The sequence below is a fragment of the Rattus norvegicus genome, chromosome 3 (genome assembly GCF_021556685.1).
Source record: "Rattus norvegicus strain SHRSP/BbbUtx chromosome 3, alternate assembly SHRSP_T2T, whole genome shotgun sequence".
In the NCBI taxonomy this organism is placed as follows: domain Eukaryota; kingdom Metazoa; phylum Chordata; class Mammalia; order Rodentia; family Muridae; genus Rattus; species Rattus norvegicus.
The window spans coordinates 161,427,396-161,568,327 of NC_141536.1; the positions used below are offsets into that span (position 1 = coordinate 161,427,396).

Genomic DNA, 140,932 nt, shown 5'->3' on the forward strand with positions numbered 1-140,932 from the left:
CCCTACAGGGCGGAGGCACAAGGCTCCTACCATGCAACTCTGTGTTGAGGAGACATGTTGAAGCCTGCTCAGACAGACCTCTGGTTGTCTCTGGATTCTGTTAGGAAGGGTCAGGGCTCAAACGTGGAATTCTCTGCTTCCTTCGGTGACCGAAACCATTTTCATGCAGCGTGACTGTTGGCCAAGCTGAACACTCACCGTCAAAGGTCGGGTGGGGAAGGTGCAGGCCTCTGAGCTCATGGTGGCCAGGCTCCGTGTCCCCATAGCCTCCACCACACTCACGTAAATTGTCCTTGGAGATTATTTAGTCTGTTATCCGTGGCTTGCCTGTGGCATTAAACAATGACGTGAGTTTGGGCAAACAGAGGGGTAATGCGTCCTTCTTAGTCTCCCTAGTCATTTCCTATAAGAAAAAAAGCATAGGAAACAGTTCGTGTGGAACGAAGGTCACGGCTCCCTCAGAATCCATGGTTTGCACACCCCCCCCTACCCCCGTGAAACTCAGCCCAGGACCACCAGAGTTGCAGAACAAAATCCCACTGAGTTGTCAAACACTGACTTGGCAGTGGGAGGCCCGGAAGACCTCTCTCCAAGGTCACATGACTAGTTAATAATGACATCTAGTCATCAAAACACATCCAGTCAGCTGTGCCATGTGCTGAGTGAGAGCTTCCGTGTGGTGACATAATTTGGATAACATCACTGGTTAACAGTGGCCGCCTGGGCCAGAAAGTTCTGCTCCTTCCGGTACCTCGGGGCTGAAAGTTTCCAAGGTTTGTTCACGCACCATTAAGAATGCAAGCTTGACAGTGGTGGGCATGACCTTAATTCCAGAGGCTGGGAGGCAGAGGCAGGCAGATCTCTGTAAGTTCACATCCAGCCTGGTCTACAAAGTGAGTTCTAGGATAGTTGGGCCTACACAGAGAAACCCTGCCTCAAAACAAAACAAAACAAAACAAACAAACAAAACCCAAACCAACCAAACCAAACCAACAACAAAATATCCAAACACCCAAAACCCAAAAATCAAAGCAAAGCAAAAGAAAACTCAAAAATCACCATTAAACTCTGGATGGTTGACAGGGTTTTCTGTGAATGACGACAAGTGTTCTTGTCCCTACTAAGGAATTCCAAGGGTATCAGAAACTGTGCTAGGACAAACACAGAACTCTCCTTCTCCTTCTCCTCTTCCTCCTTCTCCTCTTCCTCCTTCTCCTCTTCTTCCTCCTCCTCTTCTTCCTCCTCCTTCTCCTCTTCTTCCTCCTCCTCTTCTTCCTCCTCCTTTTCCTCTTCTTCCTCCTCCTTTTCCTCTTCCTCCTCTTCTTCTTCCTCTTCCTCCTCCTTTTCCTCTTCCTCCTCTTCTTCTTCCTCTTCCTCCTCCTCTTCCTGTCAGTTCACTAATCATTAGTTTATGTGTTGGTATTTTGCATGTATGTCTGTTTACCAAATGCATGTTCTACCTAAGAAGACCAGATGAAACCATCAGATCCCATGGAACTTGAGTGACAGACAGTTGTGAACAGTCGTGTGGGTGCTGGGAACCAAACTGGGTCCTCTGCAAGAACAGCCAGTGCTCTTAACTGCTGATCCGTGTCCCCAGCCCTCCACCTACCTTTTTAGGAGACTGGGCATAGGAAGAACAGTTTAAGGGACTGTGTCCAGCTCAGGACAAGCCCGCCCTATACTCTGTCCTGCCTCCTGCTTCTCACGTGACACATGCCCACTTCCCTCCACTCACCTCTGAGAGCCATATCTTGAGACGATTTGTCTTCCTTCTGGGACCCCTGGGTACACTCCGGTGAGAGCTTGCTGGTGTCTGACCTTTTCCTTGACAGCTTATCATTCTTTGTATTGTCATCTGCAAAAGGACCTCATCTGCCCTTCACAGCACGCCATGCCCAGGATACCACCTAAGGCTCACAGACTCTAAGAATGTCCTTGGTGAGTAACATGTGATAGATACCCCACTCTAACCTTTGGGCACAGGATCTGTGGGGCCTCAGGCAAAGTTAAAAACATGGGGCTCTTGTCCAAAGGCAGTAATCAATTCAAGCCAGCCAGGGCCCTTTGGAGGGTGGCGTCTGTGCCCTGGGACCAGACTTCAGGGGGTCCAGGAGAGCTGATAATTTATGGGTTCCAGTCAGCCCCCACGTTTTGTCTGAACTGATCAGAGTCGGGGCCTTGCCCTACAGAGCAGAGCAGTACAGGAAACCGAGATCAGTCAAGCCCGTGCGGTGGGGGCGGCGTGGCCCTCCTGGCCAGGTGCACTGTGCCTCCGTCCAGGCAGCTGCGGAACAGCCTTGGAGAGCTGAGTGTTTTCCTCTTCTATTTTTAATTCCTCAAATCTGGAACCAAGAGAGGCCAGCGCCAGAGTGCTAAAAGGTCTGAGCCAGGAGAATGGGGCCCACAGGCCAATAGGAAATGTCTAAAGAGGTCATCATGCATGTCTTTGGCAGGAACAGACGCTCACCACCCCAAGTGTGGGTTGGGAGCAGCCAGTGTGATAATTCGGCTGAGCCCTAGAGACTATGACTGGTTGGGGCTGGCAGCACACACTCCTTGGATGTGCTGTCCATCGACATCGAGATAGAGGCATCATTTTATTCATGCTGTGTGCAAACGGTTGTGTCTGCGCAGCTGAGCCCCATCCAGAAAGACCGCTCACACCTATATGGCTTCCGCTACTGAAGCCTGGGGCTGAGGAAGCTCTTGGGCTTGTCCCGAGCCTGTTCAAGTGCCAAGTACTGTGTCCTGAACAGGTCTCCTCTGTGGAGAGCAGACCACCCCGAGCCCTTCCCAAGCATACCTAGGAACTGTGAGATGAGTGACCTTCTAAAGAATTTGGGGGGACAGGTAACCATACTATACACCTAACCGGGGTCTTGGTGGGAACCCTGGGCTCAGCATAAGCCTGCAATTTTGCTTGTTGTCAGTTGACAATGTGGTCCGTGTGGTCTCTGTGTGGTTCCTGGGATACACAACAAAACAGCGTTCCATGAGGCTTTTGAGAATTCTGCCGTCTCTCCAACATGTACTTACTTGGATATGGGGGACATTGTTTCTGAAGAGAGGGCTTTCTGCAGGTAGGGTCAAGGTTTCTAAGTGTATGTAGCAAAGTGCTATGTTGGGGGCTAGAGAGATGGCTCAGTGGTTAGGAGCACTGGCTGCTCTTCCAGAGGTCCTGAGTTCAATTCCCAGCAACCACAATGGTGGCTGACAACCATCTGTAATGGGATGTGACACCTTCTTCTGGTGTGTCTGAAGACAGCGACAGTGTGCTCATATTCATACAATAAATAAATCTTTAAAAAAACAATAGAAAGAAAAGAGCTATGTTGGCCCCAGGAGACTCTTCCACAAAACCTTTTGCAGAGGAAAGATTGATGTTCCTGTGAGAGGCTCCTACAGAAGAAGCCCATGGGGCTGACACCCTCCCTGCTTCCTCACTGGTTACCAGCTTAGGGAGGGGAGGAGGGACCACGATGCTTGCCCAGGGCAATGTCATGGGCAATCTAGTTCAAGTTCCTGTCTAGAGATGCAGACCCTCAAACACTCGAAGCAGGAGAGAGACTCAGCCTGGTTTCAGACACTAATGCATAGGGTTGGCAAAGGGTGTCAGGGTCCCAAAGTTGGGAGACAATAATCCCTGCTTCTTGTTATTTTTTCAAAGAATTATTTATTTATTTTATGTATAGGAGTACACTGTTGCTCTCTTCAGACACACCAGAAGAGGGCATCGGATCCCATTACAGATGGTTGTGAGCCACCATGTGGCTGCTGGGATTTGAACTCAGGTCCTCTGGAAAAGCAGTCAGTGCTCTCAACTGCTGAGCCACCTCTCCAGCCCCAATCCCTGCTTCTTAAGCAACCCCAGGAAAATTCCAAATCTGGGAGCATGGGTTTCCAGAAGTTGTTAGCCAGAAGGGCTTTTTAGCAAACTCTGTCATCCGCTGGTGCTCAATGTTAAACAGCGCTTAGCAGAGAGGCGGAAGCCAGGAGAACAGAAAGGTGATGGGCTGTGAGTTCATCTGGTCTACCACACATGACCTGCTGTGGGAACAGGCCAGCTAGAAACAAAACACAAAAGCCAGAATCTCCCAGCGTAGCTACATTTCCCTGTTCCTTCTGGGGCTTGGGCACAAAGAGACATTCATCTGCCATTTTGAAGATGTCAGCTGACCTCGCCCCTTTGTGGAGGAGGACATAGGGTGTGGGGTGACAACGGCCCTGGCACCTCTGTTTAGTTAGTTGTGGCACACAGGGAGGAACCAGGTGGCCCACTCTGCCGACTGTTGAAGAGAAGCCCAAGCTTCTTACTTGCAAAAAAAAAAAAAAAAGTATTGGCAACAGATTAGTGTTTTTTAAAACGTGTAAACACCACTGGGGGTGGGGTTGAGAGGCTAAGGCACATCTGAGAGGCCACATCTGGACCTCCGGCTTGCGGCTCTGGTCTTCGGCCTGGAAAACGGAACAAAAGCTAAATTGTCGGGACAGCGACAGGAAGGTTTAGAAATCGCAGGGGCTGGAACGTGTTAGGAGCGGCTGGGCTGCTGGGTCTGAGTCAACAGGGGAAGACAGAGCAGCATGTCCAAGTATCGGCAGGGATTCTAGAAACATCCATCAGGTGACCTTCATGCACACTGCAAAGACAGATGGAGCCAGATGGGTGCTGCCCCAAGCCTGACGGGCTCACTCCTTCCCCCAGGCCTGCAGTGGGCCGCCTACCTCCACAGCTGGCCTCTGAGGGCAGCCCTCAACTGCCCGGGTGACAGGCACTGAATGACGCTAGCTGTGAGGCCAGTGCTGCTTTCAAGTTTGGGGTATACACCCCCCTTTCTCTCTTGTGCCTCTATTTTATTGGGATGACTAAATCTTTCGACTATGTTAGCAGTAAACACAGCTAATTTACCCCCTGCCTCTTTGAAGCAGCTGCTGACAGCTGGGCTGTAATTCAATCAAGGATTTTTGCCATCCAGCCTACCAAACTCACATTTGTTGTTTGGTTCCGTCTCTCCCGCCCCGGAGCCCCACACAGCTGCACCAAATATTGACGACTGCCCCCCCGCCCCTCCCTCGGGCCTGATGATAAACATCCCGTTAACAGTGGAGATCAAGGTCAGGGTTCTCAGCAGATGAAACTCCAACGGGAGTGCAGGGGGGAAGGGGGGGGGGGACAAAGACACAAATACACACATGGGTCTGACAGCCAGAACCAAACGTCTCCTTTTATTGCAAAGTCAAACCCCCTTTTTGACTCTATTTATACAGAATTTTCACTAAGGACCACTTTATTCGACAGCTATGGGTACATCGGTCCGACTGTTAATAAATAGTCTTAAATAAGAAAACAAACAGACTGAAGGGAACCGGCTTCATTGTTCTCTGCAAGGAGCCTTTGACAAGAGCCTCGGATGGAAATAAATAACTTCTTTGTCTTGTCACAACTATTTACACATTTAAATGTACAAAAGACGCCGACTGCAGGCGGACGAGGGCCGTTGAGTAGCAGGGCGCGCGTACCAAGAGGGAGTCTCACAAAAGCCCCAGATCTGCGAAGACGCAGATCAAATCACAGGAAGAAACGTAATTCATCAGGCAGAGTAGAAGCTGCGGCCCAAGCTACTGGAGAAGAAAAACTAAAACAAAACAGAAGAGAGCCCAGTGTTTCCCGGAACACAGACACGGAGAATTGGTTTCCCGCTTGACCAGACGTGACACAGCCACCGGTCCTGCCCGGCTAACCTCATTCTTTGTGTGGATGGAGGAACAGTGGCAGACAGTCCGGCCCTCTGCATCTGAAGGTAGGAGCCAGTGTGTGATAGCTGGGGTGCTGCAGACCCAGGCAGAGTGGCCTTGTTTGAGCCATGACCAACATCTCACCTCTGAGGCAGGAAGTTTGGTTGAGGAGATTACGTTCTAGAACCTTCTAAGCCAGTACAACCCTGTTATGCAGTCTCCCTCAGACGGAGGAACCAATCTGCTGCAGGGCCTTCTGTTAGGGGTTGAGAGTGATGAGAGGCAGAGAGGTGGCTGTGAAGGGCAGGACCCGGCTCCAGAGAGCAGACACAGAGGGGCCAGAGGGGCCTTGTTTGGAAGACAGTATCCTGAATGCCCAGCATCCCCTGTGCTTTCTCAGGGGATGGGTCTGAGGAGCTGACAGAGCCATTCCAAAGTCTACACATGCTTCATGTGTGTGTGTGTGTGTGTGTGTGTGTGTGTGTGTGTGTGCGCGCGCGCGCGCACACACACACACACACACACACGCCTCCCTCCACCTTCACCCCAACACCCCTTAAGGCCACATCCCTCACCGACCTCTTCTGAGCAGACATCCTCCTTCCCTCCCCACAGGGCAGATTTGGGCAGGTCTGGGTAAACACACACACACAGCCCTGCAGCCTCAGGAAGAAATAGAACGGAAAGGAAGGGCCTCTCCATCCTCCACAGCCCGGGCTTCTGTTTACGAAGTCAGAATAAACCAAGAAATGGGGATAAACTGTTTGGGAAAATATATCTGTAACATCCTAACCATTTTCAGTCATGGTTTGGTTTTATTGTGACATTTTATTACAGGGACTTCTGCTTGGTTTTCCTTCAGCACAGACGTAAGCGCCCACCCTGGTTATGCCCTTCCTCCTGCTGCAGCCGAAGGAGGTGCTTGTAATTACCCCTCAAAGGTTCCGAGCGCCAGGGACCAACATGGCCAACGGATTCTTTCTTGGAAGACATTTTTCCTGCTAGTCGTTTCCAGAGGCAGTGTGTAGGATCTCAAGCGGAATGTGCCGGAATGAAAGTGTGCTGCTTATCAACCACGGTGTGCTCAGGTTTCTAATGCCTTGCACGCTTCCAGCTGGGGAGGTGAGGGGAAGGCTCAGGAGAGGTGCTTGGTCTGTTGGCTCCTCGCCAAGGTGGGCAGTGAGAGACCTAGGTGGTGAGACATTGGGGATCTGGAAAAAATGCGGTCCCAAAAGGTCAGGGTCTCAGGAAGACCTAGTGGCAGCCACAGGCCCGGACCACCATGTTTCTGTACTTCTTCAGGATGACGTTGGAGCTGTCGTCGAAGTAGAGGACAGATATCGCGTTGAGCTGGGTGGGGGCACAGCAGGGCTTGGGTACGGTGTCTGGGTTGATGAAGTGAACCTGCAAGCCACCAACATGAATCACGGTGAGGGGCGGGCGGTGTGGCCTTCTGCCTGCTTCTAGATTTCTCTAAAGAGCATCTATTCTCTGGCTAAGAGGACCAGAAAGGGCAGGTGAGCAGGTCTAATGACCCAACATGGCTCAGGACTTGCCTCCACCTTGCAGAGGAGGGGGAAAGGGTGCTCAGTCTTCTTCAGGCACAACATCTGATACGGAAGAGACAGCTGGAGCTCCTGAGAGGCTGTGGAGCTCCCCCGTGACCCCTGCCTATTCATAAACACACTCTGTTCTAAGGGTCGGGGTTGCAGCTCAGAGAGGCAGCGCTTGCCTGGCACTCACGAGATCCTAGGTTCAATTCCCAGCATCACAACAACTAGACGTCTGTTTTGCTCATGGGGTTCAGACAGGGGGAAACTGAAATGCCTTGCTGGTATCGTGTGAGCACCATTGACAAGCAGGGTGAAAGTAGGCAGGAGGGGGGGGGGTTGGAGGGGACTGAAAAGAGAGAGAGGAGAGAGAGAGAGAGAGAGAGAGAGAGAACTATTCATCAATGCTGACCTCAGCCCAGCCGACCAGTCCATATCATCAGGAGAGCCTAGTGCCCAAGACAAGCCAGGGGTTGAGTTTTTCTCCTGTTACTGGCTTGAGACAGGGGCTTTGATGTCCCAGGGCTGGCCTTGAACATGCTATGTAGCCAAAGCTGACCCCTGAGAGTCACATTATCTAGCCTCTGCTTCCTGAGTGCTGGGCTGAAATGACAGACCTAAGCCATCACATCCACCCAGTTAATGCAGCACAAGGGACTGAGTCCCAGGGTAAGGAGTCTGTCAGCTGAGCCACGACCCCAGCTCCTGATTTGTCATTAATGAGCAACTCAAACAGTGTATGGCAAACACACGAATTCCATCTCTTCTGGTGGACAGTACCAAATTCTCATCCTCCCAGACTTCCTCCTCTTTGAGTAAATTTAATGCAGCCCCAGGTGTGTTGGTCCACTAGGACCTCAGAAAACCAGAACTTAAAGATATTCCTCGCTGCTGGCTTTGGGGGGTGGGTGCAGGCCTGTAATTCCAGCTACTCAGAGTCTGAGGCAGGAGGATCACAAGGTCACAGTGAGATCAAGACCAGACTGGACAGTTTAGTGAAACCCAAGGGCTAAGGGTACAGCTCTTAGGTAGAGAGAGCTTGAAGGACATGTGTGAGGCCGTGGGTCCATCGTTTTAACCTCGAAAGGAGGGAAAGAGTGAGAAAGGAAGAGGGAGGAGGAGGGAGCAATGGGTTGGGGACCCTCCCTCTGCCAAAGGGCAAAGCTTGGACTGACCCTGACCAAAGGCTGAAGGGCTCTGGTGACCTTGGCATCCCTGACTCACAAGTAGGAGTGGCATCAACATAGATTTGAATAACAAAACGAACCGCCCAGAGGGGCATCAGGCTTGAGCTCTTTGGCACCAGAATTCAACCCAGCATGGGTGATCCGTTGTCCAACAGGCACTGCTGAGAGCAAGCAAGGTCGCCTGGAGCCTGGTGGAGCAGCAAACACAGCATCAACCAGAGGCTGTGTGCACCAGCGTGGGCTCAGAGCACCGCTCCGCTCTCACCACATGGCTACTTCCCCCGTGGGCCATGGAGGCTGATGTGAGTCAGTTGCTGCCGTCCACCCTTCCACACACTCTCTCCCTCTGAAATTCTCTCATCTGCTTGGTCCATTTCCTCCCCTGGACATTAAAGCCCTAAGGTCAAGAGTAGTGGGCCGTTCCCTGCAGTGTCCCTAGCTCCTCCGGGCGCACAGCAGACAAGAGAATAAAGCTTCTCGAATTACTGACCTGAAGGTTCAAGTTCAAAGCTTAGAAAAGAAAAGCCATGTGCTGGGCCTAAGAGACTAAAGTCTTCCTCTCGCACGCACGAGAGGGCGGGAGTCGGCGGTCAAGTCTAATCCAACACAGGATAGCAGGCTGACACTGGAGAGGATTGTCCCCACCGGGAGGGACCCAGTGTGAGACACAGTGACCTTCCTCACCGGGAGAGGACCCAGTCTTCAGTGAGGCACAGTGACTCATGGTCACAATACCACGGGAGCCCATGAAACTGTTCAACTTTTAAAACTAGGACAAATAGGGGTTGGGGATTTAGCTCAGCGGTAGAGCGCTTGCATAGCAAGCCCGAGGCCCTCGGTTCGGTCCCCAGCTCCGAAAAAAAGAAAAAAGAAAAAAAAAAGAAGAAAGAAAAAGAAGAAGAAGAAAAAAAACTAGGACAAATAAAGAAGTAAAAGAGTTTTAGGGCCCAAGATATATATATCTATATATCTATATATATATATAGATAGATAGATAGATAGATATATCTTTATACCATTACATGCCTAAAACTTGTTTCAGCCTTATAGAGAGCAGGTACCCACAAGATTCATTACACACTTGCGCAGACAGCTACTCATGTTCTGGGTCAAAGACAGTAGAAGCCAATCATACCCCCACTGGCCACACCCCCAGGAGGCACTCACAGCCCCACTGGCCACACCTCCAGGAGGGACTCATACCCCCACTGGCCACACCCCCAGGAGGTACTCACAGCCCCACTGGCCACACCCCCAGGAGGCACTCACAGCCCCACTGGCCACACCTCCAGGAGGGACTCATACCCCCACTGGCCACACCCCCAGGAGGCACTCACAGCCCCACTGGCCACACCCCCAGGAGGCACTCACAGCTCCACTGGCCACACCCCCAGGAGGTACACCCCCAGGAGGGACTCATACCCCCACTGGCCACACCCCCAGGAGGTACTCACAGTCCCACTGGCCACACCCCCAGAAGGGACTCATACCCCCACTGGCCACACCCCCAGGAGGCACTCACAGCCCCACTGGCCACACCCCCAGGAGGCACTCACAGCCTCACTGGCCACACCCCCAGGAAGCACTCACAGCCCCACTGGCCACACCCCCAGGAGGCACTCACAGCCCCACTGGCCACACCCCCAGGAGGCACCCACCAGTGTCTGGACGATAGCATGGTTGGTGGCGTTCATGTAGGAGTTCAGAGGGAAGGCACACTCTCCCTCACAGTAGTAGGCAGCATAGCCTTCAGGTGCGATGATCCAGTCCTGCGAAGAGAGGAGAGTGAAGCCAGGCGTCCGTCAGTCCACGCAGAGGGCCCAAGCAGGGTCCCACCCTTGCGTGTCCTACCTCTGCATGTCCTAGCCCTGGGTGGACTCCTTCCTCATGTCCTGTGGACACAGGGCTAGGCTATGCTTTCCTGACCTGCGGGGATTCCCTGTAGGGCCAAGGAAGTGAGCATGCATGGTATTTTGTGGCCCCAGCAGAAGGAAAAGAAAAAGGACTCGGGGTCTGGAGGGGACACTTGTGTTTCATCTCCTGGACCAGGGGTGCTATCAGTAGGGAGTGAGACGTGGGTCAAAGACCACACCTAGAGCCACCCCGTCCCAGCTCGGGGTGGTATGCTTCAGCTTCTTCCCAGGCGTGTTCATGCTACAACCGAGACCCAACACGCCACCGGAAACTTCATTAAAACACTCTAAGTCTTTCCGTTGGTTTCGCTTTGCTTCTTCTTTGTAAGTACGGTTTCAGTGAACTCTGTAGGTGGCAAGATTTTGTCCCTCTGCCAAGACCGGACATGTCTGCAAATCTAAACCAAACTCCTCTGCCTGGTGCGCCTTCTTGAGAAAAGAGGCTAATGACCCACTGTGGCTCCGGTAATCCAGACAAGGCATCCCCAGCTCTGGAAATGTTGTGTCAAGCCGCTTCATAAAGTGGTACACTCTAGGGATTCTAAGCAGAGTTCCTGCTGACGGGTGTTGGACGCAGCACACAGTAAACACTTGTTATGTGCACAGCTTACTCCCAACACGCAACATGCTTGGCTCGGGAACAAACACCTGACCTTTGTCACAGACCAGGACAGACAAAGGACAGATGGAGAAAGCTGACACTCCAAGGCTGGATTTGAACACACGGCCTTATGTGAGAGAGGCGGCCAGCCATGGGGTGGGGAGTAGGGTGCTCATGAAGTTCAGACTTCAGAAGGGTGGTCTAGGGGGTGGTTCCGATGCTTTGATTAGGGAATCTGTTTACTGGCGCTGAAGGCCCTCGCCCAATCGGGTTTTGAACTATCAATAAAGATAGCAGTGGCCAATGGCTGGGTGGAAAGAGAGAGGCGGGACTTCCGGGTTCCCGCAGGGTAGGAGAGAGGAAGAGAATGGAGATACCTGGGAGAGAAAGATGGACAGACTCGGAGCTACAGGAGAGAAGGAGAGGGAAAGCGGCCCGAAAGTGTCTTGGGCAGCAAGACTAATGGGCTTCACAGAAGGCAATGAGCAACTAAGCTGAGGGTAGACCTAGGGGTGTTGAGCTGACACTGAGCCAGCCATAAGGCAGCCTATAAATGAGCAAATGTGTGTGTGTGTGTGTGTGTGTGTGTGTGTGTGTGTGTGCGCGTGCGTGCGTGCGTGCGCACACGCATTTCCACAGATCTGAGGGAACCAGGGAGGTGGCTGACAGCGTGGCCCGCCCGGAGTTTAAAGCGGGGTAGTAGAAACTACACGCTATTAAGGTGGTGCGCTTCACGTTCTGGCCCAAGAGTCAATCACTCCGTGGGTGACACGGGACATCACGATGTCCTCGTATGTTCAGCCCAGGTTCTCCTCTTTGGTTGGAGCTCCTGGGTTCTGACATCTCACATGTAAAACAAGGACTGTGGGTGGGGGCTGGGACTCGGTAGGGTGCTTGCTTAGCATGCAGGAAACTCTGGGTTCCATTCCCAGCACAGCGCAAACTAGGCATGGTGGCACACTTCTGTATCCCAGAACTCGGGAGAAAGGCAGGAGGTGTCAAACTACAGGGTAATCTTAGGCTACACAGTGAGTTTGATGCCAGCCTGGGACACAGGACCATGTCTCTAGGGGAACAGAAGACATGAACTGTGACACACAACACCAACAGAGACAGCCTTGTGGTCACCGGAACAGAGCAAGCCCCAGTGCTGGAAGATTCGGGCTGTCCTTACCTGCCAGCCAAGGTCTCGGAAGCTAACATACAGCTCGTGTTTCTTGCAGGCCTGCCTCTGGTCACTGCTGCTGTTTTCTGCATGGACAAGGAGGCGGAGGAAAAAGCCCAGGAGGAGAGAGAAACACATGTTCAAATCCCTTTGGTTCTGCAGTGGGGAAGCATTGGATTCAGGGGCTGAAGGGCAGCGGTGGCTAACCAGTCACTTTGGGACCCGTGAACCTCCAAGGTCACCCCTGCCCTTCTAGAGGACCCCAGTCCCACTCAGACTTATTCTGCTTCCAGACCACTCTGCCTGAGGGGGCACCAAGATGCCGTGCACCTGTCCACAGTCGAGGTCCAGAGCCAAGGCTGGGGAGGGAAACCAGAGCGGTCCCACAGCTCCCAGCAGTAACTGCTGAGTTTCTTCAAGGAGCAAGAACAGTGTGCTTATGTTAGCCAGGATCTAACTGTGGCATTTGCGCCAAAGATGGCACTCCGTGAACACTGTGGGAGTCTGTCTGTCCGTCCGTCCGTCCCTCATGCACAGTTACGGAATCTTCCTCTATCCTGCAGCTGCACAAGTGGCCTTTCCCTAACCTGCGACTCCTGGGCCTTCCTTCACCTGTCTTGCCCATAAAGCTTGGGCCCCTGGTCTACACCCTTATAAAAGCCCTGCAGGCCAGGTGCCCGAGTGCTCAGGCACTGCTCAGCCCTCCCCCACAACACCCTGCAACTATTCTAAAACATGGTGACTGCTCCCTCTGAAGCCACTGACAGGCCACCGGGCGTCTGGTGACAAATGACACATCCCACAGAGCCCACTTCCCAGGATGCACAGGAATTCCACCTGCATAGCTCTGAGGTCAGAAGAAAGCACAGGCTAGTCTTTAGCACGCAAAGGTCAAGGCACTATCACAGCACAGGCCGCAGAGCCTGGACATCTGGTCTACCTTCTGGGACAGCTAAGGACCATGCCATAGCTGGAGGCGACAGCTAGCACTATCCACCCACAAGCCTCATTCCCCTCTTCCCTGCAGGAGCAGAGAGGGCTGTGAACCTCCTCCTCCTCAGGTCAGGGTGAAGCAACCTAGCTAGATATGGTTCTGAGTAGGATCACTGGGGCTAGACTGCCCACAGCTCCCAGTCCCGAGTAAGGGCAGATCTTGAAGCAAGATACGGGGGAAAGTGCCGTGATTATCAATGATGTGAAGGGGTAAGACCTCAGTGAAGATCTTTGGTTTAGCATGGGCAGCTAGATGTGGGTGTGCTGTGGGGGATGGGCCCTTGCTTATTCTATCTGGGGTTGTAGCTGCCCTGGGAGAAGGTGGTTGGAACCCCACCCCCAGCAGGTCCTTCTTAGCAGAAAAGGAGAGACCTAGCTCCTTTACCTTTACCCCTAATCCTGTTCCATTCACCCCACCCAGCGCAGCAGAGGGCCTGAGAGCAACAGCCAGTGCAAGCCACCAGCCACTGGGCAGCTCCCTCCAAAAGGCCCTGCCCTGGACAGGTGCTCAAACTTGCTTCCACACCCAAGGGTCAGCTAGCCAATTACTAGGGTGTTGGGCTGAAGGGGACGAGGAACCCAGGTTTTCCACTTGCAACCCAGGAGCAGCTGGAACCCTGAGGCAGGGGTGGCTGACAGGAAAGAGGCTTTCATTGCAGAGGCATGCTGGGACATGTGTCTCCAGCCGGACACATAAAGGACGATGTGTGTGCAAGAAAGAATTCAACTTGTGTGGCCCGTCATGTGAGGTGTGAGCACTTCAAAGGCACTGGGCACACGCCTACACACACACACACACACACACACACACACACACACACACACACACGCAGGCTGCCTCACTAAACCAGGGTGGGGCTCCAATCCTGTTTTTTTTTAATTTTTTTTATTTTTTTTAATGTTAAAACTTCCAGGCAGGGTTTGGAAGAACTTAAAAAGAGAGCAGGGAGTTGAAATCTATGGGAGTAGGCAGATTCCGAGCCAGATGGACTAGCTGTCATACGAGGGAGCGTCCCATAGCTATGGAAGTGGGTACTCTGTGGGATACCGTGGGGCGGTCAGCTCCCAGCCCTCAGTATTCCTCAGTGTTCCTCTCTTTCTGGAGGCCAATGTCTGTCCTAGATCGTCAAGATCCACGTTGCAGATCTACAAGACAAGGCCAGCTTTGCTGGGATGGGGCACGCCCACACTTTTTGCCCAGCTGAGTTGTTTCAGATTCTGAATGAAGCCCTCCTTCACCCCTGGGCTATACCCATTCTTCTCAGAGCAGCCAGCATGGCCTCACACCTACACTGCGGGCAGCCTGAAGCTGTAAAACTCCCACTCCTGCTTGGGATGGGTTTCAGACTCGAGATGAGATTCTCAAGAGAATGCCCCACCCATCCGTGGCTTCGGCCACTTCTTCGGTCCCAGCCACCAGTCTTTAAGGCTGGTGAGAGACGTCAGAGAAGCTATGTACCCTCGGGGTGCATGGGCCTCGGGGATGAGAACCAACCTGGCCTTAAGCTCTCAGCTCAAGTCCTAGGGGAAGTGTTTTTGCACCCCTGGAATGAGCGGAGTTACCCAGCCACCACCCTGACTCCTGGGCCTGTCACTGCATTCCGATGAGGGTGACAATCTGTCCCAAATAGTCTACAGCTAGGCTTTCACCACGAATTCCAATCCCAGCATGAACGAGGCCCCAGAATATGAAAGAACCCGGCATTTTATTTGGGGGCTCACAAGACCCCTTTGAGGTGCCTATCAATGGCCCCGCCTGGCAGAAGAGAACGCTTATGAAGACTTTAACCGTGACCCACACGGGCCACTGGCAGAGCAGGCAGTGACTCTGTTCAGAATAGCAGCTTGCAGGCTAGGCCTCACCCACGGTTAACATGTCTTATTGTGCTGTCCAGAGCTTCCCCATGTTGGGTCTGAGTGCTGAGGAAAGCAGATTCTTACAGCTTATTTACACGAGCAAAGCAGGACCGTCAGCCTCCTCAGAAGCTGCGACCAACAGGTTTGTGTCTATAAACAATGCTATCCAGGGATATATTTATGTCACAAACGTCATGAGCCATCCGTCATACCAGATGGGACTCTCTCGCCTGGGCAAGGAACAAAGGTGTGCACCCAGCACAGACAGGCAGGCACAGTGACCCAGGACCTGGTCGCCGGTCATGAACCTTGCACAGGGAAATTGCCACAGGGAAGGACTCCACCTGTCCCCTGGCTCTAGGTTCAGCTCCTGCCTCAGCTCTCTGCAGATCAATACCAAACCTCACCTAGGCCTACATTTGACAACTCTGCCGGTCCCGAGACTCCTTTATTTAGTTCCCACAGAGATGTTCCCTATGGCCTGGCCAGATCTGCAGCCCCAGCGTTAGGGTAGCCTCACTGAGCTGCACTGCCTCTTTCCGAGCCACTCCTTAGCCACTCTGTGATGAGTGCGTTATATAGGCAATACCATGCTGTGTGTGTGCACTGTGTGTTAAGTAAGAGTTTACTAGTTCAGTAGTAGCAAGTAGCCTTGCTGGTTAAGATCAAAATAAAACCTGAGATTGGAGGTAGCCGTCTCTACCAAGGCAAAGGGGTTCTTGGTAAATTAAAGCCGACGAATCAATATATATGTCTCTCTCTACTCACTGACGTCTACACAGGGAATAGGGGATAGCCTAGAACCAGTAAGTCCAACTCCCCCTCCCCCGTGGGCTATTTTCTCTCTTCAGAAATAAGAGTATCAATTTCAAGGCAAGAGGAAGAAGCCGTGGACAAAGCAAGTTGACCTGGAGTGGAGGGGTGGGAGGATGGGGGAGGGGAGGGGAATGGCCTGGTGGTCTCACACTTAATTCTAAACAGTCCGAACCCCCCTTGTGTGTTTCCTCAGAATTCTGAGGGCAGAAGCTAGAAGAATGAGTTAGCTGAGAGCCTTCAGAAGCAGGCCTAGTTGGTTTGTGTCTAGCCCTTGCCTTGCTTCGGGTCACCAGAGTCCTGGAGAAGCTGCACACTGGATATACATGTCCCGGGTCACAGGGAGATCTGTCTGGAAGCATCTGCAATGAGCTGGTCCCTCTGGCTGCACGGACCTACCTGCCACACTGGCCATCCTCAGTGCCTCTTGGTTCTTTGGAGTCTTGGAGCGGTTCTGGCTGCGTTGTTTGCCCCCCGTGGACCGGATGCTACGGAGATGAACCTCCGTGGCCTTGAAGAAGGCCACCATGAAGGGTTGCTTGTTCTGGGGTCCATGCCGTCCAATCAGGCCTGCCAACTTGGGGTTGATGCTCTGCCCTGCAGAGGAGGTATTCAGTGTTGGGGACAGGGACGGGCTGGGGGACACAATTCTATCCCCACCTCATACCCCGTTCACACACTTGCTGTCCACTCATCCAACAGGGGCTGACTGGGGCATTCGAGGAGCTGTCTGAGAAGTGCCCTGGTCTCTGGTGATGCCTGTGGGGTGGGGATTGAGGGCTGGGGAAGGGCAGCACACAACCAACCAGGTGGTGACCCAAACACTAAGCAAGGACCGGGAGCATGGGGATCCAGGCCAAGACCAGAGAGGAGGGGGTGTGTGTCTCAGGCTAGTGAGTTGGTCACTTGGTCAGCCAGGCTTCTGGGGATGGGACAGTAACTGTGGTGCTCTAGGAGGTGAGCATGGCTGCCAACAGTCTGATGACAGTGGAGAGGCGGCAGTGAGGGATGAGCCCTGAGTGGGAAAGGACGGTATGGGTGTCGAGCGTTGTGTAAATAAAGGCCTGATGGGAATACTCCAGGCTGGAGTCTAGGAGTGTGAGAGCCTGCTGGAGGGAGAAGCAGGCACGCAGGATAACAGTAGACAGGCTACAGGCACAGATACCCTCCAGGTCAGGAGAAGCACTCGGCCTGAACAATGTCTTTGCAGGTGTAAGTCCTTAAGAAACAGCCAGGCCACGCAGAGCAGGCTTTATGCCAGGCAGCAGTGGCTCCGTGAAAAGGGAGAGGCCACACGTCACCACGGATGCCAGGAGACGGAGCTGCCTGAAGTCGGTGTGGGGAGGCACACAGCCAGTGACACCTGGGTGCAGGATTTCTGCGTTTATGTGGGGACAATAAAGGTCTGGTACTTGGGAGAGGGCAGCTTGTAAAAATACTCAAAGTGGGGCAAGACGAGACTGTAGAAAGCAGAGGAAGGGGCTGGGCTGGGGACTTCAAGTATTTTCTACGATGACCTTGGGCTGGCTCTGAAACCAGGTTGTAAGCTGAAGGACAGAGGCCAGACCAGGCAGAGTAGTTGAACAGCCTAGGAGGGTGGCCAGGGACCAGCCTGGGGCAGCAGAAGTGAACCTAGTAAGACACCATCAGATTCTTAGATGCCCTTCCCCTGACACCCACCCTCCAGCTGGTCCCTCGCTGCTGCCTGCTTAACGCTGGAAAGCCATTGATCTCAGTGTTCTGTTTGGAAATAGATTCACATGAAATCTCAAGAGAGTGAGAGAAGGAGAGGGGGAGGGAGGGAGAGAGAGGCCAAGCTCAGTGGTACATTCCTGTCATTTCAGCTGCTCTGGAGGCTGAGGCAGGAGACTGGAAGTCCAGTTCATGTGGGAGACAGATACATTTTGCTCAAAAATATAAAGATGACTTGGGGTGGAACTTAGCTCAGTGTAAATGGCTGTGAGCTCCATCCCATCATCTCACACACACACACACACATGCACACAGAGGGAGAAAGATAGAGACAGAAACAGAGAGAGATGGAGACACAGAGAGACACAGAGACAGAAACAGAGAGACAGACAAGCATGTCCCTGGAGGTCCCATTCACCCATCACCCAGTTTTCTCCAATGGGAGCACCACCGTGGCAATAATGAGTTTCAGACCTGGAAAATGGTAGGTTCTGGTGTGTTTTGAAGAAAACTGAAGGTAGTCCCTGAGAGACAGCAAAAGGACTGAGAGAAAGACAGCCTTGTGAGACTGGAATCTCCTTGGCCTGAAGCCAGGATAGCTTTTCAAAGATGGGAAACCGAGTCAAGTGGGTGCAGAGTGGAACACAGGAGACAAAGTTCAGCTTGGCTGTGCATTTGGAAATCCCTTCTTGGCACCAAGAGTTAGGGTTAGGGTCATGTGGGTGGTAGGAGGTCCTCACCAGAGTTAGGCAGGAGCTAGCAAAAGAATGGACAAGCTTTACAGGACACCTAGGCTCGGGCCAGGCTTCTTAGGTGGCTGCTCTCCTCGATTTAATAGGTCCCTCTTCCCACCATGGTACAGAGCTGTGCTCAGTTCCAGTTGAGGGGACTTGAGGCTAGACGAACATGACTAAGGTGCCCAGGTGACCCCTCTCTTCCTTAGAGAGTCCAGGGCTAGCAGCTCCGTGTGCAGGCTCCCCTAATCGGGAGGAATCTTAAAAACATGAACAAGGCGGGGTGGGAAAAGGAACTCCAAGAAAGCCTGGTAACCCTGAAACCAGAGTTAGAAGGTACAGAGAGGAGCACCCAGGCTGTGATGGCCAATCGTGACTGTCAACGTCAGCAAGCCTCTGGTTCTGTCTGTGAGGGAGTTTCTAGACTGGGTTAGCTGAGCTTCGAGGATGAGCCTCGAGCTTGGTCTTGTCCCATGGACTGGGATCCTGGGATTAATGAAAAGGTGCTGATCATTGGTGTGTCTGCTTCCTGGCCATGGAGGCAGTGTGCTGGGCTGCCTCACACTCCCAATGCCATGACGGACGGTACCCTCAAGCCATGGGACAAAGCAGACCTGAGCTTAGTGCTTTCGTGGGTTATTTTGTCATAGAACTGAGAAAACCAGCTCACACCCAGGCCAGGCTGTGCCAAGGCCCTGGCGACAGGCATGCTCTGTCTCTCCCCGTGGAACAACAACGGTGAGATTATTAGAAGCAATAACCATCCCATCTGGTGATGAATACTTCAGAGCGTGGAGACATCATGTGGCGACAATGCCAATTGCCCATAGCAGGACAAGAGTGGAGAGGCTGAGCCACCTGTCTAAAAAAACCATGCAGCCCAGAGAGCAACGGCACTCAATCTGACCTCAGACGAGGCTCGGGGGCCGGGCGGGCTTCACCAGTGCAGCTACTGCACCCCAAGTTGAGCGACAAAGCCAAGGCCAGCCAGAGGGATGTTTGGAAGTCACACCAACTAGTAGTGTTCCCTAGGCAGGTTGGAGACGACGGTGAAGGAAGCCTGACAGTTAGAATGGGTTTTAAGAGTTTGCGTTTAAGAAAACACATTTCCCAACCCCCACGATTCACCTTCCCCGCCTTTCGGCGTCTATCTCTCCTGCATTCTTGAGCAGGGGTCCCCCCCAGTTCATCCATCTATAACAAGAGCGAGTCTATAAAAGAAACCATTAAAGTCGGGCCCTGAGGAATTGCACTTCCCCCCTGGAAGGCTTTTAGGGCAGAATAAAAATGCCTCAACTCAAGCCCCCATGCCTCTCTGGACCCCTTAAATCCAGGCGCCAAGCGTGGCCCCAGTCCCCGAAGCCCTTCTGACCTGCTGGCCAGGGCCAGAAGCTACCAGCAAACCCACCTCCACCCACCTCGACCTCTGCGAAGAAGGAGCCAAAACCCACACTTGTCGCCAGCGGCCTGCCTAGCCTTGATTTCCTCCGGTATGAACTGGACGAGGCCACTGGTCTTGAATCCTCGCTTCCCTAGTTGATGGCCCACCTTTCACCCAGGCAGCTTTGCTCAAGCTCACTCTGCCCTGGCCTCAGGGCTGGGTGGAAGGCGGTTTGACAAGAGGCACCTAATCCTTTTGGCACAGTGGCTGTCGCTGCTCAGGGGTGAGACGTGACCCAGTTCAGCCAAGACATGGAAGGGAGAAGTTTCTAGAACTTTCTAGAAAAACCTGCTAGAAATTTCTAGAAAACACACGTGCCGCTCTAATGTTCAGAGGAAACCCATTCTCAGCAGTGAAGAAACTCCACCTTCTGACTCCAGGGAAACCATGTTTCCAGACGAGGGCTACCCACGGGGGGACACCACAGAGAGGGGCTCCTGTGACACAGTTGTCACAGGGTCAGGCCAGCCTGCAGCCTACATGCTCACCCCAACCATCACCATGAATGTCCCACCTCAATGACTAAGTCTAGAGTCTGGAATTACTTCCACGCCCTCCCACACACACCAGAGGCTGGCGACAGAGAACATGGGCACAGGCTGTCTTTGGGCCTGTCACGGAGCTGGTCCTCAGGAGCACATGCATCTGTCTTCATCACCTAACATGGGGAAAAGAGCTGGGTGAGGACAGCCCAACTGCATTTGGCATCTTTAGAAGGATTGAAACACTCCCTACTAAGAGTCGACAGCTAAATTTAGAGTCAGAGACACACCTCCGGGGGTGGCTTCGAGGCACTTTCCCGAGAGGTTTAACTGGAGAGGAAGACCACCGTGAATGTGGTCCCAGGTCCCATACTGATCGAGCACCAGCGTTCATCTCTCCCTGCTTCCCTGCTGCTGCCAGAACTTCTCTGCAGAGACGGACCGGACCCCCCTCACCACGAGCCACAGGAAGCCCCTCCTCCTCTAAGTTGTTTTCGTGGGTGTCTCCTCACCGCTGTGTAGGTAATGCAGCCCAGTCCACACACAAGAGCCCACAGCTGTCTTATTCCTGATAGTCTAGAAGCAGAAAGCATAGCCAGGCACACGGGAAACGAGGGAAGGACGGTGCACCCCATTCATGGGTCCCTGGAGGGGCCTCTGTGCACTGAAGGGTGTTCAGATAGCCTCCACCCAGGACCCCAGACAACGTCACATGTCCCTTCAGAAGCAAACGTCTTGGATGGAAGCTAAGGCTGGCGGCTTACTCTGCCTCCTCTTAGATAGATACAAAGTAACCCAAACAAAGCACTGAACAATGCAGCTCTCCGGTTTGCCCATGCCCAGCGTGGAGGAGGCCCTAGGTTTGTGGCCCGCGCTGGTAGGTAATTGTTACATCATGATGGCATGAGCTGTTATATCCAGAGGTGTGCATATATACACTCCTACACATAAGCACACCCATACATGATATAGAGAGTCTCACTAGGTAGCCCAGGCCAGTCTTAAACCCACCACCATCCTCCTGATTCTCCTCCTGAGGGCTGGGCTGCATGAGCCACCTGGCTGAATCCTTCTTTTTGATATTGAACAAGGGGGGAGGGGTAGTCACAACAGGGTAGTTAAGGGAATTTCTTTCCCCTCCGATCAGGCAAGGCAGTCTTCGGTGGATACTTGTGACTGTATGTTTTGATTATCTGTATATAGCAAGGTTACTGAAATGAGGCATGGGGTAGAAATGGGTGAATTCATTAATCTTGGCAGAAAAAAAAAAAAACAAATACTTTGAGCCATAAAATCTGTGTCTTTGGCAAAACCAGAAAATATTTCTAATTTAGTGGAGGGCTGGCTGAACGAGCGTTGTTCTCTAAGCCCACAGATTTGCACATGAAAAGGCAAGTTTTGGAAATAAGGAAGCAGGCGGCACAAACTGAATAAGGGCTTCAAAAAAAAACAAAAACAAAAACAAAAACTGTTGCTACACGTTGTTACACTCTGGGCTGCGCTGAAGCCATTACACTCCATCAAGTGTCACTCAAATTTAAGTGGCATCTTCTGTCTTCTTAAGGCTGGGACGGGACATTTTCCTCTCTGTGTCCTAAGGATCTCCTTAGAACAACAAAAAGCTGCAGGGGTGTGCACCCCTGCTGGCCTGCCAGGAAGTTAGGATGAGACCAAAGGGACTCTGCTGGCCCTCTGTGGCTGCTCCCATTTTCTGAGACAAGGTTTCACGTAGCCCAGGCTAGCGTTGAAATCATTATATAGCTGGGGCTGGCCTTGAACTTCCTGTCCTCCCGCCTCTACCTCCAGAGTGCTGGAATTCCAGGCGTGCACCGCACAACCCCTTTACGAGGTGCTAGAGATCAAACCCAGGACTTCAAACAGGGTAGGAAGTCTCCACCAAGTCACAGCCCAGCCTGTTTATTTTATTCCTTTTAAAAGTAAGGAATAATAAAAATGACTTTTTAGGGGTCTTTTTTTTTTAAATGGTGTTCTGTCTGCAAATACATATGCTGCCACGGGTGTCAATGCCTGCAACAGCTAGCTGAGTCAGCACGTGTACACACACATGCGCACACACACACACACCACACACACATGCACATACACACACACATGTGCACACACATACACACACACAGCACACACACACATACACACCACACACACACACACACACACACATACACACACACACAGCCTCTTCCAGTTCTCAGCGGCAGGCTGCTGCTCTCAGAGGCCACTAGGCCACGCACCGTGGTCTGGGGATGTATATGACAAAGGAAGCCCATCACCACTGCCATTGCACAGAAGCTAGCCATGCCCAGTTAGTTAGGTATCCAGTTTCTCAGGTCACTATCCTGATCCATGAAGTGCAATTTGAGGTCTCATTGGGGCTCTACATTTTCTTGACCCGTCCCCTGGACTCGCCAGTCTTCTGCGCTAACTTACTTCTATTTACACGTCATCCAGATTCTTCCACAAAGCACCATGTTGACTTTATTCTCTTTTCATTGCTGAGTAGTATTTCACCACACACACACACACACACACACACACACACACACACACACACACACATGTCACAGTCTGTTTATCTTTATGGACGCAGCGGGAACCACACAGAGGTTGCCATGGGAAACTGCCTTCTCATTGCCTGACGGATAGTAGAAGCTAGATCCTTCACACCTCCAGTTCCTACATTGTGGGTGCTATCCATCGGGAAGGCCAGGGAACTCAGCTAGGCCTTCCAAGAGGTCCAGGCAGAGAAGCAAAGGTGTGATCTGAGGCACCTTTAGAGGACAGAGGGACCTGCTGACCTCACCACCCAACCCTGGTCTCTGGTCTCCCTCCACCCTGGAGGCTGCAGACCAGAATTTCTCCTGCCTCACTTGTGCTGCGGCTGAGTGTTCTGGCTTCTGGCTTCTTGGATTTGTCTTCCTCCCTAACAAGGCAGGCACGAGAAGTGTGAAACCACTTATCCTACCCACCGACTCCCATCTCCCTCCCGACTGGAGACCCTGAGACAGCCATTTTGCCAAGTGTGCTGTGATGAGGCCCAGGACAAAATGCCAATGTGCTTAAGTGATGAACCAAAAGGGGAAAAGCCTCGATACCACAGATATTCCAGCCCAGGACTCAACAAACTGCATCTGGCCAACTGCCTGCTTTAACAAATAAAGTTTTATTAGAACACAGCCAGTGCACAGTCACAAATGCAGCCTTTGGCTGCCCTCACGCTAACTAGCGTTGGTGAGAGCGAACAAATTCCCCTCCGTACCCGAAAGCATCCAGCCCCTGGAATGTTCTATGGGCATTGCGGACATTCACTCTAACCCACATTGACCATGCCTCTTTATTTACACATAGTAAGGAAAACTACAGGTGAGTTGGGAGCACGAAACCAGTAGAGTGCTGGTCTAGCCTGCTGCACAGAGCCCCAGCTTTGATCTCCGGTACTGCCTAAAACCAGGCCTGGTGGTGCAAGCCTGGAACACCAACCCTTGGAAGATAGAGGAGGAAGGATCACAAGTTCAAGGTCACCCTTAACTACATAATGAGTTTGAGACCAGACCACTGGTGCGTCCCACAGATGAGACAGCGCCATGATTGTGCTAAGAGCCAATGCGATAACCACCATCCTCATACAGATGTGTGTTGCTGCAACAGAGGTGGGGACGAGAGTCCATACCTGGCTGGCTGACCCAAAGAGTCCAGGCAGATGTCAGGAGAAAGGACCCACAAGCCTCAAAAGGACCAGACCAAGGGGACTTCCAGGAAGCCATCAGGTAGGCATGGCGCTTTGGGAAATGAATTGAGGGCAGGGACCAACAGCGCATTGGGGCACCCAGCTGGACACGAGCACGAGTTAGCTCTTAGAAATATCCCAGAGCAGGCAGGAAGCACAAATGGGGCCTCTGGAAAAGGAGGGGTGTGTCCTCCCACATAGAGGGTGGTGCCCCGCTTTCCTGTGGCTTCTTTGCTCTCTAAGCCCAGGACCCCAGCCACCCCACTGAGAACCCAAGAATGTTCTTCATTAATTGTAGAAAAAAAAGGATTCCAGCCACTGCATTGGAAGGACCAAGGCCCCGGTGACAAATGCTTGTGACCTCCTTCTGGCCCCAATGACCCAATTCTACCCAGACCTAAACAGCCTGCTGGACCCTGGGAGGACAGGAAGGGCCACTGGGCCTCTTCTGTCCTCTGTCTTTTGGGATTCTGGGCAAAAAGGAAGTGATGTAATTCTAGAGCGCAGAGGTGCCTCTAGCCAGCTGTGCTGTGAGAGAGGCTACCCACCAGATTGGCTTCACGCCAGAGTGTCCCGGCCTCAGGCCGGAGGCTTGGTCCCTGCTTTCTCCCACATATGCCTCAGCACCACATCTGGACAGCACATGCCCTCTGGTCCTGTAAATGCCCTGTGACCACTCGGGAAGAGGAGTACATGTTCCCCTGTGCCAGAGCAGAGACTCCCTGGGCAACACACACACACACACACACACACACACACACACACACACACACACTACCACCACCACCACCACCACCACCACCACCACCACCACCACCACCACACCACACACGGAGAGAGAGATGGAGGGAGGGAGGGAGGGACATGTTTTGGAAGGTAGAGGTAGGGTGCAAAGAAGGAGGAGCCCTGTGGCCTTGAAGCTCAGGAGATGGGGTGTAAGTCCTGGACGGTGCTGAAGAAGCAGTTGTGAGAAGACTGAGGAGCTGGATGGAGCTGGATGGAGCTGGATGGAGCTGGATGGAGTTGGATGGAGCTGGATGGTCTTCTGGAATTGACACGGTGTTTCCTTCTGGAGCAGGCAAAAGAGCAAAGAGTGGGGCCTGGAGTGGACCACAGGAGCTAGGACAGGATGGCTGGGACCGTCATGGTGGAAACAAGGTGGCTCTGTACGGGCAGGAGTCAGTGTGTGTCTGGGACTAGATGGCACCTCGGGAAAGTAGGCACGTCCATTTCTGGACCACAGAACGCCCTTCAGAGCACTACCCACTAGGCACCAACTTGTCCACTCAGTCTCTGTTTCTCTCTCCTTCACCACATACCGCCCCCCTCCTTGGGAGAGGCTGTGGGTCACATGACAGCAAACGCACCTTTCAGACTGTTTGCTGAACGACTGCGTAAGCTTCCAACCAGTGTGGATCAGCAGGCTATTAGCTGCAGAAAGTGCTTCGAACACATGGGCATAGGGTTGGGGAAGGGGTCAGCGTGTCTCTACGGTGCCGTAGACAACCACATCAACCAGGACACTGAGGGGTCCAGGAGTGGGTTCTGCTGACTCCTCAAACATAAGCCCAGGCGTGAGGTTTGAGTAAGGGGCGGGGGGAGCTTGTTTTGGTTTGGTTTTGGTTTTCTGTTTGAGTCTCAATCTATAGCTCTAGGTGGCCTAGAACTGTACGAAAGAATTTCGTGGCAATCCACCTGCCTCTACCTTCCACTTGCTGCCATTACAGATGTAACTCACCACCCCATGCGCTGAGAAAATGCCTTATTTTCACGGCAGCCAGGATAATTCAGGTGACACGGTCATTAAAAACTAGAACGAAGGCCATGGTACGTGGAGACACGCTCATTCTGTAGGCCCTGCAGGGGATCCATTCTTCTCTCTCCGAGGTCTCTCCACACCAGGGGAGAGAAGGGAGGTTGATAGTCAGGTGTGCAGAGGCCTGAGCCTCTGTCTGATCTGCTCAGCTGACCCTAGCACAGTCCCTTACATACCCACTGTCCCCTCAAGGCTCTCTCCTACCAGGTCATTGGTACCCACATTCCCAAAAGGTGTTTCCATCAAAGAACCCAAGCCTGAGTCCCAAGTGTAGCACTGAGAACCATGTGACCTAACCCACTAGCTTCTGTCTCAGTTTCCTCATTTATAAAAGGCTGTCCATGACCGCTGGCCTCCCCCCCTCCCCCGGCAGAATTAGGTAAATCAGCAGTAATGCAGACATCTACCATTCAGGAGCACAGAGGCAGGGCTGCCCCGAGGCTTGGCACTTTCATGGCCTCACCCTCTTCTTCCTCCCAGCCTTACAGGAGAGGTAAGGTTATCGTGTCCATGGAGAACACAAAGGAATGGAGAGGTTGGTTGGGATGAAACCACATAGCAATAACCTGAGGGGCAGCCATGGTGTCCCCAGGGGCCACAGGACTGTCCTGCTTCTAGTAACTATAGGTGAGCCAGAACCCGGAGTGACACCAAGTCAAAGCCCAGGGGCCTGGCTCGGGCCAGCCTGGTGTGCAGGACATGGCTGGCCAGGAGCTTGGGCAGAAGGAGCCATCACCTCTCCTGTGGTCTTTTCTGTATGAAAACCAGGGTCACCAGGCCTTACCCTCACAGCATTCACCCGCTCATCCTTCCCAATGCTATATGCCTGTCTCTGGGAGCCGAGGTGTCCAGAAGGTATTAACTTCCGCCCCACACCGCACACTCGCCCCCGGAGCCCAGCTGTGGTGCTTTGGTGACTAACGGGGGGTGTGGGGGTGGGGGCTGCAGCTGGAAGGAGGGATAACAGGCAGGCTTTGCACACTGCCTGGGTGGTCTGGGAAGGGCACCTCTGACCCGAGACCTCCCTCAGGGCCAGATGGAGGAAGTGAGCGTCAAGCATGCCGGAGACTCTGCAATTTGCCATCCAGTAGGGTCTGACGTCAGGCCGGAAAAACATCGGGCTTCCAGAAGGAACTCTGCGGTGTTGACACCACACTCGGACAGAAACAGATGTTCTTGAGCAGGGAGGGAAACTGAGGCCTGCCAGGGAATCAGGTCCAAATTCTGGCCACCACCGGACGGGTCTCCTCCATCCAGGTGGTGTGGCTTCAAGGATTTGACTTACTGTTAGACTCAGGATGAGGACTGGTAATTTGCCTCCTGGGAGTCCGGTGCCACCTTGAGCTTGACCTCTGCAGGAACTTCCAAAATGCCAAGTTCCCAGGGTGGGCACAGGGGACTTGGCTGTCAGCTCTGTGTCCAACACAGAGTCATAGGGACTTCCCAGTGGGCCCTGTGAGCCTTTAGGCCATGTGGTTGCAGGAGGGGAGTCTGTCAGTCATCCAGCTTTCTACATAAGCAGGTATCCTCAGCGTGCGGTAGGAGAGGGACACAGTACTGTTGCTACCTAGCCAGACGCCAAGGTGCTCAAGAATACAATTATGGGACACCCTCAGGGCTTTGCTGTGGGTGCATGCCTATAGGACGGGTACACCCAGGTGACTCTAATGGGCCTGTCGCCAAGACCACGGGATGGAAAAGATCATGAACCTGAGGCCAGGAAGTGCCAGTCACTCTACCCTGTAGCTCATCCCATAAGTCCTAACCCACACAGCCTCAATGCAGTTGGATGGTCTGAGGGCAGTCCTTCCGCCAGGCCCGCGGTAGGGGGCCAGGCGACCAATGAAAGGCCTTGCTGAGAAAACGCTATACCTAGACGCCTTCCCTTCTGTGCCTTATCCAGGAAGCAGGTACATACAGCGCCTCTCCCCGACAATACAAAGTTTCTTTAGCTACCAGCCCGGAGCGCTGTGGAGGGCCTCCGATGAGCTGTTGATATTTGGAGCCCCGTGGGCCTCTGGGTATCGGGTTCCTCTCCTTTGTTTATTTTATTCGGCTGGCATTCCTCAGCCTTAACAGACCGTGGACACTTCCCTTCGAGGGGCACCTGTGGCTCTTCGGGAAGCACCGGCTGAGGAAGGCTGGTGCAGACCCAGCACCACAAGTTCATCTTTTTCTAAAGAGCTTGGCGGGTTATCGAGTGTCTGCCATAGCGATTCAGCTCTGTGATTGGAGCTCAAGAGCTGCTGTGGCCCACGGGGTCAGACGGACGTGACTTGTGTCACCAGACACATCTGTGGACGATGCCGAGAATATCACTGCTTACGCCAAGCAGAACTTTCTTCTGGTTTGTTGGAACTCATTTAAAAATACGAAAACTCCGGCTGGGGAGATGGCTCGGTGGGCCAAGCGAGCACCAGCCAAGAGCAAGGATGTGATTGGATCCCCAGCAACCACATGAGGAGCCGAGCATGACTGACCGCCTGGGAAACCCCAGCGGGTTTAGAGACAGGTAGATATCTAAAGTTCACTGGGCAGCCTGTCCAACCAATCAGTGAGCTCCGGATTGAGGGAGGGAGGGACCCTTTCCAAAAGAGAAAATTAGGCGCGGGGTGGGGGTGGGGGGAGACACACACATACTGGAAGGCAACTGATCTTGACCTCTGACCTCTACATGCCCGTGTGGTCTTGTATCTGTGCACACCCACCCAGGCATACCCACACCTAAACACATGTACACATTCACTCCACAGAGAAAAACAGGTAGACTCAAAAGTGACCATAGCAGCCTTCAGGCTGAGAGGAGTCACCACGGTGACATTTATGTGACATTCATTTGCCAACTACTGAGGCAGAAGACAGAACTCCGGAGCTCCAGTACTTTCTAGAGACCCGGGTAAGTCTTGGGAGAGGGGGAGACAGGAAACAGTCCAGAAAGCACAGAACGATCCTAAACACTTCAGTCTACACTGAGCCTTGACCTCAGGTGAGCTTTCACAAAAGGAATGTTCTAGAAGGTGGGGGATGGCGGGGAGGTGGGGGGAGATCAGGATTGTTCCAGTTCTCTACATCTTGCTCCCACGGCCCTGGGCTGCAGCAAAAAAATTTAAAAAAAAAAAAAAGGATGCCTAAGCCAGACTGTCTTTCAGTTACCCTCAAGATTCTAACTAGGGTCCAGACTGAAGCCATGGCCTCTGGCAGCAGGGAAAAAAGAGGCAAAGGCTAGAAACCACAAAGGAGAAAGTGATCGTGCCCACTCCTGTCTGGGGCCACAAGTACAAAGAAAGCCAAGCTAAACTGGAGAGAGCTGGAACGGAACAGAACATGGCTACCAGAGTCCCAGACAGACAGGAAAATAGGGCGCAAGGTGGCCCAGTCAGTGAGGGGCTCGCCTCCAATGCATGAGGACGACCTGACTTTGATCTCCCAGAACCCATGTAGAGAAAAACACCAGGGAGTGGGAGGCAACATGGCTCAGTGAGTAAAGGTGCTTGGCACCAAGCCTGACAGACTGAGTTTGGAATCCACACGGTAGGAGAGAGCAGACGTCTTCAAGCTGTTCTTTGACCTATGCTGTGCGCGGGTGAACACACACACATACACTCACTCACTCGCCCACTCACATACACTCACACTCACACACACATACACACATACACACACACACTCACATACACACATACACATCCTCACACACACACACTCGTGAGTACACAGATACACACACTACACAAGGGGGGAAAAATCAAAGATCGAAAGTCTTTGCAATGGGAAACGCCACGCCTCTCTCAGGAGGAGAGAAGTGCTACCAGATGCAAGGTGCCTCCACCCTGTTGGGTCTTGGGTCAGGAAGAGCAGGCATGGGCACTCAAACCCACTGTGCCCCTAGAGGCCTCCGGGAGGCCTGGAAACTGGGCGGGCTGAAGAAAGACTGCAAGCAGCACAGACGGGGTCAAGTTCAGACATGAGCTTTACTCACTCAGTGGAGTCCCCACTCCTCACTACAGTCCCATTTGCAAGAGTCACAGAGGGGAAACATCAGGCCTCCAGCCCTCACCCACAGTCATAGTTTTCTCAGGCCACATCTACGTTCCGACCACTCACAGCGTGGTCTAGGGACCAGCATCCAGCATCCTGGGGAGCAGAAGAGGCTGTCTTGAAAGACAGGCTTTCCTGTACTCTAAACCTATTCAATTTGAATCTTCATTTTTGAAAGGTGCCCTGGGAAGTCCTCTGGGAGGCACACATATTCCAGGGCACACATGTGGAAGACACCTTGCGTGTATTTCTCTCCTACCCTACGGGGCTCACGGATTAAATTCAGTCAGCTTAGTGGTAAGTGTCCCCACCCCTCTCTGTGTTCCCACTGAGACACAATTTTAAATCTCTCCCCATACCAACTCATGAAATCCTCTAACCACCCCATGGCCACACCCCTTACCACCTGCACGTTGGAGACAAGCGCGCCAAGATCCCGACGGGTCCAAAGTCACAGACTTGAGAGCGGGCATGGCTGTAGACACTAACAATGTGTGGTCATAAAACACACCTTAAAGCAAATTAGAAAGCTCTTTAATGGCAGATGGGACCGATCTCCAAGATAAGGTGCCACCTGAACACTGTGGTAGTTTGACTAAGGAATGTCCCTCTTAGTCTTTGGCATTTAAACAATTGGTTCCCTGTTGGTGGCACTGTTTGGGGCTGGGGGCAGATCAGTTAGTGCAGCTGGAGGAAGTAGGTCGTGGGGTGGGGGTGGGGGGCTCTGCGAGTAAAAAGCCTCTCCTTCTACCTTACTGTTCCACGGTTTCAGTGTGAAGATGTGAGCTCTGTCCCTGCCTCTATGCCTGCTGCCTGCTGGCACCTGTCACCATCGAGGACGCTGAGCCAAGATAAACTCCTTTTTCTATAAGTCACCTTGGCCATGGTGTTTTACAACAGCAACAGGAAAAGAAGCTAAGACACACACCATCCTCGGTGTGAGAGGCAGAAGATGGTCAGAACCTATAATAAATTCTTCAGCATCCAGACAGCATCCCTGTAAAGGTACCCGGGAGCGCTCCGTGGGAGTCGCCTCTGGGAAGTGGAACTCAGAACCTAGGGGAAGGACACTAGGGGAAACTCCTTACTGTGACACACTTCCGTCAAGTTGGCTATGGGGGAGTGAGTAGTTTCTATTCAGAAACAAATGAAAACAAGGTGCCCCCCCCCGACACACCAAAAGAAATGTTGGAAGGGGAGCGGGAAAGATGGCTTGAGATTGAGAACACTTCCTGCTCAGGGTGGTTTGTACATGCTTGGCCCAGGGAATGGCACTATTAGAAGGTATGCCCTGCTGGAGTAGGTGTGGCCTTGGAGTGGGCGTGGCCTTGTTAGAATGGATGTGACCTGTTGGGGTGGGTATGGCCTGTTGGAGTGGGTGTGGCCTGTTGGAGTGGGTCTGTCACTGTGGGCGTGGGTTTAAGACCCTCGTCCTAGCTGCCTGGAAGCCAGTCTTCTGCTAGCAGCCTTCACGTGAAGATGTAGAACTCGGCTCCTCCTGCCCCATGCCCGCCTGGGTGCAGCCATGCTCCCACCTTGATGATAGTGGACTGAACCTCTAAACCTGTAAGCCAGCCCCAATTAAATGTTGTCCTTTATAAGACTTGCCTTGGTCACGGTGTCTGTGCACAGCAGTAACACCCTAAGACACTGTTCCGGTTGGAAGACCCAAGTCCAGTTCTCAGGACCCACATCACTCATCTCGCCACCCCAGGTAACTCTGATCTCAAAAGGATCTGATGCCTGCTCCTTGCTCTGAGGTCACCTTTGATCATGTGCAATACCCCCCCTACACACACACACACACACACACACACACACACACACACACACACGAGAGGAAACCAGGGAGACACTTCAGGAAGGTCCAGCTACAAACAATGGCAACTCAGACCACTAAGATGCCTTCAGGGCTCCAATCTCACCCCATAGAGAGCATCTGGCAATGTCTGAAGACTTTGAAGACCCGGGATGCCAGCAGCCATGCTTCATTTCCCAGACAGCCAGGAGTGCCAGGGCAGGGAGCCGAAAGCCTGGCTGGCACACCCCGCTGTTCTGCGTGTATTATGTCACCTCAGGGCTCTAGTTTTGGGAAGTTCTCATGTAGCAGGTCTCGGCTGACCCAAGATTCTGCACATCCAACATGACTGCACCCCTGCTGATGCTGTGAGCGGCAAGGCCATCTCTGGCCAAGCTTGCCCAACTCATGCTCTTCTTTTGTGAACAGCAAGAGGAAGCGTTGGGTTTAGGCGAGAAACCAGAGTACCGAGGCTGGTTTTGGTGGGTGCAGGCAGAGGACAAAACAACATGAACAAGCTTGTGGACTGCTACTGAGCCCCTTCTGAAGCTCAAGGGTAGGAGGTTTCCCTGGGACTAGAGGCGTTGGTGTCTGGGACTCACCATCCAGGGTCTCCACGGAGAGCTGTAAGCCCAGGTTGTGCCGAGGGTTGACCACCCAGTGGTTGCTGGTGGCTGTGATGTCAAATACCAACCAGCCCTCCTCAGAAGCCCAGATGGTACGGCTGTCCAGCAAGAAGAGGTCGGACTCCCTGGAGAGGAGACAGAGAGACACAGGCTTGGGGTTAGTTAGGTCACAGCCCGGCCACACTGACAGCCCATCAGCTTACAGACAGGAGAGGCTCTGTGTAAGACACCAGGCGGGGGCAGGGCACTGGTCCTCTTCACACAGACTCGTCAGAAAAGGACCTGGGTATGATGACCTCTCAGCAGTTGTGATGGGAAAGAAAGGATCGAATTTCCCTAAATAGGGAACTGACACAGGTCATCTCACTCTACCATACGTCAGGGGACCCCAGCAAGACACAGGAGAGGCAGGAATTATACAGCCTGCAAGTGTCTGGGGCAGAAGGTAACACCAACAAGGTCATCCACTATGAGTCTGCCACCACGACAAGAGCTCCATGCACCCTGTCGGAGATGGAAGGTGGCTGGGAGTCGGAGCAGTGGATGGATTTACAGATAGAAGACGGATGGGTAGCTATGGAGCTGGACAGGTTGAGTGAGTAAATGAACAGAGGAAAGATGGACAGGTGGGTGGGTGGGTAGGTAGGTAAGCAGGTGGGTAGGAGAGATGGACAGGGCATGGGTGTGTGGATGAGCAGAGGGATGGGTGGGTGGACGGTGGATACATGGACAGATGGATGGATATGTAGGTGGGTAAATGGAGAGGTGAACTGATAAAGACAGAGACAGATGATGGAGAGATGGCATATGGATGGGTGGGGGATGGATGGATGGATGGATGGATGATGGATGGATGGGTGGGGTGATGGATGATGATGGATGGGATGATGAGTGGATGGGTTGATGGATGGATAAATGGATAGATAGATGGTTATGTGGATGGGTGGATGAATGAATGATGGGTGGATGGATAATGAATAGATGGATGGATGGATGAATGGATGGATGATAGATGGATAGATGGGGTGTTGGATGAATGGATGAGGTGATGGATAGATGGGTGGATGGATGGATAGATAAATGGGGTGATAGATGGATCAGGTGAAGAATGGATGGATGAGGGTGATGCATGTGTAGGTATGTGGAAGAGGGATGGGTCGATGAACACCACCCAGCCCTTGCATACAATCTATAAGGTATTCAAAACACCTCCTGTGGATTTTTAGTTATCGAGACTCAGTTTCAACATTCTGAGCCCTTTGGTGGTCAACTGAAATGCTAGAGACCCCATGCTGTGCTGGGCACTGACGTAGTGATACCCCTCTCCAACCTGGACCCACCTCAGGGCCCTCACAACTGCCATCAGCCCTGGGGTGGCTGCCTCCCCTGGAACAGAGAAACGTTTTTGCTGTTCATACGCAAAACCCTCAGATATGGCAACTGTTGGTTGAGCACAGTTCACTGGTCGGCCTCTGGGGAAGAAAATTCAGGCAGATTCCTGTCTCCAGGTCCTCATGATAACCCTGCAAGTTGGGGATCCTGGCCCACACAACCGGGGAGATCTCACTGGGCAGGACTGAGATTCGAAAGCCTGATGGGACTTCCTCTAAACTCTCAGAGACTTTGACAAATCCCACCCATTGCTTTGTGTTCCACTAAACAGCACCCACAGCCAACACCAGATGCCAGTCTGAAAAGAGCCTCCAGTTGGTCCCAATCCCCTCCTCCTACTAAACTCCTGGCCTTTCCCAGTCATCAGTCCATGTATCTCAGAGGTCTCCATGTTCTCTCCTTGCTGGGAGCCATAATACATTGAACTGCCACCAGGCCCATCAACGCACCCAAGCGGGGAAGCTAAGCTGTACCCAGACTCGGAGCCAGTGTTTTTAACTTCTCTTGACTCAGAACCCATCAACATTGCTCTCAGAAGTTCAACAGTCGGGGGTTGGGGATTTAGCTCAGTGGTAGAGCGCTTGCCTGGCAAGTGCAAGGCCCTGGGTTTGATCCCCAGTTCCAAAAAAAAAAAGAAAAGAAAAAAGAAAAAAGAAAAAAAAAGTTCAACAGTCACTCAGAAACCAAACATGGACACCACCAGACTCAGAGAGCTAGCGCCTAGCGCTCAGGCAGGTGTGAGGGGACCGGTAGTTTCATGGATCAAAGTCACCAAAGGCACAGAGAACCTAGGTGGCCTCGGCAAGTCACATGCCCAGGCTTGGGGGGGGGGGCGGCAGGAGACTCCAGACAAGGATGACATTACCAGGACCGTTGGTGGAGGTGTGGGTGGTCCCGAGGCACATGCTCCACACCTGATTTAGAAAATGTTGAATCACACCATTGCTCCAGCTAGAGAGTCATGCCAGACTCACATTGAAAGCTAATCTGTAATGGGACAATATTAAGAGGGGAGCTTTTCAAGATGGCACCCGTGGGACGAGACCAGTCCTTGTGTGAGGTTTCCAGGGAGAGCACTTGAGGCTTTCCCCTCTTCCACTGTGTGAGGACATAGCAACAAGATGTCATCTCGAAACAGTAACATTTGCCTAACCCGGCTCCTGCCAGCACCTTGACCTCTGGCCTCCACATCTGTGATCGTGAGTTTCCGTTCTTGTAAGTTTCCCAGTCTTGGAAAATGTATCACAGCATCTTAAATGAACTAAGATGCTACAAATTCTCATGTTAAACCAGTAAACCAGCCACAGGGTAAGAGCCTATGTTGCCCCTTAGGGGGCCTCCAGATCTGCTGTAGTTGTCCTCTCTGTGACTTATTACTGGATCGAGGAAGCTTTTTAGGGCCACATAGGGTTTGAAAGGCCCTAAGTTTGGTTCTGATGTCCAAACTGAGTAGTAGTAGTAGTAGTAGTAGTAGTAGTAGTAGTAGTAGTAGTAGTAATGATGATAATAATAATAACAACAACGATAACAACCAATCTTCAGATTCTCCTACCTGGATGCCCCTTTAGAAGTGACCGCAGAACTTGTTTGGGGAATATCTTACCATAGCTTTCAAAGCCACACACACACACACACACACACACACACACACACACACACACACACACACTCACTCGCATGCACGCACATAGAAATCTACCTGGCTTCGTCTCCAGTTTGCCTGATGGCTTCCCTGACTCTGGAGAGCTCCCTGGACCGAAGCACTTCACTACCCTGACAGACAGCGGCTGGAAGATGTCACTCCAAGCCAACTGGAGACATTTGCTCCAAGCACGAGATGAGAAACCACAGTGGTGACGCTGTTGAGATATGAGATGTGCAGGGAGAGGGGAACAGATGCTGGCACAGGAAACGATGCCTGTGACCAGGGGACAGGGCAACTCTTCACACAGGCTTCCTGCCCACGAATGCTAAGCCTTCTTTCATGAAAGGCCAGGACACTGAGGCCAGACGTGACTTGCCGCCGGATCGCCAAGAAGGCGGCCAATCCTTATAGCCATCTCTGTTTGCAGCTTATCCCAGGCATTCGTGGAAGAGCCGCACCTTATCTGAAGGGACAGAAGGGGATGGAGGTGTAGAGACCCTTCATTAGAACGGACTCGGGACCATAGGTACTCAACAGTGTTTTCCCAACTGCGTGGGAAAGTGGACTCCTGGTCTGGTTCATAGCATCCACTGCAAGGGGACTCAGAGAGCAGTGAATGGGCCCCGGGACATCCTTCATTACCTGAAGCATAACGGCTGCCTGCCCAGCCCTGGTGGAGTGCGGAGGTGGGGAACTGGCAAGTGCTAGGGCCCCTGGGAACAGATGCACATTCATTTACCCCTGAAGCCTGGGGGCTTTCCAAGCTTGGCACTCTGAACTTCCCTCAGTCCTCAGTCATGTTAGATGCCACTCCCACGATGGGTGTGGTGGCACATGCCTGTAATCCCAGCAACCGGGACTGCTACAGGTCCAATCTACGTGATGAGTTCAGGCAGCAGATGTGGTTTCTGTCTCACGTGTGGGCCTGGGGACATGGTGCTGCTGCTTTATACATGGCAGAACTTGGTGCCATAGCAAATCTAATTTAAGAACCTCTATCCCCTGAGCCTTGTCCCCATCCCCTGACCCCCAGGTCACATCTCAGCAGGGAGGGAGGGGGGATGCAGGATCTGTTAGGTCCTGCCCGGTGTCTGCCATTCTCTGCACTGTGGGGGACAGAGACATCACCAGAGGAGCGTGGGATCCAGGTGGGTAAATACAGAAACCAAGACAGCTCATCCTTAGCTCTGGTGTCTGCCTGAGTAAAAGGAGAACAGGGTCACCTTACATGGCCATTGGGAAGAGCCAAGGAAGACAGGTACACTCCCTGGTGTTCCCGAGACGCACGCTGTACTGGTTATGGCAGGGTTAGTGGATTCCCCCTGCTATACTCTAGGAAACCCCAGGACTTGCTTGAGTATTCTCAAAAGACTGTCAGCGGTGGACGTCACACACGTGAAAAGGCGCTCACAGCCGTGCAAGACTCTCTCAAAACGACCACCACCAATTCCTCCTGTCTGTCTGACCAGGATGCATTCCCTCATCCAGCAGAGGAAGCTGGTCTCCATCTTTGATGTCCAGACTGATTGTGTGACCTGTTGCGTCAACAGGTCCCTGTGGGAATAAGGTCCAGGCAGGGCCAGGCCTTGAGAATCTGAGTTGCTTCTAGATTTGTCCCCTGCAAACTGAGTCACCAGGTCAGCAAGCCTTGCTGCAGTGGGGGTTGGGGAAGGGAGACGAGGGGACCCTCCTGTGCTGGATAGTTTCATGTCAACTTGACATGGGCTAAAGTCATCTGAGAGGAGGAAACCTCAATTAAGAAAATGCCTCCAAAAAAAAAAAAAAAAAAAAGAAAATGCCTCCAAAGGATTAGGCTGTTCACAAGACTGTAGGGCATTTTTAAATCAATGACTGATGTGGAAGGGCCCAGTCCATTGTGGGTGGGGCCCTTCCAGGGCTGGTGGCCCTGGGTTCTATAAGAAAGCAAGCCGTGATGAGCAAGCCAGTAAGCAGAACCCCTCCGTGGCTTCTGCATCAGCTCCTACCTCTCTAGCTTCCCGCCCTGTGTGAGTTCCTGTCCTGACATTCTTTGATGTCGAACAGTGCTGTGGAAGTGTAAGCCAAATAAACCCCTTTCTCCCCAACTTGATTTTGGTCATGGTGTTTTGTCACAGCAATAGAAGAACCCCTGGCTCTGACGTCTCCTGAAGAGGGGGAAAGAGATCGTTCAGCTGGAGGTCTGCAAAAAGAGTATATCAACTACTTTTCCATTGCTGTGATAAACACCATGACCAGCAGCAACTTAAACAAAAAGGTGTTTATGTTAGCTATGTCTCCAGGGAGTAGATTCAATCCATCATCACTATCAGGGAAGTCGGGGTGTCGATCAAAGAAAGCTCAGCAGCAGGACCAAGAAGCCGGCAGATCATAGACACGCTGTCCATCAACAAAGCACAGCAGCAGGAGCAAAAGGCTTCAGTGTTCTTTGGAAAGTCGGTTGGATGGTGTTTTGCTGGGGCAAACATGTGAAGGAACATTTAGCTGAAGCAGACACAGGACGGAGGATGTTCTGCTAAAGCAAGCACATGAAAGGGCACATCGTGAAGAATTCTTAGCTAACAACACGCATGCACTGGTCCTCCTTACATGCATAGTTGGGCTGCATTTGTCAGGACTCCATTCCTAAGTGAGGTGTCAGCTTGGGCATCTCAGCTCCCAGCTTCATCGGTGACCTCCCATGGCCCCAGAAACAGAAGAGCCACCTGGCTAAGCGCTTTCCTTAGCAGAGTAGCTGTGACTCGAAACTACTCACTGTGGACAGTCAGCTCCAGAGAAAGGTTACCCGGACAATATGCAGGACGCACAGTACTGAAACCAGTCCCCCAAGAGGACTGCCCAAAACACTACAGGATGTCCGAGGCAGGAGAGTGCTCCACGGCCACCTCAAAGAACTGCATAAACCTACTTGGTGGCAAAGGGACGTGGGCACTGAGCAGAAGGGGTGCACAGCATGTCAACACCTGGGAATACAATCTAACTCAGGGAGGAAAGGAGGGAGGGAGGAGAGGAAGGAAGGGAGGGAGGGAGGGAGGGAGGGAGGGGAGGAGGAAGGGAGGGAGTGGAGGAAGGGAAGAAGAGGGAGGGAGGGAGGAAGGAAGGAAGGAAAGAAGAGGGAGGGAGGGAGGGAGGGAGGAAGGAAGGAAAGAAGGGAGGGAGGGAGGAAGGAAGGGAGTGGAGGGGGAAGGAAGGGGAGGAAGGAAGAGGAGGAAGGAAGGAAGGAAGGGAGAGAGAGAGAGAGAGAGAGAGAGAGAGAGAGAGAGAGGAAGAAAAAGATTAAACCTCAAGTATGCACTAGAGAAATTAAAGCATAAGGCGCCTTCCCCATCCTCACAAGATTTCCTGGTTTTCGGGAAATCAATGATGGAGCTGGAGAGATGGCTCAGTCCCTAAAGGGTAGGCTCACAAGCAAAGCCAACAGCAATGCTGTCTTAGTCAAGCTGATCAAGAAAGTACAAGACGGGAAGACAGGCTCCAAGCCTACACAGCCAAGTCGGCATGTGGCTGCCTCAGAGGCCAAGTGTAGCCGATTCTGATAGGACACAAGGAAGAAGTCGGCTGCAGCCGCTGTCAGGGAAAAGCAAATGGAAACGAAAGTGGGTACAGGCGCTTGCTGCTGCCAGCCTGACAGGCCTAGTTCAAGTCCCAGATCCACAGGGTAGAGAGAGGAGCCCCAGGTCGTCCTCTGCAAACTGACAAACAAATGTGAAAGATAAAAAGGACAGGGCAGGCGGTTCAGTCAGCAAGGTGCTTGTATTGCAAGCATGAGGACCCAAGTTCAAATCCCCAGCATCTATTTAAAAAACTGGGCATGGCAGTGCTTGGGAGGCAGAGACAGGGGGATCCCTGGGTTTTAGTTAGCAGCCAACCTAGCTGAATTGGTGAGCACCAGGGTCAGGGAGAAATGGTGTCTCCAATAATAAGGCATTCCTGAAGATGACACCTGATTTCAAATTCTGGCCTCCAAATATGAGCACATGAACCACCCCCATATATGAACCACATGCTGTACATTTCTTTTTCTGGCTTGAGTCTGAACAGATCTTATGCACGCTGTCACACCTACTGTGCATCAAATGTGCAGCCGCCCTGCATGCTGTCACACCTACTGTGTGCATCCTATGAGCAGCCCTGCATGCTGTCACACCTACTGTGTGCATCCTATGAGCAGTCCTGCATGCTGTCATACCTACTGTGTGCATCCTATGAGCAGCCCTGCATGCTGTCACACCTACTGTGTGCATCATATGTGCAGCTGCCCTGCTGTGTCCAGAAAACAGCGTTTCTTTGTAGTCATCCACCATCTCTGGCTCTTACACTCCTTCTGCAATGATCCCTGAGTCTAGGGAAGCGTGTGTGTGTGTGTGTGTGTGTGTGTGTGTGTGTGTGTGTGTGTGAGAGAGAGAGAGAGAGAGAGAGACAGAGAGACAGAGAGACAGAGAGAGAGAGAGAGAGAGAGAGAGAGAGAGAGAGAGAGAGAGATAGAACTGTCCCATTTAAGGCTGAGCACTCCATCGTCTCTTATTCTCTGCACCCTGACTAGTTAGTTGTGGGTCTCTCTGTTGATCTCCATCTACTGCAACAAGAAGCTTCTCCGATGAGGGCCGAGAGACGCTCTATTTTTTAAATGGATAAAACTCACGGGTGGGGATCCCGATACTCGGCACAGCGCCCCCTGCAGGAATAAGGTCCTAAAGCTTGCAGCCCTCGATCAGGAAACCTGTTTGTGTACTCTTTGGACTCTAGAAGGTGGAAACTTCAACTGGTCTGAGGTTATCCTCTGGGCTGCGTGGTAGCAAGTGCACGTACACACACGCACACACACACATGCATACATACATACGCATACACACAGATGTGTGCACACATGTACGCACGAGCGCGCGCGCGCGCGTGCGCACACACACACACACACACACACACACACACACACACAGCATCAAGACACAGAAGGTCACCTTCTCCCCTCCAGAAACCCAGGCTTCCCTAGAGCCCCACTCTGTATGGCGTGAACTTGTGCTGACCCCATGCAGGCACTGTGCTGTTAATAATTAACCACCTGGCCGTGGAACGCAAGCTGCCAGGCCCAGGGCACCTCCTCCCAAGGAAACCGGTGGATGTCAGAAACCTACCAAACCGAGCCCTGGAGGGGAAGTGGGTGGAGCTGCCCTCCACACACACATCAGGTCTCCCAACACATGCTCCCTGGAAAGTTCTGCCGCCATGGAAAGTGGGTATTTTAAATCTCCAGTGTGGGAGGGCAGAGAGTCCTGTCTGGGACTTCTGACTACTCTGAGGCTATTTCTAGTCTTCAAACCCCAGGAGCCTTCAACCATTCCCTTGGGGATACCCACCTGTCCTGCTATCAAGACTACCAAGAATGGTCTTTTTCTTGGGAAGAAAAAGACAGGGCCCCCCTGGAAAATCTGAGGGCTCTCGACCACAGGCGAAGGCCTGTTTCAGAGCCCAGTCCCACCTTGGGGAACATACCTTATTTGATTCCTGCCAGAGGGCCCAGTACCCAGGGTCTTGAGGGCCCAGGAGGACCTTGAAGTCCCTGCAAGACATCTTAGTTGCAGCTGAAAATGGGGAGTGTCTGTATCGCTGCCGGTGGTGGCTGGAAGGGAATCTGGGTGGTTGCCTTAAAGAGATAGGACTAAAAGTGTTCTCAAAGTCACACACGGTGGTGTAGGCCTACAACCCCAACTACTAGGACAATTTCAAGTTCAAGGCCAGCCTGTGCAATCTGGGTAAACTCTGCCTCAAAGTGAAAATGAGAGAGAGAGAGAGAGAGAGAGAGAGAGAGAGAGAGAGAGAGACAGACAGAGACAGAGAGAGACAGAGAAAGAGAGAGACAGAGAAAGAGAGAGACAGAGAAAGAGAGACAGAGAAAGAGAGACAGAGAGAGTTAGAGGTGTGTGCGTGCGCGCAGAGGGGCGCATAGCTCAGTAGTAGAGTGAATAATTAATGAACTCCAGGCCCTGAATTCAAGTTTCAGAATTAAGACAGGTTCCCCAATATCACAGCCTGAGACTCAGCTGGAGCTCCTCCAGGGACCCTCAAGTGCAGTGTGCCACCTGCAGGGACCCTTAGGCAGGGGTCACCACCTGCAGGGACCCTCAGGCATAGCCCACCACCTGCAGGAATCCTCAGGCATAGCTTGCCACCTGCAGAGACCCTCAGGAATACCTCACCACCTGCAGGGACCCTCAGCAGAGCTCACCACCAGAAGGGTCTCTCAGTCATAGCTCACCACCTGTGAGGTCCAAAATCACCAGAGTCATCCTTAGTAAAAGGAAACAGTGGACAGTCAGTCATCAACATGACATGACGGTTGGCGGAGCACCCTCAACCATGAAAAGAGGCCACTTCTAAAAGTCAGAAAAGGCTAGGAACTGAGTCACCACCCCCACCACCCCAGTCCATTTCAGACATCTGCTGTCTTCCTCTGTAATATGTATGCCATTTTAATCTTTGCAATAGGGTCCCTCTGTGAACTTGGAGCCTCATGTTTGCGGTTGCCCAAACCAGCTAGCCAGCAAGAGCACCAGGATCCATCTGTCTCTCTGCCCTCCACAGAGGGATTGTGGATTCACATCACTGTGCCCCGCCTTAAAAACAGAACACAACAAAGAAACAAAACAAAGAAGAAGGGTCTCCCAGGCTGGCCTCAAATTCACAGAGATCCACCTGCCCCTACCCACTGAATGCTGGCATTAAAGGGTGCCTGACTGCCCCGCGCTCCCAGCTTTCCTTTGTGTGTTAAGCCTCCAGATCCAGGTCTTTATGCTTATGCACCGAGGACTTTATTCCACCGAGCCATCTCCCCAGCCTGAGAGCTTGTACTTTTAACCCATTAAATGTGTGGTCCCTTGTTACAGCCCCCGGGCCAGCATCAGCATCAGGGGTCTATGCCAGAGCCGGGGACAAAGGCAGCCAGAATGGGGTCTGAGGACCAGAGCCCAGGACAGCGATGCACAAATTGGGGGGCCAAAGTGCTAACGAAGCACCTAGAAGAAAAGACTATGGGAGAGGAAAAGAAAAGCACAAGACGTGGGGGAGGAGGCTCAAGGGGACACCCCAGCAGGGCAAGAGGAAAATGAGCAGAAGCGGTATAGACCAGTATAGACAAGAGGGCTGGCACAAGTGTATGTGACAGAGGGGACAGAGAGGACCACGTATGAGACCAGTGGGGAGAGGGTACAGGTGGCTATGAGTCCACAGGTGACTGGGGTCACAGCCCGCAGGCTTCTGGCCACTGTAAGTCAGGTGCTAAGCGCTGGAGAATAGAAAGAATGTTGGGGGGCAGAACCTTTGCCAGTTATCCCCCCACCCTCCTCATCTTCCACACCTTCATCCCACTAGGCACGATTCGGGGACGGGGAACAGAGAGTACAAGCAATCCCATTCCCGTCTAGCATGATGTCATGTGGGCAGAGCCCTCATGACTCAGGAGAGAAGGCACTTGGATGCTGTACCTGGAGCCAGCCCAGGATGCACACGCATACTCCAGGCCTCGAGGAGGCCCGGGAGGCAGATCAAAGTCCTGAGGCGAAGTTGGCCCCTGCAGGGTCAGGTCACCCGGCGCCTGGAGCTGCCCACCTCAGTGTTAGGAAATGCCCTGCTTTTCCAACAGGGACCTAAATGGTCCTGGCGTCCTTGAGGCTGGCTGATGAAGTCAGAGAGGCCGATGCTTTTTATAAACCGTTTTCTGGAGGACTTACATATCCAGGAAGACCAAAATTAAGTCGTTTGGGAGAAAGGTGGAAAAACAGAGGAAAGCCACAACATCTCTTACCACAGACTGAGCTGGGGCCACCCACAGCCTTCCCAGCCAGCCCAGGACTGGCAGGCTGCCCACCGAGGAAGCCCACCAGGCAGAGGGCCCAGGACGTCCTGCACGGCAACCAGAAGGGCCATGCTGCTACATGCAGGGAACAAGCGGCCATTCATGCTCGGGACTTCAAGAGCCTGTCTGGAAGAAGATGGGTTTGGAAGGTATCAGGGTCTCCAAAGTGTGCCCCATTAGCAGAGGGCCAAAGGCTAACAGGGTTTATGGTGAAACAAACACGCTGGCCTCCAGAGATGTCCTGCCACACATATGTACATTAAAGGCTCTGACCTCAAGATGGCTTAAAGGGCTCACACAAAGCATGATCCCCAGAACCCACACAGTAGGAAGGAACCGAGTTCTTCAGATGGTCCTCTGGTCTCACACACACACACACACACACACACACACACACACACACACAAAAGCACACCCAACAAATACGTAAGTAACACAAAATGAATATGTATGTAAAAAAAATTTAAAGAAGAGTGAACGTTTCTCTCTGAATGTCATAAGTGTCCCAAGACATGGACTGGATTCCCAGCTCCCTGGGATTTTTGCCCACTGGTCCTATCTGATCCCCATGGAAACCGACTCCCAAATCCCAGGGCGATCGCCCACACTGACTAGGGAGAGACTCCGGGTACCTCCTCCCACCGCCTGCAGGGACCCTGACTGGTACTCTAGACTTGGAAACTGGGGGCAGGGAAGCTGCCCATTCACTCCCCTTGGTGAGGTCCACTTGGACACAGTGCACACAGTCAAGGACTGAGCCACACTGTTCATCCGGTGACACATCGAACATCATCACAGAGAGACCTCGGGAGGCCACCCTACACACACACAAGAAACTGTGGGGAGCCCTGTGGAGCTCTGAGTCAGCTCCGTGTCCTCCTGACGGACCCCTGACTGCTGGTGGTGGTGCAAAGGCGGATCTTTCCAGACTTGCACCAGTCGCCCCCGTTTCCTGCAGCCTCCAGCTCTACCCTGAAATAGGGCAAGGAAACCTCACTCCTCCTCACGGACACTCGGGAAGGCATCAACGAGCCAACATGAACAGCTTTCTCACCGTGTCACCTTTCCAACCTTTAGGGAAAGAAAAGAACCACAGACAGACTGTTTTAAGCTTCCAAAACCCAGATACCAAAAGAGGAAGGGAGCATGGTGTAGCAAGAAAATGAACTTGGCGTTGGCGGTGCGTTGAGCCGCAGACAGAAGAAGCAAGAGACGCCATGGCTGTGCCCTGCCCCGGGGCCCTCTGTAGTGTGCAGAGGACAGTCCAGTCACCTTCAGGCTTATCTCACTCTCACAAACAGAAGTCCCCACTATTCAGAGTGTGAACTTTTCAGAGCCTAGTGCAAACCTTATTCTTTTTTTTTTTTTTTGTGGTTCTTTTTTTTTTCGGAGCTGGGGACCGAACCCAGGGCCTTGCGCTTCCTAGGCAAGCGCTCTACCACTGAGCTAAATCCCCAGCCCCGCAAACCTTATTCTTGCAAGTCGACACTCTCCTCGTGCTCCCGTGCTCCCCGAACCATGGGGCACAGACCAGTAAACACCTGATTTATGCAAATGAGATATCACCAGCTATCGAGTAATCAGATTAAGTCAGGAACATGTGGACATGTAGGTGCATCGAAAACACCTCAGACAAAACCACCTCAGGGAGCTAAGGAGATGAACCAGTCTGTAAAGTTGCCTTGCGGAAGCACCCGGATCTGAGCTCAATCCCTCAGCAAACTGTGGACAAGCTGAGGTGTGTTCGTGTGATATCACACTGAGGAGATGAAGGTCCCTGGGGCTCGCTGGCTGCCCAGTGAAAAACTTCACGTCAAAATACAAAAAACGAGGGGCTGGAGAGATGGCTCAGTGGTTAAGAGCACTGGCTTCTCTTCCAAAGGCCCGGAGTTCAATTCTCAGCAACCACATGGTGGCTCACAACCATCTGTAATGGGATCCAATGCCCTCTTCTGGTGTGTCTGAAGACAGCTACAGTGTACTCACATACATAAAATAAATAAATCTTCAAAAACAAAAAAACCAAAGTGGATAGTATCTGTGGTCATGGCATACAAGTACACACATGCACACTTACACGCTCACATGGGCATACACAAAACCATTTCATGGTTAACAGGCCCATTAGTTTATCAGACATATTAAGGCCAACGAATGATACACCATGCAGAGAGGGCACCTGGGCCAGCGAGACGGCTCTGCAGGTAACTGCACTTGCCTTCAAGCCTAAGGAGCAGGTATAAAGACCACAGCACCCTCAGTGGCTTCAGGTCCGAGTCTAACCTGTGTTTGGTCCCAGGACCCACACAGTAGGAGAGAACTATGCCAGGAGGCTGCAGGAACACTGTTTACTAGCCTGTGGCATTTCAGAAATGTGACCAGGGCAAGCCTGGAAAGATCCGACTCTGGGCCACCAGCCGCAGACAGAGGTCCATCCAGAGGACACTGGGCTGACTCACAAGTTCCACAGGGCTCCCCACAGTTTCTTGGGGGTGTGGGGGAGGGCTCCAAGGTGTCACTGCCTCACTGTGATGATGTCCGATGTGTCACCGGATGAACAGTGCGGTTTAGGCCTTGCTCTGTGTCCAATCTCAGCACCGGGGAAGCAGACGCACACACACCCCACCCCGGTCCCCACGTCTGCAGCACCAGGCAGTGGCCTGAGAACCCTCACACCAAGGGAGCTGATGCGGCTTTCGAACGTCACCAGTCAACCCTGACAAACACAAACCTGCAGAGCTGTGTGAAGGACAGTGAATGCTCGTGACCACTTCCGAGCTTAAGAGTCTCCACAGCTGGCTTGGAGAGGTGGCTCGGCGGTTAAGAGCGCCGGCTGCTGCTCTTCCAGAGGTTCTGAGTTCAAATCCCAGCAACCACGTGGTGGCTCACAACCATCTGTAATGGGATCCGATGGCCTCCTCTGGTGTGTCTGAGGACAGTCACAGTGTACTCACATACATACATACATACAGACATACATACATACATATATACATACATACATAAATAATGGGGGCCTCAGGAAGCAGGGAAGGGGGTCAGAGGGAGCAAAGAGAAGGAGTAGCTAAGAAAAATGGTTCCTACTTTTGTGCTTGCTAGGTGTTGAGAGCCAGGCCAGACCTTGATTATCCTATGAACGAGGCTCTTGGGTTAGAAAGGAGAGGCTGGACTCTTCTCAGATCTGGATGGGAGGGGTTGGGGATTTAGCTCAGTGGTCGAGCGCTTGCCTAGGAAGCGCAAGGCCCTGGGTTCGGTCCCCAGCTCCGAAAAAAAGAACCAAAAAAAAAAAAATCTGGATGGGATTCTGCGAGCAGGTGGATTCAGGTAGATTCAGGCACTGTAATCAGCGGGAGCCTAGGGGCGAGGCAATGAACAAGCTGAAGGGAGGTCGGAATGCAGCTCTGGCCCCTTCACAGCGGCTGGCCCCAAAGGCTGACACCTCCTTCCAACCTGGGCACCAAGGCCTCAGGGCTCTCACTGTTGGCTCTCGGTGACCTGAAGTCCCTGCCCCACCAGGGCCACTCTGCCGCCTACAGAGTCCACCGGCTACTCTGTTTCCACACCTAGGTGCTACAAAAGTTGTGTCAGAGGCTGGAGAGGCCACTGACCATCAGCCACCCCAGAAGAAGGCCAAACACCCACGGCACCAGAGCTAGGAGCCCTGTCTGAATGATGCCCTATGGAAGTGTAAGTTCTACAACAAGGGGATGCAACCTTGTCTATGAACTGCCACCCCCAGCAGGGGAGTGGACCACAGCTACCCCCCCCCCACCCCCCTGCCAGAACGTTGGCCAACAGCACCCTCCCTCCCGGCCCCACCCCTCTATTCCTATGGGCCTCTCTGAAACCTTTCACAAACCTTCATTTCAGGGCTGGGAAGAAGGCTTTTAGGGGACTTGGCTCAGGTCTGTAACCTTTCAGGGCAAGTCGGGCAAGGAAGTGCATGTATAATTTCAGTGCTAAGGATATGCAGAGCAGACTGGCTGGGAAGGAAGATTAGCCAAACTGCAGACTCTGTGAAAGACAGTATGTCAGACATGAACGTGGAGTATAATTGAGGGAGACACCGGTTTATCATCTCTGGTTTATGCTTACACACACACACACACACACACACACACACACACACACACACACGGCGGGGGGGGACGGAGAAGGGAGAGGGGGAGAGAGAGAATGAGAGAGAGAGAGAGAGAGAGAGAGAGAGATACACTCACATGCACACGTATATACGGGCACACATGCACTCTCATGAGCGTGCACACACACACACTTCACAGTTGGCCCTGGAGAAACCTTGACCTGAGACCAGGGCCCCACAGGCTTTCCCGGCTGGCTGCCTCTCTCTTGTCAGGCAGCTGCATTGCCGACTGCAGGAAGCAGTGCTGGGTTCCATTAGTCGAGCCCAAGAGAAAGAAGATGGCACCCATGGGGGTGACAGTGGGAGGAGGAAGGAAGAAACCAGAGCTTGCAGAAGCCTCGGTCGTCCACTGCTCCTGACCCATGTTTCACACAGCGGAGGGCTTTGTGGAAATAGCCGACCCCTCGGAAACAGCACCTGTTTCCCCCTAGTCCTCACGGTGTTAGCGTCTGAGAAGGCATTTGTTATCCCGGCTACAGATGACCACTCATAAGCAAATTGAAAAATATCGATTCCTGTTGCCTCCCCTCCAAGGAGGCTGAAGCAGTTACAGGCCCTGATATGAAACACATATGTTGATACATTTGGAAAAACAGGTTCCTAGAGGCAAGCAGGGGTCCCAATCCAAGAGCGGAGTGCTTTCGGAATTAAGGCGTCTGATCAAGTTATCCAGACAGACCGGATCCTACAGCCCACTGTCCCCAGATGCAGCCCAGCATCAAGAACCCAGGGCCCCAGCACCTGCAGCCATTCCCCTGTCAATGAGAGCCCATCGACCCCCAGACTCTGGAGCAGCCCCCGGCTGGCTCTGCCTAATATGATTCTCTCAGAGAATTGAGCGCTGTTATAATTGTAGGCAATTTTCACGTTTTTAGCAATTGAACTCAGATAGTGAGGTAAGACTGAAATCACAGCAGTTGGCAAGCGTGGGGGGGGAACCAACCAGTCCATGAGCAGATGCCCCGGGACCTCTGCACACAGAGGCTACCTGTGGGCACATCCCCGTGGCGCACAACACCTCCACACAAGAGGCACTGGCCCTACAGCAAGAGGCCAGACTATTCCCACAGTAGGCATTCTCTGAGTGCCTACCGTGTGCCTTAGACTTCACTCCTGCAGAAAGCCTCTGCAGTTGCCATTCAGAATCTATTCAGAGCTCCATGAGGCCCTGCCAGGCCAGCAGCCTGTGAACTTCACGCACTCGTGCATCTGGAGGTGGCTGACTGGGCCGCCTCACGACATTGTTAGGACAAGCCAGAAAGGTCATTTGCCTTCTCTACCTCAGTTTCCCTGGTGGATATCCGGCTGACCTATGACCCAGCTCGCAGAACTGTGTAAGGAGGAATGCATGCCCTGGTCAGCCTTCATCTTGGGTCACATGCCTCGGTTCTCTGCAAAGTGGGGGGAGAGGAAGCCTCGACAGGGTTTTGTAGCCACACAGGCAGATTCTGTGACCGCCGCCGCTCAGGGGGACAGCTACCACTTCTGGCACAGAGGTAGATCACTGGGAGAGGAGGCAGAGGATTATATCTCAAACGCTGCCCTCCCCGTGCACAGGTCTACAACAATGCTGGGGCTGACTGGGGACCCCTGCCCAGATTGACTTCATGGGATTCAGTGCCGACCGGGGTCTGAGAAAATGAGAACCCCCTGCCAAGTACCCTGCTGAACCCCAACAGGACTTTATCACAAGTGCCCCACAGATATGCCCTGTTAGCACTGACACCCAAGAAGCCGGGTGTGGGTGAAGGATGGGAGGAAAGGAAAAACACACAGATCAAACCAGCCGCCGTAGCCCACCAGCTGACCTCAGACCACAGGAAAGGAAGCCAGTGGGCACTTGGCTCCAGGACACAGAGCAGGACCGGCCGGCTGACTGCCGTTCCAGAACTAACTTGATTGGACACAGTGGCTTGCCATCCTCCCCGCTGGGTGGCATTGAATGCAAGCTTTTTCCAGAGTGACCCTTGCAAATTAGTGAGGGGACCCTGAGAGGAACCAAGCAGCACCAAGAGCCATTATCTGCCTTGTCCAAGGCTCAGAGCTGGGGTCTGGAGTGTTACCCAGGGAAAGGGGCCTTTAGAAGAGATGGTGGTCCTAAACCGGGCTTTCCACAGCTGCCCTCTCTTATGATCTTCCAGGATAGCGCTGGTCTGCTGCTACATAGTGCTTGCTGCTAAGGCAACTCACATCCCAAGCTTACGCCCTTGTGCCGAGGTGTAGTGGCAAGAGCTAGAAGCCAGGAGATGCAAAAAGCAGACACATAGGCCTTTAGAAGCAGGGGGAAGACTGGAAGCTTCTGGAAGGATCCCCACTCTCAACTGGTCTCCTCCCACCCCAGTGAGATGGACAGACAGAGTCTGGAACACTCACAAGAGTAGGTATCTGTTCTGTGAGGAAAAAAACAGTCTACCAGGGGACAAGCCATTGGTCACCAGGGCTAAAGCAGGAGTGCCCCACGTTCTGCTTATCTGACACTAGAGTTGGCCAAGATGGCAGCCACCTGCCCGGACAGAGCCTGGCACCTGGAACACATGGGCTATCTCAAGAAACGTCGACACCCAGCTCAGACCTGGCTGCACCCAGCCCACACTGGCAGCTTTATCGGATCTTTGATCAGTCTAACTGATCCCAATGCATAACCATGGTTGAGAATCTCATGGTTGCGGCTCAGAATGCAAGTGGTGCAGGGTGGGCCAGCCTCAGAGACCTGGGTTCAAGTCCCCACTCTGCCACTTCCTGACCATGTGACCTCAGCTGAGTCACTCAGTTTGTGGAAGGAGGATAACACTAAAGAGGCCCTTTGTGGGGGTGGAATACCCACCGTGTTACTGCAAACGGAAAACCCCCAAAATGGGAGATGTCCCAGTCCTCGTGCTAGAGATAGATGTCTCTTTGCTGTGTCTGAATGTGGTTATATAAAAGGCCATCAAATCCTGAGCCTGCAACCAAAGCCATGTCCACCTGAAAGTCCCCACAGAGGACAGGGTGAGGTGAGGTGCCACCCCTGGGGCCACCTTGAGACCACTGTGGGATATGGAGACCAGAGACCCTTTCTCTGGCCCTCGGCCCCAGCAGAGCTCTACAGCAGAGCCCTGTGGTTCTCCATGTATGTCCTGAGGTACAGAGCCATGGCCTACCCTGGTGTGGATAAGAGGTCATGCTCTACCTGCTCACCCTGGGATAGAGGGAGGGAAGGCAGATGCCTCGAAGGTTGGATGCAGCGGGCTGCAGAAAGAAGCTGTGGGCAGGTTTGTAGCTGTTCTTGCAGTGGGAGCACCCTGGATGGGATGCCTCCTCTAAGTGAGGTGCGAAAGCCAGATGTCCTGCAGGAGGCCGCCGTCCCCACCTACAGGCACTCAGAACAAGAAAGGCTGGACTGGGTTGGGGGGGGGGGACAGTAAGCCACCCCTTTGGCCTCCTCTGCTGCGAATATCTCTCTGGAAGGACAGACAGAAATAGCCCCCTCTCCCTCACAGTGACTTGGGCTGAGGTTGATCCAAACCCTGGCATTAGAGAGGCTGAGGTCACCTTCCTGGCAGCCAGAGGCCCTGGGATGAAGCAGGGGACATTTTTTCAGCCAGCTGCAGACAACATCTCTACCTTGGGGGAATGACAGGGCCTGGCCTCCTGAGGCTCCTGGTGCAAACACATCCCTGCAGTGCAGGAGGAGCAAGCTGGGAAGCTCCCAGTTTGCAGATGGAAACAGGAGCAGAAACAAGCCTGGGGCACGGAAGCTGACTGGTCCAGCTCCAGGCTCAGGGTCCAGGAAGAAAGTCTAAGCTCCTGATCCTTTCGTGTCAACCCCGGGGCCAAAGCCTCCAGAATGAAGCCTCCATCTTCTAGGCCCACCTCTGAGCTCCGGCTCCCCAGCAGCCAGCCAAGGGCGGCTCTGGCTACCTCTCCAGCCTTTCCAGAGATCTGGGGCTTGGCTTGAGGCAGGGACAGACCATGGAAGGCTTCCAACTCCAAGAGATCAAGAGGACTTGGTGGAAAGTGACTCCCACAGGGGAGAGACGCTGAAGCCAGCCCACAGCTGGCTAATCCCAGCACCCCTGGAGTGTCTCTGGAGCCTGCCAGGAAGCCAGATGTCCAGGCCCTGAGCAGCTGGGTGGCTCGGGGGCAGCAGAGCGCAGATCCCAGGGAGGTGGCAGAACTGGGAGGTGGGGGAGGGGCGGGCACTGGGCTGGGCGAGTGGGAGGCTTGGGACAGAAGATGCACAGTTGGGGACATGCAAAAGAGCCAACGTCTATACCTAGCTCAGGCCTGAATCCTCAGGCACATGCCTATGCCTAAAGTATACAAGTCCTCAGAAGCCCAGAGAAGAGGGCAGCGCTGTGGAAGTCTGCAGCTAAGAACTCTCCCCCTCCTACAATGAGGGAGACCATTACTGAGGAGCCGTTTACTGTGGAGAATATTCTCAAAAAAAAAAAAAAAAAACTTCTCCATAACCCTGGGAGGGAGACACCACCATGATCACTCCCTCTCAGAGGAGAAACTGAGTCTCCAAGGCCACCACCATTCTAGCAGGATTTGAATCCAGGTTCTTAAAGCTGGGTTGCCACCCCCATGCCTCCAGAGAAGCACCTAGGTTCAAAAGCAACTGAGTAAACAGCATTAACAGAAAACAAAGCCAAAGGTTAACCTTAACTCCTGGAGAAGGGAGGCATTCTGTGAGGCAGGTTTGGAGGCCAACCAACCTCTGGGTACATGCCTGCAGGGCTCTGGAAGAACACCTACTACACCTCACTGGTCCCGCCCTCCTGCTGTCAATCAACTCTTCTCCCTCAAGGCTGCACACCAGCTGCTCTGTGTCCCCTCCTCTGCTCAGCAAGGAGCCCCGCCCCCAGAGGCAAGCCCTCAGTACTAGCCACCCATGTCACCAGTACCCCAGGGAGCTTCTATACCACATGTCCCTCTGTCAACTAGAATCCATACCTCCTCATGGCCCAGAAATGACAGGACCCACCTATCACCTGATCTCAGGGGCAGAGAGGAGAAGATGCACCAAGCTTTGTGTTTTCTGCAAGGCCCAGGTGGCCCATCCCATTCCAGCAGCGGCTGGTCTCTTCATGCTGCCTCACGTGACCCTAGGACCCTTGTGGTTGCTCCAATAACACTCTTCCTCTGTCCTCTGCTGACAGAGCTCCTGTCACTCAAACACCCTGAGGACATTGGTAGCCACAACACAGATACCAGTCTTGCCACCACTTTCTGTCACAGCTCAAGCCGTTTGCTTCTCTCTCCACTTGCTCCTGAATTCACGTCACCCTGTTATAAGTAGAACTGTACCCCCAAAAGGAGATTCTAGTCCAAACCCGAGACCTGCCCGTGGAACCATCCTTGTTTAAGAACTAATGTCTCAGAAGACAGATGAGGCACTCACAGCAGAGTGGGGTGGAGCCCTCATGCCACAGGAGACATGGGGAATGCCCAGGTGGAAACAGTTGGGGTCATGCTCAGAGACTGAGCCTAAAAGCAACCAAAGCTGAAAGCCACGTCAGGTCAAGAACCTTCAGACACAGGTGCACAAGTGCAAGCATGCACATGCAAGCCTGCACACACACACGCATGCACATACACACATGCACATGCACACACAGAAGCACACATGCATGCACTCACACGTGCACACACCTGCACATACACACAGGCATACACACAGCATGCACACAAGCACACACAAGTGCACACACACAAGTGTACACGCACACACACACACAGACACAGACAGACAGAGGTTTCAGAGGGGACAGGCACCATTGACTAATTCTGAAGTTACAGACTCCAGGGAATCCAGTCCTATTGCTCTGGGCTGCCATTTGTGAGACTTAATCATGGCCGCATCCTGGCAAACTCAGGCAACCAGTTTGCCTGGGAAACTTGGGCAAACCAAAACTTTACACGGCGGCGTTCATGCTCTCAAAGTCCTTCCCCCATTTATTCCTTCTGCCTGACCTCTGAGAACAGCAACTGGCGTGTGCACACACAGAAAGCCGTGCCTCCAGCACCTTCCACCACAGGGTAGGGCGGGTGTGCACGACACGGGACAGACATCTGCTGCACAGGAAGAACAGCGTGCAAGGCTGTGGTATTGGGAAGCGAGCTCTGCACAGGTAAGAGAAACCTCGGTGTCAGAGGCGACCCCCAGACCCAATGATCCTCAACCACTTGTCCCTACAGGGAGATGGGGAGAAGAGTGTGTCCGTGACAGTCAACCATCTGAGGTAGGCCGGCCGGGACTGGCTTGGATGAGGCTATGTGCTAGTGAGGCATTCTGAGAGGCAGGTTTGGAGGCCAACCAAGAGCCCCAGGCATAAGTGGATGCCCCACTTGTTGGTAAACGACCTCTGGGTATGCTCCTTCCCTTAAGCCATCAGCCATGGAGAAAGGTAAAACCCTCATCTGGCTAAGAGTCTTGATGGTCTTGGGGTGGAGCACTTATTGCTCAGCTTACAGGAGGGCCAGATTCAACTCCAGGCTAGCGGACAAACAAGAGTCCCCAGGGCAAAAATGGTCCCCAGTGCACAGCAGGTACCGGACCTCCAGAAAAAAGCCCATGTCCTCTTCGTGAGGCTGGGCCTGAGGAACAAGCTAAGATACACCGGGCATCTGAGTGAGTTCCTGGGAAGATTCAGAGTTGACCCACATGGCTGCCTTCCTGCCCCCAGCCACCCAGCTCCTTCTTGTGCCCTGCCTGCCCTCTAGTTCACTGTAGGTCTCTCTAGCAAGAAAGCCATGCAGGGTTGAGCTTGGTGCAGGGCACTGAGGGGCTGTAAGCATAAATTATAGCCACACCAGGATGCCTTCTGTCAGCCATCAGAGTGATCAAAAAGGTTCAGTAGGAGGCCTTGCGGAGTGTGTGGGGACAAGTCCTCCCTGGTTGGTGGAGAAAGCCCGGTGACCTCTGTGAAGGCCATGTGTGGGTACGTACGTGGGTGTGCACGTGCACACAGGTGTGTGACCTAGTCACAGTTCTAGAACGTCAGGCAGACACGCTCAGGAGTGAGGCCACCCTCCCCCACAGCCCCGACCACAGCAGCAGAATGGAGGTCACCACACACTTGTGGGCAACAAATAGGTGATATACACAACGACACTACACCACACAACACAGCCCATCCCATGGGACTGTGTGAACATGAAATAATCAGGCTGGGTTATTGCCTGGGAAATTGCCACCACTTAGAAGCAGGAGAGAGTGGGTGGTGGTCTCTCCTCCAGAGAAAGAGAAACCCGGAGGACTGAGGACAGGAAGTCACTAAAAGATCATAATCCTCCTGTCTCAGCCCCTAGGTGGCTGGGTACCACCAGACTCAGCTCAAAATTAAATCATCGGGGGTTGGGGATTTAGCTCAGTGGTAGAGCGCTTGCCTAGGAAGCGCAAGGCCCTGGGTTCGGTCCCCAGCTCCGAAAAAAAGAACAAAAAAAAAAAATTAAATCATCATCAGAAAGTCTTTCCATAAGCTTGGTTTCCAGTTTGGGTCAAGTCCTCTTGTGTTCTCTCTCCTCTCCTCTCCTCTCCTCTCCTCTCCTCTCCTCTCCTCTCCTCTCCTCTCCTCTCCTCTTCCCTCCCTCCCTCCTTCCCTTCCTCTCCCTTCCTCTCCCTCTCCCTCCCCACCCCCTCATTGGCCTTCTGTGGTGACTTTAGGACACTTAGATCCTGTCCATTTCCCAGATTTGTTACCTCAAAGTGCTTGCTGGTGTGTATATGAGGTGTCGCCTGGGTGCAAGACACCAGAAACACCACAGAAATTCCATTTCCTTCACCACCCAGATGAGCTGCCAAACAGCCATGCCAGAACCAGGCTTCCCTTGTCCCCGTTCCCGTCCTAGCTGAAGATTCCCCCTCTAACTTCCATGCCACAGCATCTGTGGGGACAAGTCCTACCGCCTCAGAGTACAAAAACCCAGCCACAAAGAAAGGAGACCTTGGCTGCTCCAGCTCAGAACTTTGGAATGTATCTGAGGGGATGGCCACCATCATCTTCAGTTCCTTGCCTTTCTCGAGGCTGTGAAGTGAGAGGATCTCCAGAAACAACAAACTTTGGTTCCTGACCTAGCACCTAGCGATTCTTAGATAGCCAAGAGTTCTCCAGCTGTTTGCTTTTGGTTTGATCCTCCTCTTCCTCCTCCTCCTCCTCTTCCTCCTGTTCCTCCTCCTCCTGTTCTTCCTCCTCTTCCTCCTCCTCTTCTTCTTCCTCCTCCTGCTCCTTCTCCTCCTCTTCTGTTCTTTTTCTGCCCTTAGCATTTGATTATAAATGGCTATTTTCATTGGCTGTCTGATATCCTCCAGGGCTACAGATCAGTGAATGGTAGGATCATCAACACCAGCTCTCCCTCCCCCCACCTCTCTCTCTCTGAACACAGCACCATACATAGAGCGTTCCTGTAGTCCTGTCCAGGGAGGCACAGCCCCAAGGTTCCCAGGGTTCCCCGACTCCCAATATCCGTGCTCGATTTTGCATGGGGTCATGGTTTGAAGGGACACTGACTCACCACACACCTCTGAGACAGTCATCTGGTAGCCTCAGCCCAGCCGCAGCCCGTCACCCACTCCTTCCTCGAAGCTGCAGGAAGCTGAGCATCCCACTGCCACGCAGACGCAGAACTTACCTGCCTGAGTGCTCCTGGAGCACCTGATAGACTGTGATCTGGAAGGTCTCGTTGTCAAACCGCTCCCGGATGTAGTCCTTATAGATCCTGAACTCGGCTGCGGTCACCGCCTCTCCCTCGGGGATCTTGGAAAGATCAAACCGGAACTCTCGATGGTGGTATCGAGGGTGGAAGAATTCCTTGTCGTGCTCCACTGGAGGGGAAGGAAACACACCAGCACCAAAACGGTTTAGCGTCTTGTTCCTTTCTGTCCATGCGACTGGCTTGAGCTGGGTGGACGCTGCCTTTGTGACCACCTCCCATCCCATGTAGGCACACCGTTGATTTTACAGTCGCAGGCTCAGACCCCAAAGCCACCTTGAACATAAAAGGGTGTGGCTCTGGATCCAGCCTGCTGGGGGAGACGAAACACAGCACACGAGACTGGAGTCCTAGCAGCTCAGGACTGGGTTCAAACCCAGCCTGGGCCACTAGAGTAGCTGTGACAGTAGAAAGATTCAAGACATCCCATTTGAAACTCAGCTCCACCACATGGAAAATGGGACTGTGACGGGCAAGAGACCAAATTCACATAAGCGACTACGATTAGGTAACTGTTGCTGGTGAACACAGACCTTGCTAGACCTGTCCTGGGACAGTGTGGAACAGTGGTGGTCTTCAGCCCTGGCTGCACAGAAGAATGACTGAAGATGCTTTTAAAAAGTAAAGGTGTTGGGGGCTGGAGAGATGGCTCAGCAGTTAAGAGCACTGATTGATCTTCCCAGAGGTCCTGAATCCAATTCCCAGCAACCACATGGTGGCTCGCAACCATCTGTAGTGGGATCTGATGCCCTCTTCTGGCATGTGTCTAAAGACAGCTACAGTGTGCTTGTGTAAGTAAAAATAAATCTTTAAAAAAAAATAATTAAAGGTGTATGTCATGGTGGGCTGGTGATACTCCCGGGTCTCATAATACCATCGAGAGAGAGTTCAGTGCTGACCCAGAGGCATTGACACAGGCTGGGAAGGAGTTCCCACAGCAGGCACCTCATACCTCACAGGGAACCAAAGGGGATCAAGAGCTGGTCAGAGAGAACTCTCCAGAAACCCCTCTTGTGTCTCCTGGTGTCCGCCCTCCTCCTGCCCACTCTTTGCCCAACAAGGAGCACATCCCTTCTACACCAGCACATGGGAAAGCCCAGCACACAAGAGAGAGAGGGGTCAGAGATGCCACCAGACCCTCTGGTTTACTGACAGGACAGGGAAGGAGAAATTCTGCAGCAGCTGCTGAGCAAGGCAGTCTCCTGCATGTTGAGAGCCTAGGGAGGTGACCCCAGGATAAGGAGGCAAGCTTAGGATAGTCCTTGTCATCTGCTGCTTCCTCCCACCCTGCCTAGCTTCATTTCCGTTGCTGAGAAAACACCCTAACACCCAGGAGAGGGGAGGGGCCATTTGGCTTACAGTTCCCGGTTCCAGTCTCTCATAGCAGGAAAGTCAGAGGCCAGAGCTTGGTCACAGGCAAGCAGAGAAAATGAATGTACCCACGTTGCCTGCTAGCTTCGTAGCTTTCTTCACTCTTGTGTGGGCAGGGCCTCCCTGCCTAAGGAATGCCACCGCCCATAGAGGGCTCGTTCTACAACGATTAGCGATCAAGACAGTACTCCACAGACAAGCTCACAGGCCCACCCGATCTAGACCAGTCTTGTACTCCCCAGCTGACTCTAGGCAGTGTCGGTTGGCAGTTAAAACTAACCAGTCCGCATGCCCAAGTCACCTTAGGAGGGGGGCCTGACACAGCAATGGGCAAGCATACACCTGAGACCCTAAGGTCTCTAACAAACTGCCTGGAGTGATGAAGCTGGATTCAATCCAGGACCTGCCAAACCGGAGACCTTCACCACCACGTACGTCTTCAACAGTACATGGGACAGAGATCTCTGCTTGTTTAACAGACTCCACCTATGTGTACATGTGTGTGTTGTGTTCATGAACCATGCATGTAACTCAGCAGACCGTCATGCAAATACTCCTGATGGAAGCCCCTCTGATCATTAGCAGAGCACACCAGCCTGCCCAGCCCAGACTCTCCAGCTGGGAGCTGGTTGTTGCTGTTTCCATCACTCTGACAGGAGTGACCATACAGTGTGTAGGTTCCTCAGTGTCTGACCTCCTTAACATGTTTACAATGCTGCCCTCTTACATGAATATTCATGGCTGCATAAAAGGCACAGTTCGATGACATGTCAACTCCCCATGATCCTCCAGGAAACCAGGATTCTTTTTTTTTTTCTTTTTCTTTTTTTGGTCTTTCCAGACAGGGTTTTTCTGTGTAGCCCTGGCTGGCCTTGAACTCAGAGACCCACCTGCTTCTGCCTCTGCTCTGACACCGAACATACATTTTGGTGGTAGCAGTGTGTGCAGACCTGTGCTGCATAGTTTTATGTCAACTTGACCGAAGCTGAAGTCATTTGAGAGGAGGGGGGTCTCCAGAAAATGCTTCCAGAAACAAACGAATGAATGAATAGGAGATGCTCCGATAAGATCGCGCCGTAGGCAAGTCTACAGGCCAATAAACTAGTGACTAATGTGGGAGGGCCCAGCCCGTTGTGGGCGGGGTCAGCCCATTGTGGGCGGGGTCAGCCCATTGTGGGCGGGGTCAGCCCATTGTGGGTGGGGCCATCCCTGGGCTGGTGGTCCTGGGTTCTATAAGGAGGCAGGTTGAGCAAGCCATGGGGAGAAAGCCAGTAAGCAGCATCCTCCATGGCCTCTACATCAGCTCCTGCCTCCAGGTTCCCGCCCTGTTTGAGTTCCTGCCCTGACTTCCTTTGATGATGAACAGCGATGTGGAAGTGTAAACCGAATAAGCCCTGTCCTTCCCCAGTTATTTTGGTCATGGTGTTTTATCACAGCAATAGAAACCCTAAGATAATAATTCTCTTTCTCCCAAAGTGCCAGGGAGGTTTATGAAGGCAGCGCAGGGAACATGAGCTACAGGAGGTCAGAACTACGCAGGGAACAGGGAAACATGAAGCCACACAGAACCCGAGGATCAGGACAGAGACACACATCCCGAGAGCACCTCTGTGCCCTCACCACCCCAGGAAGGGACTTCCAGTGCACACTCCCATGTCTTTACCCAAGCAAGGTCGCAAAAGACCATACTGTAACCAGCCAGGACACAGATGGCCAGCCACAGTCTGCTGGCCTCCAGGAGGTAGCATCGAATGCGTGACTCCTGCCCTTGGACGCCATCTTCCCTTCCTCCCTCATAGGAACTGTGAGAGGCCCTGCAGACTCCCAGCCATCTCTTCTTGGCCCTAACTGCTGAGCTGTCCTACACTCTTCGGTCCACCTTACAAGCATTCCCCTAAACTCAAGCTTGGCTTCCTCTCTCGCTCTGCAGCCTCCCAGGGAGACAGGATGACAGCCCGCAGGCAGGCTTCCTGGATGCAAATGACCCCACCTACAGAAGACTGCCTACATGCTAATGGCTCCAACACAGAGAAAGTTCTGCATATAAACAACCCCCACACACACTAACACTCATGAGGCTTTCTCTCTGAGCCTCCTGCTCCTGCATCCAGTCCTCTCTTGATGGTTATAGGCCTCACAGACCAATGACAAGTCAGTGCCCAAATCATTCATAACCCACTCCAGTCATGGATGGCTGTCTCCTAACACATTCTCAGCTTGACCAACCTGCCCTGTTCCCTTGCTCTGGCAGAGCCCCCACAACCAGATCCACCATCCCCTCCCTCAGCCTCCAGGGCACTCATGGGCACTCCTCTCTATGTCCTCCCCATCCCCTCCTTGCTTTCCAGATGCACAGTTGAGTGTGGGTGACTTTGTCTATGGATGGGACCAGGCTATTGTGGGCACATCTGCTTTGGGTCCCATGGTGTTATGGAGTCAGGAGAGTACTCATGTCCCCATTCCCCCCACCCCACTGACACAGTTGACCCTCACTATGTCTTCCAATGTCTTCCCTGCTCCTCCTACAGAGCAGGCCAGGAAGAGTCCTCCACTTCCCTTTCCCTCTCTCCTTCTCTTCTCCTTCCTCTCCCCTTCCCCTCTCCTCTTCCCTTCTTCTCTTCCCCCTCATCCCTTCCCTTCCTCTTCCCCTCCCTCCTCCCCTCCTCCTGCCCCCTTTCCCATCCCCTTCCCCTCCTCTCTCCCTGCCCTTTCCCTCCCCATCCCCCTCCCATTCTTCCCCTCCCCTCTAGAACAGCCAGGTTTCCCAGAGCAGGTGACGCTTTCACCCTCAACAAGGAGAACTGCCCTGAGTCTGCCTAGGAGCACAGTTTTAGTCCTGGGCCTCCGGGGTTCAGAACAGTCCCACTGGTAAATGAAAAGATTGGCCAGAAAAAAAGGACAGTGGAGTGGGCCTCTCTCACAGCCAAGGATGGCTGAAGCACACGTCTTGCTAGTGCCAAGATGCTCCAAGATGAATGGCTTGACCATTGTCGGGGGGGGGGTACCTGTAAGGCTGGAGGGACCCCTGTTTTGCAGTCAGCTCACCCACAGTGCAGGTGACTACGGAGCTTGCAGCCCCGCAAAAAGACCCCTACTTTCTGAGGTCTGGCGTCCAAGTCTGGTCTCCACTGTGTCACTGACCAGCTGTATGGTCTAGATCATGTGACCTGTGCTCCATGTGCCTCGGTGTCCTCAGAGGATGGCTCTTAAGCAGCAATGGCAAAAGGTGTCTGACACTGTCACCAGGCCTCTCAATGATGAGGCAGGAGAATACCAGTGCAGAGGACACCAGGATAGGGTCACTCACAGAAGGAATCCAAGGAATCAAGGCAGAGAAATAAACAAAAGGCGACCATATTAGTTGCTTTTCTGTAATGATAAAATGCTCAGGACCGAGGCAATGCTAGCAGGACGGGGTAACTGAGCTTATGGCCCCAAAGCTGTTGAGTCCATCACCACGCTGGTGAGGAAGCACGGCAGCAGGCAGCTGGAGCCAGGAGCTGAGAGCTCACATCTTAAATGCAAACAGAAAGCAGAGTGAGCGAATCTCGAATCTCGGAAGATTAAAGCAGGTGAGAGAGCTGGAAAAGGCCTCTGGAGATACAGGAAAGTGCATGGGCCAACCCTGGGCCTCTAAAGGAAAGCGTGTGCCCGCTAACCCGCTAACCCGGCAGGGCCATACGGGAGAGCCCAGGATGCCCACAGTGCTCCTGGGGGAGGGAGGAGACAGGTTTGCTAGGAAACAGTTTCCATAGCCACCACATTGGTCAGCCCAAGGCTTGGGCCTGAATTCAAGGGCCTGCCTGGCTGGTCAGCGTCTTTTCCGAGGTGGCCTCTAATCCAAGCAACACAAAACCCATATAATTGATGATTTTTTAAAGATTTATTTTTATTATTTTATAGGTGTGTGTGTGTGTGTGTGTGTGTGTGTGTGTGTGCTCGAGCGTGTGCATGCTCATGTGTGTGATGCCTAAGCTTCCTGTGGAGGCAAGAAGAGGGTGTTGGATCACCTGGAGCTGGAGTTACAGGTGGTCTGTGAGTCAACCGATGTGGTTGCTGGGAACTGAACTCGGATCCTTTGGAAGAGCAATGAGTGTTCTTTAACTACTCGGCCATCTCTCCAGCCCTCAGCAGCTGCTCAACTTTAATGTTCACACGGGTAACAAGACACAGCCTTGCCACCTGTGCACAAGCCGTTCAGTCGTGCGGGACACGTTCACACGCGGCTGTAAGTGAAACTCTGCCCCCACTAAATGCTCAGGTCACTCCCCACTTCCCCAGCCCCAGAGACCCCTGAGTAACTTCCTGCGTGGTGACCTGCCCTCCTTCGAGGACCTCCTGTCAGCAGTTTGTCCTGGCTTGTTTCACTCAGCAATGCCCTCAGGACTCCTCGAGGATATAACGCGCACGCGAATGTCCCTTTTCAAAGCTGAATAATATTCCATCGTAGGTTAGACCACATCCTGTTATCTATTCGTCCTCCTGTGGAATGTGAGTAGCCTCTGTTTCAGCTGTCGTGACAAATGCCACCATCGGCATGGCTCTACAGACAGTTCCCAGAGACCCTGCTTTGGATTCTTCTGGGTAGAGACCCAAAAAGGGAATGGCTGGATCCTAATACTAATTCTGTTCCATTATCACGGGGAACCGCAATCGCGCGCACCACTGTCAGCCAGAGCAGCTGCCCGTTTCCCCAACAGTGCACTGTGCCCCGATTCCCCACGGGTCCATGGAAGCAGTGTATGGTCTGCGGAGAACACTGGAAGGCCCCAGAAACTGCTTCCATGAGTTAGCAAGTGTCCACTGCGACTGGCAGCTGTGAAGTGGGCAGCCGCCACCTTCAGAACCTTCCTTCTCGGCTAGGAAAGGCCCCGAAGTTCTGCTGCAAAGGCATGAAGATATGACTTCGATCCCCAGGACCAGTGTGGAAACGCCAGATGCAGTGACATATACCTGTAACCAACCACAGCTCAGCCAGAGGCAGGCAGCCTGTGGGACTCACTGGCCAGCCAGCTTCGCTCAACTGAATGCTGAGTTTCAGGTCACAGTGAGAGACTTTGTCTTCAAAAGTAAGATGGACAGGTTCTGAGAAATGATACCTTAGGTTAACCTCCAGTACACACACACACACACACACACACACACACACACACACACACACAGACCATACACAAGCACCCTACACTCATATACCAACGCCATCACACACTCTCCACATGCACACACATACACACACCACACATACACAAAGACAAACACCACACACACAGAGCATACACACAAACACACCACACTCCACATGCACGCACATACACCATATACACACAGACCATGAGACCATACAAACACACCACACACACACAAAGACCATACACACACATACACCATATACACACAGACCATGAGACCATACAAACACACCACACACACAACACACACAACACACACAAGCCAGGGCCAAGCCCCCACCACCCTGAACCACAGCCATGCTTGTCCTGGGGAGGCACCTGAGCAGGGAGCCTAAGTGTGCAGAGCCCTCCGGGTTTCATGATGGTTCCCATCCACCTCACTGCCACCTCAGCTCTGGAAGGCCACCGAGTATTTGTAGTGACCGCTGGGCCTCCAGAGTCCCCACAGCAGCTCTCTGACAGGGTCTTAGGGGACACAGCCTCCTTCTGAGTGCAGGGCTGCTTTGGCACTGGGGGTGTCTCTGTCCTAAGACTGCAGCCCAGAGAGATGTCGGGAGAGAGGCAGGGCTGAGAAATGAGCTCTTTGCTGCAAGATTAAACACTTCAGTGTCCACATGTGTGCGGCACAGCTCTCAGACAATGTCATCATTGTAAACTGGATGAAGCTGAGGGTTTGGGCTGGGGTGGAGAAGGGGGAAAGATGGGTCTAATTATCTCTCCAGGGCTGGGCCGGTTGTTTGCCTAAAAAGACCCAGATTGAAAAGAGCCGAGAGCAAAGATGGTCTCTAGTCTAGGGCCTTCCTCCCTCACAAGCCGGTGGTCAGCCTTGGCCTGTCATTCATGTTCCCACATGGGGACCCAGATACCCAGGGCTATCTGGTGCCAGTTCCATCCTCAACTAACAGAAGAACACAGAAAACAACATCGGTCATGATGACGGTCCGCTAAACCAGCTTCCCCCAGGCAGAGTTTTGTCCCCAACCCTTCTGCTCCTGGCCACTCTGAGCAGCACTTGGGATATGTCTGTAGGTATCATACAGGTGGACAGGGTTACTAGAATTAAGTAGGCTGAGGTCATAATATTGCCACACCCCACAATGCACTGCATAGCAGAACAGCGTGAGGGGATTAACGGTGGCTCATGCCCGGGATCTGAGTACTGGGAAAGTTCACCTTTAATCCCAGTGCTCTGGAAGCAGAGGCAGGCAGAGCCCTGTGAGTTAGAGGTCAACATAGTCTGCAGAGTTCAAGAACACCCGGGGCTACACAGAAAAACCCTGTCTTGAAAGGAAGAAAAAAAAGTCACTTGAGCCTACAGGTTCAAGGACAGCCCAGCAAAATGGTAAGACCCACTCTTATGTTTTTCCTTTCTTCTTTATTAATCCATTACAAAGGTGGGATTAAACCCAGGGCCTTAGTCATACCCCAGACAAGCTCCAATTTCTTGCAGCTTAGGCCAGTTTCAACCTTGCTGTGCAGCTCAGGATAACCTTGAACTCCTGATCCTCTGGTCTCCATCTCTCAAGCGCTAGGAGTGCAGGCGTGTTTCACAATGTCTCCCAGATGTTACTGTGTGGTGTTGAGAGGCTCTGAGCTAGCAGGACCTCAAGAGGTCAAGGATGCTGGACTTGGTCCCTCTCTGGGCTGTCAGCCAGCTGGGTGGGACCCCAGAGCCTTTCACCACTCCCGAGTCCTTTTGCTCTTCCAGTGGGTCATGTCACACAGATGTGCCAGCATCCCACCAACCTGACCTCCATGTGGCTCACGATGAGCCTCTCTCCTTGTGCACCGCCCATGGCAGCAGCCACGGACCACATGTGGCCGCTGTGGCTGGGTGTTTTGCTTTTGTTGTTGTAGTTAATTTAAACTTAAATAGCCACTTGTGGCCTGTGGACTCTTCCCGGACGGACACAAGTCTGCAGCGTTGATGAATCTGCTCTGTTCTGAAGCAGCAGGTGCTGACTGCTCCAAACCAGCCAACTCGTGTAACTGACACAGGAGAGGAGGAGGCACGTGTGTGGGACACATGAGATGGCTCTCTTCAGAGACAGGAGGCTTTGAGGTGAGAAGGCCTATGGAGGTCAGAATTCCACGGAAGGGCTGTGGGAATGGCTTGGTGGGTAAAGTGCCTGCTACAGAAGCACAATGTGAGAAAGAGATCCACACCCAATATTAGCCTTGGGCCTCCACATGCACTGCATACATGTGTACGTACACACACACACACACACACACACACACACACACACACACACCTCCACATGCCTTGCATACACGTGTACAAGCACATTCATGCACACATACACACACACAAAGACCATACACAAACACCTGCATGTGCACACACACGTGCACACACACACACACACTCCTCCACTCCAGAGATTGGGGTTTGAGGCCACGTGTGGTTTTCAAGGACCCTGGAGACTGATGCTTCTGGTTCTGCCTGCACAGCAAACAGAAAGACCCCTGCTCAGGTCTCAGGTTCCCTGGAAGCAGGCGTTCACACTACACACACGGCTGATGCCATTGTACGGACAGTTGTCAGACATGCCCAGGTGACACGTGCTGGGCTCTGCCCCAGACTCACCCGGCCCTTGGTCCCTGGTCCCTTCCCAACTGGGCAGAAGTCAGCCTGGCATACACGGGACATCGCTAACCTCATGTAGTCTCCATCCTGTCTCATCTAGAACATGGCTACGTATCTGTTGCCTACCGCAGGAACTGAACATCAGTTTCTACTGTGGGTCCGAGCTGGGACCAGCCCTGGCTCCACATCCTGGATATGTGACTTTTGCTCCAGATCCAAGGACCCGGGCCATGGGAGGGCCATGGCTGCTCCCGCTAGATGCAGACTGTCACTGAGCAGAAGGTTGAACTTCACTTACAACCTGCTCCGAGGTTGGACATAGCCTACTCCCAAGGTATGTGCTGCTTGGGGACCCCACTTTGACAACTGCTGGGACACATGGCATCTGTGGAGCCTTTAGTACAATCAAAGGTCTTCAAAGATGGCTGCCATGCCTCTTCTGTTCACCTCAGCTCTGCCTACCACTCACCAGCCAGGTGTTCAGCAGCGTCTCTCAGAAGGAGACAGAGGGCATGAGCAACCAACGCCCTACAGCGTCCAGAACTCCACTCTGTGCCCCATTCCACTCAGGAAAAAAGCTGAGTGTGATCTCAGGGGCCTGGACATCCAGTGGGACACAGCCTCTGCCTACCACTGACAGGGACTTGGGACAAGTTAGCCCATTTCTAGAAGGCTCAGCTTCCCCCTGTGACACAAAGCCACACAAAGACCCCTACTTACATGGGACTGTAGAGGCCAGCATGCAATGTGACAAAACCCCCACTTAGTCAGCCAGGCCAGGTGGGAGTGGGGCATTGTCTCCTCCTTCCCCACTGGCAAGGGGAGACACAGACCGCCCCAGGCAGCTGGGGCTGCAGGTCAGCTGGGCCCAGCACAGCCTCGCAGCTGCTTTCATGCACTAGGCAGCGAGTCAGATCACTTGAGAATTCATAATCCTTCCTGGGGTCTGGGTTCCATCAGCCTAAACTCATTAGCCCCAGAGATGCAGGTGCCTCCAGAGAAGCAGGCTCCATCTCCTCCTTCAAAATAAGAGTCTCCTAGAGCGCTGACCTCAGGCCCCAGACCAGCCACGGACAACCATGGACAACCGAGAGCTCCATTTCACTGGGCGGCTGGAGGCGGTTTGGAGGAAACTGGAAATCTTCAAGGCCGTCCCTTCCTCAAGTTCACGTGTCTAGAAATGACACGCAAGCTCCTCGTCTGGACGACAAAAAACACGCTTAAAACCACCCGTGAAGTCAGGCATGATGGCACGACCATGCCTTTAATACCAGCATTTGAGGCAGAGAAAGGGACAAGGGCACAGGGATCTCTGTTGAGTCCAGGCTAACCGGGGCTTCGTGGTGAGACCCCGTGGACCCACTCTGGACTGAGGAAGAGGCTCTTCCTACCCCCAACAGGGCAAGCTACAGACAGGCTCATGCCGCTCCGAGCTCCGTTCAGGGCTCCAGCAATCCGCCATTAAAAACGGACTGGCAAACAAATTTTCATGATGCTTAGAGGCAGGTAGTGAAGACTACTGGGTGTGAGAACATGGGGCTTCAGAGTTGGGGGGCACCCCTATATCTCATTCTTTGCTCCAAGTGTTCAATGTGTGTGTGTGTGTGTGTGTGTGTGTGTCTGTGTGTCTGTATGTTATGAAAATAAGACACACAAGAGGGGTACAACGAAACTTATTATTATTATTATTATTAATTATTATTATTATTACCACTACTAACCTGGCTGCAATCAGAGAGCAGGTACAAACCCCTCTATCTTCAGCACAGCCACAGGCGACCAGAGGCTGACACCCAGACATCCATCTGTGTGGTAAGATCTACCTTCTAAAGCAACTGCATCATGAGACAGCATGTGATCAAGCCTCAAGTCCCTCTCCAGACATTTTAGTTACATTTGGGAGTTCGGCCACCTCATCCATGACTTGTCTCTGCAGCCTTTTCTGCCACTTTGCCACCGTTTACACGATGACTTTGTCTACACAGAACTGCACTCAAGGCAAGGAAAGGGAGAAGACAAAGGTTCCTTTGCTTTGCAGTCACTCGGCGGGAAGCCAAATATTTTTTTCTGAGCCACCTCCTAGCCCACGGAACAACCAGAGGGTTTCCTGTCCTGTCTGCTAATTCGAATAACATCCCAAGGTCATTTCGAGCTGCAAGGGAAGCTGAGCACTCAGATGGGGTGGGGGTGGGGCCTATGCTGTAATTGGGAGTTGTGCACTGTTTGTTCCAATGGGCCAGGTAGCAGAGGAGGTATGGAGGGCTTATGATCTGTCTACTGACAGTGCTGGAAACCTCTATTAAACCCATCCTGCATCTTCTCCAGGACTCAGCAGATGTTGGCCTAGTATGTCCATTCTTAACACTCTGGGAGGTGCGGGTCTCTGCCCACCCCCACCACATAAGCTACTCATTGTTGAACTGTGATGCCCATGACCAGTGAATTCTGATGAATGAGATTTGGCTCCCAGCAGACGCACACTAGCCAGAAAGCACCCTACAAACATCTCCTACATCCCTTTCCTTCTTCCTCCACTGTCCATCAGAAGAAACACCCAGGCCCTGTCCCAGCATCCCCCCAGGGAACAAGCAGCAGCAGGGTGAAGGCTAGACCCCACCCATGACAAGGTCTGCCCGGGTTCAAGTCTCACCAACAGCTCTCAGGCAGAAGGCCTTTTCCACTGGGCTCAAATGTGGACCAGACTCTGACAACACTCAAGACATCTTGTCCCTGTGTATGCTCTGACCAGGGAGATGGCTTCCATGGGTCGGTCCCTGAGCAGAACTGAGTCCCATCCAGCCTGGCTTGCACCAGGGGACAGGTCCTCTGACCTTCTTTGATCACAGTCAAGAGCTTTTGCCCCTGCAGAAGGACTCCGGAAGGGGTCGGCTGGACATGTTACCGGCAAATGCTGAACTTCTGCTGGGTCTTCAAGGCCAGATCTTTGGGGTTGGGGTTAAGGTGAATCTAGCAGCAGCCTGTGGACTGCAGGGAGTCTGGTTTGATGAAGAGAAAGCGATGTGCTGGGGCACAGCTTGGAGGTGAGCACTGGCCAGCAGGTTTAAGGCCCTGGGTTCTGTCCCCAGTACCAATAAACACAAGACAACCATCAGATGCAGCCGGCCTTCTGTGCACATTTACCGAGGCACACTGCCCTGTCTGCAGGCTTTGAAAGCTGGCTTGGGTTCTACTTCCCCATGCATGCCCACCTCAATACAAGCACCAGTGTAGGAAACCACAAGAGGGAGAGAACATTTTGATCCACTGAGCGCGGCTCTCGACAGCCACATCTGACCATCCCTCTGTCTTCCATGAGCACATCTTCCTGCCCTCGCTTGCAACCAGCCTTCCAGGGAACTTCAGAGAAGTTATGCATACTCTGTTCGGGGCACTCCTCCAGCTGGTCTCCAGCGCTGTTTCTTTAAAATCCCTGACCAAAGATCTTAATCATCCAAGAGATAACTTTCTAGTGAAACAGGATCAGCCCAGTGTGATAACACTGACTTCCTGTTTTGCCTGGCGCCCTGTCAACACAGGCAAGCTTCTGTCTGAGCCAGCTTCTTTCTGCTCGGGCACACCACCTCCATTCAGTCAGTGCACTATGCTCAGGGCCCTGGCTACATTCATAGCTTGCACTCAGACCGGGCGCAGCTGAGATCCCTGGGCGTAGAGTGTATACACACTGATCTCCTCTCTGCTCCTGTCAATCAGGAAGCAGAGTCAACTCTAGAGATGGGCCCAAGTCTCTGAGCTCAAAAAACGAGGTCTTGGATCTACCAAGAGGTAGGAGTGGGCCTTGGAGCTGGGCTGCTTATGAAATGTTCCTCAATAGGGATGGGACGGAGACCTGACCACTTGGGGGAAAAGCCAGGTGAGGTGGAGCACTGCCTTGGGGTGGGGAGGAGGGGGACTCACATCATAGAAGACATAGGTCCAACTAAACCAGGAAGGAGGTGCTCTGGGTAGGCTAAGGAGGTCCCAGAAGAAGGATGATGCACCAAGACAATGTCTATTCACAGGCAGGGGTTCTGGGGGGTCCACGAATGTACATGGTAGGCCAGGCAGGAGACACTCAGGATTTGGCCACCACAACATCTGACACCACACTGACAGGCCATTATATACTGAAAATGGCAGAGAACACACCCAGCCTGTGTGCTAGCAAGGCATGTATTTAGCATCCCCGACAGCTGGATTGTGGGTAATTGCCACATCTCCTGATGATTTGACTCTCGCGCTTTATGTATACAAACAGGGTGTGGAGAAACAGGTGAGTGGCTAGGCTGAGCCTCGGGTGATGTATGATCGGAAGTCAGCTAAGGTCCAAGGCAGTCTCTGTGCTTTGCTGAGCTTTGAGGCGCACAGGAAGCCGCCTTGCCCATCTTGTCCATTACCCCAGGCTAGGACACCCAGCCTCCTCCTGGGGAAGCTGGAAGAGAGCACGTGAATGGATCCAGAATGGGTCCAGGCAACCAACAGGTCGGGGTGTACACAGCATCTTTAGCCTACAGAGAGTGGGAATGGGGTAATCTATTTGGGGTACAGAGAGAGAACAGCTGGTTAGGGGTTCTCAAGTTATCCCTCGCCACCTTGTTCTCTGGGGCATCTCTCAGGAAGGCAGCGGGATCCAGGAGTGGTCCCGTTCTGATTGCAGTCTTTCTAGTAGTCAGGGAAAGACCCATCCCCAAGAATGTGGTATCCCCTGTCATAGCATGGCTGCTGCAAGTCTGCAACTGGTTCTCTAAGCTTTCAAAAGACATCACCCCACCCCACTGGGAGGAGGGGCTTCCGCTCACCCAGAAGATTCTCAGCCAGGTCTGGGGATAACCTTTGAGCGTCACGACTTGCGACACAGGCAGTCCTATCATCCAGTGTGTAGAGGCCTAGGAGGTGGTGGAATATCCCATGGTGCACAGAGCAGGGAGACCCCACAGGCCAAATGCACACAAATGTACTCCTAACAAAAGAACCTCCATGTTCCCAAGGTGCTGAACCACACCGGCCCCCGATATTCCTGGATCCCCTTCCCCGCCCTCCTCTCCACCCACCCAACCCCCACCGATACATTAAGACAACTCAGAGGGGGCTGAGTGGGTGAGAGGCAAGTCCCTTCGTTTATTGTTTCCTCCTGAGGGGAAGGACCAACCAGTACCTCCGTCCCATAAACATTTACTGGCCCTGGAAGGTTCCAGGCCCCACTGCCATTTTTAAGGGCTCGTCTCTCAACAAATGTTAAGGTCAAGTCAGTCAGAAAATGGAACTTGAGAAGGGGAAGGAGAGGGGGTGGTGGGGCGGGGGGTGGGGGTGTTTTACAAAGTTCTAGACCGAGAAGTAAATGGAAAGACCCCCAGACAGCCCCTGCCCTGTGAGCAAATGTCTGTTTTACTCTAAGCCTTTCAGGATAGGCAAGGGAGCTTTAAATGTCTCCGGGCGCTACCCCACTGAGTCTCCAGTTGCCCGCAGGCCCCCTTTGTGCTAATGGGTCTGAAGACTGATTGGTTACTGACCACCGGAGGTAATGCTACCACAGCACCCTGGTCAGCTGGGAGGGGCCGCCTGGCCACAAAGTCTTGAGACCTGATGCAGATTATACCTGGCGGGCATCTCCAGCAGGATTTGCTTGGGAAAAGCTTATCACACAGCAAGCTGTAAAGACAAGCAAGCATGCCAGGCATCCACACGCCCACAAGCGCTGGCATTCTGGTTGCTCCCTTTAAAATATATGAATATATGAGCTGGAGAGATGGCTCAGCGGTTGAGAGCACTGGCTGCTCTTTCAGAGGTCCTGAGTTCAAATCCCGGCCACCACATGGTGGCTCACAACCATCTGTGATGGGATCTGATGACCTCTTCTGGTGCGTCTGAAAACAACAACAGTGTACTTATACATGAAATAAATAAAAAAGCCTAAAAAAAAAAACAAAAACAAAAACAAAAAAACAAAGCAGGTAAATTACTTTGGAGTAATGAGCTTCACAAGGAAACCTCACGGCTGGTGCACAGAGCTGCTACCTGTGACCTTTACCCAGGACTCCCAAGTGAGCGTGGACCAGAAACACAGGCTTGGGTCAGAACCGAGAATCATGCCGGCGCTGCTGAACCTGAATCAGCGGGTTCACCCTGAAGGTCACGAGTCCTCCCCGTGCTCAGGGCCTCACTACAGTACACAGAAGCCTACAGGCTGAAGCCATCCCGAGTGCCTAGTGAGCCTGCGTGCTGAGCCTCGAGATGGTCAGACTCTAACCACCCTCTGCTCCTCACTGTCACTCTAGACATGTTGTAAGTCATGCAGGATACGGACAGAGGTCTTTGCATTTGAACTGCACGGCTGCATTTGTTCCCAGAGCTGTCCCATAGTGTTCCCCACAACTAACTCTCTCTCTCTCTCTCTCTCTCTCTCTCTCTCTCTCTCTCTCACACACACACACACACACACACACCTATACCCATGTGCATGAGTGCACAGACACATAATGCATACATGCACACACATACCTACACCCATGCATATTCACACACACACACACATCTGCAGACACACCTACACCCATGCGCACGATTGCACACACATAAATGCATACATGCACACACATACCTACACCCATGCACATTCACACACACACCCCTACACCCATGCACACGATTACACACATACACATAAATGCATACATGCACACACACAAGAACGGAACTCAACTCAACCCCATGTTAGAGGACATCCAGAGGATGATCACCACAAATTGCAACTCGAAGCTCTGGGCACAAGGTAAGGCAGCTCCCACAGACTTGTCCACATAGCATCATGAGTTCTGACATCTGCAGGTGCCCCGGGGTTTCCTCAGAGAGAGTAGATGAATGAAGGGCCCCGAATATGAGACATGGGCCCTTTGCCCTGCCTTAATGACAGAGGGAGGTCTTATAAGAATCAGGATGAAGAGCCAGAGCCTGCTTCTCTTTCTCTTACCCATCAGAAGGGACCACATCGTCAAGATCAAGGCCTAGCATCGGGTATAGTGTATTATCCTCCTCCATTCCTCCTCCCAGGCCAGAGAGGCTTGTGTTCAGCCACACGCACAGTCCACACTTAATAGATAGGAAAGGTGTGGCTGCCCCATGGCACTTACCCTGCAGAAAACTCAGAGAGTTAAAGGGGTAGGGGAAGGACCGAGGCAAGGGGAAGCCTAATTAAATGGCCACGTAGAGAGCTAGTTGTAAGTCCACGGGATCATCCTGACCTGTTTCAGAGAGAGTTAAATAAATAAGACTGAATTCTGCGTCTAGCTTCAGCCACACGAGTCCTGTGGGGAGTGTGCGAGAAACTGCCTCTGTGGCCCGAGAAGTTGGGACTCTCCACTCGGGGCAAGACTTGGGGACAAGAGACAGCCAGTGTCTTCTGAGAAAACAGCGGCAGTGTCCTCATCACCAGGGGCTCACCCATAAATCACAGGACATCACCAAGCAGATCCACCACCTCCCACGACCGCCACCAGCTGGGCACCAGGTGTTCAAACTGGTGGGGACCTTTCACATGTAATTCCTCACCATAAACAAACGGAGTCTGTGCTGTTTTCCTCTCTGGGACCCTGCTTACCCTGTTAGTCCCATCTATGCCTTTATAAAACAAAACAAAACAAAAAAATCTCCCAGCGTGCTATTTACTGTGCACTTTGCTTCTACAAAGGCAGTGCATTCAAAATGTACCGGGTGGGGGGAGGGGACTATGAGATCAGACACATTTGCAGGACTCTGTCTGGAATGTCATCACCCCACCCACGCACACGGACGCAGACAACTGACCAGAGAACACCTGGTGCACTCTGGGAATTGTGCAAGGCAGCAAGGAGGGCTGGAGTCCTTCATCTAAAGCCAAAGCAACCAGATGCTGTAGGCTGTATGTATTTACATGTGCACACGTGCGGATGGGTAGGCACATGTATGCGAACATGCTTTTTGCATGTGCTCGCATTGCACGTGGTCATGCCCGAGTCCCATGTGCACGAGTGGATGTGTATTTGCATGTGCACGATCGTGTGGGATCACTGGGCAGGTGAGCCACTGGTCCGTCAGAACACGCAAGAGCACAAGGCCTCACTCACTGACAGATTTAATTAAGCATGACTGTACAGATGGAAGCCTAAAGGCTTTGGGGGAGATAAAGATGGGGTAGAGCATGTGGTCTCGGAGATGCCGAGGCGTCCACACACCACGTCAGACTCTCCAAATGGCACGGAGAGCTGAAGGAAGTTTGTGGGGCCCTGGAAGGAGGGCACCCACATTTGCCTCAGGCCTCGGACACGGTCTCTCCGGCCTCTCAGGAATCCACACCAGGCTTTATTGATGCTGTCTGCACATGGCCAGCTGCAGGAGTCAGGGGCCCCTCTGCACCTGCCCCAATCACAAGTGGAAGCTGCAGGCTCAGTTAATGAATGCTCTGGGCTTGTCACTCCCCCGAGGGGAAAGACTAGTTGTACTTTGACTGGCTTCCAGAAAGGGGTGGGAAGAAATAGCTTCGGTAATGAGATTTCTTTTTTAATTAAACTTCTTCATGTTGGAATAAGTTTTTGTTTGAAGTTTCTATACAGACCCTTCATTCCGTTTTGGTCTCCCAGGTAGTGGTTTTTGTTTTAAAATAACCACAGATGTTGAAACCCAGGGAAAGAGTCAGCACTTGCTCTGTTCACTACTGGTGAGGTGGGTGTTCTGTTCTCATTTCTGTCAGATAGCATCATGGGGAGTGGTCCAAAGCCTTTGCTGATCGGGGTGGAGTGGACAGAGAAAGTCAGTTTTCTCTGAAAACAGGAGGAAACTTAACTCGGGGAATTTTCTTACATTTCCAATGCTTGTTCTCAGCATCTGTGTACACTTTTTTTTTTTTAATGTGTAGCCAGTCTGGCCTTGAAAGTGCTCCATAGGGGTTGGGGATTTAGCTCAGTGGTAGAGTGCTTGCCTAGGAAGCGCAAGGCCCTGGGTTCGGTCCCCAGCTCCGGAAAAAAGAACCAAAAAAAAAAAAAAAGAAAGAAAGAAAGTGCTTCCTGATCTTCCTCCCTCTACCTCCCAAGTGCTGGCATTACACACCTGATATCATGTGGCCTCCTGTGTGCCAAACAAGAGCCCTGCTAACCAAGCTACACACCTGCAGGCCGCCCCTCGACCTCCAGATTCACAGTCAACGGCTTGGCTGAGAGATGATTCGATGCTGAATGATGCTCAGTGCTCAATCGTGAAGCTCAGGGTTGAGACCCCGGCACCCACACAGGGAGGCTCACGAATGCTAGTAACCCTGACTCAAGGGATCGGACATCCGCTTCTGGCCTTGGTGGGCATTTGTGAGTACTTGTGCACGTGCACGCACACGCACGCACAGAAAAAAAATAATCTTTCTAAAACCCGAAATGTGGAGGCTGGCAGGATAGCTCAGCAGATAAAGGCACTTGCTGCAGGGGCTGATGGGATGACTCAGTTGTTAAGAGCACTGACTGCTCTTCCTAGAGGTCCTGAGTTCAATTCCCAGCAACCACATGGTGGCTCACAACCATCTGTAATGACATCTGATGCCCTCTTCTGGTGTGTCTGAAGACAGCTACAGTGTGCTTATATATAATAAATAAATCTTTTTTTTTTTTTTGGTTCTTTTTTTTGGAGCTGGGGACCGAACCCAGGGCCTTGCGCTTCCTAGGTAAGCGCTCTACCACTGAGCTAAATCCCCAGCCCCCACTGAGCTAAATCCCCAGCCCATAAATCTTTAAAAAAAAAAAAAAGACACAGGCTGGAGAGATGGCTCAGTGATTAAGAGCACCCACTGCTCTTCCAGAGGTCCTGAGTTCAAATCCCAGCAACCACATGGTGGCTCACAACCATCTGTAATGACATCTGATGCCCTCTTCTGGTGTCTGAAAACAGCTACAGTGTGCTTATATATAATAAATAAATCTTTAAAATATAAAAAAAAAAAGACTCAAGCCTGACCAACTGAGTTTGATCTCCAAAACCATCATGGTGGAAAGGGGGAACCGGCTTCCACAGGTTGTCTTCTAACCTCCTCCTGCCACAGGTGCACCCCCTGCCCAATAAATAAATGTAATAAACTTTTTAACTGAAATTCAAACTAATATACCAAAATGAATACAGTTTTACCCACTCCAACAAGTACATTTATCATACACCTATTTCTGGGATTTCTGTTTTCTTGAGGATCCGGGAAGGAGAGGACTGTTACCCAGCCTCTACGGCGGGAGGGGATGACTCTGAGACGTTAAAATGGCTCAATGGCTCGCCCAAGGTCACACAGGCTACTCTACCAGGGTGGAAACAGACGCATGGGTTTAAGCCGCGTCTAAAAAGAATTACTGTGGATGTTCCTCAGGGCTCCCTTGCCAAGCCACGCCCACCGCTGTCACCAAGGACTTCCGTTCCTCGCAGGGAAGCCCCCAACCCCCCACCCCATAGATCATCCAGAATTAACTGCAAAGTGTCAGGAAACTTGGCCAGGCGGCCGAGCATGAGCGAGGGCTGGAAGTCTTCACTGTGAAGCCCTTTATAGAAAGCCGGTTGGCAGCCCCGGCTCCTGCATGGGAACAAATTAACAATGGCATCCCAAACACAGGAAAGGAAGGAAATTGGAAACACAGTCAATGCTTGGCCGGCCCTTTGAAATACTGTACCATGCTACTGACATCAATTAACGAGAAGCAGGGTTGTGCTGAGAGGCTCCGGTTTGGAAATGCATTAACACACGTTAAACATGTTGGTACAGGAACCAGATTATAAGCGCTCTGGTTCTCAAACGATAAAGTGGTTGCTCAAACCCTGGTGTTCCGCAGAGGCCTCATTAATTCGATCCACCCCTTGAGGATCAGCGGAGGCTTTGCGCCGCTCCCCGCGATGCCTTCCGACACAAACGTTGAAAGGACAGCCTGGCACATGCTTCACAACGGGGCGTGTCGGGCTCCGTGCACTCCTGACATCCCCCAAATCATAAACAGCCCATTCTGGAGGAGGCGGGGGGGGGCGGTTCCCAGCCCAGCCCTGGCGTTCATCTGTACCGCCATTGCACTTGGGGGTCGAGCGATTTTTCACCCGGGGGAGGTTAACCGTGAAATATCTGTTCCACATTAAGAAATACCAAGTCACATTTTTTGTCAAATAGTATTTGTCAAATGCCGTTTGCTGCAAAACCCGGGGAATTCAATCCCAGCTGAGCACACAGCTAATACCGACCGGCTCACATAATCGCCCGGGCGGTGCATGCGAGCTTACAGTGCAAGCCATCCTGCCTCTGTAAACACTTGCAGGGACTAGGAAGGAGAGTTCTGGAATAAATAAAGCACGTGCCCCGAGTTGCCCCCGGCACAAAGAACCCCGCATGCTGGCGGAGCCCCTAGATGGTTTTGCAAGAATGTTCTAGGGGGCGAGTTGGTGAATCTCAGCTTTTCCGACTGCCTATGCGGAAAAAGCGGGCTTCTTTGTTAAAAGTCCAAGGTCACCAACGCGGTCTCTAAACACACACCCTCCGCGGCGTCCCAGCATCGGGGTCCAAGTCCTAGGCGTCACCGATGTCCCTCTTCCCCACTGACATCATCCCTCCCAATCCCATGTTGATCTGGGATCCATCAAGCCTGGGTCATTGGAGTGTGTGAAGCTAAAAGTGTTATCAGTTTCTATGTAAATATTGGTGTTTCCTCACCCCACGGAGGCGAGGGGAGGCAAAACAGCATGGGCGCGTTTGACTTAAACTAATTAAAAACAGAGCGCTGTGCAATTCAATATATTGATTTTACCAGTGGGACTTAAATCTTTTATAATAAGTGTACACAGCTGCGGTTCCCTCCCACCACCTTGCTCTCCCGCTAATCCCTGAGTGCATTCCTTCTGACAATAACAAGACAGATCCTATACATCCCTGCCTGCGCCCTGACCCCAGAGACGCGGCGGAGCGCGCGAAGGCAAGCCGTGCAGTCTCCAGCCACATCCCCTGTGTGTCCACGGGCCGCAGCCGTGGCCGCGGAGCGCCAGACCGCTGCTGGGAGGAAAGTGTTCTCCAATCCACAGCTACACGGAGGGGCAGGGCGGGAAGGGTGGGGAAGGCAGCCGGAGGACACTGTGAGACTCGATGAGGGCCAAATATGACCTTAGCAAGTGGGGTGGGCGAGATATGAAAGCGGCGGGGTCATCAATCAACCTCCACGGGACTCTGCCTGGGATGAAGTCATCACTTGTCCCCCGGTTCAGCAGGCCTATGACATGTGCTCACGGGCGTCCGCCCCGCTGTGCTCATCCAGGCAAAAGCTTGCAGGCTGCCACCAGTCGCGGCTTAGGTAGGGCCCCAACCCAGTTCTCTGGAGCTGGGTCTCTGAGGGTCTCACTTTCTTCTCTCCACGCAGGAAAACAATCCACCGGTCTCCTCCGAGCCACCTCCCACCTTTCAAGGGAACCCGAATCCGCCCTGGGATAAAACCCCAAAGCAGCCATCTGAGCTGCCATTCCGGGCCCCAGCCTTAGCCTGCCTTGACTGCAGAAGGGAAATACACACAAAAGATCCAAAACAGTTCAAATCTGGGTCACATAATATCCTTGGGAAAAGGGGAGGGGGGAATCTTTGATTTATAGATCCAGGAAAATGAGGTTTAAAAGTGACTTTGAAAGGGTTCCTGAAAACACAGCTGTGGGTACACCCCTATGGTGAAGTTGATCTGGAGAGAGAGGGAGGGAGGGAGGAGGGAGGAGGGAGGGGGAGAGGGAGGGAGAGGGGAGAGAAGGTGAAGGGGAAATACATGTGACATCTCTATTAACCTTCTGCTGCTAACCAAAAGGGTTGGAATGTGAGGGAGCCCCTTCCAAATTCTAAGGCGGGCCAGTTTACAGCTGCAGGCTCCGCAGCCACTCTCTGTGGCGCACTCCCCAAAGGATGCCTTTAAATTGTAACAGGACCTTTCCTTCCCCTTCCCCAGTGGCCTGATCTGTTCGGAGGGTTAAAGGAGAGATCTTAGCGCCAAACACTTGTCTCCAAAAGGGACAGCCAGATGGGGGGTAAAGTGAAAAAACAAACTGCTAGGCCTCACCTCTGCTTACCAGAACAAGTTAACAAAAGCCACTTCTCTGTGCTGGCTACAGTAATGACGGGGTCCGAGCAGGCTCCCTTTTCTAACTTAGCTTCGAAGATTAAACAAATTTCATTCCTTCCCAACCTGGCCCAGGAGATAAACAGCAGTCACATACACCCTCTCCAAGCCGGTTGGCTTTCTAGAAAGATTCTGAACAGGGCTTTTGGCTTCCCGAAGAAAGAATAGCTGGGGTTAATAATAGCTAGGCCAGGTCTCTGCAGGATCAACTTTGCCTGGGGACTGTTTGAGAGAGTGTGGCCTGTTTTGAATTCCAAAATGAAGTCTACCCAGAGGAGTAGGGGGCTTGTTAATCCAAACCAGTTTACAGATCTTGTCATTGAACTTCGGGGCCAGAGCCAGGAGGATGGGTGTCCCACGCTAGCCGGCTTTCCCAGGGACTTTATGGTTCAGGCTGGTCTTTGTCATCTGGGGCAGTCAAGTCCTCACACGCAGCACCTGGTTTTGCTGTAAATTTTCCTCTGGTGTGGATCCCACTAGGCCTGGCAGACTGCTCGAATTCCAGGGAGAACAACTTACAAGAACAAAAACCAGTTTGGCTGCAGACAGGAGGAGAGAGGCAGTGGATCTGCAAAAGCCTTCAGGGTTGAGGCAGGGGGTCCCCCAAGCAGGCAGGCCTGAGGGAGAATGGCGGAGGTGTGTGGGCAGAGGTGTGTGTGGAAGGCAGCCAGGGGGTCCGGTCTCTGGCACCAACACCAAATGCTCTAAGGGTGACAAGGGGTGGTTTGACAGGAACCAGGACCTTTTCTCATTCGGGGAGCAAAGGGTAAGCGTGAACCTGGCATTCTAAAACTTGTCTATTTCTGACCAGACTACGCTTTCTCAGCAGCCTCAGTGTGGGGATGAGTCTCTGGGGGTCGCTACACCCTTCTTCAACCCAGCTGCCATCCCCAGGTCATAGCAGCAGGAGCAGGAGGCCTATGCCTGTGCTGTGGCCCAGCAGAGATTAAAGATGCACCTACAGGAAGCTCTTAGCAGCTACAGTCTGGGGCTTCCCCTAATTACCTCTAGCTTAGCGAGAGAAGGAGAGAGAGAAAACAAGACCCTATCCCTGGGTCCTGTTAAAAGCCACCCTGCTATCTAATTAGGAGTGATGGTCCAGAAAGCCATGCCTGAGAAAGGACAGTCCCACAAAAGCCCACGGCCAGCCCCACTGATTAAGAGGCTCAGACAAGCCAGGCTTTGTCCTGTCAACATGAAAGAAAGAACGGACTGAAAGGTGTGTGTGCAGCCAGAGGAAGCCACCCAGCTGTGGCCTCCCCAGCAAGCCCCAGCTTGTACCCGAGGGAGGCCGGGGCTTGGGGGTGGGGAGCAACCGCCCCTGCCAGGTTCCCAGCAGGGCCCTGGGAGCTGCCCTGGAAGCCACCTGGCCCTTTGGGATGAGGGAAGCCAGCTGGGGCCACACGGCCAGACCTGAAACACAGAGACTGGCACCAAAGTCTGGGATTATCTGTTGCAGCTCGATGGACCAGCTCTGAACTGTCAGCTAGGACCCACTCACTGGCTTCCTGGAGATCACACCGGAGAACAGAAGAGGCCATAAGCCCTGACCCTCACCCAGGGCCTTGTTATGCCTGCCTTCAGGATAGGTTCGCAGATCCACGTTGACCACATACTGCTAAGTCTCTATTGAGGAGTCGACTTTAGTTTTTGGTAATAAATCCACATTTTTTTTAAAAAAATGGACGCAGTGAAAGGCGGCCTCCCTCTCCCAGCACACCAAGCCCTACCCCCAGGAAAAATCTCTTTGCAATTGGCCTTTCCTACCTTCAGGGTTTGGAGGCTATCCCAAAGCAGGACCTCTTCTTAACAAGTGTCTGAGGAGAATTTGAATTTGCTCTGTAATATTTTGTCAGCTCTATCACGGGCCTTTACACCCTGACCCTTGCTTGATTCATTATTTGACACTTTTTGATCTTAAATGGAAACAGACAATGGTCTCCCAGAAGCTCCAAGGCCTTTATCTGGAGCTGAGAGGATTAACGTGGACCCTTTCTTCCCGGAGATCCCTTCAGAGCCCCAGGTGCCCAGTGAGAGAGAAAAGGGGGGGGGGTGGCCTTAAGCTTCATTATTTCCAGGTTGACGGGCGCCCATGGTGTGTTTGGTGTCTTGACTTGGGGTTTTCTCAGCAACTTCCACAAGCAGAAGAAAAGTGACTCAGGAAACAGCACTATCAGGGTGTGTTATCACCAAAGCCAAATATTTGATGGCCAGCCCCACAGCGCACGGTTGGGGGTTAGTTTGAGCAAGTTAGATACTTGTGCGCGCACAGATGCAGGGGGAGCTGTCTCAGACCAGCCGTAACCCAGCCTCGCATCCCTTGGTTGGCTGGAACTACAGTATGGAAACGGTTTCCCCAGCCATTCCATGGCGGCCTCTGTTCCGAGGTCCCCAGCCACCCACCCAATCGCCAAAACCCGTGGTTTGCGCGCCACACGTGATAAACGCTGAAAATGGATTCTGCCCGCCCGGGACCTATCATTAAATATTTAAAATAGAAAACTCGCAATGGCAACGTTCTTTCCCCGGCTCCAGCCGAGAGTCCAAAGGTGGGCGACTGGCGGCTAGGAGAGAAGCCCCGCGACACTCCGAGCGCGCGCCGAGAAGGCGCACCGCAAAGGGACAGGTAGGGCTGGCCAGAGAGGGCAAGGAAAGGGGATGTGCGAGATGCCAGAGCCAAGCTGGGCTCAAAGGGGCGGAGGAAAGGCGGGAAGGCAGCTTTACTCTCAAGGGCCCTTTAAATCCAGGTAGCGCGGGCCGCTGAAGCCGGTTCAGCTCACATGACCCAGCCGGGCGCTTTGAACTAAGCCGCTGCCGGGCCGGGACCTCCCGCCCCTGAGTGAGATGAACCCGCGGCGGAGCAGGCAAAGAGACTCAGGGCAGGTCCTTCCCTCTCGGTACCCCCCACAAACCCTCCGAGCCGGCAAGACTCAAAGACTCACAGAGCTTAAAGTTTACCAAGACCCGGGTGCAAGAGTCTCTGGCCGGCACTGATGCTTTGCAAATGGGAAGGTGGACCACAGTGGTTGAAAGCAGGCACCCTCTCCCTGTCCCAAAGTAGCCCTGGTCTGAGATATATCACCTCCTACCGCCACTCACCTAGGTTGACGAAGCTCATGACCATGTCGGCGTCGGTGAGGAAGTGGCTGTCCTGCAGGCTGGCCAAAGGGGGACCCTGGGTACTGAAGACGGCCTTGTAGGGGTAGGAGAAGCCCTGTCCGTCCGGCCCACTCTCCTCCACCGCCATGGCGTTGTACAGGTCCAACATGAACATGGGCGCCGAATTATGTTTTCCCTGGAGGTGCGGGCGCGGACGATGGGGCAAGCCCAAGATGGACAGGATTTCCCGCTGCATCTCCCGCCGCTCCTGACTGCGGAGGCGCCGGTGGATGAAACTGGAGTGCACCTCGTTGTCCAGGCTGAAGTCGGCCAAGGCAGAGCGCAGCAAGAACAGAGGCGCCCAGAGCGCCACGAAGCTGTGTGGCGCCGCAGCGCGCAGCGAGCGCACGTGCATCGCGCCGGCTCTACGCGCGATCCGGGGCACCGGGCCCGCGCCGCCCCAGGTGGCAGCGGAGGGGGCAGGGCAGCGGTCCACGACCCGAGGTCACTTGCTGCAGACGAGCTTCACCGTGGCCTCGCCACTCATGGCCACTCCCTGGCCCGCTGCGCTCTGCCCGAGACGCCCCAGTCCTCTACTCAGTTCTGGCCCGGGGCCCCTCGGCCCGCACTCGCCAGGACGCACCGCAAGGCTAGCACAGCAACTCCAGAGAGAGAGCAAGAGAGCGAGGAGGCGGGCCGGGGTGGGAGGAGCAGCAGTTTGCAGACCTTCAAGTCCGGAGAGCGAGTGCCGGGGAGGCAGCAGGGCGCTGGGCGAACCCTCGCTCCCTCCTCCCACTCTGCTCGCGCTCGGGCCCGCGGGCACCAGCGGGAAAAAAAAACCCTTCCGATCTCCCGCGCCCCAAACAAGGACCCCAGGTCGCTTCTCCAGTCCTGCGCGCCCCAGATCGCCCGCCAGCCGCCTCGGGAGCCCCGGAATGGGGCGCGCTGGGGCCGAGGAGTGGGGGGAGGAGCAGGAGGACCGACTTCCCCGCCCCTCCCGCTCCCGCGGCCTCCCACCTGCGCCTGTCCCCGCCCTCCCCAAGCCTGGCCCAATGGCTTCATTCATTCCTCCCAGGGCGCTCTACAAATATTTACCGAGTGCCCACCGGGTGTCCGGCACTGGGACGGACGCCTCAGGGGCGCAGAGAGAGGAATCCGAGGCTGCAGCCCTCTAGAGACTCGCACTTGGAAGTGGCCAAAGTGTAGCAACTATAGGCTGTGCTAGGAAAGCATCCCGGAGGGAGCGCAGGAATCCGAGAAGGCTCCTCGGAGGTGGCCACTCTTGGACAAGGCTCATCTTTCGAACCTCCCGAACACTTCATTTGCTCCAGTCAAGCAGAAACACCCGCCCACCCCCGCCCGTACTCCCACCGCCTGCCAGCTTCGGCTGCCCTGGCTTTTGCTCCTCAGGGAAAGTTCTCTCCCTGCCCCTCCCCCTCGGGTGCCACTTCCTCTGGTAACCTTCCAGGACCGAAGATAAAGTGGAGATAAAGTTGTTTCCTCCTACAGACGTTACTTTTATTTTCTGCACTTCACTCCCCAACACACACAAACACACACACACACACACACACACACACACACACACACACTGTCATCGTCGTCCTCCTCCTCCTCCACCTACCCCTACTCCTCTTCCCTCATCCTCCTCCCTCCTCCTCCTCAGGTTCAGCACCCAAGGGATCCGGTACAGGTACTTCGAGGCTTTTTTTTCCCTAGTATTTTTGAACTGCGGATCCCCAGATGTTGCAGCTCTGCAGAGTTCATAAGTGAAATCTGGGACTAGAGAGTGCTCCCACCCCCTCCTCTTGGGGGGGTCCACCCACCCCTTATCCTGGCACAAGGGGCCAAAGCCTTACTGTCTAACAACCCTACCCCCAGCCCCAGGTAGGGCCTGAGGAGTAGGGAGTTGGGCATTGTACCCAAGTTCAGGACAACCCCCCCCACACACCCACACTGAATTTTCCTGTCGCAAAGGACTAGCCTCCCTCTCTTCACAGAAAGAAAGGACCCAGACAGATGCTGGAGCTCTCAGTGGATAGCTGCTCTTTAGAGCCTCGGTTTCCATTTCTGAAAAATGGGAGCAAAACAGCATTCACTCAGAATGGCAGTGAGCTGTGGGGTGGTAAGCCAGGCCTCCCTGCTCTGCTGAAGGCGGGCTCCAAGAATATCCATGGGAGTCTGAATTAAAGAGTGGCAAGAGGGGCTTGGGGAGGACCTTGAGTAGAGGGCTCCATCTTGAAGTCCTAGGGTGAAATGGGACAGCCTGGTCTTCCGGGCTTCTGGAAACAGAGATAGCTACCCTAGGGCTCTCTGGGCTCCTTGGGAGGATTTTAGACCATGTGGCTGCCTGAGGGGCCGCAGGGATGGCCCCAAAAGAGACCTGCAGGTTATAGTCCAGGCTGTGGACACCAACAGTACTGTGTCCCCTGCCAGCACAGCTCTGAGAGGCCCCTCCCTGGACCTGCTGTGGCTTGTGAGCTGAGGCCACTCAGGCTGTGAGCTGGAGACATGACCTCCAGTGACCAAGTTACAGTTCTTAATATTGAATAAACAAAGGGGCCCTGCCCTTACTTCGGAAGGCTGTGTGTGGCCTTCTGTGGCCAGCAGGAGTGCCACACATAGGCCAGGCAGGAGGACATCAGAGTGATCAAGCCAGTGTGGCGACCTCCATGACTAGCTGGTTCTCAGGCCCCCGGAAACATCAAGGAGGTCTGGGACAGAAGCATGGCAGTCTTTCCCGTTTCTTCTCTCTGAGAAGCATCAGAGCTCAGGTGGAGGAGGCAGCCAAGAAGGCAGAGATCGGACGCCTTGCTGGGCTTGGGTAGGGGAGGGACATGTGACCCATGGGCGGCCATGACAGGAGAACCACTGTAGTCTCTGTCCGTAAAACAGCACCCTGGGTCACTGCAGTCCCCAGAGAGACTGGGCTTCACAGATGAAATGACAAGCGGGACAGACAGCTTCAGAAGGAAGGACTTTCCTGAAAAGGTTATCAAGAAGAGCCCAGCCAGCAGGTTCCCCCAAAGCAGAATCAAGAGCTACACCAGCCCCAGCCCTGCCCAAGGTCTCTGCCAAAGAAGTCTCTACAGGTTATCTCTTCTAAAGTCTAGACTGACATCAGGTTAAGGTGTGCGGCTCACAGAAGCCTCCTAGTTCAAATCCACCCTCCATCTTTTGGAGCATCTCCCTAGCAAGCAAGGTGGGGGTATCCTGAAGGGAGGTGCAGGTCTGTGTGCTGCTACTTTGCACATGGAAAATACTCATTTGTCACGGGTTCTTCTTGGGTCCTCTACCAAAGACCCATCTCCTAGTGTGTTTCCTACTGGGCTCTCCCCTCCCCTTCTTCCCAACACACACACACACACACACACAGAGAGAGAGAGAGAGAGAGAGAGAGAGAGAGAGAGAGAGAGAGAGAGAGAGCAGATATCCCCTCACCAAGTACCTATTGGGCGAATGGCAATCAGGCAAACCAAACCTAAAAGGCCAATGTCTGAGGGGCGGACCATGAAAGGCCAACCTCTTCCTTCCCAGGCCCCTCTCCCAGGTCCCCACCTCCCAGAGGCCACCTCTTCTCATTCCTGAGGCTCCAGAGATAAGATTCCCTCTGAACTCCTACCACCCCAATTATCTCTCAGCCAAACCCTGGGGGAGGGAGGTCTCTTCTGCGCTTCCTCCCAGAGGAGTCCCCAAGACCTCACCCAGCTGTTTCCTGAGTGATAGAGCAGACAAGCAGGACAGATTCACCCCTGGAGCACCCAGAGAAGGCTTTGAGGATGCTTGGAGACAACCTGATGGGAAGGAAATGATAGCCTGGATCCTGGGAACCTGGGGCTCCACACTCAGAGCTTCCAGCTGTACATAGTGAAAGTAGAATTGGCGGGCTCCTGCCTTAGTTTTCCTGCCTGTAAAATGGGAGACTGGGATCATCCCATGGTTGCTTGAGGATCCAGGTTCCCCGGGTACAGAGGCTATCCTTGGTAAATGTTAGTCTGATTAAGACAGAAAACCCACCAAGAAGAAGCTCCTGGGAGTTAAAATGAATTAAATTTCCCACAGCAGCCTGAACAGAGACAGGAGCAAGATAGCCCAGAACAAACAGCCATGGCCTGAGAGGAAAGGAGGACCCCCCCCCCCCCCCACCCTTTGGTCCAGGGACTTCCTGAGTAGCCAGGCCCTGACCCACATCAGCCCCAGCCCCAACAGGTTCCCCACCCCTTCTCGGCCAGGGCACCCAGCACAAGCTCCAGAGTGTAATGTGATCCCCCCAGGCCGCTCCACACCTGGGGTGTCATTGTGTCTGGAAGCTGCTCTCCTGCGGGCCTCCCTGCGCTGGGCAAGGCATTTTCGTCTGGAACACCACCTCTTCATATCCTGCAGAGGCGATTTTGACCCCAGCCGCTCATGTCTCCAAGGCAATAAAAAAGAAAAGAATTCTGCTGACTTACACATTTCGGAGCAAGGTGGGACCTCATCTTCGACTGCAAAGTCTCATTCCATCAGTGTGGGGAGTGCGAGCCCAGCCATGGTGCCCTGCACCCAGGGGTACAGGCAGTTTCCTCTGGCCCCACCCAACCTAGTCAAGGCCTGATGACCTAGATCTCAGACTCTTGGTCAAAAGCAAGGTCTCCCCACCCTCCTACCCTCCATCAAACCTGGGGTCCAAGACACAACTCCCCCCCCCACACACACACACACAGAGACACACACTCCTGTGTGCCTAGGACACCATCCCATATGGTAACTTACTTCAGCACACTGGCCGTGCCTTTCTTCCAAGCAAACGTTTCCCTACAGCAGCCTCTAAAACATTCTTTGCAGACTTTTTAAAAAAAATTAATTTATCTATCATATACACACCAGAAGAAGGCATCAGATCCCATTACAGATGGTCCTGAGCCACCATGTGGTTGGGATTCGAACTCAGGACCTCTGGAAGAGCAGCCAGTGCTTTTTTTTTTTTTTTTGGGTTTTTTTTTTTTTTCGGAGCTGGGGATCGAACCCAGGGCCTTGCGCTTCCTAGGCAAGTGCTCTACCACTGAGCTAAATCCCCAACCCCGCAGCCAGTGCTCTTAACCACTGAGCCACCTCTCCAGCCCCACTCCTTGCAGACTTAGACAGGAATAAGAAATTCTCCATCATCCATCAGCCCGTGGTGGCGCTGCACCTGAGTGGCAAAAGACCCCAGTTCTAAGGTGCATGAGGCAGGAGGACTGTGAGATCCAGGCCACGCTGAGCTACGCAGAGCCTATTGCCAGAAAGAAGGGAAGTGGGCCAGGGAGATAACTGGGTTGGTCAAGTGCTTCCCTTTCAAGTGTGAAGGGCTGAGCTCATCCCGGGCCGGCTGGCCAGCCATGTATGACCCTTTGCAACTGTGGTCCTAGCACGGAAAGCAGAAACAGAAAGATCCCGGTGCTCACTGTTGAGCCTGACAACCTATCCTGAGCTTCCCTTGGAAACCCTGACTCAGGGACAAAGTGGACAGCTCCTGAGGGACATACCTGAGGTTGACCTTTGTGGGTTGATGTCTATATGCAGGTGAGGGCAGCAGGCACAAGGTAAGGCAAGGCCTGTGATTGGACAGTGAAAAAAGAAAGGCGGATGCAGTCTTTTTGAGAGGCGAGAAAGGTAGGAGAAGAACCAAGATGGAGGAGAAGGACGACCCAGATCCGTGTGGCTTTAAACAGCCACAGGTAGCCATGAATATCTCATAAGGGATGGATGGTTACAGGACAATGTGTCTTCTCTAGGTGGGACGTTTATATCAACGTCAGTTGGCTCTGAGTTTACTGTGTGAACTTTTGCAGGGTGAGAATGTACTAGTATAAATCTGATTGGTAAATTACAAGCCTCCAGAGTTTTGATCTTTACCCGGTTACTGGGAATTGTGACTGAGCAGAGTCAGCCTCGAAGAGAGCCTCGAGATAGGCGGTCGGTCGCTGCGTGGGGCTAGCCCTGGCGGCGAGACTGACGCAAGGCCCAGAGAGCACTATCGATGGTGTTTCTCTTTTTAAATATTTCCCCGCTACAGACCTTTAGCCATTACACTCAAATGCAATTACATACATGTGTACACACGTACACACACACACATACACACACACACACACACACAGAGAGAGAGAGAGAGAGAGAGAGAGAGAGAGAGAGAGAGAGAGAGAGAATATGAAACGAAGGAGAGGCAGGGTGGCGGTGAGGTCCTGGGGACATTAGCTATTCTTGCTTCTGACCCACACGACATATTTCCCCCATGGGTGGTATCTGCCGAGACCACGTTGTTGCACCCTTCTATCTCCACACGGTACAGCATGAAAAGCCTCGGTGACTGAGAGGCGGGGAAAGGCTGGCACAAGGCCCAATCGTCATGGAGCCGGATCCAGAGTAACGCCACGGAACGGGCCTACCCATATTGCTACTATTTGCTGGGGTGCAAGTTGGATGCAGGTCTCACATAGAGGCCAGGAGGCAGCTGGACCATGCCATTCCCACGACCGGCAGCTGCTACTTCTGTGGACTCTCCACGAGGGACCAAACGGTCTCCTAAGGTACAGCTAAGGTGTCCAGGCTGCAGACTGAAAACTCACAAGCCCACGCCTGCCAGTTAGGACCGGAGCCCCGCCTTTTTTGTTTAGTTATTTGTTTGGTTTTGATTTTTTTTAAGATTCATTTATTATATACACGGTAGCTGTCCTCAGACACACCAGAAGAGGGCATCAGACCCCATTACAGATGGTTGTGAGCCACCATGTGGTTGCTGGGAATTGAACTCAGGAAAGCAGTCAGTGCTCTTAACCACTGAGCCATCTCTCCAGCTCCGGTTTTGATTTTTTTTTTTCCATAACAGGGTTTCTCTGTGTAGCCCTGGCTGTCCTAGAACTCACTCTGTGGACCAGGCTGGCCTCAAATTCAAAGATTTTCCTGCCTCTGCCTCCCGAGTGCTGGGATTAAAGGGTCAGAGCACTTTCTAAGATAACTGACTGCTTTCCCAACCATTCGCACCAAGTTCGGCATTATGACCCTCAGTTTGCACACCAGAGGAGCTCAGCTCAGCAGATAGGAACCTGCTCAAGGCTGCCTGCCAATCGGAGATCTGATGCAGGCTGTCTAGTTCTCAGACACCACCAGGACACCCCAGAACAGAGACACGCCCCGTGTGTCTCCCAATACTGGCAGGAGCCTTGCCTGTCAGTGACCACTGTGTCTTGGGGCCTGTCCTCTCTGCCTCCTTTGAATCAGCAGTGATGTGTCCCAGTGCCACAGCAGACACCAAGGGACCAGCACGAGCCCCACAGGGTTGAGGAATGCATGGTCCCTTGCTGGCCTCCTTGAGAAAAGTTGTGAGCGCGCAGGAGTGAGACGGAGGGCAAGCACTGCATACAGTAAGATGTGGAGGAGCCAGGACAGCAATGCCATCCCAGATGCTGAAGCTTCTGGGACAGCTCTGATCACGAAAGGAAACTGATACTGAGGCCACACACCACAAATCTCGTGTTTATTTGCTGACATGTTCATTGTCTTTAAGTGATTCTATTGCATTTATTTATTTTAATCTCTCTCTCTCTCTCTCTCTCTCCCTCCCTCTCTCTCTCTCTCTCTCTCTCTCTCTCTCTTTCTCTGTGTGTGTGTGTGTGTGTGTGTGTGTGTGTGTGTTGCACACACTCACTCACCCTGCTCTCATCCAGGAGTCTGGCCAGAATTTTCCAGCTTTAAGCTGCTGTGTGCTGATTTCTTGGTCAGCAGCAAAAGCCCTGGAAATCCAGGCTTCGTCGTTTCCCTCTTAGAGCAGGAGAGATGCCGTTCGGCCCCAACTCAGAGGTCAGTGCCAAGCTGCAGTTAGAATCTGCACTCTGGGTGTAGTCACTGCCAAACACGGAACTCTGTTGGGGAGAAGGCTTAGAGGGTCCAAACTGCCTGCTGCACAAGCAAGAGAAGCGTAGTTCCAATCCCAGCATCTGCTTACAAAGTCAGCATGGTGGAGGGGTGGAGGGGCTGAGACAGGAGAATCCTTGGGGTTTGCTGGCTGCCAGCCTGGCCCCAGGTTCAATGAGAGAGTCCTGTCTCACAGGCAGAAGATGGAGGATGACAGAGAAGACCCAAAGTCATGCACACCACCTCACAAGTGCACGTACATGCATGAACACACACACACACACACACACAGAGATACACAGACACACACAGACACAGACACGCACGTGGTCTTTTCTCACTCTGTGGTTTTTCTTGTCCTCCTTAAAGCCTCCTTTAACTGGTGCGCAGTCCTGACTCACAGGGGTAAGCCAACGTGGGGAGACTAGCAGTTGGAGGTGGGGGTTGTCATAAACTGGACGCAAAGTCTCCTGAGAACTAGATTAAAGGTGCAGCTCCCCCTTGTCCAAGCCCTAGACTCCTAACCTTTCATGGGGTTGTGGGCTTTCCTGTCCCGCAGATGAGTCAAGAAGGCACGTGTGTAGTCAGTCATGCGCAGTGAGGCCAGAGTCCAAGTCCAGGAGAGCCCGATGCTGAGCGGTCTGTTCTGCCTCGGCCATGCCTACCGTGGAGCCAGTACAAAGTGTAGATTCCGCCGTGCCCACGATGCTAACCGTTGCCTGGAGCTGCCATACCTGCCGAATTAAAATCAAGACAGAGGCGTTTTTCTCATTTGTACTTCACACCACCCCCCAAGATACGTAGTTTCTTTCTTTTTTTTTCTTTTTTTGGTTCTTTTTTTCGGAGCTGGGGGCCGAACCCAGGGCCTTGCGCTTCCTAGGCAAGCGAAGATACGTAGTTTCTTGTCTATGGTCTTCTTCCCCCTGTGAAGATGCGGGCGGGCGTGTAGGATGGGGCTGAAGAGTGGGTGAGTGATTCACAGCAAGTTCTGCTCTTGCAGAGGACACCAGCTCAGTTCCCAGCACTCATGTGGTAACCTGGTAACTGCCACTAATCCCAGCTCCAGATCTGATTCCTAGCCTCTGAGGACACTGTACTCTTCTCCACATGGAGGCTGGCGCTCCCCCCCCCCACACGCTTAAAATTAAAATACTTTAAAATGTGGACATCGAGTCTACACTAACCTGTTCACATCCCTGAGAGCCGGGATGGTTTCTGAATGCATATAGTGCCCAGTGGTGAATGAATGAATGAATGAATGAATGAATGAATGAATGAATGAGCTTTCAGAGAGAACTATGGAATGGCTGGAAAGGCACCTGATTCAGAATCTGGAACCAACTGTGATGGACTCGGTCACGTGCCAAGTGACGGCAGACAGATGACAGACTCCTCCTCATCCTCCTTCTTCAGCTGGGCTCAGCCTGCAGTCCTTGTAAGACTGACTACCAGGTCACAGAAGATTCTATGGAGCCCTCACTCCACCAGCGGCTCCCTCCATTCCCCTCCAGCTGAGCCCAGGGACACATCCCCTGGGCTGTCCTGACTGCAAGTGTGAGACTGCCCGCCCTAGCATCTCTCTCTCTGCAAACAGGCTGCAGTGCTCACCACGTAAGCAGAACCAGGGAACGCGGCAGAGGTCGACCCGGCAGCTGGCGTGACCCTCATCACCTCTGAACTTTTCCTCCCTTTTCCAAACAGACTTAATCTATATAATCTACAGATGAGGAGTCTGAGGGTCCAAGAAACTAAGCGTGCGCTCAGGGCCGCATGCATAGAAAGCAGAGAACCACTGGGAACCCAGCCATTCACGTCATTGGTTTTTTGTAATAGCGCCACCTACTGAGGATGTGTGAAATGACCATGTGTGAAGTGCAGCGGGGGCTGGGTGGGCTTTACATGGACCCCAACCAACACCTTATGCCTCTCTAGACAGAGCTTGTCACATGCAAGCCACCATACGAGCTGGTCAGAGCGGCAAATGACGCAGCTCTGAGCATGACAATTGTGCACACTTCTTCAGATTTACTCTTTCTGAGACAGACAGACAGACAGACAGACAGACAGACAGACAGACAGACTATGGGATCCTACTCCGGGAAGACAACACAGAGCCAGCGTAGCTGGGACCAGGGAGGAGCCTGGTGTCACAGAGAGAGCGAGGACTGTGTATGAGTTGATGGGTTCCCTACACATCAGACTCAGGTATCACCACAATCGTCTCTGAAGAATGACAGCCTCCAGATTCACCACACTCTGAGCAACTGTCCGAAATGGCCTCGGCACTCTTATCCACTCGCTGAGTATTGGCGAGTGCTTATTAATTTCCCACAGCAGCAACAGTGGAGAGACAGGCATTGGCCTTTATGTTTTAGCTTGGAGAGACAGAGGAGGAGCAGGAGTGAGAGACAAGACCCAGCGTGGTCGCACACCCTTTAATTCCAGCACTCCAGAAGCAGAGGCGGGCGGATGTCTGAGTTTGTGGCCAGCCTGGTCTACATAGAGTTCCAGGACAGGCAGAGCTACACAGAGAGATCCTGCCTCAACCTTCCCTGGAAAGACTGAGAGACTGACAAGTAAGAGCCACGCAAAGACAACCGCCCAGGCAGGGGAGGCTCTGGGAGGAAGGACTTCTGAGAAGCTGGGCCTGAGGTAAAGCGGGAAGGGTTGGTACAGGGAACAGCAGGTGCGAAGTGAGTATCAATCGACCCAGATTCATCCTCTAACCCACGGGAGCGCCAGGCCTGTGCCAGCCCCTTCCGCCTGTCTGCATTCCCCTACTGTGCTCACAGGGTGGCCTAAGTCAGTCAGGACCAAACTCCTGCTGCCAGCAGAACTCAGCACAGACACCTGTCTGCTCCCTCCCCAGGAACATAGTCCACACAAGACCCCTCCCTAGCCTGCTCTGCCCCCAGATAGTCCCATGGAGCAGTCTGTCTATCCATCCACAAGCACCCTGAGCCAGAAACGGGCATGCTGCCAGACACCAAGAGGTTTCATGACAAACCCTTTCCTGCTGGGACCGCAGAGCTGGGACATCCCAAGGTGGGAGAACAGTCTGAAGCCTCACTACCCGGCCCAGTGGGAATCGGTGCCTCCCGGTGCCCTTCCCTGTTTCTGGCACCGTGGCCTTGGTTTTGTTATGATGGAGTAAAACTCCTTTGATTCCCAAATGCCATGTGGGAATTTGCTGGAGAGAGCAGGGCAGGGGAGGAGGGCGGGGAGGGGGGCAGAGAAACAAAAGACTGATTTTCGGGGCTTCAAAAGCCTCGTTATAACCAGAAAATTTAATTTCCAGACATTTGGTTCTTTTATTCTCATCTTTGAAGAAGGCAGGAGATCAACCGAGGGCGGCCGTCCTGCGCCCCAGGCTCCAGGCACGTTGGAGGCATCTGGGCCTCAGACACCCTTGTCTTGGAATGAAGCGGTAAACAGGCTGCACAGATAAAACTTGCCTGTGGTTGGGGGAGTGGGCCTGGCTCCCAGGCAGGGTTTTTATAGATAAAAACAACATGACAGGACTCAGAAGACACACTGTGAAAGAGGCCCCATGTGGGCACCAAAGTCCCCTGCTCCGGAGAACAGCTGCATGCAGCAAGAGAAGGTCTAGGAATTTGGAGGGATCCCCGCCTCCTCCAGGCCGCCACCTGGAAGCCTCTGGGGCTTCTGGGATTGGGTTCTTCTTTTGTTTGTTCGAAGCAGTGTCTTACCCGGTCTTGAGCTCATGGCAATCCTCCTGTCTCAGCCTTCTCCGTGAGTTTTATGTGACGTCACCCCACCTTCACCAAGATGAGTCCGTCCGTCACTGTCACCGTCACCGAGAGGGAAGAACTTTCTGTTGGTAATGTTAGGAAGTGACAGTGTCCACAAAGGTCAACGGGCTTGAAGAGTCTCTGTCTTTAATGATGAAAAGGGACGTTGCATTTCTGAGCTGGTTTGGGGGGTATTTTGAGGTGCAGGACTAGAACCAGGGAATGGGGGGGGCTTTGAACATACTAGATAAGTGCACCTCCACTGACCCCCACCATCATGGGAGGTTCTAGGCAGGTTGTCTGAAATGCCCAGGCCAGTGCTTGCTCGCTCTCTCTTTCTCTCCCTCTCTCTCTCTCCTCTCTCTCTCTCTGTCTCTCTGTCTCTCTGTGTCTCTCCCTCCCTCTCTCTCTGTTTCTCTCTGTCTCTCTGTCTCTATCTCTCCCTCCCTTCCTCTCTCTCTGTCTCTTTCTGTCTCTGTCTCTCCCTCTCTCTGTCTCTCTGTCTGTCTCTGTCTCTCTGTCTCTCTATCTATCTCTCTGTGTCTCTGTCTCTCTCTGTCTCTCTGTCTCTCTCTCTGTGTCTCTGTCTCTTTCTGTCTGTCTCTGTCTCTCTGTCTCTCTATCCCTCTCTCTGTCTTTCTGTCTCTCTCTGTGTCTCTCTGTCTGTCTATCCTATCTCTGTCTCTCTTTCTCCCACTCTCTCTCTCTCTCTCTCTCTCTCTCTCTCTCTCTCCGCCCCCCATTCCCTTGTTTCTCACAAGTGGTGAGAAAGAAGCCAGGTTGGCTCAGAGAAGCCCCTGACCTGGTCTACAGGGAGGAGACTCCTGGAGAGCAGAGCTGGCAGCCAGTTCCAGACCCTTTGACCCCTGAGAGCCACGGCCTGGTCGTCAGTGGGTTGACAACTCTGGATACTGAGTCAGCCCCCCGGTCATGCTGACACCACCATCCAGATCTTCTGGGCCTGACACTGATTCTGTACACAGTTGGTACTCAATAACTACTCACGTTCCTCTTACACATGCTCGATGAGTACCTGCTTGGTTCTCACCTCCCTCAGAAGAACTTCCAATCAGGTCTGTGGCCGTCCTGCACGGCATGACACTAAGATGCTGAGGGGGACAGTGGCCTTCTCAGGTGGTTCAGCTACATGGACTTTGTACCTCCCTTGGGTCTTGAACTGGTTTCTCCCTCTGCCCCCGCCCCCACCCTCTTAACTTTATTTCTAATTCTGTATGTATCTATATATGGATATGGACATGAATGCAGGTACCCAAAGAGAGCAGTGGGGTGGGGGTGGGGCAGCATCATCTAGGGAATACAGGAGAGGGAGGGCCTGGCAGTGGGCAGGGACAGCACAGAGAGTCATGCTCACCAAGGCCAGGCATGGCGGCTCAAGTCTGTAAGCTCAGCCCTTTGGGAGGCCACAGGTTAGCTTCACAGCAAGTTCTAAGGTGGCCTGGGCTAGAGAGTGAGAGCTGGTCTCAAAGCAACAACAGAAAGTATCACATTCATCAGGTTTAGGAGTTGCTGCCTAAAGGTGCTATTGGGTAAGGTGTGTGGCTGGGGTGCGGGGGCCATCAGAGAGTCATAAAGAGAGAGGCCACCAGGATGGCATCAGGAGTTCCCTAATAACCACCAGGAATCTGTTGAAGCCACCTCCCCAGTGTACCCTCCTCAGAGCTTCCCGGTCCATACTTGTGACCTTAGGTCATAAGAGGAAGTCATCGCTCTGGGCATTGAGGGCAAGGAGAGAGACTAGTCTGTCTGTCTGTCTGTCTGTCTGTCTGTCTGTCTGTCTCTCTCTCTCTCTCTCTCTCTCTTTCTCTCTCTCGCTTTTGCTTAGAATGAGTTCTTGCTGGGAACCTCCCTTGGCCTTCCCTTTGTCAGAGCAGGACACATGGCCATCTCTAGTTGCAAGGCTGTGCATGTATGTGTGTGTGGGGCGGGGGAGTGTCTTCATAGGTAGCTCAGTGACTGTCTTGAGACACTCACTCTCCTAGCACAGGAAGTTCTACCCTAAGCCCCAGAAGCCTGTAGCAGATGACATCTACACAGAGGGAGCGAAACGACCACGGTTTCGACACACAGAAAAGAATGCAGGAAAAAAAACCGAAATTTTAGTCAGGGTTTTTATTGCTGTGATAAAACGTCATGGCCAAAAGCAACTTGGGGTCGAAGAGTTTACTCATCTCACACTTCACCGTTCATCACTGAAGGAAACCCAGGTAGGAACTCAAACAGGGCAAGAACAAGGAAGGAGGGATGATGAGACCCAAACCTAAGCCTGCCTCTATAACTTCAAAGCTTTTTTATCCTGTAGACACACACACACACACACACACACACACACACACACACACACACACACACGATAAATAATGAAATGACATGAATCCCATGCCAAAACAGGGCACCTTATCAGCAGAAGGAGTAAAAGATGTCTACTGACATCAGCAATCATCTCAGATGGTCCTTGGTTGACCATCACTGGGCTCAGCATTTAAATCAAGATTGCATGTAGCTGCAGCAGAGACCTCCCCATGGTAACTGACCAGAAAAGAACATGAAAGGTTTGAGTTTTGTTTTGTTTTGTTTTCCCCCTCAGGGTGCAGGAATTCTATGGGAAGGAAGTACAATACTCATCAATGCAGGTTCTCAAACAGTAATTACAAGTGCCTCCTTTTCTCAAGCTTCTCAGGAAGCTCGGCCTGTAGCAGTCCCAGCCTGTGGTCTGCAGTATAGTTACTCCAGTTTCAGGCACCACATCTCCCTTCCGTTCATTCCAGAGAATTAATGGAAGAAGGAAGGGCAGAAAGCATCTGCCAGCTGAGTCTGTCCTTCATCTTTAGGAAAGTGATTGCTAGCCTTTCCTGATGTCCACAGCTAGCACTACGTAGCTGCAAGAGAGTCTAGTAGAAAAGAAAACAGGGAGAATGAGACACCACCTGCAGCATAGCTGCAAGAGACTCTAATAGAAAGGAAAGCAGGGAGAATGAGACACCACCTGCAGCATAGCTGCAAGAGAGTCTAGTAGAAAGGAAAGCAGGGAGAATGAGACACCACCTGCAGCATAGCTGCAAGAGAATGTAGTAGAAAGGAAACTGGGGAGAATGAGACACAAGCTGCTGTCTCCACACATCTCAGGCTTAGACCAGCACATCCTCCTACATCCTTATAAGGTAGAGTGAACAGATGCCCCTAGACCTGGTCCCCATGAGCTGTAGTCTGAGAACTAAATGAGACGCCTTCTATAGTTTAATGAAGACATGTTACTGAAATATAGTGATGACCTCTGCTTACATATTATCTATGGCTACCTGATTTTCTATAGTACCAATGGAGAAGATGTGATAGAGAACCCCTCAGTCCCCAGAACTAAACACATGTACAGCCTAACCCTATAGACAGAAAGTGCTCACCCATGACAAGTCCCTGCTGCTTGGATTATGTCTGTGGGCCAGAAACAGTGACTTGCCATATGACCCAAGTGGCTTTATCAGACCATCCCACATTGTCCCATTCTCTGTAGAATATGCAGATTCACTTCAAGATAACCCATGGGGACTGATGATCGTGAATGGGGATGTTATATGATAGAATAGTCGCCACTATAGTCTCAAAGGCAGCATGCCCCAAGGAGGGAGCTTCTGAATCCTCCAGGGGAAGAATCCAGGTCCATTAATACATGCTACACAGGAGGCTGAGGCAGGAGAACCACAGGACTAGGGCTAGCCTGGGCTCCTGGTAAGTTGTAGGCTAGCCTGGGCAACTTAAATAAGACCACCTCAAAATACAAACTAGAAAGAGGGCTAGGAACAGATTGCCCTGTGGAGTTTTGCTACTGGGAGTCACACTGGCCCTCTCTTAGGTGTCGCTGTCTCTCTGGAGGCTGAAAGTTCACCTAACAAGTGGTGGGGACAGCTGCTCCTTTTGGGCTCTCTAGCCAGTTTTCAGGGGTGTGTACTAAAGTTCTCCTCGGCCTGTGTGGGTTCTCTGTCCATCACAGACAGCTTGGAGTGGTTTTAGCCTAGCCACCAGCTCACATGGAAGCACTCTGAGCTGCAAGAGGTCCTATACTGTGACAATGACACACATTTTTGGAGACAAACACTCTAGAAATACAAACAAGGGATCCTAAGTTCATCAAAGTGAGCCCAGACCCGAGTTGTCCCCAAACCTCATCATTGCTAATACTGAAAGAAATCAATAAAATTAAAAACTAAGGGTTGGGGCTGGAGAGGTGGCTCAGTGGTTAGGAGCACCGGCTGCTCTTCCAGAGGTCCTGAGTTCAAATCCCAGCAACCACATGGCGGCTCACGACCGTCTGTAATGGGGTCTGATGCCCTCTTCTGGCCTGCAGGTACATGTGCAGATGGGGCACTCATAAATATAAAATAAATAAATCTTAAAAACGAAAAACAAAAACAAAATACTAGGAGCTGGAGAGATAGTTCGGAGATTAAGATCACTTAGTGCTTTAGCAGAGGACCTGGGTTCTAGTCCCAGCAGTTACAAACATCCTTAACTCCAGTTCTAGGGAACCAACACCTTCTGGTATTATAAGCAACACACACACACACACACACACACACACATACACACACACACACACACCACACTCACACACACACATACACACAGCACAAACACACACACCACACACATACACACAGCACAAACACACACACACTCCACACACACACACACCACAAACACACACACCACACACACATACACACCACACTCACACACACATACACACAGCACAAACACACACACCACACACGTACACACAGCACAAACACACACACACTCCACACACACACACCACAAACACACACACCACACACACATACACACACATACACACCACACTCACACACACACATACACACGCCACAAACACACACACCACACACATACACACAGCACAAACACACACACTCCACACACATACACACACACCACACACACATACACACCACACACACACACACACACACACACACACACACACTAAAACAAAAAAATTAAACCATAAAACATCCTCCATAACACAAGGCAGTACAGCCCCACTCCTTGGGGTTCTGAAATGCTTGCTTGCTGGGCTCTTTCAGGATGGGGACTGGGGAGACAGGCAGAGTAGCGTTCTCCAGGCCATGATCCTACCTGGGTCCTGAACAGGGCCTTCATACACACCCATGTGCCTCAAAGGATACTGGGGAGCCAGCATGAAAGCAACAAGCATCCCACTTTCAGAGAGCTCCAGGGGATTCTGAAGCCGTTCGCATCAGCCCCCTACCAAGGCCTCTACCTGGTCCAGTTTAGGATATAATTTTTCTACTCAGGATGAGACATTGAAGCCGGAGATGGGGAACCCACCGCTGGCTGCTTCCAAATCTGGGGCCCATCGGGTCCACTTTCAGCAGCAGAGACCAAACTGCAGCCAGGGAGACAATAAGAACAGACAGGCTTTTGTTCTGACTAAACTGCTTTTAATGGTTCCTTCCAGGCAAGCCCTGTGGAAGTCTCAACAAGGCTGCCATTGAACCATCCTGGAAGTGCCCAGTCGGGCAGAGCCAAGGAGCTGGGGAGGGCTGGGCCTTTGCTCCGCCTTGGTGGTCTGGCCACAAGGGAGGCTGCCTCTTTTGTTTGCTGTCTGATGGAAAGGGGGGAGGATGTCAGGCAGGCGGGACTGACCCACCGTTCTGTAATTAGTGCCTTTAAAGTGTCAGGAGCATCGCTTCTTGGCCTTTTGGCTAAGATCAAGTGTAAAGTGTCAGGAGCGCTCTCACTGCACAGGGCACACGGGCACTAGCATCTGCACGTGCACTGCTCCGTGACAGGAGATGTCTTCCAGGAGGGGACAGGGCTTTCCAGGAGCTCGGTAGTGATTCTACTCAGGGGTCAGGGCAGCACCTAAGCCGACATTCAGGAGCCACAGTTCAGACCCTTGCTTTTCATCTGGAGACTACCGCATTTACTGGACTCAAGTAGAATCCAGAAGAGAAGAAACAGACAGACGAATGCAAATTCTGACTTAATAACTGAGAACTGATGTGTTCACCAACACTCAGGGGTCCAGGCACTCCCATAATGAAATCCTGCGTGCCCCTAGTCAAACATCCTAAGAGGAAAGCTTGGGCCACAGAGCCCCTGCTCCCTGGCCCAGGAACTGTCCCCTTATGTCTTAAGCATCTCTAGGATTCTGCAGTGTCCCCAATGTGGGCCAGCTGAGCCAGGCACTAGGTCTCCAGGGCCATGTTTGTGATGTGCCCACAAGCAGCTCATCCTGACCAGTCCGTGGGGAACCTCCAGTATGGCTGTCATTCAATCCTCCTCTGACTGCAGGCATGGCTGGGTAGGGCTCAGTCTGCACAGGTGTGGGGTACAAGTGTGACTTACTTGTCTTTCGGATGAGTAAGTCAAGTGCCCCAGATGAGTCCGAAGGCCAAGCCAGTGACGTGCTAAGGCCAGCTGCCGCCCCTCAGCCAGCTGCTGCTCTGAGCTTTCCTGGAATCATTGGGATACTTTAGATAAACATAGCCCATCATGCCAGGGCACAGAGGAGACACTGGCACACAGGAGTGGTAAGGGACACTGTTCTAGAGTTTTGCCAGGGAGGGACACTTCCCAACCCAGCAGGCCACTGGTGACTTCAGGAGTAATATGTCCCAATACAGCACAAGACTGGTCCTCGGTAGGCTAAATTCTCTCCCCCATTCCTCCTTCCCTTCTCCCTCCCTTCCAGTTCTCCCTTCCTTCCAGCTTCTCACTCCCTTCCAGCTTCTCACTCCTTCTAGCTTCTCACTGCCTTCCAGTTTCTCCCTATGTGTTTCCTTCCTCCCTTCCTTTATCTTCCTTCTCCTTTCTTCCCTTCACTTTTAATTAAATAAGGACGGGATTCCTTTCCAGTGACCACGAGGGGTACAGTTTAATTAAACCTGAATTAATGTGTCCTTCCTGCCCCCCATGGTCACGCATGCCATGTTCGTTTGAGCTGCTCAGAGTGACTCTGGGGCAAATGAAGTTTCCACCAAATGCTTCTCATATTTTTCATACTTTCCCTCTCCCTGGAAAGGGTTTTTTGTTCAGTCACCTTTCTCTCTCCTTGTGGTCAACACTGAGTGACACAGCAAACCCCCCCCCCTTTGTTTTATTTTCGTGAGACAGGGTCTCTGTGTAGCCCTGGCTGTCCTGGAACTTACTTGGCAGACCAGGCTGATCTCGAACTCAGAGGTCCACCTAACTCTGCCTCCCAAGTGCTGGGTTCAAAGGCATGTGCCACTATGCCCAGCTGGAGTCAAACATCTCTTAAAGGTCAGAGCTTCAAAGCTTTAAGGGTTGTGGGCAGACTTCATTTTTCTCTTTAATTTATTATTTCCTCCCTTTCTTTTTCTAAAAGAAGTGTATATTTATTTTAATTTTATGTGTATAAGTGTTTGCATGGATGTGTGTGCAGCACATGCCTGCAGTGCTCACTGAGGCCAGAAGAGGGCGTAGATCCCCTGGGACTGCAGTAACCGGCAGTTCTGAGCATCCATTGAGTGCTAGGAATTGAACCTCAAATCTCGGCAAGAACAAGTGTTCTTAGTGCCCCCCTTTTTCCTTTCTTCTTTTCTCCTCTCTACTTCCTCCCCTCTCCTTTTTCTCCTTTTCTTCACAGCCACACCTACAATAGAAAGGATAAATATGTTTTTTTTTTCTTCACATGAAAGAAAAAGGAGGTATTGCGTTGGGAGTTGTAGGGGTTTTCCATTGGTGGGAACCCCCTAGAGCAGAGGTTCTCAACCTATGGGTCTCGACCCTTTCTGGGGTCCAATGATCCTCTCACAGGAGTTACCAAAGACCGCAGGAAAACACAAATATTTACATTGTGACTCATAACAATAGAAAATTTTCAGAAAAATGAACCAGCAACGAAAAATAATTTTATGGTTAGGGGAGGGGTCGTCACAACATGAGGAACTGTATTAAAGGGTCGCAGCATCAGGAAGGTTGAGAGCCTGCCCTAGGAGGTGATACTAGGGAATCTGCAGCACAGATGGGTGAGTAATTCATCTGGGTCACATAGCTTCACAGCAATGCGGAACCGAAGGAGGGGCTCACCTCCGGAGTCCCTGGCCGCCATGTCCACTCTGTGCACGGAAGAGGAAGGACTGACCTACCAGGAGCAAGCAGCTAAGAAGCCCTACAGAATCTCTTCCCCAGTTGCTGCTCCGGTGACCAGCAAGATAAAGGGCAGGGGAATTTTGGTCTTGTTTCCCTGAGAACCTTCTGTGGGCTTCCTGCCTCTCCCAGCTGGCAAGACACATGTGTAAACACTGAAGGCCAAGATTCAGACAGATTAGGGTTCACGTTGGACACACATCACTGACTTGGCCCTGGAAACTTCGCCGAGTCTCTTAACTCTTTTTAAACTTTGTCCTCCCGGCTGGGAAATCCCGGCTGATGGTGGTACACGCTTTGGAGGCTGCCTTTGCAGGCCGGGGAGGAGGGGTGGGGAATGCGCCGCTACATTGGCAGTACAAGCAGTTGAGGGAGGTGTGTGTGGGGGAGGGGGCGCAGCCATGGGATTTAAAGAATCGGAAGTGTTCAAACATCACCTGTGTTTAAAAACAGGAAAACAGGGGCTGGGGATTTAGCTCAGTGGTAGAGCGCTTACCTAGGAAGCGCAAGGCCCTGGGTTCGGTCCCCAGCTCCGGAAAAAAAGAACCAAAAAAACAAAAAAAAAACAAACAAAAAAAAAAAAAAACAGGAAAACAAAAAAGGACTTATTAAGCCAGCATGGGACCTGAGTCTGATTCCCAGCACCTATGAGGAAAAGGAAAAAGAACAGAAAGGCCAGCACAGTGGCTCACACCTATAATCTCAGCACTGGGGAGGTGGATGCAGGTAGAGCCCTGGGGTCTGCTGAACAGAAACCAGTGAGGTCAGCTGGATTCTCCTCCTCCGGATTCAGTGAAAGAACCTGTCTCAAAAACATAAGGAGTAAAAAACTAGGGGTTGGGGATTTAGCTCAGTGGTAGAGCGCTTGCCTAGCAAGCTCAAGGCCCTGGGTTCGGTCCCCAGCTCCGAAAAAAAGAAAAGAAAAAAAAAAGAAGTAAAAAACTAAGACAGAGGAGATTGATAAAGACATTGGATGTCAACCTGGCCTCACGCATGAACAGGTGCACGCACGCGCTTGCGCCGCCCCGCCCCGTCCCCACGTCCCGGCTGCGAGGAAGCAGAGACAAGAAGAGTGCCCCGTACTTTACTTGCCAAGGGCTGCAAAGCTGGAACCCGCAGCAGTCTGCTGCTCCAGCTAGCGAATAGCCGTGAAGTGCTTTAAGCTGTGGTGACACATGATTGCGATCCCAGTCCTTGGGAGTCTGAGACAGGAGGAAACTCCTTCACGGTAAGGCTAACCTGAGCTCCATAGTGAGACCTTTTCTCAAAATCAAAGCCAAATCGTCTTCTCACATTAAAAGGGTGACAGTTGGGGGCTGGAAAGATGGCTCAGCGGTGAAGAGCACTGGCTACTCTTCCAGAGGTCCTGAGTTCAATTCCCAGCCACCACATGGTGGCTCACAACCATCTGTAATGGGATCTGATGCCCTCTTCTGGTGCCTCTGAAGAGAGCAACAGTGTACTCACATACATAAAATAAATAATTTTTTTTAAAAAAGGTGAGACTTTATTGTAGATACATACATACGTGTGTGTGTGTGTGTGTGTGTGTGTGTGTGTGTGTGTGTGTGTGTGTGAAAAGACTTGGTATATAAAGGCTCAGATAGTATCTATGGCTTCCTACATCCAGGTACGTCTCTACATAGCTCTATATAGGATCCTGATATATAGGACAAGGGAGGGGCAACTGTCTCTGCTGGCCCAGTCCCTGAACCCCAGACAGCAGTGACATCTTCATCAACCCTGCACCAGGCCAGCTTACCCTCCATATGTGGTCAGAGGAAGCAAAAGGCAATCTGAGGTCCTGTGCCTCCACATGGGCTCCCACACTTCGGCAGTGTCTCTTATACCAGAGGGGCTGATGCAGAGCAAGTAGTTCCCCATCTTCACAGGCTTGGACCTTCCCATCTGTCCTCTGAGCTGTACCCAGGCTTGGGGTCTTATGTTTGTGGGGCGGGGGGACTTTGTCCCCACAGTACCAGCTGGTCACCCCCAAAAGCCTATGAGTAATGTGTCTGTCTCCTTCCTGATAAGTCCTGCCTCGGACCCCCCAACCCCCACAAGACTTGCAGGCTCTGAGTGAGAAGCTGTGAGGTGGGGTACCACTGAGCTGATCCCATTATCAGGTAAAACAATTTCCAGAGGGGAGGTGAGAGACTGGCATGGTTCCTGAAGGGGAAGACTGCAGGCCACACAGGATGGGCAGAGACCATGTGCATGTAGGGAGAAGTCAGGAGTTACCCCCCCCCAGACTTCTCCCCTCAGAGACCCAGTTGCTTCGACACCTGTGGGATGCTTGCCCTGCCCCCCTCCTGTCTCCTTCCACGGGATCCAGTCACACAGCTGCCTTCACAGACCTCGTTGAGTATCATCACCACTACCACCAGCAGTGACAACAAATCCCTGGCTACACCCATGAATGGCTGAGGGGAGGGGTCACCTGTGTGGCTCAAGAAACCCCCGGCTGGCCAAGAACTTTTTAATAGATGTTTATTTTATTAATGTTTTTATGAGCATTGTTGTTCTGCCTGTGTGGAGAAGGGTGTGAGATCCCCTCTGGAAGAGCAGTAGGTACCCTTAACCACTGAGCCATCTCTCCAGCCCCAGCCAGGAACTCCTTAAAATTACCTGTGCACAGATGACATTCAATTTGGAAACTGGCCTACAGCTACGTTCCCCAGGCTACTCGGACCATCTGCATAATCTTGAGATGCTAACTTCTGTGTTTGGTGAATCTCCCTTAAAGTGAGGTGATGATAACCCCTACATAACGGCTTCCCGCCTGCCATCATGCTGGGAATACACCGGGAAGTTGGACTAGAGTGTTGCTTATAGCGCTTGCCTGGCATTCGTGAGGTCACGAGTTCAATGTTCAGCACCACACACAGACACTAAACCAACACTATTCCTGAAAGCCTGTGCTGGCATAGCAGCCTCTAACAAGGGATGTGACCTCCCTGTGCTGCCTCTGCTTCCTCTCTGCACCTCAGGCTCCTCGACGGTAAATGGCTCATCAGTCATTGGGGAGGTACTGATACAGACCCAGGACTCGGTTGATAGAGTATCGTTTGACCAGTGAGTCTGCCCTTCCAAATGGACTCCAGGTCTCAGTGTCACCGCTGAAGTGTTTCAATGCTGTAAGTGTCGGTAGCTGAGTGGCCCTATCAGCCTCCTAAGTACCTACTGATAGGACCTCACCTGGAGCCTTGGCAAATGGTATAGAAGATGACCCTGTTAGTGTGGGGTCTGGTGTCGCAATGATGTCTAGGAGGTTGGGAATTTCCCACAGAAGGGGGGTAATGAAACAGTGTGTGTGAGCATGTGTGTGTGTGTGCGTGTGTGTGTGTCTACATCTGTGTCTGTGTGTCTGTGCATGTCTGTGTGTCTATGTGTGTCTGTGTGTCTGTGTGTGTCTGTGCATGTCTGTGTGTCTATGTGTGTCTGTGTGTCTGTGTGTGTCTGTGCATGTCTGTGTGTCTGTCTGTGTGTGTATCTGTGTGTTTGTGCGTGTCTGTGTGTCTGTCTGTGTGTCTGTCTGTGTGTATGTCTGTGTATCTGTGTGTCTGTGTGCATGAGTGTGTGTGTCTGTGTCTATGTGTGTATGTGTCTGTGTGTGCATGAGTGTGTGTGTATGCTGTGTACATGAGTGTGTGTCTGTATCTGTGTGTTTGTGTCTGTCTGTCTCTGTGTGTCTGTGTCTGTGTGTGTGAGTGTGTGCATGAATGTGTGTCTGTGTCTATGTGTGTGTGTGAGTGTGTGTGTCTGTGTCTGAGTGTATGAATGTGTATGTCTGTGTCTATGTGTGTGTGTGCGTGTCTGTGTGTTCTGCTTTGTTCTTCTTTTTTTTTTTAAGATTTATTTTTTATTTTATTATATATAAGTACACTGTAGCTGTCCTCAGATACACCAGAAGAGGGCATAGGATCTCTTTACAGATGGTTGTGAGCCACCATGTGGTTGCTGGGAATTGAACTCATGACCTCTGGAAGAGCAGTCGGGTGCTCTTAACCGCTGAGCCATCTCTCCAGCCCTGCTTTGTTCTTCTTTAAAGACTATTGTCAGGGGGCTGGGAGATGGCTCAGTTGGTAAAATGCTTGTTACACAGGTGTGGGCACATGAGCTCAAAGATTCAGAACTCATATAAAAGCAAATCTGGGTGTGGAGTGCCTGCAGCACTGGGGAGGCAGAGAGAAGAGGATCTCTGGGCTTCACTGGCCAACCAGCCTGGCAGACTTGGTGAGGCTCAGATTCCCAGTGAGAGAGAGTCTTCGTGTTTGGCATCTGAGGAACAGCACCTAAGAATGATTCTGGCCTCCACAGGAACATGTGTTCACACACACACACACACACACACACACACACACACACACACACACACACACTTCATCAGGGAAGACAAGGAAAGGGTAAAGGAATATTCCCGAACTGCTCACGTGTTTGAGGAAGGACTTTACGTCTTTCATTCATGTTTCAATGTTTATTTATTTATGTCTCAGTGTTTATATGACCTTCACAATCTAGAAATAATATACACAGAATCCTCCTGTGGGAAACCAGCCAGGGCCGGAGCGGGTAGGGATGAGCTGTGGAACCCGGCTGTGGGGCTTACAGATTACATTCCACTGCAGTGACCTGGAAGGAGCTGCCCATACCTTCGGAAGGACTCTCAGAGCATCTAGTGTGCCTTTCTGGGGGTGGCCCGAGGGCTGGGCTGGAGCAGGCTTTCTGAGTCAGAGGCGTAGGCAGGGAGGGAGAAGGGCCTCAGATGCCATGCCAGCCCTCCTGAGCCACCAGAGACCACAGACTTCTGGGACCAGGGGCTGGAATGGGCTGCGTCGTGGGGGAAGAGAAGACAATGGAGGGTTGGAGAGCCAAGGTGGCCCCAGTCCTCTGGAGGCCCCAGGCACCTCCAGAGTCTAGGAGATGACTGAGCTGCTTTGCTCGTATACACAATTAGAGAAGGCATCACCCTGGGGACCATTGCTCGCTTCCAGCAGCTAGCAGCCTGAGAGCCAGTGTGGTGCTGTAATCTCAGACTCTACAGGTGAAGGCGAGAAAAATCAGAACTGCCAGGCTAGGGCTACATATCAGATGCTGCATCAAAAGAAAAGAGGGAGGGAGGAGGGAGGGGAAGAGGGAGAGAAGGATGGAGGGGAGGAGGGAGGGAGGGAGGAAGGGAAGGAGGGAGGGGAGGAGAGAGGGAGAGGAGGAGGGAGGGGAAGAGAGGAAGGAAGGGAGGGGAGGAGGGAGGGAGTGGAGGAGGGAAGAAAGGAGGGAAGGAAGAAAGGAGAAAGGGAGGGAGGTACAGTTGAGTGGTAAAGCCCTTGGCTAATCTGTGTGAAGTTGTAGGTCCCCCCACCCTGTACCCCTCACAACCTCCAGGGATATACACCACACTGACTAACTGGAGAAATTCTGTCCTCTAAATAAATAAATGCTGAGACATTTCCTAAAGTTTCCTGACGCTGGCACTAGGACGACTGAAGCCCTGACTAAGTTTGATTCTCAGCTATGTAAGATAGAAGGAAAGAGCTTGGAGAGATGTCAACGGTTTAATTCAAATCACACCACTCAGACATGGTGGGATTTACACATTTGGGCATTTCTGAAGTGTTTTCCAATTTTCACAAGCTGCGAGTTGAACTCAGACTCGTACGTAATAGATTGAAATTACCACAAAACCAAGCAATCGATAAAGCAGCCACGGCGCGAGAGTGCGTCGGGGCTGGAGAAGCCCGCCACAGGCTGTGGTGATGTGGGTGAGTAATATCCCCGAGGCTCCTGTGCATGAACGTGGTCCCCAGGGGAGGTTCTGGGAGATTTAGGAGGGAGAACCATGCTGGAGGAAGTGTGTCACTGAGGATGGGCTTTGAGGGCCCATAGCTTTACCTCACTTCCTGCTCCCCCTCCCGCTCCCCCTCCCTCTGTGTATTCCTATTTATGCCTTGTCTCCCTCCCATTGATGGACTCTAACCCTCTCAAACCATAAACACAGATTCCTTTCCTCGTGCAACACAGAACACATTTTCACTGGGTGCTTTCAAAGCACCATGCCCTGCTCAACTACCTAGGTCCCAAGAGGCTCCGAGGCCTCCAGGCAACACCTAGACTAGGGTTCAGATTTGAACTCATATTTAAGAATGAGTGGATAGATGGGCAGGTGGACAGACAGATGGATGAGCAGATGGACGGACGGATGGATGGATGGATGGATGGATGGATGGATGGATGGATGGGTAAACGGACAGATGGACAGATGAATGAAGGGATGGATGGATGGATGGATGGGTGGATGGATGGATGGATGGACGGACAGATGGATGGATGAGCAGATGGATGGATTAGCAGATGGATGGATGAACAGATAAACAAATGGACAGATGAATGGATGGATGGACAGATGGAGGGAGGGAGAGAGGGAAGAACAGATGGATGGATGGATGGATGGATGGATGGATGGATGGACAGATGGGTAGATGGATGGATGGGTGGATGTGTGAATGGACAGGTGGGTGAGAAAACTTTTTGCCTGCCCTCCCCACCCCACCCCCACTTAGAAGCCACATCTTACTACATAGGTAAGGCTGGCCTGGAACTCACTATATAATAGCTCAAGCTTCCCTTTAATTCTTTATCGTCCTGACTCAGTGTTCCTGACTGCTGCAGTTCTCAGCACATGGCTACACCTGTCTTGCACATATATCCTGTGTGTGTGTATGTGTGCATGTGTGGGGTGTTTTCATGCGTGAGAAGGTATGCATACATGTGTGGGGCGTGCTCATGTGTGAGCAGGCATGCGTGTGTGTGTGTGTGTGTGTGTGTGTGTGTGTGTAGACCAGGGAACACTCCCTTGGGCTATGTACCTTGTCTATGAGATCAGATCTTCATCTTCCTAGAGGTCACTGACTAGGCTGAGCTGGCCGGCCAGCCCTGGGGTTCACCCGTCTTCCTCTTAGCACTCAGATTATATACGCACACCACTGTGCTTTACCGCCCCAGCTGCCCTGCCCTTACACACTTCCAGTGCTACCCCTCCCTTGTGAGGTAGAAGCCTAGGAGGTGTGCTCTTTGGAGGGTGGGAAAGAGGATCCACTTGTCTTAGAGAGGACAGCAAAATACTTTTTAAAAAACATTTAACTCCATCCAACCTGCAAATTCTCCATCGGGTGGGTTTCGGGGTCATCTGAAACGTTCAGAAACATTGAAAACAGAAGGAGCTCTTGAAAATAAAGCACACAGTGGGTGTTGTATAAAAGGCTACACAGAAACAATCAAAGACCATTCATGCAGTGACATGTCATAGCAGCTCAGGGACGGGATGGGACAGGCAGGGGTGGAGGTTTACGACATACATCTCCTTATATCTTGGAAACGTTTCATGATCAAAAGAGAAATGCTAGGTTTATTTGTGGAACAGAACTCAAGGTGTGGTCACATCCCCAACACATGCCAGCATCTGACTGTTCAATAGCTAAGACGGGAAAGAGCAAAGGAAGTAGAGAAAAAAAATCCACGCAGCAGCACAGGGCTGAGCCGAACCCTCAAGTGAAAGAGAGATGCTGGGGTTCAACGGTGCCTGCACCCTGAAGCCGTACCACACCTGGAAATGTCCCTAGACACCTATACGGAGACTCCTTTGTTCGTTTGTTCGTTCCTTCTTTCCTTCCTTCCTTCCTTCTTTCCTTCCTTCCCTCCCTCCCTCCCTGGCTTCTGGGCCTCTCATTTCTCAAAGCCTCTCCTTGTGGAGACCACCAACCTGCTTTTGACAGGCAGATCTTGCCTGGAGCTCCTGTCTCCATCTCTAGGTGCCTCCTCATCAGACATTCTTCTGCTCTGGTATCATTTCCTTCTGGAAGTCTCTCCTGGCTTCCTAGAGTTGCTCTCTGGAGCAATGACCCTTTGGGTTGCAGTGACAGAACTCAGCGAGCTGCTGTGTGTAATTGATCATCACCCGCCCACCCAGCAAGACAGAGCCCAGTGCTCTCCGTAAACGCTCACTAAGAGCCGAAGCATACAGAAAGAACTCATAGGAGGGAAAGCAGGAAGTGTGCCTAGACACGGACACCAGGGTCAAGGTCTCCGCCTGTGGGTGGGACACGTAGGGGACAAGGTTGGGCAGCATTGCAGCCTCAGACACTGCAGGAATCGGGACTGTGATAAAGAAAGGATGAAAATGGCGATGTTTGTAAGATCGACTAGCTAGGTGCGACTGTAGGAACAGGCACAGCGATGGTTCGATATAGCTCCGGGAGACTCCTATATTGAAGCTTTGTGTTAATTATTTTTCTCGTTGCTATAAACAAATGCTTGAGAAGAGCAGCTTGAAGAAGGGTTTGTTTTGGCTCACGGTTTGACTGTACCGTAGCCCATCTTGGGGGAGAAACCATGGCAACAGGAGCGTGAGGTCACATTGCAACCCCAGTCAAGAAACAGAGAGAGATGAAGCTGGTGCTCAACTCCCGGTGTCTCCTTCTCACGAAGCCCAGGTCCTGAGCCATGAAATGAAGAGGTCTGCATTCAAGATGGGTCTCGCTACCTCCGTTACCGAATCCACACGATCCTTTAGAAGCACACCTAGAGGCTTGTCTCCTAGGAGAGTCAAGATCCTACCAAGTTGACAGCCACCACAGTGCAGTAGCCAGCCAACAAACTACTTGTTGGGAAGCATTTGGAGCAGGAGAGCTTTGAGCTCATGGATGAACTCACCCTTGACAGACTTGTGATATGACAGCTCTACAGGGGTAGAAGCAGAGAGGGGAGGTCCAGGTAGAAGGATTAGGTCGCAGCCTACGAGCCTCTTTCCCTGCCGTGGTGATTGCATCAGAGATGGGCACCAGACACGGGCAGTGACCGGTGGGGTGGTAGAGGCATAAAATTTTGGCAACCTACTTGTAATAAGGGTTCAACCTCTCCCCTGTTGTAAGGCCCACCACTGAGCAGAGGTCATGGAAGAGAAAAGTTATTAGGATGTGGGGGAAGTGGACCTGTTCAGCCTACAATAGTTCTTTGGGGGTGAGCTCGATCTTCTTCGTCAGCAGTTCAGTCCCGTAGCAAACACCAACTGCTAATCAGGAGCTACCGTCCAGTCTTCTCAGCAGGCAGACACCAGGCACGAATCTGCAACTGTAGTTCAATTCTGAAAATATTACCAGGCTCACTAACTGGCCTAAGTAAGGGGAGGCCCCTGAAGCAGCAGGCTGCTGCAGGGGAGCAGTCCTTAGGCGAGCTTCTCTCAGTGGCAGCATTACCACAAGTTGAGCTCAACAAGGCTGTGTAAGGCGAACCGGCCTGTGTGTCGTTAGTGAAGAACAGTGAGGTGGAGCAAACCAAACCAAGGCTCAGTGCTGGTCTCCCACTGTCTGTAGGGTCATGTTTATACTCCTCCATCACGGGTCCTTTCACGCGTGTGTTATCTCCAATCATTCTCTCACCTGCGTGTGCTTCAGGAAAAGTCTTTCTCGTGTCTGCTTCAGAAGCAAGACACCCTTTCACCTATGTGTCCCAGCAAAACATCATTTGACATAACCGACTTTTGCAAAGAAACCAGAAGTTTCCTACTTCAGAGTGGGGCTGGGGAATCAGCATAACACTGTCCTGGGCTTCTTCTGGAGACTGTTCCTCCCAGCGGAATTATCAGGAGGGTCTAGACAGGCACTAGACACGAGAGCCATCTTCCTCGTAGAGTGGCTCCTGAGAGGAAAGGGTGGTCGAACACCTGGAGACAGGCCCACCTGCAGCTGCTACCTGGGGCTTGGGTTACATAAACCGATACTGGCTTTTCCCGTTGAGCTGTTTCACTGGGCTGTCTGGGGCCCAAAGGCAAAATATATGGTAGTCACTTGAGACTTAGTGACAGGCACGTTCTGAAAGGACGCATCCTCAGGCGACTTCCTTGTGTGTGTGGGTATCAAGGCTGAGCACAGCTGGCACAGAGGAGACCGCCTCCCACAGACAGGTTGCATGGCTCTTGTTTTGCCTTGCCCATGCCTCTCTGCTTTGCTCTTGGTGTCCTGAGGCACCGCTGGCCAAGCACCCTGCCTGATAAGCCCAGGTCCCAGGGAAGGCCTTGGCAAGCTATTGGAGGCCACCTCAGCCCTCTTCCTGACATAGATCCAGCTCTTGCCCCTGGACCAGTCTCATTATTCATCTTCTTTTTCTCTGGGTAGGAAATTGTCTCCTGTGCTGGAGAGATGGCTCAGTGGTTTAGAGCACTGACTGCTCTTCCAGAGGTCCTGAGTTCAATTCCCAGCAACCACACGGTGGCTCACAACCATCTGTAATGGGATCCAATGCCCTCTTCTGGTGTGTCTGAGGACAGCTACAGTGTACTCACATACATGAAATAAATATATCTAAAAAAAGAAAGAAAGAAAGAAAGAAAGAAAGAAAGAAAGGAAGGAAGGAAGAAAGGAAGGAAGGAAGAAAGAGAAAGAAAGAAAAGGAAATTGTCCCCTAGTTTGCTCAGAGGGGAAATCCTGGACTAACTAGTTCAGGCTAGCTAGGGCTTGGAGTGTTGAACTTAGCTTAAAGTTAGAATTGGGCCCCCCAGCTCATGCATATGCCAAGCACCAGAATCACAGCTGTGTGACCCAGGAAGACTCCTGACCTCTCCAAGACTGGGTTTCCTTTCATCACACGGAGACACTAGTTCCTATTAAATATTGCACACACAGAGCTGGCCCAGGGGAGCTGAGTCCTTCTATTAAACAGAGCCTTCTCTCTCCAGCACTCAGCCCAAGTCCACTGCCCATATCCTCATGGGGACTTGGAGGACTAAAGAGGTCACCAGCCCTGGCTGGCTCCTTTCTGAGGCTGCCTGCAGACTCTCAAATGATGGTGCAGCTCCTCCTGGAGGCCCACCCTAGTGCCTGCCTGGCCCACCCCTGAAACTGCCACATCACTTTCTGGGAAGTTCAAAGGCAGGCTCAGTAGAGATTGGCCTGTGTTCAGCAGGTTTCAGCTTGCTGTGCAGAGAAGGGAGTACCTCTGTGGGAGGGGGGATACCTCTATGGGAGGGAAAGTACCTCTGTTGGGGGAGTACCTCTGAGAGGGGGGAGTACCTCTGTGGGAGGGGGAGTACCTCTGAGAGGGGGGAGTACCTCTGTGGGAGGGGGAGTACCTCTGTGGGAGGGTAGCACCTCTGGGAGGGGGAAGTAGTTCTGGGAGGGGGATGGCAGTAGTGGGGGTGGGGTGGGGGGAGGGGAGCTGGTGGGAGGGGTTCACAAACAGCCGGGCCTGCAAGGTGCAGTCTCTCTTGGCTTTAGGACCAGGCAGCATGTGGGCCTCAATAGGTTGGCTTCTGGATCCTTGGACTCCATGCTTTAAAACAGAACCAAGGGGACAGGGAGTGGAGGATGCTTGCCTAGCATGCAGGAGGTCCTAGGCTCAGCACTAGGGGCAGGGAGGCCTTAAAGCAGAAGTGAAGCCTGGTCCTGTGCAGGGGCCTCACTGGGGCGAGGTTCCTTCAACCTTGAACCTTCACTTGCCACCCATTTTACATGGCCTCTGGGCTATAGGCATATGAAACAGATACATGAATCAAATGTTTGTGATGATAAGTCGTAGGTAAATTTATTTGGCGCTGTTAGAGACGGCTTGGCAGTTAAAAGCACGTACTGCTCTTCCAGAGGACCTGAGTTCAATTCCCAGCAACCACATGGTGGCTGACAGCCCTCTGTAATGAGATCAGAAGCCCTCTTCTGGTGTGTCTGAAGACAGCGGCAGTGTACTTATATATAATAAATAAATAAATCTTTAAAAAAAAAGAATGGTTTAAAAATAACAAATACAAATTTTTTAAAGAAATTGATTTTTTTTAAAATTCTGCTACACATATGATTTTACTACTCATTAAAGACAAAAGCTTTCGCATATCGATGGCCTTATTTATTTTTACGCTATCACTAGAAATTCTGAGGTCCCAAGTCAGTCTCCTTGCTTGTTGTTTTCTTTTCAGAATCGAACTCAAAGCAACAACTCCAAGAGCGGATAGGTAGATAGACAGGAGGACGGACTGATGGTCGATAGATGATTGATAGCCTGATCAACTGACCGGTAGATGACTGAAGGATAGACATACTAGGATAGACATACTGGTAGAGATGTGGATGATAGATTGATAGATACATACATTCACACGTATGTAGATACATGCATATGGATGACTGGTGGATGACAGATTGATAGATACATACATTCACACGTATGTAGATACATGCATATGGATGACTGGTGGATGACAGATTGATAGATACATACATTCACACGTATGTAGATACATGCATATGGATGACTGGTGGATGACAGATTGATAGATACATACATTCACACGTATGTAAGATACATACACAGATGATAGAGTAGATGCATAGATAAAGAACTGATTAAGAGTTGGGAATGTGGATGGTAGAAGACAGTACTAGATAACTGACAGTAGATGATAGAGGATAGAAATGATTATCAATGGATGATAGATGGTAGATAAATGATCCATAGAATACAAATAGATGATGGAAGTAGATGATCAACATGTGGTAGATAAATGATAGACAGATGATAGGTAGATGGTAGAAATAGATGATCAATATGTGATAGGTAGACGGACAATAGACAGTGGACAGACAGATAATAGACAGACAGGAGATAGACAGACAGTGGACAGACAGACAGATAGTGGACAGACATTCAGACAGGAGATAGACAGATAGTGGACAGACATACAAACAGATAGTAGACAGACAGTCAGATAGTGGACAGACAGACAGATAGATAGAGCAACCAAAGAGAGAGGGAGAGAGACAGGTCAGGAGCTGAAAGAGTATGAGTTCTAGTTTCTTTGAAATATGTTTTTTTTTTTTTTTGAGTGGAAGGGGGGAAGAGAAAAGCCTCAAGCCTGATGCCTGTGTGACTTGTCCCACTTTACTGCACAGCAATGAAGGTAAGAGGAATTTGGAACCAGCAATGGAAAGACATGGCTGCCTTGGCAACCCCAGGTTGGAAGTAGATCCCTTTCAAGGCTGCGCAAGCTATGGACAGGTCCAGGATTCAGCAGACACTAGCCACATGTTTCTCAAGGCAGCCTGGGGAGGGGCCGATTGCATCTGGATTTTGCATAACACTGAGCCAGAGTCAAAAAGGTCAGTGTGACCTCAGACTTGGTGCCATTTACCTGTGACCGGAGGGAGAACCTGTAGCCTGAGATAGACCTTCCACTGGTCAGCGTGCAGATGTCGCTGGGACCCTGGTCTGGACACAGAGCAGGAGGCTCGATCTGACAGGCACCATCCACATCGATGGACCGCACATGCCACATGGGGCGTACAGTTGCAGATTCATGGATAAGAAGAGAAAGAAACGAATCTGGGTGTATACATCTGCCCTGAGTCACAAGACTTGAGAGCCCTAGCCGGACTAGACTGCCAGTCTTGACTGCTGCCTCCAGAAGGCTCCAGGGAGCCTGGTGGTGACTTCATTAGCATGTAGCTCTCTGCTCCAGAGGGAGTCCACTGTGCGACGTCCAAGTTGGAGCCAGCCAAGGACATCTGCAAAGAGAAGTGGGGAGGAATCGAAAAGCAAACAGAGCCAGTGGTTCATCTGAACAGCGGTGTGATGAGATCAGAGAAGGCCACCAGGACTCCTCCTCAGGGCTCCTCCTCAGGGCTCCTCCTATCCCTTTCCCTGGCCCACCAGATGAAAAGATTTCCAAAGAGGATGGAAACCCACACGTGGCCTTTAGCTCTCAGGACTGAGGTCTCGTGAGTGGCCACTGACCGTGGCTCAGAAGCAGAGGACAGGACAGTTGCATAAGTTCAAGGAGTTGGCTGAGGTGAACTCTCCCCATGACGGTGACCACCACTCACAGACCCCCATTCATTTACTCTGCCCTGAGACCTAAGACACCTCAGCTGCCAAAGCCAAGCCTGTCTCTTGCCTCCAAGAAGCTGACTGAGTACGTGGCTTGTTTGGTCCGCTCCAAAAGCAATCCTTCCCATCCGGAAGAAACATCCTAATTCTATTAGTGGGGACACTATGCCAGAGCTTGGCTGGCTCTTCCTGCCTTCCTGGCAGCATAGCTTCTATGAGTGCAACACCAGGGGCAGTAAGGGCCCAAAGGTCACTCCCCTCCTGGGGGCAGGGTCTGTGGTAGTTCCAACACAATATCTTATTCTCAGGTAAAAGGTTGCCAGTGGGGGCTTCTACCTCTGTGTGTGTGTGTGTGTGTGTGTGTGTGTGTGTGTGTGTGTGTGTGTGTGTGTGTGTACATCCCTAGAGAATGGTAATGGTAATGCTTTGACATTCTAAAAGAAAAGCAGCTTCAGGGTTCGGGGTCTCAGCTCCCCTTCTTTCTTGCTACAGGTTCTCGGGTATGTTCCTTAAGCTCCTCGAGCCTCGGCTTCCCCATGGGTGAAATGAAGGCAATGAAAGACTGGCCTCAGACATCCATCCAAGGCTGACATGTGGCAAGAGTCCTGGGAGGGACTCCAAGTGACCACAGTTTGGGAGTTGCAGTCACCATGCTATAGGGTGTCTGTGTCCCAGCAAGACCTGGCTAGCATCTGTGAACATCTACAGGCACAGTTTGGAGAGATGTGCAAAGGACTCTGTAAACACCGTTACCTTAGATCCCCATAGCACAAGCTTCTCACTGCAGCAGTCAGACTCCGGGTAGCAGCAATGGAGTCAAAAGTCAGCCAGGTACAGGTGAACTACAGGTGAGGACACAGCATCTTTTAGAAGGAATATTGGCGTGAACAGTCTAACCAAGGCTAGACTGTGCGGTCCTCAGGCTTTTCCATATTCTCCCACCACTTTGCAGCCTGACTGTCTTCTCTGTCACAGAGAGATGTTGCCCCCATAGCTGGACTGCATGGGAATCCACTCCAGGCCTGAAAGGGCCTCCTTGAATCTTATGAGATACACCCACCCTTGGCATCATGGAATCTTGATTGTCAACTTGACGGAATCAACGATCGCCCAGGAGATTCTGGTGATGTGCGTATGAGGACATTTCTGGAAAGGTCTGAGGAGAAAAGACTTTCCCCCATAGTGAGTGGCACCTCCCACAGCTGGTCTGGATATAAAGAAGTCCCAGACCCCAACCTTCTCTGGGATTTATAGGTAGCTATGGTTGGTTGAGTTGAGGGGAGAGAGACATTTTCCTTGGTGGTGCAGAGTCAGGTGACCATCCTTCCTTAAGTAACTCTTCTGAAGCTCACTGAGCTACACAAAGACAGGACATAAAGGCAGATGGCATCCAGTTGGGAGAAGGAGCGGGGCTAGCGGGAGTGAGGAGGAGAACAAAGAAGGTTCTGGGGCCAGGGTATGGTTATGGTCGAAATAGACTGTGCACATACATGAAATGTCATAACGAAACCCACGTAACGTATACTAATTAAAACATGTTCCAGACCAGGCATGGTGGCTCACATCTTTAACCCCAGCATGACTCAGGCAGGGACAGGAGGATCACTGTGAGTTGAGGGCAACCTGGTTTACATATTGAGCTCTAGCCAGCCCAGGCTGCATAGTGAGACACTGTCTCAAAGAAAAATAAAAACAAAATCTTTAAGAGGAGGTGGAGAAGGGAGGGAGGAGGGGGAGGAGAAGGGGGAAGGGGGAAGGAGAAGGAGAGGGAGGGAGGAGGGGAGGAGGAGAAGAAGGAGGAAACCGGGGGAGAGGGTTAGCATTGGTTAGAGTTAGGGGAAGGAGAAGGGAAGGGGACAGGGGAAAAGACAGTGCTGCCTGCCAACCTGTCTTTACGTGTCCCTGAGAGCGTGTTCATGGCTACTACCACCAATCACTGACATCGAACCCTGGGCTCATGGACTTATCAGCACTGACTGAGGACCAGTGACTCTCAAGCAGTCCTCCAGGCTTTCAGCACCAGATTAGGATTCTAGACACACCCAGTCTAGTAGACTGGACGGCTACCAGGTTGTCAGGCCTTCCCTGGTAGACACTCCACCATTAGACCACCAACTCTATCATGTAAGTCCATCTAACACATTCATCCTCTCTCTCTCTCTCTCTCTCTCTCTCTCTCTCTCTCTCTCTCTCACACACACACACACACACACACACACACACACACACACACACACATATCACACATTCTTTCTCACTCTCCCACATCGTGTCCCTGTAAAGAACACTGAGTAGTTCAATTCCCTAGAAGGGAAGGAGCCAGTCAGCCGTATCCACAGTGAGAGCAAGGATCTTCCAGTGAAGAGAAGAAACGGTGAGAGGCAATTTCCCATCTTCCTGGAGACTGTGTAACTAAGGGTAGGTGCTCACTTCCTCGGCTGCAGGAGGCCATTTACTTCCTCAGCATTGGTGAGGCCCTAGGTTCCAGTCCTATGAGCTGAGGCTGAGGGAGCCGAGGGGGCCTGTAGATGACCTGTGCTGCTGGCAGTGCAGATGCTTTGCGAACCCACTTTCTAACTCTCCCAACTGTTGGGGCTGGAGCAATGGCTCAGCCGTTAAGAGCACATAGTGTTCTCGCAGAGGACCTGAGGTCCCAGAACCCACATCAGGCAACTCACAGCTACCTGGAATTCCAGGTTCCGGGAGTCAGCCCCCCTCCTGAGGCATCTACACAGGCACGCTATATACATGCAGATAAATTACAAATACCTGAAAACACATGTTTAAAAGACATGATACTCAATGAACTTAACCAGGTCCTTTAAAAAGTAAGAGTAATAAACAATGCTTGCAGGGCAGGGTAGTGCAGAACTTACAAAAAGGAAAAAGAAAGAGAAAGCAGTCACCCCTTACCCACAAGTCACAGCTCCGCCTGTCGACTTCCTCTTGATCTTCGGGGTTTTGTTGCTTGGTTGGCTGGTTGGTTGATTTTTTTTTCTTGAAGTTTGCTTTGCACAGGTCTTTAATACATCTAAGGCTGGGTTTTGAGTGTCGTCCGTAACAGGAATGTAGGTTTTGTTTTAGACAAAGCTTTGTATATCCGGGGCGGACCTGGAACTCTTGGTCCTCCTGCATGTTGTGAGAGAATGGCGGCTCGAGTTCGGACAGACCACGCCAGGCCAGTACGGTCTCACATGGAAGAGATTTATTGAGGACGATGAAGACAAGATGGGGGAGGCGAGAGAAAAAAGGGGAAGGGGGCAGGAAGGGTCTGCCTTTTATTTAAACTGTGATGTAACTGCTCCCAGGGGAAGGTGGGAGCTCAACCAAATGGACACTGGGAATGTGTGGCTGTTGCCAGGGCAACAGATGCACCCGTCCCTGTCACCTGTGGATGACATCACTGCTGGGGGGGAGGTGGTTCCTGATACCAACACTGCAGATGTGCATATAAAATATAATTTAAAGTATATTTTATGTGTCCATGTGTACACACATGCCACAGTCATGTGCAAGTCAGAGGGCAACTATTGCAACTATTGGAAGTCGGGTCTCTACTGCTGCCGTGTGGGTCCCAGGGATCAAAGGCAGGCGGTCAAGATTGGCAGCGAGTTCCTTCACTACTGAGCCATCTTACCGGCCCCCAGAGGAATTAATTTTTTATCCAAATAGTTGTCTCCGTGATGTGTTTTGGATGGTCCTTTTCCCTCCCGTCCTCAAGGTCACCGAGAGCAAATTCCCCCTCTCTCTCTCATTTACCCACGTCTCTGTGATGGTGTCATTATTACCGTCTTGGTAACTACCAAGCGGGAAGCGCCACTTAACATCTAGAGAGAAGCCTCCCCAACATGTCCTTCTATGCCACCCAGGCTGTCCTTAGTACTTTTGCTTAAAGACCTGTAGAACTAATTTGCCAACTTCCATTTAGAACACACTCTCTACTGGCCGTTGGTAACACACACCTGTAATCCTACACCCTGGGAGGCTGACCCATGATCGTCAGTTTGAGCCAGCCTGGACTGCTAATCGAGTTCCAGATTAAACTGGACTGCATAGTAAGACTGTCTCATAGTAAGGCTGTCTCAAAACAAAGCAAAGTCAAGGCAAGCGCCCTCTCTCTCTCTCTCTCTCTCTCTCTCTCTCTCTCTCTCACACACACACACACACACACACACACTGAAGAATCCAAAACTAGTTACTGTTGAGCAATCAAACTCCAGTTACCTTGGATACACTTCCATGCTGGCTCTGGTGCCTGCGTGTGGCATCTGTCTCTATCTCTTCTGGTGTCCTGGCGTGCCTGCCTCCGTGATGCTCTGGGAGTCTCTCTGGGAAGTCCTGGTCAGCATTTTCTTAGCTTTCTCCCCAGAGCACACTGGAGAGGAAAGACCTCGGAGGCGCTGAGACCTGACAGTCAGCTTCCGGGAAGACAAAGGATCATCAGTCAGCTGGGTCATTGTGGAAGGTCCCATGTCATGCCACACAGCAGAGCCTGTGTCAGGAATTGCAGGTCTGAGAGGGAGGGAGAGCCAAGGAGGGCAGAGGGGATATGTTAATAAAAAGATAAAGAGGGAGGGGATATGTTTGGGTGATGTGTGGTGAGTTATGGGGGAAGGGGGTGCCTCAGCGGGCCCATGCTGAGGCATCCCGTCCACCTGAGGGACCAGCCACATGACGATATAGTATAGAGTAGAGTTTATTTAGGGCACGGGGAGGGGAGGGAAGGGGAGAGTATAGTAGTGTAGTAGAGAGAGAGAGAGAGAGAGAGAGAGAGAGAGAGAGAGAGAGAAGGGGCCAGCCATGAACACGGGGAGAGGGGGTAGGGGAATGGGGAGAGAAGGGACAGAGAGGGAAGAGAGGAAAGAGAGGAAGGAGAGGAAGAGGGCAAGAGAGAGAGGAGGGGGCAAGCAGCCCCTTTTATACTGAGTCAGGCATACCTGGCTATTGCCAGGTAACTGTGGGGCGGAGGCTAGAAGGAATGCTAACAGAAAGTACTCCTAGGACAGTGGCATCAACTTGACAAGATCTATATCCTCTGGGAGACACACTTCTGGCCATGCTCATGGGGAGTCATCTTCAAAACATACATATTCATTTAGTTAGTTTTAAAAATTGCATATGCATGACTGTTTGGCTACATATTAGTCTGTGCACCGTTTGGGTGTCTGATGCTCACAGCGGCCAGAAGAGGGCGCTGGCTTCCATAGAACAGGAGTCGTTCAGTTCAGATGGTTTTGAGCTGCAGTGTGGGTGCTGTGAATCAAGCCCAGTCCTTCGCAAGAACAGCCAGTGCTTTGAATCGGCTGAGCCACATTTCTAGATCGGGTAGGCAATTGTTTTGATTAAATGAATTGATGTGGGAAGATCCGTTTTAATTGGGCAGGGCCATTCTCTGGGCAGGAGATCCTGAACTGTATAAAATGGGTTAAAGGAGCTGAGCCCACAGGCACGCACGCACGCACGCACGCATGCACATTCATCCCTCTGTTTCCTGACGGTTGGTGCCATGATGTGACCAGCTACTTCTAGCTCCTGCTGCCTTGGTCTCTCTCTCTCTCTCTCTCTCTCTCTCTCTCTCACACACACACACACACACACACACACACACACACACACACACGCCCTTTCTCCCTCCTTTTTTCGAGGTGTTTTCATTGTAGCAACAGAAAAAGAAACTAAGACTTCCTCTTGACAGAGTTGGGGGAATGCTCAGAGGACCAGGGGCTGAAAAAGTCTCAGTCCAGGAAAAGCGAGACAGCTTCTCTTTGCCAGCAATGCTGGCTGAGGCTTGCTTGGAGCAGACTGTGTTTTTCTGGTTCTGTCCCCGGTCGTGGGGTTGGGAAGCTGCCTTTGAAGTGCAGGTGCTGTAAACAGCTGCCGCAGGCGCAGGCTCGCCGCACTGCTTGGCTACTCCTCTCTGAACCAGGCAGGATGCCTGCAGGGCAGAGGCAGACAGCAGCTGCAGGCAGGACGCTCCCTCCCCCTCACCTTTGTCACGGAGGTGGGAGCCCCTGCCAGGCACCCGAACCTCGAGGCTCTCTCAAAGGAACAGAGGTTTAAGTGTCTTTGTTCATCTGCTGCCAGGTAGCTCCTCATGAGCTCTCCAGCCACCTCGGGACTTTTCACACGTCCCAGAGGAGGCGGCCGCTGCCTCTGGTGGAGTCGACCTGTGACACAGATCTATCTCCAAGGGGCAAAAAAACGGATAGCAGGAGTGTGTGAAACCCAGGAGAAAGGTGCCTCTAAGTTGTCACCTTGCCCTCCCTCTTCAAGTCCCTTTTGAAGCTTGCCTGTTGTATGGCTGTCCTCCGGAGGAAAACTAAAACAAAAACAAACAAAAAACCCCACCACCCAGGACAAAGGGCTAATTCTGCCAGGAAGAACCCTACAAAATGCTGGCCCACCCTGAGCTAGACCACTGGAGACACCTGGGATTCTAAGGATTTGACATGAACCTGGCATCAAAGTCTCCCTTTTGGTTCGGAAACCTACCGGCATGCCCAGCCTCGAGTGCAGCATTCAACCTTTGTGAGCCCAGACTCTCCATCCAGAAAGTGAGGGTGAGTTTTCCCTACTAGTGTTGTTGACTCATCCATTTCAAGCATGCCTAGCCCCTGGTCCACTTTACGGATCTCACCCGTGTATATGCTCAGTTGCTGCCTCTCCTTGGACTGGGAGCTTCCTGAGGACTGAGACCTAGCTTCCCCATCCCTCAGTAACCAGTACTGGTTAGCACAGAAGAGGCAACAGGAAGCAGGGTGGTAATGAGGAAGAAAGTCCCCCACTTGTTTTGGCTCTCTCTCTCTCTGTGTGTGTGTGTGTGTGTGTGTGTGTGTGTGTGTGTGTGTGTGTGTGAGAGAGAGAGAGAGAGAGAGAGAGAGAGAGAGAGAGAGAGAAAGAGAGACAAAGTTTCTCTGTGTAACAGCCCTGGCTGCCCTGGCTTTGTAAACCAGGCTGGCCTTGAACTCATAGAGATCTACCTGCTTCTGCCTCCACACTGCTGGGATTAAAGGTGTCCCCACCTCTGCCTGGAAGAAAGGCTCTTAGCACAGGTCTTGCATAAGTGTGCACGTTCACACACACACACACACACACACACACACACACAGAGAGAGAGAGAGAGAGAGGAGAGAGAGGAGAGAGTCAGGGTGGACAGGAAGAGGCTGTTATTCTTGCTCTGAAACTAGTTAGAAATTAAAACTGTGCACCGGGGCCTTTGGTCAGGTGGCTCTGTTTCAAGCCACTTTGGTCCAGTCAGTGTTTTATCCCACCCCTCTCTGTGTTAAGGATATGGTTCTAAGAGTCCAGGATCCTCTAGGGCTTCAGAAATCCCGCCTCCTGCTCTAGAAGGCATGGAGAGAATAGAGCAAGAAATGTCTTACCTAGTCTGCAAGGAGAGGAAGAGATGTCCACGCTATTAAGTCTTAGAATGGAAATCCTATTTTCAGGTAAGCAACAACTTTTTGTATATTTTAAAGAATTCATTCCTTTTTAAAAAAAAAATTTTTTTTATGTGTGCCACATGCGTGCAGGAACCCACAGAGGCCAGAGGGCATGAGGTCCCATGGAACTGGAGTTGTAGGCAGATATGAGTAACCTGATGGTAGTTCTAAAAACTGAATGGACCTAGGCTCTCTGCAAGTGCATTAAAACTCTTAATGCCGAGATTTTCCAGACAACGATTTTCTAAGTAAAAGGAAATCCCAAACATTATGTGGACAGTAGAAAAGCCTTTAATCCCAGCACTCAGGAGGCTGAGGCAGGTGGAGAGGGCACGGTACAGAAACAGGAAGCCAAACCAGGCAGGAATGTTTTCCCTCACCCAAACATATACCCAGGTCTATGGCCGCCCTAGTGAAAAGTTGTAAACATCATTTCCCCAAATGACCCCACAAAGGGGCTTTACAAATATTACTTCCCCTAAGTTATCAGGCCAAGGAATCGTCGACCTCACTGGTCCTCCATGCTGGCTAAATCTGCATCTAAGAGCTCCATGTCTTGCCTGACCAGTCCTGGGGGGCGGGAGGGTGGGGCGCGCGGGTGGCTCAGATGCCCCTGCGCATGCGCACTCTGCACCATGGCTGTCCAGCAGTCCGTGGTGCAGAGTGCGCATGCGCATATGCAGAGCGCGGGAAGGTTCGCAGGGGCAGGAGGCCTCCGAGCAGCTCAGCGTCAGCCGTCATGGCGTTAGCGCCTATGGGGCCCGAGGCCTCGTTCTTCGACGCCTTGGATCGGCACAGGGCTTCCCTGTTGGCCATGGTGAAGAAAGGCGCAGGGGAGACCCCTGACAGGGCCACCCGTGTGCCCTCTAGGTACAGCAGTCAGCAGGCCACAGAAAGCCGGGGAAGGTTCCTCATGGCGCTGAGGCGGGCGCTGTGAGGAGAGTGTCGGAGGCCACGCCCGAGTCCTGAAGTCGGTGCTCCCTAACGCTCCCTGGTGGTGACCACTTCCCTGTACACACCAAATGTTCTCTAGAATGTTCCAGGCCTCTGGCCTAGTTCCTAGCCTTGTCGGTATCCTTTATAGTCAGGGAGCTAGAGACTTGGTTTGGCTTTACGTTTTAGTATTAGGTTTTTTTTAATGAAAGCTGGACTTTAATCCCAGCACCCGGGAGGCTGAGGCAGGTAGGTCTCTGAGTTTCAGGTTAGTAGAGTTCCAGGGCTGTTAGATGGAGAAACCCCATGTTGAAAATTGGGGGGGGAAAAAAAAATATATATATATATATATAATATTTGGGTTCTTACATCTATAGAAAATATTCAAATATATATATATGTAATATATATATATATATATTAAATATATAGTTTTGGGGTGAGGGGTAGAAGAGGAAAGAGAACATGAAAAGCATTTGCAAGGCCCTGGGTTCGGTCCCCAGCTCCGGGAAGAAAAAAAAAAGAAAAGAAAGGAGAAAAGCATTTGCAAGACCATTAGTTTCTTAGCACTAACAAAGACATCAACACATGTTAAGTAATTTATAATAAGACATTTTTTCTTGCCCCGAAGGGAGCAGATGAACATATTGTAAGTGACTTCTTCACAATCAACTACAGAGATTCTCCTATGGTTCACCTGACTGTATCTTGCCTTCTGTATTTGTCCAAACTGTTCCATACTTTTAAAAAAAATTTGTGTTAAAAAATGCAAAGGTTTTAGAATCCATTTCCAGTAGAAATGTTGAAAATTGGGTGTTAAAACTCAACGTTTTACCCATGTTCCTTGTTTAACTTGGTTTCCCTCCCTAGACAATACATCAATGTTGCTTAAAATGATATTTTTTTGAAACTGACTGTTTGTGAAATGAACAGCCAGTTGGAGAAAGGTGGGTTCAGTCTTGATATTTTGTGGTAAAGTGGCATGACTTACGTGGCCAAGTGAACTATTTGGTACAAAACTCACCATTTTTTCCCCCTTTCTCATAGTGATTAAGTGTTTCCTCTTGAATCACTAAAGTTTTAAAATGGTTAACTTTTAGGCATGATATCAACTTTAGGGCAATGTGCTACAAGAAGAGGTGTGGGCACGTGGGCGTGAGTGCTCACAGGAGCACATGTATGTTAATGTTTCTGCATTGCATTCTTGGGAAGAAAGTTCAAAGCTAGTCTTACGTCACCCTCAGTTAAAACATTTTACAGTAGTATTCCAAGCCAAGTCTGTATTGAAGTTCAGCGACACTGAAGTAAGTTAATGTGAGCAAATGAAAAATGTATTGGTAAGTTATATTAGCTCCTCATTAATGCAAAAGGGTTCTTTGAAAGATGAATTTACAGGCAAATCTAATTGTTTTGTAAGTAAGCACTGTGAAAGCAGTTGTTTGAATACATGTCGAAGTAAGAATTTAGTAAGAGAGATGGCTATTGACATGAATTTCCAAGGCTTAAAACGACAAACAGAAGCAAGGAGTGGTGGCCCACACCTAAAATCCCAGTAGACCAAGACAGGTTTGTGGGTTTGAGTCCATCCTGGACTTCATGGTAAGTTCCAGGCTAGCCTCGGCTACCTTGTGAGACCTTGTCTCCAAAAGCGAGACAAAACAAAGCAGCAAAAATATAATGAAATAAAGAAATGGTACCGGGTAGTGGATGTCCATGCCTTTAATCCCAGCACTTGGGAGTTAAAGACAGGCAGATCTCTTGAGTTTGAGGTCAGCCTGGGCTATAGAACGAGTTCCAGGACATCTAGGGCTACACAGAGAAATCCTGTTGGGGTTGGGGGTAGGAGGTTATCTTTGTATTGATGTGGGAAATGTTAACATGGTATAAAATTGAATCACCGTGTGTTTACTGTTTCAGTTCTGAGGTTCTTACGTCTATAGAAAATATTATCCAAGACATAATCAAAAGCTTGGCAAGAAATGAAGCGCCCGCCTTCACAATAGACAACAGATCGAGCTGGGAAAACATGACGTGGGCATTTTGCAATTCTATCTTTACATTTTAAAAAGATATGTGTCCGTGCCCCTGTGTGTGTGTGTGTGTGTGTGTGTGTGTGTGTGTGTGTGTGTGTGTGTACCTGAAATTGCATGTACCTGTCAGTCCCCGTGGAAGAGGGTGTCAAATGGCCTGGAGTTGGAATGACAGACTCTTGGGAAGCCACCTGACGGGAGTACTGGGAACTGAACCCCAGTCCTGTATAAGAGCAGCAAGCACTCTTAGTTGCCCAGCCAGCTCTCCAGCCCCTGAAGCTTTGCTTATTTAAGACAGGGTCTCACTATACTGACTAGCTGGCTTGTAGACCAGGCTAGCCTCAAATTCACAGTGATCTGCCTGCCTCTCCTCCCAAGTGCTGGGATAAAAAACAAAACAAAACAAAACATGCCACCATGCCTGGCCCCTGAAGTTTTACTTTAAAATCCAGTACCTACGTTGCTTGAATCTGTTGGGATTAGAGTTACAGTCACATGCTATCCTTTTTATCCTCTTTACTTGCCCCATAAAAGCTAGCAGGTTTACAAAAATCCATGCTCCACAGGAGGGCTATATAAATTAGACGTCAGTGTGAAAGACAAGGCAAAGACAAGCAGGTTAGCGATTAGAGCTGCTCTGAGGGAGGCAAAGGTTCAAAGTGCGTTTGCCCTAGTTGGAAACAGCCAGACTTCTTCTCAGCACTAGGGAGACACCCTAAGTGCTATCATCTTCCAGTCTGAAGGCAAGCCATTGCTCAGCCTTTGCACTTGGTTTCGCCAGGCAGAGCACAGCGCAAGCGTTCCAAACCCAGCACAGGGATGAGGCTCAGTCCTTATTCCTGTCCTAGAGCTGCTTATTCTGGGAGCTTCATTTAAGTTCTCCAGTCTAGCGAGAAGGATTGGCCTTTCTAGCCTGTATTGCCTTCTCTCCCAAAGGAGAGATGGTCCTCAGACCTTGTGAAAGTTACAGAAATAGAGGAACAGGCTGAGGAGGGCCTTTGTAAGTATTAGTTTAAGATCAGTGTAGTTTGCATAAGCTGTATAGTTGAGCAATTTTTTTTTTTTGAAAAATGACTTTCACACAGCTTCTAAGCAGCTGCTGTGTGCCTGGTGCCTTCTGCCACCTTTAGGAGAGCCTGGGAGGTTCAGTTTAACAAATTAATATCAGTAGTTCACACAATGTCATGTTGTGGGTAAATTGAAATAAAATATTTCAAAAATTATCAAGTTGAGCCAACTTATTAACTGAGAATGAGTAATGGCAGATTGAGTAAAATACATACTAGTAAAATACATGTAAGTACTTAATGTGCACTGTTGCCCCAACCAAGAGCTATACACACACGCCACACTGAAGCAGGTTTACTCAACCCTTAGCTGGTCACCTAACTACCTCAAGCGATTTAAACCTTCCCATGTCCCTAAGCTCCAGTGCCCACATACACAAGCACTGTGGGAGACGGCTGAGTGGCTGAAGTGCTGGCTGTGTGAATGGGAGCGGATGTGTCAGGCCACTCTGCTCTTCATAAGAGCAAGCATGTGCCTGTAATCCCAGGGCTGGGGAGGTGGACACAGGCGGGCCCTGTGGCTTACACACCGCCCAGTCTATAGTAACTGGCGAGCTCCAGGCAATGAGACAGAGATGGTCTCCAAAGACAAGATGGGTGGTACCCACAGACACTTTCAAGGCTGGCCTCTGGCCTCTGCACATGTGCACATGATAAGTAGAAGGTCATGTGTGTGCTAGCTTTTAGGAGTTAAGTCCTCATTTTGTTCCTTCGTTTTGAACAAAACTACAGGTTCGAAGATGCTTTTGGCCTTCAGATGAGACCTCAGTGTACCACAAGAAAAATCAAAAGCGATTCACTAAGATCAGTTAGAAAATTTGGTAAGTTAATCTTCAAGGGCACTGAGTGAGCAAGAATAGATGATTTAGTTATTTGTAGAGCATTGCTGTCTCTCGTTGGACAGCCTCGCGTGTTCTTGAGCAGGTGGCTTGACCTTAAGATACATTTCTAGAACTTTTTATTGTCAGGACTGTCGGGAACATGCTTCATTCAAAGTAAGCACTCTGCATGTCCATGTTTAGGGGAGTTACTCCGGTTTACTGCCCGGAAAGCACTTGATTTTACCAGGTACATTGGACAATTGTGCTGTATCTAGCATTTGTCTTTCAGAAAGATAATTTTTAAAGTATAGCAGAAAGCGGGGACAGTTATAATTTTTGATAATCACTAGGCGTGGTGGCACGTGCCTTCAATCCCAGGACTTGGGCGGGAGGCAGGGGCAGACAGATCTTTGTGAGTTGGAGGCTAGCCTGGTCTACAAATCGAGGTTCAGGACATCGAAGAAACCCTGTCTCAAACAAACAACAACAACAACAACAAAAACAACAAAAACAAACCAAAAAACCCACAATCGTTTTTGATAACATTATCTTTCAAATTAGTAAAGACAGAGAGAGAAGTAAATTGTTTCTTATGTCTTGTTTTCCAGCTCTAATTCTGAAAATATTGTCCATGATTTATAAATTAATACAGAGCAACACTTACGCAACCAAGAGGTAAATATATTGTTCTGGCAAATTCATCTTCAAAAACGCAATGCAGGGCTGGAGATGGCTCAGCGGTTAGAGCACCAACTGCTCTCCCAGAGGTCCAGAATTCAACTCCCAGCAACCACATGGTGGCTCACAACCATCTGTAATGGGGTCCGATGCCCTCTTCTGGTGTGTCTGAAGATAGTGACAGTGTACTCACATACATTAAATGAATAAATCTTTTATTAATAGATTGCAGTATGAGAGTTAGTTAAATTAACTTTTTTACTTTTCAATTTAATGTCTGGGTGTTTTGCCTGCATGTGTGCCTGTGTACCATGTGTATTCCTGGTGTCTGAAGAAGCCCGAAGATGGAGTCAGTTCCCTTGGAGCAAGAGTTACAGATGTGTGTGAGCTACTATGTGGGTGCTGGGAATTGAACCCAGGTCCTCTGGAAGAATGGCCAGTGCTCTTAACCACTGAGCCATCCCTCCAGACCCCACTAACTTTCAAAATCTGCTGTGAAAAGCCATGAAGCCTGGACCCTGGGTAATAAGGAGCTTTGCTTGTATGGTGTTTCCTGCAGTCTGTGTTCTCTGCAGTGTTCTGTGTTCGTCACAGTCCGGGAGCACGTGCTCATTCAGTGTTGACCTTACATTTGCACAGAGACATATACTACACTGAGAGCCAGCTCTTCAGGAACCAGGCTGCAGTGGACAGCATTATAGATGACATTTCCTGTATGCTGAAAGTGCCCAGGAGGAGTCTGCATGTGGTGAGCCACTCTAAGTACAAAACACTGCCACAAAACTGGAGTCCCAGAGCAAAGTCTTGCAGAGGCAGACAGGTTGGCTGAAGCCACACAGTGAAATCTTGGTGGGGGGACAAATGTCTCTGCCTTTTTTATGTTGTTTGATACTAAATTTTCTCAACATAACCTTAATCTGTTTCAATGTGTCCCTTTGGTCAAATGACACAAAGCAGGGACCTTATCAAATATTTTTATTTCCTAAATACCCTTACATGTTCTTTCCTTCATCTCTACCTAGATTCTGGTCTAAACTAAAATACAAATATCTTAACAGGTGAGCATGAGGAGAGGCTTGGAACAACAAATACATTAGTGGGCATTTTCAAATATGTTATTTTTCCCAGATATCTACATCGAAGGGATTGATTGCTGGCAACTTGAGATACGTGGAGGAAGATGGTACCCAAGTCCAGTGCATGTGTAGTGCCACGGTGAGCATCTTCCCACCTTACCTGCTCAGAGACACACGACTCCTCCATTTTGAATTGTATTTCATTCCTTGGTTTTTGTGTGTAATTTATAGATCGGGCTAAAAATTAATTATTATTGTGTGAATATGAGCATGATGTGTGTGTGTGTGCGCGCGCGCACGTGCGCGCGCTACAGCACAAGTGTGAAGGTCAGAGGACCACTTTCAAAAACAGTGCCTTCCAAGGAGGGTCTATTTTAAACACACAGTTTTCTTATGCTATTGCCGTACTGGAATAAAGAGACACATGTTCTTTTGAAGTGTGCTGTTATTTAATGGAGCTTGTGGCACAGCGGCCCTTTGGCATGGCTGTTTACATAGTCTGTGTGCTTCTGAAGTGAACGCATCTCATCCCTAACCCCTTGCTGATCAGCGTCCTGGAGTGGCAGTGTAGGTGCTCTGCTGCTCCATCGGGTGTGCAAAGCGTCTACAACCTCCTCTGCTGGGGAAGCCACAGGATCCTGTGTCTGCTCTCATAGGAGCTGGTTTGCTCCTCCCTGAGCAGCAGCCTCTAGATGACCCGGAAAGAAAAGTGAAAGCATAGGATTGTTGAGTGAATTATAAAATGCAGCTGCACCCACCTTTGTTCAACTTATAAATTGTGTTTTAACTCAGGCTACTGCTGTGCCATCTAACATTCAAGGGATGCAGAGTATCCTTTACTGGTGAGACTGTGAACCAGAACGTTCCTTCTACGACCTTTGCCCTCCTGCTGTGTAACATGCAAGTTAGGCTACTGAGACAAGCAGCCACAGTCCCCTCCCAGAGCTCCCAAGAGCGAGCTCACTGTAGAATAAACACAGGCCCCTGGGTGAAGACCGATGCTGGAGGGTACAAGGAAAGCCTTTTCCCTCGAGTGGGCTCTAAGTCGAGGCGTACAGTGCTGTGATGTAGCAGGTGACGATGCTGGGGTGATGATGCTGTGACAGCAGTTTCTCAGCCTTAGCTCCGCAGATCTGGTCACAGATGCGAAGTTTCTGCTAATCGTAGAGAAGGATGCAACATTTCAGCGGCTCCTGGACGACAACTTCTGCAGCAGGATGTCCCCGTGCATCATGGTTACGGTAGGATGCCTGCCTTACTTACCACCATGGAGCCTGGAAAGAGGCAATAATGTGTGCATTGTGTCCCTGTCCAACATAATGGGCTCTCTAGCACCACAGAGCAGAAGTATCCACGGTTTAGTTTAACGTCCCCAACCCCAACGCAGGTTCAGACTATGGTCTCCATTCTTAAACAGCAGCAGTTTTCCCAAACAGGGTTTGTCTTCATGCTCCTCTATGCCCACACATTCCTGCTGCGGCGGGTTTCTTCCCGTGGGTTTCTGTCCCAGGCGACTCACTGGGTCAGCCCAAAGGAGCTTGCTTTTGTGAACACCCATGTGCAGTCGAGGAGGAGCAGTGGAGCTTCAGGATGGCTCTGCTAATGACAGGATCTCAACCAGCCAGTGACAGCTAGCCCAGAAACACCACAGGCAGGAAGACGAGACAGGAGGACGCCTTTCTGGATTCCCGTACATAAGGGCTTTCATCCATTCAAGGGGTCCCACCCTTCTGTCCTCTACCCCAAAGCCCTGTCTCCTGAACTCACATTGAAGGGAAGGGTTTTGACATGAGTTTGGGAAGGACAAATGTATCAGTCCATCGGGGCAGTTGGTGTCCTGTGGTATGGTGGTGTTTGTGACCCTGAGTAGCCACAGGAACAGGCTTCAGGAGGGAAGAAAGCTTGGGGTGCAGCATGCGGGGACTGCAGAGTGAGAGAGTGGACCAGGCTCCCCTCTTCGGTGATCTCTTCCCAGCCTGCCTTTACCGGGCTGTAGAAAACCTGCTCCTTGGAGAAGACAGCTGTCTCTAGTTTGTTAGATGCAGCAGGAGCACAGCCTCAGCAGAGCAAGGAGCAGGGACAATGAGGCAGCGTCAGGCAGCCAGGGAGCTTCGCAAGGCCTGTCCTGTTCCATAGCATCCCAACTCAGAGCAAAAAGATGGGCTCCCAGGAGGCTTTGCAGTGTGGTTTATGTGGTCGCTGTGGGTCAGATGGCAGAAATGAGAGTCAGATAGCTTCTTGGGAGGTTTGGGCTAACCTGTGAGGGTGCAAGAGGACAACTGAGCGGGAGGACTGTGTGAAGGACTGTGACTGCTGACCAACCATGAGGAGAGTCTCTGTGGCACTTACTGTGACGTCACCACAGAGCCACAGGAGGACACAAGAACTCAGCTCTTTATCCGAGAAGTCCTAGGATGCCCTGGGGTGATGGCAGGAAATCCTAGTGGCCTCTGCTTTGCTGCAAGAGCCAAGACACAGGATAGAATAGAGACTTTCAGGTGTCCGGTGTCTTCCCCGGCACCAAGTTGGCAGGCTTTACCTGCTGGGACCCTGCACTGGCCTGTCTTTGCCACCTGAGCACTACAGTGAGCACGTTTCGTGTGTAGGCCTTTCTTACTCCCCTTCCTGAGACGGTTCCCTGGGATGGGGTCCTCAAGTAGGCACACCCAAGCAGAGGTGTAAACATGTGGCCCTCGGCTCTCCCCACCCCCGGAAGTCAAGATGGGGCCCCACTTGTCAGTGTTGGTGAAATATGGGCAGAACGGACCCAGTTCCTCCTCTGGGGCCACAATGCCTGACTCTGTCCGCTTTCAGGGAAAGGGTACTCCAGATCTGAACACGAGGCTCTTGGTAAAGAAGCTGTGGGACACCTTTCATATTCCTGTCTTCACACTGGTAGATGCTGACCCCTACGGTAATCCTTCCTGGACAGTCTGCGACAGTAGTCGTGACTGTTTCCTGTCGTGATTGTGTCTTTCTGCCTTTAGAACATTTGCATAATACATTGTATGGGCCAGGGGAAAGCTCAGTGGTATCATACTTGTCTAGCATGCATGATGTCCTAGGTTCAATCTCTAATATGGTAATCAGTAAATAAATAAATTTAAGAGACTAGTAATACAGTCAGATTAAAGGTTGTAATTATTTAATGTGATGTTTAACATATGAAACTAAGAACATAATTCTTCATTGGTAATATCTACAGAGATAGGAGATTAGACATTAGATGAATTTGAGAGTGGTGTTCTGTAGCTGTGGCCTGAGTCTAATCTTAAAGCTCACTTTCAACAGGCATCGAGATAATGTGCATCTATAAGTACGGATCCATGGTGAGTACAGCCAAGCGAGTCTGCTCCTCTGCCTCCATACACAGTGTGCATTCGTTGGGGCGGCTGACTTATAGCCCAGTAAGGCGAGGCTTTCCAGAGTGTCCTAGGGGAGCCAATCTGTGCTTCATGGTGTGAGCCCAGCTCAGCATCAGCACCACACTTCAGGTAATGGGACAGGAGGTATGTGCAGGAGGTACAGCCATCCCGCCTATGCTCCTAAAGAGTGCCAGATAGTCCCTAAAGGCCACATGCAGCTTCCAGCTTTGACTTCGCCACTGGGAATGCTACAATGAGAGAGGGGAAAACACCATCAAGTCTGCGCTGCAGGCTACGCTGACCACATTCATCATGTCTTGAAAACCCGTAGAGCTTCCCTCCTGCTTCCCTCCAGAGTGGCTGAGCCTGAATCTCTAAGTCAGCTGTAACACAGCCCAGGTCATAGCAGAGGGGAGGCAGAGCAGGAGAAAGGAAGTGAGTGCAGGCCAGAGAGATCACTAGAGGAATGGGGTGCACCTCACCCTGCTGCCAACAGGAAGCCACCTGACACAGCTCCGCTCTTTATTTCAGTCCATGTCTTTTGAAGCCCACAATCTCACTGTCCCAACAATCAGATGGCTTGGTCTCCTCCCTTCTGATATTAAAAGGTAAGATGGTGCCTGATGTCACTTGCTGTCTGTAGTCATGAGTTAAATTTCTTGGAGTTTCTGTTATTTAAACAGTTAATTAAGTCCAAGCATGGTGATACATAGAGACCCCATCTCAAAAACAGAAGCAGAGCAGCCTAATGAATTTAGTTAATTTCCCTTTCAGACAATTTTTACAAGGGATTGTGGTTAAGTCTCTTGTACAAGTTTTTCATATGTAAAAGGATAATGCATGGAGAGATGTGGCAACACACTTATAATCCTGTGCTCAGGGGACTTAAGGGCCAGAGTTGAGGACTTCGAGCACATACCATTGAGAAGCATTTGAGGCAGATCAGTCCTGGGTGACTGGTGATTTTCTGCCGACAGCCATGACCTTTTCCCAGAAACCTCAAAGTCCTCAACTGTTTCTTTGTGATCTTGTTTTTGCATACAACACAATGTGATCACTTTTTTGAACCAATAAATATGTCTTTCCTGTGACCTCACGGAAACAGTTCCTACTCCTGAACTTCAGCTCTTTCTGTGCTAGCATTTTTTCAGGTCATCCTCACAGTTACTCTGGGAGGCTGTAGAAGATAGGCAGATCAAAGGGTCCTCCAGTAGTTACCTGAATCTTTATGAAGTCTCTGAGGATTCCCAGAGAGTCAGTGGGCCAAAGTGTGTGTGCATTTTCGAGGCTTCCCCTGACTTCAATAGGTTCGTTGATTTGTTCTCCCTGGAGAGTGAGCCACCTGGCCCTCACCATGGGGGAGAGCACTGCTTTTCAAATACTTTAAAAATATTTATTCAGTGATGTGCAGGCACTGGGGCATGAACATGGGAGTGCAGGTATTGTGCCTGTAGCCATGGGACCTGTGAAGCCAGAGTTACGTGCGGTTATGAGCTACCAAGACAGATGCTAAAATCAAACCTGGGTCCTCTGCAAGAGCAGTATGCACTCTTAACCACTGAGTCAACCCATCCCTCCAGCCCCTCAGGCATCCTCTTGCTATTCTCTTTCCCCTAAGAAGAACTTGAGTGTGTGAGAGGGATTTGCTGTGGCAGTGGGTTGTCTTTGAAGATGCTTATTTCCTGCACATGGGGACCATAAAGCTACAGAGTAAGCAGTAAGGAAGTGTTCCCTTTGGAGTTTTAAATGTTCCCATTAAAGAGAAGCAGAGTTTCAGTCAATGCAGCGTGTTTCTCATGGTCACAATCTCTGGGAGTGTCCTCTTTGCAGGAAGGCAATCTCAAGCAGATTTGCAACATGGAACCCAATAGTTTTTAGGGCAGAGAGAGGTCTTGAGGGAACCCAGTGGTGACTCATAACCCTCCAGTGCTCTCAGAGCCACTCCAGATAGAGCATGTGAAAGGGAAGAGGCTTCAAGGAGCAGCCTAGGTTCCCTTCAGACATCCAGACAGGAACTGCCACTGGGCAGTGCTGGGAATGCTGGGGACACTGAGGCAGGCTTACATTAGAGCTCACCTGAAACCCGGAACTTCAGAACAGATCATGTCTGTCACAAGTCCAGATATTTCTACTGCTTTCCGACTTCAGCTAGGTAAGTGTGCATTCTGCGTAAGAAAATAAGAGGTATGGCCTTGATGCTGAGACCCCGGTGCTTATAGGCTGCCACTTCCTGATGGTTTTGCGGTTCTGAGTGCCAACCACTGGCCACTCTCACCAGAGCTCACAGCTACAGGAACAGAAAGCTCCGGCTGCCCATGCTGAGTGGCTTGACTGGATGTGTCTGACATCAGTGCTTCCTTCCGTAGCCACTATTCACCTATCTGTGGTCATCTCTTGAGGGCGAAAGGGGGAGGGAACCAAATCTGTTGCTATGACAACACAAACTTCTACTTTGAACTGGGAAAACTCCCTGGCCTATGTTACAGAGCCCCCCAGATGTTGAGCTTAAAGGGAAGTGATGGACAGATCCTCATTTTGCTTAGTTTGTCGATGTAACATCATAAATGAAGGCGAAATAGAGGTGTTACAGGAGCATCTGGTCTTTACTGATCACTGCAATCCATTTTTTCCAGGTTAAATATACCTAAGGATAGTTTGATCCCACTGACAAGGCGTGACCAGATGAAGCTGGACAGTATCCTGAGGAGGCCTTACATTACCTATCACCCCTTCTGGAAAAAAGAGGTAGATGGTGTGTGTTTTTACAGAACTCTCTTTTCACTGTCATGGTAGCTGTTCACACAATACCTTCAGCACATCCGTGGACTTCTGTTTCAGGTTTTATCACCGTCACTGAGTTTTAATCAGTGTGCCCAGTTAGTGTACAAGATAACAGATCTTATTATGGAATGCCATGCATATATATCACGGTACTTTGCTCATCCCCTCCCCCACACACACCCCTGCAGGTCCGTTCCTCTCCAGCGTGCTCCCTACCTTCACACACACCTAATGCTAGCCTAGAGTCCATGCGGACAAGAAGATATGCAGCACTTTGTCCTCCCACCCCCACACCAGCTCTGTCCTGCAACCTTCCCCCAGCCTTCCTCCCGACCCAGCGTCTCCTCCGTGTTCATGTCCTACATGGACATGTTTAAGTCTGGACTCCACACATGGAAGAAAGCAGGCCCTACCTGTCCTTCCGAGTCTGACTTATTTCCTTGAAATTCTGTGTCCAACAACTGATCCCAGCATAGTTTGGCAATGAGAGTGTGTTGGAGTCACATCCCTGAATCCCTCTGACAGAGGAGACCAGCAGGAAGATGTCTGTCTGTGCTCCTTCACAGTGACGTCACTTTATCAGTGATGGAGTGGTGCCATTGCCATTTGTGTATTAAAAAAGAAAAAACTGTAAAAGTCTTAGAACAAAAATGCTGTAGTCTTGAGGCCGTACCTTACCTCTTGACCAGAAGCCACTCTGGCTGCCCCAGTGGGTCTGAAGACTGTCTGGTCTCAGGCCTGACACACGTGGTAACACTGCGGTGCCTTCTGGCAGATGGAGATGCTGGCCGACTCTAAGACGAAGGCGGAGATCCAAGCCTTGAGCTTCCTGTCGTCAGACTATCTGTCCAGAGTGTACTTGCCCAACAAGCTGAGGTTTGGAGGGTGGATATGAAACCACAGTGGGGGACCGTGAGCCTCCAGAGCCCTCATTGGCCTGTTTGAATGATAAACACTGGGCTAAGGAGTGTCGAGTCTTAGTTCTGCCACAGTAAAAATCATTTTACATTGACATATTTTTGTCAAAGCAAACTTCATAGTGCTCTTTAGAAGGTTTGATCTTCAGTAAAGACAGATTTTTATTCTATGTTCTAGAGTGATTATAAAATAATTTATTTAATTTTAAATGTTTTATTAGAAAAACTGTCACATATCGTCAAAGTCTATAAAAATATTTACTTCCTACAGCACAGCTTGTGCAGCATGAAATGTCTCACTAGTAACAGAATGCAAGCGGCCCTGAGAGGGGGCAACGAAAGGGTCACAAGGCGCCGTTTGCTAGTACTTCCTCTTGCCTCATGTACAGGCACCTTGCCCTGTTAATGCATCCTTGAAACTAATAAAACTTATTATAAATAAGTATTCAAGTTGGCGTGTGTCCCACGTCTTCTTCTACTCAGTTTAGTGTGCTTCTCTACCCATAACACCGCCCCAGAGCCGCCACACACCATTGCTCACGGCAGGCAGGCCCCGGTTCCACTTTGTCCCCTGAGTGCTGAGATTTACTGCAAGCAGGCTTCTCTTATGGTAGGCGATGCTCTCTGCTCCTCTAGCCTACCATGACTTTGTCAGACTTTGTCAGACGAGACCCTTTATGGTCTCAGTGCATCCCGACAGGGGCAGAAGCTTCAAGTGTCAGCCTGCACACATCCAGAGTGGGAGTGCTGCTCAGTGTGAGGCTTGGCGGCAGCAGGTAGAACAGGACCCACTGGGCTAGCGTGAGTGTGCTGCCGCCGTGTACACTGCTCATTTCATCTGGAGGAATGCCTCGTTTACAGGTCGGAGCTCGAAGGTGTTACTGTCCAAGGCCACTGTAGCATTGGGAGACAGTGATACCACCCGCCTTGGTGGACAAATGACAGAACATGCAGGGGCTACAGAGAAATGAAGGCAGCCCTGTTCAGAGTTTAGAGTTCCAAGACATTGGCAGCAGAGAATTCAAGCTGGGCTGAATCCTATGTGACCCCACACAGGATGCATAGTGTGACTGCACACAGGATACATAGTGTGAATGCACACAGGATGCATAGCCATGACACTGGCCCTGTCCAAGAGCTTGTAGTAAAATTAAATGAGGCAATGTGACAATCAAAAAAAGAGACCCACTATGCACAGACCCAGTACACACAGACCCAGTACACACAGACCCAGTACACACGGACCCAGTATACATGGACCCAGTATACATGGACCCAGTACACACGGACTCAGTACACACAGACCCAGTATACATAGACCCAGTACACACGGACCCAGTACACACAGACCCAGTACACACAGACCCAGTACACACAGACTCAGTACACACAGACCCAGTATACATAGACCCAGTACACACAGACTCAGTATATTCAGACCCAGTACACACAGACTCAGTACACACAGACCCAGTACACACGGACCCAGTACACACGGACCCAGTACACACGGACCCAGTACACACAGACCCAGTACACATAGACCCAGTACACACAGACCCAGTACACACAGACCCAGTACACACAGACCCAGTATACATAGACCCAGTACACACAGACCCAGTACACACGGACCCAGTACACACAGACTCAGTACATTCAGACCCAGTACACATGGACCCAGTACACACAGACTCAGTACACACAGAACCAGTACACACAGACCCAGTACACACAGACCCAGTACACACAGACCCAGTACACACAGACCCAGTATATATAGACCCAGTACACACAGACCCAGTACACACGGACCCAGTACACACAGACCCAGTATACATAGACCCAGTACACACAGACCCAGTACACACAGACCCAGTACACACAGACTCAGTACACACGGACCCAGTACACACGGACCCAGTACACACAGACTCAGTACACACAGACCCAGTACACACGGACCCAGTACACACAGACTCAGTACACACGGACCCAGTACACACGGACCCAGTACACACAGACCCAGTACACACAGACCCAGTACACACAGACCCAGTACACACAGACCCAGTACACACAGACCCAGTATATATAGACCCAGTACACACAGACCCAATACACACAGACTCAGTACACACAGACCCAGTACACACAGACCCAGTATACACAGACTCAGTACACACAGACTCAGTACATTCAGACCTAGTACACACAGACCCAGTACACACAGACCCAGTATACATAGACCCAGTACACACAGACTCAGTACATTCAGACTCAGTACACACAGACCTAGTACACACAGACTCAGTACACACAGACTCAGTACACACAGACCCAGTATACACAGACTCAGTACACACAGACCCAGTACACATAGACCCAGTACACACAGACCCAGTATACACAGACCTAGTACACACAGACCCAGTATACACAGACCTAGTACACACAGACCCAGTATACACAGACTCAGTACACACAGACTCAGTACACACAGACTCAGTACACACAGACTCAGTACACACAGACCCAGTATACACAGACCTAGTACACACAGAACCAGTATACACAGACTCAGTACACACAGACCTAGTACACACAGACCCAGTATACACAGACTCAGTACACACAGACTCAGTACATTCAGACCTAGTACACACAGACCCAGTACACACAGACCCAGTATACATAGACCCAGTACACACAGACTCAGTACATTCAGACTCAGTACACACAGACCTAGTACACACAGACTCAGTACACACAGACTCAGTACACACAGACCCAGTATACACAGACTCAGTACACACAGACCCAGTATACACAGACCTAGTACACACAGACCCAGTATACACAGACCTAGTACACACAGACCCAGTATACACAGACTCAGTACACACAGACCTAGTACACACAGACCCAGTACACACGGACCCAGTATACACGGACCCAGTACACACGGACCCAGTACACACGGACCCAGTACATACGGACCCAGTACACACGGACCCAGTACACACAGACCCAGTATGCACAGACTCAGTACACACAGACCTAGTATTCTCAGACCCAATATGCATCACATGGAAGGTATTTCTCTAGACAAATGCTGACCTGGCTCACCCTGTAAGTTAGGTACCCATTCACCATCCCACTTTATGTATGGGGAATGGGGTGCAGGGAGGTTTCATGACTAACTGCCCCGTATCCACAAACTAATAGGCAGAACAGGGGACACACCTATGATCATACCTATGGTGTTAGGATGGCCCCTGCACACACGGGACACTGAAATTTTTGTTTTGAGAACATTTTAATATGCTGTTGACTTCCTTGTGAGACACAAACATTTAAATTTTCTGTAAATTAAAATTTTTTCTTTAAGTTTATATCCAGTACCAATATGCAATAATGTCACTGAATTTTGACAAGCTAAAAAGGAAAATATCAAGTTGGAAATATATTTAACCAGAAGAACATCTGGGTTAGGCTATTTTGTCAAAAATGGGAGGGAAACACAAGTCTACAGTAGTCATGAAAATTTGGAAATAAATTTCAAAATGGCTTGCAGATTCAGTCATCTAATTAAATTATCTAAAGTTTATGACTGGAAATTTTCTTAAAATAACTTCCCATTGTTTGGGAGGTGGAGCAGCCACCACACTGAAGGTGGCTCTCCTGCCCACCTTTACTGGTGCACACGAGGAACTGGAGCAAGCGTTTTGGGAACCATCTAGAACTCACAAAACCTGCTTTCAGAACTCATTACTGCACAACAGCTCTTTCCAATGGCAGCTGGCAACAGACATGCCCTCAAGGTACCCTGGGCCCATGTGGAAGAAGACAGGGCTGGAATCTGTTTGTAGTTAGTCAGGAGGAATGAGGACCACAAAAGATGTTCAGAGACTCTTGGTTTCTCCTTAAGGGCTCATAATGACCCTCATTTAAAAGGAAAAACAGCTGCGTGTGACAGCCCATTTTCTGGGAAATCGGACCGCGGTTATTGGTGATGCTAAGTGATTTCAGAAGTCATGATTTCATGCGGGGAGACAAGCAGTGCACGTCATACAAACATAGGGCAAATCCTCTTGGCTGTCCCTCGTGGCTTCTTTTAGGCCTCTTGGTTGACTGTTAGTGTGGGACAGGTATCTGTCGGGGTGCTGCTGGAGAGACCAGACCCCGAAAACTGTGCCACAAGGGTACATCAGCAGAGACGCTGGGGTGTCTCCAGAAGGTGTTGTGGATCAACGCTGACTTTGTCACCAAGTGAACTGCCCCCGCCCCCCCACATACGCACACCCCACAATTACAGCTACCTAAGGCGAGCCAAGGCTGCCCTCTGCTGGCAGAAGCTTATTGGGCACTCAAATTCTTCCATTCTTTTGAGTAGTAATTGCCTTAAAATGATTTCCACGTCATTTTTAAAAGGGCTTCATGGGAAAGCGCAAGACTCCTTAAAAGAAAGCGTGGGAGGCCAGGAGATGTCCTGTGAGCACTTCTCAGGTTTAATGAGCTAATCGGCTCCAGGTGTCCCGAATCCAAGACTCCACATTTGACTCCCAAACTGGTTGCAAACCTTAAGCCAGCCTATGAGAAATTTCCTGAAAATTTTCCAATAAAGGTGTCAAAATTAGGGGGCTGGAGAGATGGCTCAGTGGTTAAGGGTAATGACTGCTCTTCCAGAGGTCCTGAGTTCAATTCCCAGCAACCACATGGTGGCTCACAACCATCTGTAATGGGATCTGATGCCCTCTTCTGGCATGCAGGTGTACATGCAAATAGAGCACTCAGACATTAAATGAATAAAAATAAGTAAATAGAAAATGTCAAAATTAAATATCATTTAAGTTGAAATATTTACTAAAACAAAAGTCATAAGCATATC

General features: G+C 51.5%; 2 protein-coding genes and 2 long non-coding RNA genes across 20 annotated transcripts; 2 read left to right on the forward strand and 2 right to left on the reverse strand.

Moving 5' to 3' along the window:
* Positions 1–5,198: 5,198 nt before the first annotated feature.
* Bmp7 (bone morphogenetic protein 7) lies at positions 5,199–82,114 on the reverse strand. Of its 3 annotated transcripts, NM_001191856.3 has the most exon segments (7): positions 6,260–7,140; positions 10,132–10,242; positions 12,162–12,238; positions 16,215–16,412; positions 32,164–32,312; positions 55,828–56,020; positions 81,276–82,114. In NM_001191856.3, coding segments are annotated over 7 exon segments (1,293 nt in total). In that variant the 5' UTR covers positions 81,691–82,114; the 3' UTR covers positions 6,260–6,990.
* Positions 82,115–112,430: 30,316 nt separating this feature from the next.
* Positions 112,431–116,477, forward strand: LOC147995843 (uncharacterized). Its single transcript, XR_015684056.1, has 2 exons — positions 112,431–115,016; positions 115,424–116,477. It is a non-coding gene; the product is annotated as an uncharacterized LOC147995843 (long non-coding RNA).
* Positions 112,866–121,667, reverse strand: LOC147995844 (uncharacterized). 3 transcript variants are annotated; one of them, XR_015684053.1, is made up of 5 exons: positions 119,156–119,443; positions 117,845–118,060; positions 115,992–116,087; positions 115,685–115,773; positions 112,866–114,609 (listed from the first exon to the last, which is right to left on the reverse strand). It is a non-coding gene; the product is annotated as an uncharacterized LOC147995844 (long non-coding RNA). The 3 variants fall into 3 exon arrangements; XR_015684055.1 differs by lacking the exons at positions 115,685–115,773; positions 115,992–116,087 and adding an exon at positions 121,569–121,667 and having other exon boundaries at positions 113,929–114,609; positions 119,156–119,349; XR_015684054.1 differs by lacking the exons at positions 115,685–115,773; positions 115,992–116,087 and having other exon boundaries at positions 113,929–114,609; positions 119,156–119,437.
* On the forward strand, positions 120,596–136,486 carry Spo11 (SPO11 initiator of meiotic double strand breaks). 13 transcript variants are annotated; one of them, XM_087653653.1, is made up of 13 exons: positions 120,596–121,491; positions 125,224–125,337; positions 127,136–127,224; positions 127,833–127,899; positions 128,542–128,650; positions 129,031–129,117; positions 129,771–129,807; positions 130,110–130,219; positions 131,793–131,892; positions 132,270–132,307; positions 132,875–132,951; positions 134,977–135,088; positions 135,900–136,486. In XM_087653653.1, the coding sequence occupies exons 2-13, from the start codon at positions 125,333–125,335 to the stop codon at positions 136,017–136,019; spliced, it is 951 nt and encodes a 316-aa protein (XP_087509779.1). In that variant the 5' UTR covers positions 120,596–121,491; positions 125,224–125,332; the 3' UTR covers positions 136,020–136,486. The 13 variants fall into 13 exon arrangements, 9 of the variants coding, with proteins under 9 accessions (XP_087509779.1, XP_087509777.1, XP_087509783.1 ...); XR_015683261.1 differs by having other exon boundaries at positions 120,828–121,491; positions 132,270–132,472; XM_087653651.1 differs by having other exon boundaries at positions 120,828–121,491; positions 136,313–136,486.
* Positions 136,487–140,932: the final 4,446 nt, after the last annotated feature.

Coding starts and splice junctions, on each gene's coding strand:
- Bmp7 (XM_087654841.1), bottom strand. CDS start 16,344: ATGGTGGCCTTCTTCAAGGCCACGGAGGTTCATCTCCGTAGCATCCGG. Junction 10,243..12,161: donor TCCGAGACCTTGGCTGGCAG/GTAAGGACAGCC, acceptor CTCTCTTCGCAG/GACTGGATCATCGCACCTGA. Junction 7,141..10,131: donor ATGCTATCGTCCAGACACTG/GTGGGTGCCTCC, acceptor GGTGGCTTGCAG/GTTCACTTCATCAACCCAGA.
- Spo11 (XM_087653650.1), top strand. CDS start 122,981: ATGCCCCTGCGCATGCGCACTCTGCACCATGGCTGTCCAGCAGTCCGT. Junction 127,225..127,832: donor AAGATCAGTTAGAAAATTTG/GTAAGTTAATCT, acceptor CTTGTTTTCCAG/CTCTAATTCTGAAAATATTG. Junction 128,651..129,030: donor CCAGGAGGAGTCTGCATGTG/GTGAGCCACTCT, acceptor TATTTTTCCCAG/ATATCTACATCGAAGGGATT.